This window comes from Dermacentor albipictus, chromosome 10 (assembly GCF_038994185.2).
Source record: "Dermacentor albipictus isolate Rhodes 1998 colony chromosome 10, USDA_Dalb.pri_finalv2, whole genome shotgun sequence".
Taxonomy (NCBI): Eukaryota; Metazoa; Arthropoda; class Arachnida; order Ixodida; family Ixodidae; genus Dermacentor; species Dermacentor albipictus.
Genome location: NC_091830.1, coordinates 60173266 through 60317444, shown reverse-complemented (window position 1 = coordinate 60317444; position 144179 = coordinate 60173266). Strand labels below are relative to the sequence as shown.

General features: G+C 44.8%; 1 protein-coding gene across 1 annotated transcript; it reads right to left on the bottom strand.

The window, feature by feature from the left end:
* Positions 1-31531: 31531 nt before the first annotated feature.
* Positions 31532-106231, bottom strand: LOC135912136 (potassium voltage-gated channel subfamily KQT member 1-like). Its single transcript, XM_070527033.1, has 16 exons — positions 105967-106231; positions 92389-92514; positions 73642-73732; positions 72397-72523; positions 70669-70747; positions 68235-68331; positions 66856-66996; positions 43008-43118; positions 42565-42660; positions 41710-41823; positions 39151-39280; positions 37332-37431; positions 35747-35822; positions 34210-34304; positions 32440-32536; positions 31532-31893 (listed from the first exon to the last, which is right to left on the bottom strand). Exons 1-16 carry the CDS (start codon positions 106122-106124, stop codon positions 31795-31797), a joined length of 1737 nt encoding a protein of 578 aa, XP_070383134.1. The 5' UTR covers positions 106125-106231; the 3' UTR covers positions 31532-31794.
* Between the last annotated feature and the right edge of the window lie 37948 nt (positions 106232-144179).

Genomic DNA, 144179 nt, shown 5'->3' with positions numbered 1-144179 from the left:
CGCCACTACTAACATTGCTTATTTTCTTGCTTGTGCGACAGCAGGGAAACAGTAATTAAAATACTATATTTTCTTTTCGGGGTTTAAAGTCGCGTCCTGACCAGAGTATTGGTCAAGTCATGAACCCTCCAGGTATAGGAATGAGGAAGTTCGAACGCAGAAATTGAAGAAGGTAGATATTCTCTTGCAGCAAGTAGGAGACTTTTGCGAAAGCTTGAGGCCCACTCACGAAATATTTTTTAAGCAGTCGTCCTCCCCACGTACCTACGCAAAGTAATCCGGTAACTCTACTGCATTGTTATATTATTCTATTGCACTTTATTATTTCTTATGAGCCTTTAATATGAATTTGTTAACTATTGTTTGCTTCGAATACAATTCACAATACTGTAATCCTAGTTGTACCAGACCTCACTATGTAGTCCCCTGAACTATGGGACCTTCAGGGGTAACATGAATAAATAAATAAACAAACTCAATTCTCCGCCATTCAGAGGGGACCAACGCCTCGCAGGACTACTCCCATGTTGTTGCGCCTTCTTGGGCGCTTGCAAGGTGGATAGAGACGCGATTGGAAATCAAGGACTGATCAGCTATCCGCAGAAGACGTCGGCCGTTGGCCCGTCGAAGCAATTAGTGGTGCCAAGCCTCGGAAGTCGAGGCCCCCTCCGCCGTTGTGGACGTCTCCTGTTGGCGTCTCCAGTGGAGCTGCATCCTCGCTCGACAATAGCCTACCTGCTGGCATGCCAAGAGCCAGCTTTGTCTCGCCGCCGATCTAACCGGTCAGTCACTTGTGAATGAGGGTCCGATCGCGGGAGGCGCACGAGCAATCTACGCTGTTATGGGACGCCCCAATCACGAAAGTGGATTAGGAGTAGATTATGTAGTGGAATATGAGGGGCCCCCTAGTGAGGGCTCCGGTTTATACTTTGATCCCTCTGTGCTCGTTATATTGCACCCAAAGCGTGGTACGCGGGCGTCTTTCCATTCTGCATAAAAACGCGGCCGCCGTGGATGTGAGTCAACCGGCGACATCGCGCGCACAACTCCAGAGCCACTGAGCCGCGGCGGGTCACGTGACAGCAGAAGAGCACTATATAAAGCATCCGTAATGCAGTCGTTCCTTCTGTTGTTTCAAAAAACAACATCAAATAAACGAAACAAAAACAACAAGGTCGTCTACGTTTTCTACCGGAGACGTACACCTACAGCAGAAAGCTATCCAAGGTATTGTGTCATAAATGTGTCAGCCACGCGACGAACATTGCGAGATAGCGGGAGCCAGTTACTAAGAACAGGGGCACTTACCGAAAAGAAACGCTCCGACGCAAGTACGCCGCTAGCGCCAGACAGCGAGGGAGCACGGTACATCCGGTGTGTGCCCGGCCATAAAAGCTGCATGTATATATATACATGTCCGCAGTGGCTTGTTTGCACACGGTCTTCCTTTCCCATTTGCTGACGTCACGCATCAATGATTCAGAGGGAACGGTACTTCGCTGCTCCGGCGTCCAATGTATCACTCGGTCCTCCACTGTGGGAAAAAAAAAGGAACAGAAAAGAGAAGCGAGCACTACTGGAAGCAGGTTGAATGGAATGACGTTACAGTGGCGCCAACTTCCATTGCTGCAGTGCAAACAGCCAGGAGCACTGATATTATTGTGAAATCGAACAACTCGGAAATGAAGGGAAGACGAAAACAATAGAGCCTTAATAAATTTAGCCAAAGTCAATTTTTTTGAAGAGTGGTACAATTTATATTTCAAGAGAATCGCTTTTTTGTAGTTTGTTCGTAATACATTTATGATGCAAAATAGAAGTGAGGCGTGCAGACAGGACACAAGAGTAGAGAAGTGGACAACACGAACGCCGACAATCAACTGAAGGGAGCACTGAGGCGAAAAATGAAAGAAGACACAAAACTCATCTGCGTATGCTCAGGAATGGTAACACCACGTGTCAATCGGGTACACGTGCTGGTCTACGTGAGAGATAACTGTTAAGGCACTTAATCTCTTCCTTATGTAAAGTAATCGAAGGCTGACTCAAGCACGCACTTCCACCATTATAGATATGCCATGCCTCTACCATAAGACGCGCATCTTCATTCTTATGCCTGTACAGTATCGCGCATTCATCTAACTCTGGCTTGCAGTTACAATCTCGGCAATGTAGCGAAAGATTAGAAGGCGATCCACCGGTTAACGACCTTTTATGCTCCATTAGCCTCTGATTGATACACCGTCCCGTTTGCCCTACGTAGAACTGGCCACAGCTAAGGGGAATTTGATAAACCACACCCATACGACATTCAGTAAAACTGTTGTTCTTATTGTGCTTCACTGGACAAATATCTGTTCGTTTTTTGCCTTTAACCCGCTCCTTTTTATTCTGTACGGCAGCGCATATCTTACCTAGCTTATTGGGAGCAGTGAAAGCAACATTAACATCATATCTACTAGCAACTTTTTTAAGCCTGTGCGACACTGAATGAATATACGGAATAGCCACTACTCTTTTTTTGCGATTACTGCTCTCTGTAATTACGTCCGTCCCTCTCGAAACCGACTTCTTTAGGCGCTCAGCTACAGTGGCCACCGCTACACTAGGATAACCTGCTTCTAATAGGCGCCGGACCTGCGCATTAAAACTGGCGCTCATTTTGTGCAAGCAAGATCTTGTGAGGGAAGACTCAATGCACGACATGGCGATTCCGTTTTTACTAATTTAGAATGCTTGGATTGAAAGTTTAGCAACGGCTTCGAAGATCTTGGGGAGTACTGCCAACAAACATGATTTTGTTCGAAGATCAAGGAAATGATCAAGGAAATACGTTCGTGTTGTCCACTTCTCTACTCTTGTGTCCTGTCTGCACGCCTCACTTCTATTTTGCATTATGAATCCTTACCAACTAGCTCAGCTTTCTGTGGTTCTAAGGTACATTTATGAATGTTGAAATTGTGAAACTCAGGAAGTATCCTGTATACGTATTCGAACATTGCACTTTAGGACATTATAGGCGCTCTTGCAGTCATTACATCTGCAATTGCAAAATTCACGATGTACTACTAAAGTCATGAAACTCGGGAAAGATGGAAGCCCAAAGTCCGCTATTATATTACTCACGCGATCCAAAATGATACTAACAAAATATCACATTATTGTCATGAAAATTACCCTTTCTGGTGTATAGCGCTAACATACTATATCTTACTTATCTTCTGCAGTGGCTGATTAGTTATGATTTTTGGCTATAGTGCGGAGCACAAGGTTGTGAGGCCAAATAGCAGCCTTGTTTTAAGCACTCGGTGGCCTCCCGGAATGGCCTCCATCAGAGCCTCGAAAATTACATTTGCAAAGACAGTGCAGAAAACATCCGGTGACGTATGTAATGTTCACATACCGTAAAAAGGGGTGGGTTTTGCCAAACACGTGCTCATCAATATGCCGAAATGTTCACATAATGAAAGCTGCTACGCACGAGCATGACATTGCAGTCGCACTGAATCAGCGACCATACAGTTCTGCTCTTGAAAGTGCAGTCGATGGTTCGATTGACTTCATTGAGAAAGGAACAGGTTTAAGGAACAGACTTGATTGAGCATGCACGTGCAGTCAACCACAAAATTTTACGGAACACGAAATCTGAGAAAAACGCTGATTATCTGCGCATTCCGAGAACGTAGCCTGTAGTATTCGCACTTACAGCCTCTACCAGTACACGTGAACAACATTGTGGTGTCAGGTTTCACTGACTACCGTCGCAGGCCACTCGAAAAATGAACGATTTCTGAGATACCATGGTACGTAAACTTTGGTGGTTGACTGTACGCGGACCTTCAAGAAAAATGCCTCTCTCCGTCATTGCTAAGCTATACCGTATGGAAGTACCAAAATTATGCAGATCTAATGAACATGTAAGAAAATATGTGAAGCGAAGCTGTGATGAACTATTAAAAAGAATGTTATAAATCGGCCCATTTCATTCCAGCATCCCTGGAGCAAACGAAACTGGTGCGCACGTGGGCTCTCGAGCAGCCGTCCTCCGCAATTTGATAAATCTTATCATGGATTATATTTTTTCATTCCTTCTTATTTATAATAAATATACCGGTTGCGTCTTGGCCTATTTTCCGTACTGGGTATGCGCTGTAGTATGAAAATTGTAATCGTGGGCCCTACAACGGAAATCTAGTCCAATTTCTTATTTCAATTTCCTGACGTCCAATTTACACCACCGCTGTAACAACGAGCGGGCGGTGACGGGCAGCGTTGTTTGAACTGCACAATCAAACCCTGGTCTCACTTATAGGAGATCACTTTTGTTTTTGTTTTCAAAGACAACAGCACTGCCTAGTTTCGCAGGTTTTCTCTTATCTAATCGACTGACAAGAGGCCAAGAGCACGCAGAAGTGGAGTGGGCTTCATGGGACCGAGCTAGGGCAGTGGAAATAGACAACCGGGCGAGGAAGGTGGAGCCGGTGTCAGTGATTAGCCAGCTTCCCCTTGCTTAGCTTTCGGTGGCTGGTCGAAAATTGCAGCAGTGTGCAACGGACGGTTAAAAATGCAGGTAAAACGGATCCTCAGCGAACAAGAGTTGGCAGATCGGTGTCGTCGACATCGATCTGCCAACTTTTGGCAGATTGACAAAGCGATCGACAACGCTATGTTGCCACACACACAGATAGAATAAGCTTTCATTCTGGACAAGCGTAGTCTGCGGCCTAGGTGGGCGGCTTCCTTATTGCAGGTAGCCGCCTTCCATGCCTGTTCGATGAGGCTGCGCTCTCTCTTTGGGCCCGACTCTGATAGCTTGGCCTCCCACTGCTCTTCGGTTAGTGTTTGGGTGTCTACGGTGCGATTTTTTCTGACACATCCCTATACCATATGTCATAGGTACCTGGGACATTACAGTATACGTGCAGAAGTATAGATGCTGAGTCGGTGAGAGTCGGTGAAATAGCATACCGTGGACATAGCTGTTGGTTTGTAATTTCCTGAGGGTTGCTGCTTCTTCCCTAGTAACGCTGGGGTGAGGTGGCAGGTAAGTTCTTGTGATATTCTATATTGCCACACAATTTCTTTATTGTACAGGAATAAATCTATTGTCCCGGGCAGCTCTGAGTAGCCAGTGGCAGAATGATCGGTAGGTAGACGTCCCCTATTCCTCTCAGAACTGTAGTCTCCGGCTATTCTAGAGAAAGAAGAACAGTTTTGTGCGACACATTAAGGCGTCTTTCTTGCGTACACGTCACTTTGACATGGCGAGTTGTTGCGGTTAGGTGATGTCGCATGACCGACAGGTGAAGTGGGCGCTTCCCGAAAACATCCTGACCACTCGCAGAAGGCTCGTACTACCCTCTATAAATGCTACGCACTATATAACGATTGCCCAGGGGGAAATTTCGGCCCCAATTTTTTATGAGTGATGAGGAAATTACTCAGCGAGTACTCAACCAGTGACCGACAAACCAACCGACTCAGGCGAAAGCATGGGATGATAGGCTAAGAAAGCTGTGCTTTAAAAAAAAACCAAGAGCATCTTGCCATGCAATCTATTACTTCATGTATTGAAGGATGCGAAACTAAAGTTTAACAACAATAAATTTAGGGTATCGAAACGAAAACCGTTCGTACATTAAATGCTTGATGGCTGAGAGAAATATAGATAAAGAAGTAACGGCAGGGGGGTTAACCAAGGTAGCGTCCGTTTGGCTCACTTGCTAAAAAATAAGGAAAGAAAGCGAGTCAGTGTTACCGCACCCGCAGATGAACGCTTTCTCATGTATATAGTCACAAGCGCTCGTCTAGTCAACTTCCCTTCAAGAAGCGAATTAGCGCTTTTGTGGTACTGTGCATACAAGAGGTCTATGACTGAGGTCCCAGGATCTTTGCTTCCAAGAACGGTCTGTGGCCTAGCCGCTAAGACTAACACAGAGCACACCCTTGCCAGTCGTAGGCTCTTGAGCGGCTGAGAATGTGTTCTGTTGTTTCATCCCGTCGGCAAGAGTGGCATGGGAAGCTGTGGCCATTCCAGTGAGTAATAAATAAGCGTTCGTGAATGCTATGCCCAAGCACAGGCGGCACATTAAAGTTGTTTCACGACGCGGCAGTCCACCTAGTAGGAGAAGTCGCAAGTCGGAGTCCAGTGAATACAATAGCGTGTTACGAAAATCCGGTGAATGCCAATGTCGAAGTGTGATGCAACCATTCTCAGTGATTCAGTTCAGCGAATCAATCAAATGTGGAAACCTTTTGAGCAATACTTTTTCTGCGTGTTCAATGTACGCTGCGAGATGCACCCCCGATTTGACTACCGCTCTTGAAATAGCAAATGCAGAATGTAATCTAATACGGGTATGTGGTAGGTGCGGATATGTGCCAGTTTTCACGCGTGATGCTAGCTGAAACTTATATATACTGAAATAACGTGTGCATAGAATCTCATCCCGTTTAGAGGTACCTTAACTTTGAATTCGCTGTCATTCTCAGCTTCACATTATATGCTCACAACATAATAATGACGCCAATGGCGTTCACTCTCATCCACACAGCCTCCACCACCAGGTCTGAGAGATAAAGCGTCTCATTTGTTTTTTCAAGAATGCATCCCGATTTGCAGCGACATTAGGCCTAATAAATGTTTCGCCATAAAACATAATACCTAAGAAAAATAGGCCCGTTAGAATATCTGCCTTTCCTGTCCAAAAATTACAGCACAACTCACCTCACGATGACTGTCGATGGTAATGCGATTAGCATTCGAGCAATGTAGCAAAGCACCGTTTTTCTTAATCCACGGTTATTTAACAAACTCAGTGGTCATTGTGAGCCTTCCTTTACTTCAGCGTTCCACTTTACTATGGCACTCGCTTGCCAAGGTTGTCAATGAGCACGGTGGTATGACGATCACTGTATGCCGCGGACGCAGAGACTACGATGGAATGACTAAGAAGGAATGATGTTGATGGAGTGACAAAAACATGGCATTACGACAACGAGATGACAATTTTTAAATGACGATGGTATAACGATGCCAGCGTGATGACGAGGAGATGAGGACAACAGTATGACAACGAGTCTATGACAACGACTGTGTTGCGATGACAGTTATGACGACAACTGGATGAGGAAGCTGGAATGGTGACTTTGTCTCGACCGCGACGGTATCACGATGGTATGACAATGGGTTTACGGTAGCCACTGTGTGACCGCGAGGTAACGGCGATGATGACGTGACAACGGCGCATAAGGACGATTAAATAACTATAGCATGATTACCATAGAATGAAAAAAAATATGGTTCACGTTGATGAATAAGAAAGGAGGTATGGCAACGATGGCATGACAACAATGGGATAACTTCACGGAAGTGATGACGGTGGTAAAACGGCAGCGTGACAATGTCTCCACGAAGAAAATGTTATGACGATGATTATGTGACAATGCGACCCGAATACAACGGAACGAGGAAAGTCATATGACGAAGTTAGAATCAGAATGATGCAACGACCACGATGGAGTCACGGCCACGGTATGACCACACATGCATGAGGACGACTCAATGACGACGATTGCATGGCAGCGGAATGAGAACAGAGGGTTGACGACGAGCCTATGATGACTATGGCGTGACGGGGAGGGCGTGAGGAGTCGGATAATGAAGCTAGAGTGAGGACGATGACGTGACCACGAAGGCACGGCTACGGTGGCGTGACAGCGGATGCATGCTACCGACTGTAAGACGACGACGCAATGGCGTCATAATTACCACTGGATGACGAAAATATGATTGCAATTGACTGACAAACAAGGATTGACGTCGATAAAAGAAATTGAACTCTGGGGTATTACGTGTCGAAACCACGATTTGATTATGCAGCGCGACGTAGTGGGGGACTGCGAATTGATTTTCACCACTGCGGCATCTTTAATGAGCCCGAAATCAGTGCTGGACAACGGCGTTTTTCGCATTTGGCCCCAATCGAAATGCGGCCGCCGCGGCTGGGCTATTATCCGCAACTTCTGGCTCAGCAGCGAAACACCAAAGCCGCTAAGCCACCGCTAAGTCACCGATGGAACGACGAAGGCGGTATGATGAGAACGGCCTGCCGATAACGGGCTGACGTCACTGAAGTAGCGGCAATGTCCAAACGGTAGCGTGGCGAGAATCGGATGACGAAGTTATAATGACGACGATGTGACAACTTCGACGGCATCACGGCAAACACTCCTGAAGTGCATGAAGTTGCGTAAACATGTATGAAATCGGCCCGGACTACTTGACGTTCCAATACAGAGAGAAGCCAACTGGGTAATTAAACCTCGTGTGCAACTTGAATGTAACAAAGGTGCCGTAGTGGACACCTTCGCTACGTAATGACCGAGACGAACGGGCACCGAGGGCCGCAATTTTCGTTAGTCACAATCATATGTAGTCACAATCGTAGACAGAAACCTAGTAAAATAAACGATAAAGTAATTTCCAGTGACATGTCGAAAAGGTGAAGTAAAAGGGAAACAAAAGGGGTGAATTATATATATATATATATATATATATATATATATATATATATATATTCTTACATATGCAGATGACTAGTCAGGACCATTCCGGGAGCATAAGCCCGGTGGCTTTTCAAAGAGTCGGGGCCAGGACGTGCTTCTAGACCCTTAAATGTCAGCAGCTTTCATTCTGAGCACTCAGCTTTCACACTGAGGCGGGACAATAAACAATAAAAGCGCAAACATCCCCGTTTCTTTCGCACTGCCTGTCTGGAACAATCCGACACGTGGCTTCTTCGCTTCGCCTGGCATGACCTCTCATTCGGAAGCATAGAAGCAGGATACACGAGGAATACAGCAGCCGCGCTCGCTCGCCGTCATAAAGCCGGCCGGCCCTTTGCCGAAATTGGCGTCTCGGGAATGCTTGCGCAAAGCGACTGCGTAGTTAGACTCGTTCGGACGTTCGTTGCGCTATCACCGCGATTCTTTTACATGAAGGCCCCCGTTTACGGCGTCGGCCGTCTGCTTCGTGACAATTTCTGTTCGGCTCAACATGCGCAGGGTTCGCTTCCATCGGTTCGGTTTGACACTATTCGGTACCGTGTGCCGACCCTCTTCTTGTTACGGAACATAATCTTCGTGCTGTGTTAGTGAATCTGGTCCTGCATTCCTTGGCTGTCTTGAATCGATGCAACAGACGTTTTCTCGTTCACGAGAAGTTGTGCCTGGAGAAAATGTCCAAACAGAGGGGTCAACTTGGGCTGACTGCGGGATTAAACAATTTTGGGGTTTTAAACGTGCCGAAACAGTCCACTGAGTTTTGAGGGACACCGTAGTCGAGGGTTTCGTATTGATTTTCGCCACTTGGGTTTCTGTAATGTGAATCCCAAGCGCAGGACACGAACGTTATCTTTTTTTTTTCATTTCTCTTCCATCTAAATGTGGCCGCCGTCATCCCCGGGAGTGGAATTTACCACGTCGCGCTTTTTAGTAGGCAATCAGCCACCGTGGTGGGACTGCAGGATTCGCGCAGTTCTCCTTGAGAAATTCAGTATAAACGATAAAGTACCACACGTGCCTGCTTAAGAAACTAAGTCGATGTCGGTTTGGAGACGGGGGTGTTAATCTTTGCGTTGCACGTTTGAGCCACATACACTTACGGTACATTCAGTGCTGGCTTTCGCGTTACTTGTATACAGTAGCAAGCAGCTTCCACGTTTTCGGACATCTTGTGATCGTGTTCACACCATGTCATTAAATACGTGATGGCTTCGTGAACTGCTTCGCTTTAATAATTCAGGCTATGAAAATCCGGACCCGAAGAAAAATGCTACAGGCTTGAGATTAGGTGATTATATGTTATATTGGTAATTTCGCTTTCCGCTTGCCGCAGTGGCCCCGCGGCGATGACGTTTCACCCTAGAGCACAAGGTCACGGATTCAATCGCTGTTGCTGTGGCGGCCTTCCTATAGGAGGGCCCCTAGGCGAAAACACTCATGTACAGTGAAATGGGTGCAAATTGAAGAAGTCCAACTGGTAGTAAACAATCCGGAGGTCGTCAAAATGGTGTCCCTCATAAGTTATGCGCAGCTTCATGAGGTTAAGTCATAAAAACATTTTTATCACTTTCCCCGCTGAGGCCATGTGCAACCGAGCCACGGCTAAAGCAGCTTGCTGGCTTGCTTGATACTAAAATAGCCAGGGTAAATATACCTTAAATAACATTACTTCCATTGCTATTCGTTTTCATTAGACGCGATATACAGAGGAAATTGTCTTGTGTGGTATGGCAAAGGTGTACAGTGTCTGACACGAACATGTCGCCGTATAGGCGGCGTCACAGGAACGTAGACATCAGCAAAAGAAACAGCTAAAAGTTATTAAAATAAAGCTGCTTTATAAACAAACGCAAGTCAAAAGCGTGGCAATGTTCATAGTAACGACACATTACCCAAGTTATCGATAGCAGAAACAGAGAGAGAGAGAGGGAGAGGGAGCAAATTATGAAGGAAATGTAATAGCAGAAACAGAAGTCGCAGTTTAGTAAATACAGGTGACAGCAGAATACTATTTGAAGCGGATTGTGATTTATTTACTGTGCGTTCTAGCAAGAAACATTTGAGCGGCAAATCTGGCTGTTCTGTTGTTCATGATCACTTAGTAACAGTGTGTAAAACGACGAGCGAACGTTTAATTGCGTTGTGTATGTCTCTTCTGTGTTCTTCCATCGTTTTACGAGCTGTTATTAGTTGATCAAGGAAACATTCTCATATAATTTTCTTATTCTCGGACTTGGCAGCTATGATGTTCATTATGTATAAAATATTTTGATACGCGTTTATTAGGTTTGTTGCCCGCGATGTAATGACCCGATCAATATAATTTCTTCGCAAACGGGGTATAGAAATTAGCAGGCTTATCATCACACACGCTTCGACTGAAGTGGGGTGACAGTTTGCTGCGAAGTGTGCGTGATTCTACGCAGCGGAAAAGTTTTGCAGACGTTGAATGAGATGATGATTATGTTATCTAAATGGTCACTTTCATTCTGTAAATGCATTTGTGACATGCAGTGCAATAAACAGTTCTCAGTAATGCGAAGGTGGCGTCTACCGAGAAGGCTTTCGGTGTCATTATGGGCTGTACTTCGGAGAGGAAGGGGGTCGGGTGGAAATAACACAAAATTACCGTGAAAACTGGAAAAAGAACACGAGTGAAAACGTAAACATCCGGCTCCTCTCTTGCACGAAACCATGATCAATCTTCTCGAGGGAACCCCGGCACCTGTTGTGGAGTTCGCGCGTTTGCGTCGTGCTGAGAGGAAACGGGCTTGTTGAAGAGTTCGCGCGAGAACCCTTGACGGGGTAAACATGCCTCTGGCCTCAAATTCCAGCCACGGGGTAAACAACGAGGGTGAGGGAATGGCAAGAGCTTGTGAAAACAGACTCGCGTGCTTCAATAGTTGTTCAGCGTCGAACGTGGTTGGCCAAGAGTTTTCATTTCAGTTTCCCCACACACCGGAGTGCTTGAAAATTGAGCGACGCGTCCTCTTGCTCAGATATGCTAACAGAAAGCTCGAGCAGTGAGGTCTAATTTGCCAATCGAGAATGTTGTTGACACTGATTGCATAGTATTGGCCCGAGCACAATGTGTACAGGGTGTTTCAGCGAACGCTTACAAAAGTATTTATAGGTTACCTGTGGCAGTTATCGCAATGCTACTTCTTGAGCTGGTCTACTCGAAGCGGAGGACATTACTTGCCCAAGGAATTGAAATGTAAAATTAATATAATGAACAAGAATTCACTGATCAACTATTCAACTAATTACCTTGTGACCCATATTGCAATTTACCAATTCTAACTGTGGAGACCGCAAGGTGGATACCCTTGGCGTGAATTCTCAGGATGACATCAATTTCAAGATATTAATTCCCGAACATTGCGCATAAATGCATTGGCATTTCAGTCAATGTGTTTATAAAACGTCGTTGTATGCACTGAAGCACGCAAGTAACTAGAACGCCAATGCATTTCTCCGCAAAGTTTGGGAATTAATATCCCGAAAATGATGTCGCCCTGTGAATTCAGTCCGAGGGGATGAAGAGACTTCATGGCATAAATCAGCCAAACTTATTCCCATGTTTGAATGTCTATAGTTCGTGATTAGAACATATATATATATATATAGCTTCGTGTACCTTCATTTTACTTGCACTGTATCTCGGTTGATTCTACATGAGTTTCCTGTGCATACAATATGTAGAGTAGTTGTTGTCAAATAACGTCCAGTGATAGTAGAGGGGTAATTTCATGCAAATTTCAGATGTGGATACTTTGTGGCTGCATTTCTTTTGTGTTTGTGAGTGCGCTCTACCGGTGTTGTTGTGATTGGCTGCTGGGCTATACACCCCGACAGAGGGCGTAGGGTGGCTCTCAAGCTGCAACAAGGCAGCGTTTTGCCTTGCGTCCTCCTCTGTTGCTGATTTAACCTTGAGAGAATTAATAAAATATATTGTATGTATGATCCGCCTTGCGAACTCCACGGCTACAATTTGTAAATTGCAATATGGGTCCTAAAGTAAATAGTTAAAATGCTAATTAGTCAATTTTTGTTACTTTAGGGCAGACCGCCTTATGAACTAGAATTGAGCTATATGGCACAGGCAACCTTTAACAATTTTGGAAGTGTTTGCTGAAACAGTCTGTATGTCCTATCGAAAGCGAATCTTCTTGTACAACTTATTTCCCCCACTTTGCGTGTGCTAGCAGCTACCTTGCCCAGCTGACATTCATGACACGATGCGCATGAAACCATGCTAAATGGCGCTAACTGAAGTCGCATCACCGATTACGAACAGTTACGTGTTACTGATAATTCGTAACGTAAATAAACTGTATTTCTTGCGAGTCGTTGCAGTGACAAGTAGTGCAGAACAGCAACAGACACGCACGTCGCACGTAGTACATTCATTGTGCATTTGTGCCGAGCTGCTTTGGGCACCGGCCCTATAGCGAAACATTTGCGTGATTGTGTTACATTTGCGTAATCACCTTGCAATTGCACAAACGTTGCCCGGCGTTTTCCTCAATTACAGTACATGTGCGCAACACTGTATTGCATAGGCACCGTGTTGTGCGAATATTTGCGTCATTAACACTGAGGTTGCACAAGCCTTTGCTCTAGGATTTCTGAAAACATCAATGAAAGCCTTGTTACAGCTCCTACATATCCATGGAATCCACCATATCTTTAATACAAACAAATAAAAAGGCTTAAAGCAAAGGTGCATCCTACGGACATGTAGCGTACGTCATTTCTATTGTTTGAAGCACGAGGCACAGTTGAACAAAAAAAGAAAGTTTCTCATGACACGACGGTAGTGGCAGTGAAGGTGTTGCTACATGCGGGAATATCCAGCAATATTGGTCTGGATGTAGTTCCACCTGAGAGTCTCGTTCCTGCTCACGAAATCGTGCTACGTGACCTCCGTCAATCCAGACTACTTAAGAAACGGAAGCAAATGCAACAGACTTTCTGGAATGTTAGCCGCTGCTCATCTCGAAGGAACCAGTTGATCTGCATTCTCATGCAAAAACTTGTGCACATGAAAACTTGATAACGAGTGATGTGGAAGCCTTCTTGAAATGTTCAGGTGCGAACCTTGTGATCATGATAAATCTAAAGCCTGTTGACATGATGACTTGCAAACCATATCGTTTTGAGACGAAAAGATAGAAATCATATGACGGTCAAATTGATGAAAAAAACACAATGTGATGCGAAAACAATCTTCGTATGATAAGATGCAGAACATGTGACGATGATCGATGTCACGCAGCATGGGGTGAAGCCTCTAAATAAAATTATTGCACAGTGTTGCATGGCGGTTAGGTAATGTACTTCCCCCCAGGGTCGTCTGTGTAAGCAGGCGTTTGGTGAATTGCGCCACCACGTACCACATGGGGTCGGACCCGCTTGCGCTTAACCGTGCTTGGCTTAGCCGTGTCCGGGGAAAAGGGGATTCGGGGGGTTGAGCCGATGCCGGGAGTTTGGACTTTTACTGCCCCTCGGCTGAGACAACACGCCCTTTTGGCCTCGGCATCGCGTAGACGGCACCGCCGGACTAACACACCCGGGGAATTTCGGTAGTGGCCTTTTCCTACCCTCCACTCCTATCTTCGCCTGTCTCTCTCATTTCCCATCTTTCCGGTTTCCTACTCATTTCTTTATTACTTCGGATCATCCAGGCAGCAAGCGTTAACCGCGTGTGAGCAGCCAACCCTGGTAGCCAAAATAATTTGGTTACAGTGGTAACGTACAGCTGGCGTTTGCAGGGCCTCTTTTACAGGTCCTGCAGTGTGCCCCTGTAGAGTTACATGGTGGGTGGCTGTCATTACCGCCGAAAAATACTCTCTCACTTATGACTAGTTCCTTCCCCCCCCCAACCTGATCGCTCCCTGAAGAGAGGGCGCACCGATGAAATCTTCTCATTTTTTGGTGGCCAAAAAGAAACCTTCCCCGGCTTTATGTCATCCAGTCTGAAGAACAAGAAAAACCAGCACAAATAATCTCGCCTTTTGTTGCTTCGAAAATCCCAACTGAGGCACTTGGACCAGGCTATAAAGCATCAAAGATGGCTAACGGCAATCACCTTTTGGAACTCCGCGACAAAAAGCAACACGAGAAAGTGCGTAACTAAGTATCTTCTCGAGATGTCCCAGGCAAAGTGACCCCGCGCGGCACAATGAACACCACGCGTCGTGTTGTTACCGATGATGACCTGATAAGGCTAACAAAAGTTGAACCATTAGAAGGCTGGAGGGATAAAAATGCAATCAATGTTAAGAGAATTGTGCTGAGGCACGGCGGACAAAAGATTAAAACAAAGTATCTAATGCTTACCTTTGGTTTAAATGTGGTCCCTGAGAGTATTCAGACAGGGTATATGAGGCTCCGGGTCAGACCGTATGTCACACACCCTCTTAGATGTTTTAGATGCCAGTGATTTGGCCACAGTTAACAAAGCTACCGAGGCCACCAAACTTGTGCTAAGTGCAATGCTCATGCGCAATCCTCTGAATCGTGTGATAACTCTATCCGCTGTGTAAAATATGATAACGAACACGCCGCGTACTCGAGGTCGTGCCCATCATGGAAAAATAAATTGTGACAATAAAAGTGAAAGAAAACGTCTCATTCAAGGCAGCACGTAGGCGGGTGTCCTACCTGCCTAAAGTCAGTTTTGCCGAAGTGACGCGTCAGGGGGCAGCGCCACTACGGCCTCCGGCGGCTGTCTGGGCCGCCCACAGTGAGCCGCGGGTGACGCCATCCGTCCCCTTGGCGGCTACAACTAGCGCTTCTCCGCCGTCCCAGAAGAAGAGACCATCGACTTTCGGGTGGGTGACTTCCAGCGTCTTATCTCCCGAGGCGAGGCCTTCAAACCAAACAAACATCTCCGAAGAGCAGGTGTCCATCGCCTCGAAAGAGGTGATTGGCACAACACTCATTCAGACGACGCCCTTAGCTCTGAAACAGCTGCGCGAATCTCTCGACCGCTCCAAAAAAGACAAAGACATGGTGCCCAGAGAGGGCCCTGTGAGCTATGCATTCTTAAACACACAACACGAGAACTACATTCCCATGGATACACAAATATTACACTGGAACGTCAGAGGACTCTTCCGCAACCTCGATGATATCAAAGAGCTCCTATATAAGTATGATCCAAACGTGCTGTGCGTTCAAGAGACACGTTTTAAGCCCATGCAAAAAATGTCCTCTGACAATATGATATTTTTTCGTAAAGACCGCGATGACACTATCGTGTCATATGGTGGTGTGACCATTATAGTCGACAGCGGTGTTAGTTGCCAGGAATTAAAACTTTGTACGCCCCTAGAGGCAGTTGCTGTGCGAGGGGGAGACCCTTTGGGGGAAGACTCTCGCTGTGATGCGAGAGGTTGCCTAAGTGAACACTTTCTTTTTTTCTCACGAGCATGTATCTAATAAAAAAGAGCCAATGTACCACAGCATTTCAATAGTATCGAGTACACTAATGCGGTACCGGGAACGGTCCATTCTCAAGGACCGCTTTGGGAGCGACCACTTCCCAGTTACATTAGACTTAACAAAACAAGATGGATGCTTGCTATACGCTCCCCGGTGGAAGCTTCAATGAGCTAACTGGGAACTTTTCCGGGAGCTAACATATATAATACGGGATGTTGTTGCCTTTTTTAATGTAGACGATGTTTTATAAATGAGGCTTCCAAAAAATGCATCCGTCACACTAACGAAGTGTCGAATGAGCGTTGTATATCATTGTAGAATGAAGAATGTAAAAAAGCACGGAAAAGCCGAAACAAAGCTTGGGGACGATTTCACCACTTTCCAAGCACCAAAAACATCATTAGTTTAAAGAAATAAAGCCTCAAGGTAGAACAACACGTCGACGTGCTAAAAGAGCGAGTTCGGAGAAGTACATCTCCCGTATAAGTTCATACATGGATGAGACGAAAGTCTACAATAGGGTAAATAAATAAATTGGCCGGCAGTCACATTCTCTACCATTAGTAAGCAGCCACAGTGATAGCCTAGAAGATCAGGCGGATTATCTAGGCGAAGACTTTCAATATGTTTTGAGTGCATCGCACTATACAGAAACTTTGCTGAGGTTCAAAGAACGTGAAGGGAGGCAGCCCCTTAACCACAGAGGTTCATGGAGTGAGGCTTACAGTTGTCCATTTAAATTTGCTGAACTTAAGGCGTCTCCCGCTTTCTGAACCAAGTCGGCGCCAGGTGGCGATCGCATTATGTATGGAATGATTAGCTACCTACACGCTGAAGCACTGAAGACGCTCCTATATTTCTTCAATGCCATGTGGGCTATTGGGTATATTCCGTCCTCGTGGAAAGAAGCCATACTGATCCTTATACTTAAACAACGCAAAGGCCTGTCCTTAGCTAGCAGCTATAAGCTAATAGCACTAACAAGTTGTCTGTGCAAACCGTATGAAAAAATGATGTACCATCGCTTATTCTCTTTTCTAGAAAATAGTAAAATACTAGACCCCTTCCAGTGTGGGTTCCGAGAAGGTAGGCCGACAACAGACCACCTTGCGAGCATCGAGGCAAACATAAGAGATGCGTGTATACATAAGCAGTTCTTACTTTCGGTATTTCTAGATTTAGAGAAAGCATACGATACGACATGGTGCCTCAGGATTTTGCGCCATCTTTCCGCGATGAGGGTTCGTGGAATTATGTTAAACACAGTGAAAATCTGCTTATCCAACCACACGTATCGTCTGAGAGTACGCCGTGCTTTATCTAGAACAATCACCCAGGAGACTGGCGTGCCGCACGGGGGTGTGCTTAGTTGCACAATAGTGTAAAAAATGCACTCTCTTTGTACAGGGAGTGCATTCCACGTACCGTGCTTTACTCTGTGTATGTCGATGATGTGCAGATAGGCTTCAAGTCATATAACATTGAGACCTGCGAACGACACGTGCAGCTTGCATTAATGTGTAGATGGGCGGATGTAGATTTGTTTAAAATAAATGCCCAGAAAAGTACATGTATGCTCTTTTCAAACAAAAGAGGCATAACACAAGTGCCAAAATTTAACATCGCTCGAGGGGAACTGTCTGTGAGCGGTCAACACAAATTCCTGGGAATAATTATAGACCCCAAGCTTATCTTCATCTCCCAACTTAAACACCTGAAGGCAAAGTCTTTGATGACGACGAACATTTTAAAAATTCAGACGCGCACAACATGGAGTAGTGATAGAAAATGTCCCCTGAGCTTGTACAGGAGCCTTGTCCGCTCTCGTCTTGACTGTGGTGCTATAATATAGCCTTCCTCAACGCCAAGCGTGCTAAAGATCCTAGACCCAGTGCGCCACCTAGGTATCCGACTAGCGACCGCGGCTTTCAGGACAAGTCCTGTGCAAAGTCTCTATGTAGAATCAAACGAGTGGTCACTCATTTTACAGAGGTCATATTCCAGCTTCAAATATTATCTGAATGTAAACTGGAATCTTGAGCATCCTTGTTACACAACTGTAAACGACGTCCTGTTCCAAAAGTTTTCTTAATCAGCCTACAGCCAGGAAGTCCTTCTCGCTCCTTGTAAGGAATCTTAGTGAAGAAATGTATGTCCCACTTGTAGAACAACATCTAATTCTTCCAGTGATGCTTTCCCCGTCGTGGCAGTGGCAGCTTGTGGAATGTGACATGTCGTTTATTGAAGTCAGTAAGCGTGCTCCTGAGATGCACATTCGAATGCACTTCCTTGAACTTCGGTCGAAGTACTGCTGCCCGGAGTTTTACATCGATGCATCTAAGTCACAAGTCGGCGCTTCTTATGCAGCAGTTGGTCCGTCTTTTTGGACTCTGGCATTCTTTATGCGCAAACAAGTATCTATACGACTGAAGCCTATGCACTGTTATCGGCTCTGAAGCACATAAAACAATTAAAACTAGGAAAGTCAGTTATAGTTACCGACTCTCCAAACGTTGTCAAACCTTTAGTATCGCTAAAAAGCACAAATATTCTGTAATTATTGATCTTTATACACTCTTGTGCGCTGTTTATGCATGCAGTCAACGTGTCGTAATATGCTGGGTGCCAGACACAGAGGTACTGAGGGTAATCTGCTCGCTGACGAAACCACCACATCCACAGCAGCAAAAGATTTCCACTCTTCCATAGCTGTCCTCACCACAGCTTTGAAACCTTTCATACGGAAAAAAAATTAATAGACTATCGGCAACGCTTGTGGGACGCCCAAACATCCAATAAACTTGGTTTAATCAAGCCACAGTTTAGCACCTCCCCATCAACAATAAAATCAGAAAACCGATGTCCTGTTGTGTCGACTAAGAATAGGGCAAACATACGGTACACACAACTGCCTGCCGACTGGTGATGAACCTCCTACATGTGGTAGATGTGGTGAAAGACTGACGGTCATTCAGGTCCTTGTGGAGTGTCCGGAAACAGAATGCTAGAGGAAAATACCTTACTTTGGCATGTCGACATCATATCCCCTACATCCAGCACAGTTTCTTGGCACGAACCCATTATTCGACATCAAATCTGTTTTACATTTTTAAAATGGCGTTCTGACATTGCACATTATCAGACCAAATGTTACGTAGTACAACTTCTTACCACCGGCTGCTGCTGCTGCTGCATTTGTTACATCTACTATAGCACGTGTCTCCAGACCCTTGCATTTAAGGGCTCTGTTGAGGCATCAGTGCTGCGTTGACTTACACACTGTATTACATCATCCCTGCGTTACAAAACATTTAGTATCATAGTCTCTGGCCATTGTCATTGTCAATACTTATATTCTTTAAGCAATAGACATTGTCTGATTTTAGGCCAATTAGCAGCCATGCCGCATCCACCATTCAAGGTACATTTCTAAATTTCATAAACAATTCGGTGAAAACCCATCACTGTGTGTATGGCACCCTTTCGCCATATGTGGCCCTTGCGCCATGAAACCTCATATGCCATCATTAGACAAGGTAGGTACCTTATTAGATACCGCACTCTATTAGATAAGACAGGTACCGAAGGTAGGTACCTACGTGACGTATTTGCTGATGGCAAATTAAGATGAGATTTATCGCCATTATGGCCACATTGCTAGTGCAAATAGGAAGAATAAAGCAAGCTTATTTATTTCAAAGAAATTTAAGGGAAGTATTTACGTTATTCTGACTGGTAACTTGCTTTGTAAGGCTGCAAATGAAAACAGGGGGTGCTGGAAGATGTCGATACGTTTCCGTGCTGATGTTTGGGCCATGGTTATTTCTCAACGTCTGATATATCTGCTACACCTGCCGCACTACGGTCTGGTTCACCTACAAACAATGAACTGTGTTTTTATTTATTCCTTTTAGTGAATGCGGTGCTGTGAAATGAAAAGGCGATGAGAGGGGACACTCTCTTTCATATTAGGTGTTGGCATAAACTTGCTCAACTTTTTTTCCCATTTTTTTCTTAGACAGTTGGTTTATGGAATATTTGCCTTGCCGAGTGATGGGAAAATTTTTTTGTGAGAAGCTGCTGACAAAAGTAATTCATTGCTTTTCGAGCATTGCTTTATCACCGGCTTTTGATGGAGCTACGGCGCACACCTCTTACTGAGCTGCCGCGAATTCTAGGAAAGAACTCTGCTTACGTATTCTGTGTCACAGCACCGCCACTCTCCCAGGCGTCAGCGGGAGGTGACATGCGAGAAAAAAGAAACCGCCATGATCCCGTATAAAGTTGACACAAGCGTCGTAAATGCCTCGGAGTGCTGACACCACAATTTGAAATTCAATGCATGGCTCACCACAGAACTGTCGCGAAAGAAGTTTTAAACTGTGAGCTCAAGCTCCCTTTACTCGGTTTCTGTGCTTTTCTTTTTGTTTTGTTTTATACAAACTTAAAGAAAGGCAGTCTTTGCGCTACTGAGCAAGAAAAATGTAAGCTAACAGTACCTTGAAAGAAGTGCCAACTGGGGTAGCGAATAAATCCGTTCTGTCGTGCTCGATAACATACAGAGGTGTACAGGTTATCCCGATCCGTGCTAAGTTTCATCACCAGTGCAGTCTATATGGTGAGGTTTGCCAAGACATCCAGGCCTCATCACAATAACATGTATGATAATACGCGAACGCCTGCAATGTCTGGCAAGGAAAAAAAGGCTTGTGAAAGAGTGAGTGCGTTATTCTCGAATAACCCTGCGCGGTAGAATAATGGCCGTGGTGTTGCGCTGCTAAGCTCAAGGTATCAAGGTTGACATAGTGCCGAAATGCAAAAACGCTCGTGTACTTAGGTGGGGGGTCACGTTAACGAAGCCCAGGTGTACAAAAAGTGTATCCCGTGTCTTTCACTACGGTGAAAATCACGCGCAGATGGGGGTTTGGGGGCGTAGCAATCCAGGATTTCATGAGATTTATTGATTTTTCCTAAACGGAGCAGTCGCGGGATAGCCGGGTCATGATTGGGTATTCTCAATATGAACAGAATTTACCTTGAGCACATTATGAAGTTATCGTCATCATTACAATCATCATCGATAACATAAGCTGTTACTGTCTCATTTGATAGGGTCGCACACGTCATGGGATGATTGTGAATTCGGCTTCCACTGTCTGCAGGTTGTCTTTTATGGCTGATCCATTGCGCTTCACTTCAATTTCGCAGTAGTAATAATGTGAAGCTGATCGAAAATTAAATCAACATTTCAAACTATTTCTATGTTCCCAACTGCATATAACAATTACTTTCCTTTATACCTCTCTTGGTTTAATCGTACGCACGGTTAATAGGCATGTCTGTTATAAAAAAAAAGAGCGCTGCGGCTTCCTTGATTCTTCTGAACTGTTCTACAGGCTCAATCTTACTCGTGCATTGAAGGTGCAGATTTCATTGTACATATCCCGCAGTGAAGCAACCTTACTGTGCCGCCTCTGGTCAGTGGTGGCTTTTAGGAAATCCTACCCATTCCTTAGCGGAGTGTATGACACACCTATTTCTGGCTCATGTAGCTATCAAGAGACGATCGAACCGGTGTTGTGTTTTTATGATCGTTATGGAAGACGAACACGACATTCTTTGGAGTGCGTTAAACAGATCAGACAATAGACCATTTTCAGGGCCAGCAATCCTTGGACCATGATCCCACGTGTCATAGGGTTATAAAGCGACGCGGGAATTTTTACGGTGTATCGAATCGACTAGCCTCAGTGACCGATTGTAAGCGTGTTGTGATGGAAAAAAACAACGTGTTTGCATGACTAGTACTTGCTTTCCCCCTTTCTTTCATTTTCATTCCTTAACCCCCTTTCGTTTTTGTAGGATAGCAAACCGGACGCGCGTCGGCGCAGCTCCCTGCCTTTCCTTGCTTCTTTTCCTCGTTCTCGCCCTCAGCCGGGCTAATTATGTGGAGCTTATACTTTGACTACTCATACATTGCATGAGCACGGCTTGCACAAGGATTTGAAACTTCAATGAAAGAGGATTGGAATGCACAAATGTTGCTCTAGAAGCAAGGTTAGGGTTTTAGTTGCAGGAGTACGAACCGAAGACAGGGTTGCTCGACTGGACCAGGCGAGTTGTAATAAGCCACGGGTAGCCTTCAGTGAGGTGGGCAGAAACGGGAGAACATGTACGCAAAGATTATATTTAGTCCACTGTTTTGCGCGATGACCATGAAAATGCATGTGCATGCCGATGACGTAACAAGGCACCATCATCGGGTCCCGGAGCATTGTCGAAGGCCGTATGAAGGTATGAATGTTTAAGCGAAGTGGCTGGTTGGAACAAGCACATGAATACAAGCAAACCCTAATACGTGCACGCCTGCCTGACCCAGTCTGTCACTGCGTTGAAACAGTCTTATGTGTGTCTTACAAACAATGCCGCATACCGACACCCATGAACTTCCGAGGAGAGGATGATCCGAATATAAGCGGTCTTCCATTCAATGACTATATGTCGACGTCATGCGCCACGAGGAAACGCCTTCGCTACTGCCCAACAAAAAATATTTAAAAAAACCATACGCCCTTCACATCCAAGAAATCTGTATGTACAAAAGAGATTTCCTACAGAAACTCGAAACGTACGATACATCTAATGATATTATTGGGTATCGGAGGTTATTGAGTATATGGGCCGTTTCATTAGGGCATTGCCAAGTTGTTGACAATGAGTAATTCATTCACATTCTCACGTCCAAAGGCAGCAAAGTGAATATGATTGGACCCGAATCTGTACTAGTGCCTGTATGTAGTATGGTATCTGTCAGCTTGTTTATGTATATTATTTGTATTCGAGTTTTGTGTGCCGATACGTACTTAATGTTCCCTCTGAACTGGAACTGAAACTAGCCTCTGGCTATGAGTTTAATCATCTTTACGCCGACCTTACATGTACACATTTGAGAAATAAAATAAGATTCAAATAAACCCGCGTTGTGAGGGGCCATTACGCTGAAACGCAACGCGACTTCAAATCAGCTGTCGGAGACTTCGGTCACTCGCCGTCAAACCTCGTTTGCCCGCGAAAAACCAGCGAAGCGCGCTAATCGTGCGGACAGCCGCTGCTCGGCTGCTCAAATTCAGTCGTCCCTAAAATGGGCCCGCGGTCCACTTCAGCTCTCTCGAGCGTGGCGAATTTCCCGCGCCACATGGATGCTGCCGAGGGTTTAACGCTGGAGGTAAAGCGGGCGTGTCACCGCTTGCTAGATGGAGCTCGGCAAACCAATCGATAGCTATCGGCAAACGCCTGAGGCGAGGCGAATGTGGAGACCCGTCGCATTGCTCGTTAGCCTACTCCTAGGAATAAAAAAGAAAGGAAGAAAAGAATAAGAAGAAATGCGTGGGCGCTTGTCCTAGCTTTTCGAGTTCCTGCTTAGCGGCGAGGCTAGTTAAGGCGCTCCGATCTCGAGGGTATACGACCTCGCGTATTCCTGCGCCGTGACTACACTGCGCGATTCGAATTCACTTGTTGCTCATTGTGCGCTTAAGCAAAAGGCTATTTGAAATAAGAATAGCCGCTACGTCTACGCACCGACGCGACACTTGAGCGAGACGTTTAATTCGCGCTTTCTCTCCGAACAACTGCCTCACGACTGCAGCTTGCTTCGTCATTCCCAGAATTGTGGACCTCTCAACGAAACTATGAGGATTCTGAAAATTTCACTGTTCTGACATTTTTAGTTTCCTTTGTTGCAAATAATCGTGCGAAGTGCTCGTGTATTTACAGATTGTAAACGGGATTCACCACCATAGGCTACAGGAGCTTTTGTGAACGCCTCTAAATGAAACCCCCTTCCTAATTACCCTTCTTTCTTCTTATCCTTTCTCTCTCTGTCTCTCTTTGTCCTTTTAACAAACCCTATTTCCCCGCCCCAGCGCACGGTAGTAAACTGGAAATTCGCATCTGCCTAACCTCCCTGCGTTCCCTCTCTTTCTCTCTCGTTTATTGACTGCAAATTTTCCAGAATGAGTCATAGTACACACATGCGCGCCTAATGGCATGCCTTAACTTTAACAAGATTTTCTCCTACTGACAGCATTTGTTACGAAAAACCCTAGCATGTGAACCAACATTTTAAAAGTGAAGCCTTGTTTGGCACTAGGCACGCATCCATTCTTGGGCTATCCTCCAGCAAGGGTACACTTGCGGTCTACAGGCTCGTCACTCCAAGGCCCTCGTTGACGAAATTTTTTGACAGAAGTCGCGGGCTATACCTTTGTCATTCCCAGGATCTGGTTGATATATTCACGGTGTCATGGCAGCTAACAAGCAGAACCTACGTTACTTGAATGTTCCCTATATTCCGAAATGCACCTTAAACAGAAGCCCATGCTTGACTTGGTCAAAGCAATGCCTGACATTATCGCGCCTAATGAAGCGCAATGATCGTCTCGATCACGTGCATCAGGCGTCATCTAGATTAAGTCAAGAATGGGCTTCAGATTGAGGCGTATTTCTGAATACCGGGGTAAGTTCGTGGTCTCGTGGAACCGTACTGCGGCGTGAGCTTCCGTCGGTATTGAGCAATATCCTGCGGAAAGCCATGCGATAAATAAATAAGCGTATTTGACGTACTGAACGACAAAAAATGTGACATTTCCTGAACCAAGAGATCTGAATTGTTTTCTTTGTCAATGTTTATCTGGGATTTGCAGGCTTTCTGCTTTTTTTCGAAGGAGACACGGTGTCAAGGGGAGCATGTGTGATGGCTTATTCTTACAAGAATACAGAGCGATCTCGGGTAGATACGTTCGTCTTTCTTGCAATTCTTGCCTCAATTGTTCAGCATATCTCGATGAAATACGTCCACAGTAACACAGTCAATACAGGCGGCATCACGAATGACCGCTGTGCACAAATTAGAACAGATAGGAATATTTTGCAAGTTCCTTAATTGTACTTTATTGGTACGTTATTGGTTATTGGTATTGGTATTGTATTGGTATTTAACGCTCGAGCTGCACCTCATTGCCATAACAATAACACAGACACAGGAGTCAAGTTAACGCTGCCGCCGGGCTCTGGCTGGCTGTTGTCGACCGTGCAAACAAAGTTCGTGCGCGCGGAGGGATAGGAATATCTCTAGAGGCGCGTAGGGCATTTGCTTGCAGAAAGCTACCACGGCAGGCGGACGCACCCTCACGCTCCATCGGCTTTGCGACGCAACCAGGGCAGTGCTATTAAGCGTTTCGTGCGCGAACCATAGTTCCGCAGCTGTGTGCGTCTGCCACGTCATGGTGTGCTCACCGTAAGTGCACCTCAGCTTCGGCGAAGTGTCCATCGCCCGTTATGCTCGAGGACAACCGGAGGGTGAGTCAAGGCGGACACAGTGACGGGAGAATAGCTCAGTGGGCACCCCACGTCGACCAAGTGTAGCTGCCAGTGGTCACGAGCGTAGGCATTCCGTGAAAATAACGGCTGCCACAGACCCCCTTCTCTCACAGCATCTCTTTATTGGTCCAGCATCATTGGTCAACATTTCTCACAGTGGCGCCGAGCTCGCGCGATTCTTTTCTACGTGCGTTGCTTGTGAACAAGTATGCAATACAAATGGCTTATTTAACACTTCTGGCGTGTTAAGATCACCAAACACCGCGTTTGAGTAGCCGGGGGGCTCGGTGGCAGGATGGAGGTACGAGTTTATTGTATGCACGAACAGTGTGCCACCAAAACCCGATCTGCTAGGTTCGTACAGTGTGAATCGCGCCTGTCCAGAGAGGCCGAGTGGCTTGCCTGTTAAGCAAGTAGGGCTTTGAGCGCTGAAGCTTACTGGCAGCAGAACCAAACCACATAGCCTACAGCGAGCAGAAGACGCTGATCTTGTAGGAGATTCCACTCGTCCGCGGTATCCGCTGGCCGCTGTTCATCTTAAAGAGAGGGTTTCCACGTGCTACAAAGGCTGTACAATGACGCATGCCACGAATTGGCCGGGGCTTCGCTTAACCAGTTCCACTCCTGTATTGTAATACCAACCTCGACTCGAAGCCCTTTCTACATTTCGCCGATTTCAGTGCAGCACAACCTTTCGACTGAAGATGACGCCATGCTTCTCAAGAATCACTATGGAGTGTCTTTTAAACGCAGCGACTACTTCCCTCGAAGAGTGGCATTGCAGTCCAGGAGGCTGGCATCGGCAGCACGTGTAGGAAGTCTAGAAAGCTGCAACGCCAGCTGGGCAGCATTCGGAATGACCATGTGCGGTCTTATTGCGCCATTGGCCGGAAAGCTTTTATTTCATTCGCAAAAGGTGGCGACTCCATTTGCCGGCCGACCTATCTAGACCCGTGTGATTCACACTGTACATATGCTGTGTATGCTTCAATGCGGAAGCAAAAAAATTCTTCTTCATTGGAACTGCAGCTGGCAACGAAATGTCACCGCCTCGTGCAAGGTGAAAACGGGACAGATATGGCTCGCTTTATTTGTACAGTCTGAGTATAAATTGTCTCGTACAAAATAACCGTAGTCTTTCAGGTTGGATTCGGCGGTAGTTATAGAGGACGTTGTGGTCTCGCAGCGGCTTCACAGTTTCTACAAGTACTCTGTCGTATTTGTCGCACGGCTTCTCAGTTCAGCCATCAAAAGAAAATTGTCTGATACCAAGAAAAAGAGAAACAGCGACACAAATCGACAAAAAAGGTGCAGATAAACTTAGACATTTATGAAATAAATTTTGGAACGGTACATTATAGCCTTGGTCACAACAGATTAAAGCATGAGGTTGTGCCCTAATTTTCCTTTGTCTGCTGCTTTCACTGTGAGCTCTCTCAGGTGGAGGAAATATCGTTACGGAGTATGCATGCTTGGGTGGCCCTTAAAGCTTCTGTCACCTCAACCTACAGACTTTCAACAACTGTAGACCCAGTGATACTGCAAAAAGTACGCCGCTCCAGCATCTTAGGGATGATAGTCACCTCTCGCAGTGGCTTTGCACAGTAAGAAAAGCCTACTTCAGGAAGAATGGTAACAGATGCCAAGCCATAATCTAACCAGACATCAAAACCAAAACAAGACTAAGGTTCACAGTGACATGTGAGTTTCAAATAATAAACAATGGGCAAGCAAGGAATGTCCCAGAGGTAAATGTTATGACAAGAGGGCTCGCCTTCCCCTACTCAAGGGGCCAGCTTGGTAATCGCCTCTTAAATCATTCAGAATGAGGCAGAGCCAGCTACGCGTACAGAAACACTCGCTACGCGTTACTTAAACAAAGATAAAAAGAGAATTTGCCACCGTGACGAAGTTCATTTGCAGGACCTTTTATCCCCTGACGAAAGAGTTATATGCGTTCTGTACTGGACAACAAATTCGCTAAGTCCTCAACACAGTGTTTACGTGCGGAAGACCTCCCCGGTTTTATTTGAGTGTTCGTATATGACTTCAGGCCAACGGTACAGATGAATAAAAAAAAAGACAAGAAAAGAAAGCTTTCACATGTGCAAGTACATTCTACGTATGGCGGCACGCCTCTGCAACAACTTCGCATCTGAGCTCGCACATGAGGGTCTGAAAGTAATGATTACACGTATGTGTCACCGCAAAACGATGACAACCGTTTAAATGCAGGATAATGTACTAGGAGCGAGAATAGACGACCGCCAGTGTTATGCTCCATTGCGAGGTGCTAATGTTCCCTGACGAACAGTCACTGAAATCCAAGAGGAGAACGAAACGCTGAATATTGAGTTAACAGCTAGTCGCGATGGCCCTTCAGAAATGTAACACGTGGAGTTAAATTATTTGCACACGTGCTCTGTACTAACCTCGTGAAAGTCCGGGAAAGAACATGATCACGCTTTAGTAAGAACGGTACAGAAATAGTATATCATACAAAAGGTACGGTATAGTTAGTTGTTTTTGGGGCAGCATTTGACTAGGGCCATCCACACAGTATGGCTTTTTTTCACGCGTAACAGGAGTAACAGCCTTCAAATTAGCACACTTCGCTGCAGAAGGCGCTGACCCTCAACACGTCGCCATGTTGCCGTGCTCTAGATAGCACTGATGGTGATCGTTTATTATCTTATGTGGGCTAACGCAACCTTATTAACCATTACTAGAACATGTCCCGTGCCTACGTAAGCTCGCATACGAAAGCTACAATAGCGGTGCAATGTAGTCTCTCTTAACAAAGCATAAAAGCTGACCGCGAAAACAGCAATAGCTACGAAATACCATTCTTATGAATAGCATCTTAAGAGCGGCGCGTATTCTCAATAGATAAAATTGAACGTCCCATTGGTACGCTCAGTGACCTCTGGCCAATACGTGGCGAAAGATTCGCGCCCGGCTGAATACGGTTCTCAAAGTAATAATTATTCTCCCTACAGCTCATTTACCAAAGTAGTTACTAAGCAATTACCACATCAAAATGCGTAGAATTTGGAAGTATACCATACTAATACCAGGTGTTATCAACATTATCAAAATCGTATAGGGCATCTTCATGTCGCTTGTTTGATTCAGCATTTTCAGTTTCTTCCTTTGAGGAAACTGAAAGGAGAGGAAGAAAAGATGCTCAATGCGCCCGACCAGGTCCTTGACCTCATGCGCCCTATAGAAGACGAGAGCGGCAACAAACAGCAGATATACCGAACATATCAACATAAGTATTATGCATAAAATCGCAGAATTCCTTTACTATGGGGAAAGATGAGGTTGTGAATTCGTTAATAGATGGATCAGTAATCACTGTTCGCAGTTACGTTCTCGGAAAATTGCTTTGGCACACTCAAGTAAGCTTACTGAAGTGATCTGGCAAAGAATCGATAAGGGACTATTTCACAGTGACCTAATACAATAAGTCGCTCCTTATCACAATAAGTAACTGTTCTGGCATAAAGTCGAAAGCCTTTCTTGCGTTAGCATGAGAAAGTCGAAATACATGTTTTACATAGAGTTTTACTGACGGAAAGAATCTTAGCCTGGCGCTTCTTCTATAAAAACATTTATTTGAGGAGCGAATTTACTGATTTATGGCTGATCAATGCTGCCATTACTGAATAATTTATTCTGCATCACCCCCGCTCTGTTAACTTACTTCAACGAAGTAGGGCAATGTTCCAACAGTGTACAAGATGCATAATTAATGCACAGACATTCTTTGACTATAGTTTGCCATGATTTGAACTGTATACAATTTAAACATGATTTTTGTGGTGACGATCATTGTATCTCTGGGTCATAAAGAAACCAGGTTGATGTTATACGAAAGAACAAGCACATTAAAGAATAAAGATGGAGAACACAAAGAAACGCTATCATATTGACTCATATGCTTTGTACAAGGTGGACGTCTGTACGAAGTCCATGGTCATGGCGCACAGGGAGGCGAGGTGGGAAATGCTCGAGCGTTTCGTACGTGCGAAAAAAAGTCACTGCATCAATGAAGTACTGGCTTTATATCGACCAATAATTGGTTTAATAAATGAATGTACTCTGCCCCAAAATCCGTGCAAAAATATAGTACCAAGCCTAAGGGCACCCTAAACCAATTATTACATTGCCTTTTGAGCGAAACAGTTTCAGTTTCGTTTCCGAGAATTTGCGTGTTTGTCGGGACGTCCAGTCCGAGTAGGTGGTCACCTGAGAGCAAGACATTGTGGCGCTCTGGAAATCGCTCTGGCTCGCTTGGTTGTCTACTATGCTGCTACATCGGGTCGCAACATAAGTTGCATCATAGCAGACTGCCCAGCGAGGCAGAGTGAATGTCTAAATGGCACCTTGCCCTCTTCCCACGTGACCAACTCATCAGCCTTGACGTCACAACGCATACATCATAATAATAATAATAATCATCATCAGCTTGGTTAAGCCCACTGCAGGGCAAAGGCCTCTCCCATACTTCTCCAACACGACGCATACACCTCCTTGCAAATAAAACCAAATTGCTGGTACAAGAATGCATATATCAAATTGTTTAAAACGCTCTAAGGCTTGCTGCTATTATCGCATGAATTTTGGGGCCGACAACCTTTAGTTCAAACTAACAACAGTTGACCATGTCGTGCCAGTACTCCTATAAGTTGTTTCCCAGATAAGTGCCCTCAAATATGTGGAAACGCGTGACGTCTGTGATGGTTTTTTAAAGCTTTTTAGGACAACATTTTGATATGTAATTTCAGCGTGGTCTTCGAAAGGCATTAAAACGATTATATGCATACGCAACTTCTTGTAGTTAATAGTGGGTGAGTGCCTAACGGTTGCTTCTCTTTACTTGGTCCTCGAGATGCAATAAGTTGCGTCATAAAGTTCGACGCTACCTACATAACGCATACCTTGTAGCTTCATATAACGATACGTATAATGAATGTAGGTTCCATGATTTCTTGATGACTAAAGCGATCACTGAACGCACCGAGAAACAATATTTCACCTTTGAGTAGAGTGAAGTGAAAACAATTCTGATGCGTAGACAATGATTAATTACGTTTGCTTGCATGGACCATACGCATATAATAAATGCGGCTTGTTGCTTTTATGACCATGTTAAAATTTAAGAGCTTGAGTCCTTGACTCTAATTAGGTTGATGGATCAACTCGCAGTCCTCTAAACGCTCATACATGCTGCTTTCATGAAGGTTGGGTACCACTTGCATCATGGCGATGCTCATTCTAACGTGACGTACAAAAGTGTCACGCACTTTAACGTAGTGCATGTAAGCCTTCTTTGTCGCAAAAGCGCAGAAGGCTATATATAGATTGAAGCAGCTGTGTCAGCATAGAGGATCGAATCAGTAGAAACAATGCTGTGTCGTGAAAACGGCACAAACTCTCATAAAAAAAAAAAAAACAATCGCGTCGTACAACACTCACCACCACGCAAATGTGACGCGAATCTGTACCTAGCTTATATAGATCTGTTACCATTTAGTGCCTCAATTCACTCTGATTAGAGACGGGCAATTCTCCACGATAACCTATCGATCGCCGTAGTCGAGCGCAACGAATTTACAAAAACCGTAAGCATCGTCTTCCCTGGAGAGTATTAGCATATATACATATTACCGAGCAAATTGCACTGATAAGTCATGCTTCAATGTTAGAGGTGAGATCGGCTGAATGAAGTAGCCGTTTAAGACTATCTTGCGTTTCCATTTGGTATTTTTTTGGACATATCTTCTGCTATCCTCTGACACAATCTCGCAGACTTTACCTGGTTTGAATTTGAATCTCTTATGTGTTCGTCATGCAAGCAAGTGGTGTTGGCTGAACATTACTGCGTTTCCGCGAGAACTCTACAGTACGGATCGCTGAACTGCATTGAAGAGCGGGAGACATTGCGTTACTGAACGACCAAGTTCAGTTTTTAACGTCTTACATTCTCAAAGTGTGCTCTGAATGGGTAGCTTGCTCATAATTAATGATAAATTGAGCAAGCGTGAAAAGCACGAGAACGATACAGAAAAATGAAGAAAGGTATTGCGTTCTCAACGCCATCGTGGAGACGGAACAAGTGGAAGGTAAAACGACGCCATCTGGTGTTGAGGGGCAAACGACATGATTTCTCGCAAAGAACTATTGCGACACCTCCACGGATCAGTACAACGCTGATCACGAGTGAATCGGACAACTTCGGATTCGAAAACGTCGATCGGCCGCTAGACGCATCTCCTACAACTCTTGGCCAAGCTGCAGATGCATTGGATGCAGATCTTCGAATTCAGGGGCAAGACAAAACTGCTTGGCTTTCAGCGCCTGCTTCGTGTTCTTCACTGCGGAGCCATCGCTTCAAATGTCGTACTCCGGTCCGTGGTCGGCTTTGTGTCCGCTGGTGATGAGTTCCAGCATAGACAGAACCCTGTCCACTTTTCGCTCCAAGGACATGAGCTGCAAGTAAAAAAAAGGCGCTTATTTAAAATGTCGACCGCTTTGTAGTCCCGTACGCGCCTGGAAGCAATATAGTCCTTTGATGCAATGGCGCCGTTACTAATGGAGAGGCATATAGTGAAATTCGCATCTTTATTTTAGGCTTTCGTAAGCGGTGTGCTATCTGGGAATGCCGATACAAAGGGAAACAAAGTGTCCTATACTGGTGCTTAGTACTCATTACTAATAAAGAGCTCTTCTTTAGGCACAGATATTTCATTTATTAATTTGGTTGGGGGGGGAGCCAATGAAAATTTCAAGTTGTCAGCTACATTTATAGCAAGCAAGCAAGCAAGCCAGCAAGCAGGCGAACAAGCAAAGGAAAGCAAAGCAAATAAATAAATAAAAAAATAAATAAAAAATAAAAAATAAATAAATAACATTTACCTCGCTTTCCTACAGAACATTTAGTCATCTATTTAGCAGAAAAGAATACACGCATTGCGCAAGCAGCCCTGATATCTTGATCAGAGATTTTTGTTAGCGGGGAGCAATGTGTAAAAATACCTGCATTTCCATTCGATGTAGCCTGGCTCCAACAGTCATTGGCTTCATGCCTTTTTCGTTCAGATAGGAACCAGGTTTCCCAAGCGTCTGGTCAAGCCTGAGGCAAGATGAAAAAAGAGAGAAAGTAGGAGTTGATAAAAAAAAAGGTAGGCTGATTATTTATTGCAGTTTATACAATGTGTAATGCCTCATTGGCGAACGGGTAAATTTCTCTACACTCTGTTGGATACCTCAACACTACGCTACCACCGTTGTCCCGGTCGGTTGCCATTGTCAAGGAAAGCGCAACAACATTAAATAGAAAGGATGAGTCTGAATCGACCGATCAGATACTTTCTAGGTCTAGGGAAATGTTTGGTTAGTGCGGCAAGTGTTTGGCAATATTTCTATTCTGAATAGAAATTATTTAAAAATTATCTAAAATAATACAAGCTTACCCCGCTTGGCACATTGATGTCAAAATTATCACGCCTTAATTTTGTGTTCTGCCTGAGTTAGTAGAGCATTAAAAGATTTCATGTAATTTAAAGAGAAGAGCTGATAGTCGATCACTATTTGTTGCGGGCCTGGATGATTCATAGTTACCACCGTGTAAAGTACGCCAAATGACATGACGTCATGACAAGACAGGTCTTGTCATTAAATGGCATTGTTCGCGTCATTTTGTGGCATAATAGCTGACAGCCTGCCTACGTCTGTTGTGGTTGCGTTAAGAGTATGAGTGCTTTCTTTATGCGCTGTTTTCAGCGAACATATGGTGTTAACAAATACCTTATCCATGAAAATGGTTGCTTTCTCGGTAAGGAATAAAAAAAAAAAACGTGATAGTTGACTCACGCGAAAGGTTTAGTAAGGAGCTCGTGTTGAATCTGTGTCCCGGCACTGCCCTTATTTCCACTGAATACCTTACTCCAAAGACCAGTACGTGACCGACTGAATGATACGAACTTGTTCGTTTCAAACGCCGCTGCAGTTATTTCAAGGTTTTACATGAGCGTACGAGGGTCTGTGTTGAAATATCACCCGGTAGCCAAAACGTACCGAAGAGACGAGGGTTTCACGAGTGCTGCTAAAGATAATTCACCCATAGAAATCAAAGAGTCTCAACGCAGTTGTCAGACACCGCATCTGTGTTCTTTTCTTGTGTCGTTGATATGCGTCGTCTCAGTTCTAAATAGCGAAATACTGAAAGCTCACTTGCTAGAGAAGCACTTCCTTTTTGAAGTGGCAATTAGAAGACTGGTGTATATGCAGCTGCGTGTCTGATTACCATTCATCAGTCTTTCTTCCTTCCGGCTTTTTTCCCTAAGCGCAGAGTGGCAGCCCAGAGCATGTTAAGTTTGTCTGCATAAATTTCTATCTCCATTCTGAAGCCATACAGCAAGGGCATTATACGTAGGTTTGACAATAACTATGTTCATTGTTTTGCTCAGAGAATAAACTGTTCACTATCTGCGCAGAATCACTCTCTCGCATTACCATGCGTGCAGTTGCTCGTAACACAGTTACAATCTACGCAGTTACTACATGTCGGTACGGTTGCTGTCGGCACATTAGAATAGTTAGTTTGCATATTTTTATACAGCTTGTCCGTTCAGTTTGACAATGAACTTATACGTGAACTCGCAATTGCAGTCATTGCAAAAGGGAAAAAAACTTTTAGTGTTGTTTCTTTCACTGCTATAACCTTCACCCTTGGAGAATAACTACTGCGCGTATTTACTACCCAACCCTGGGTCGTTCTAGCTTATGCAAAGCAACTCTTCTTACCTCCGCTGTAGCTCCTTTATTCGCACCATCATGTTTACGTGCCCTTGAGAATACTGTTCGATGACGTCACGAACATCGTAGGGCTTACGTGCTTGCTGAAACGAATAGGACACATTTTATTAAACCGTTCCTAGTCATGTAGGATACGAGATTTGTCAATCTATTACTTTACGAATTGTCCATTTGAATTTCAGCCAGTCTTGTTCACGAAAAAAAAGAAACAGATAGAAAGTGGGGGTTCCAATTTTTGTATAGTGAGGTGGCGTGACAATCGTCTGCTGCGCCAGTGATGAAGACGACGACTCCCGAACCTACAGCACGGGATTTTGGACCGCACCAGTGCGCCCGACAAATTCTAATTGATTCCTACCTCTCGTTCTTTGTTCGTTTCGATTAATCATTCGACTCGTGGGGCTGGTCCCGGAATGTGGGTATTCGTCAAGACAACAGTAACAACAGTGCCCGGCCAGACGAATGCACCTGATCCCCGAGAAGTAATTATAGATCGTAGCCGCAACGGCTCCCACTTCCGAACGCGTTCGCAACACACACACACACACACACAAAAAGAAAAGTGTTTCATCGACTATCTATTGCTTTGCACAAGTCTTTTAGATGATATGGGATTGGAGAGACAAAAATTATAATTTGTGGTCTATCGCAGTTCCTCTATTTTCTTTTTCTTGATTTTTTTTAACCAGCGATGGCTTGTGTAAAGTCGTTTATGTGAATTCGAATGGCAATATTTAGCATTTACTAGAGTACCAACATAGCCCTATGGATACCGTTGAATGGCGCATCATCCCTTCCAGAAGGCACCCAAAACGAGCTGGAGCCTATTTACGGCAAGTGCGTTATAGTGAAGGTCAGATGACGGACAACGGGAGACGACTTACCGTTCTCAAAAAAACGCGATCTGCCTTCCGACTGCGTTCGTCCCATTTGCAGGTGAACCGCGTGCGCAATTATGTCACAGCAGCGCATTGCCGTAGTGCGACGCGCCACCATCTTTATCCGTGTTGCATCCATTCTCATGCGATGGCACTGAGACAGCTGTCGTGCCTGTTTCTTAGCGTGCACGTCTTGGCCTTGCGAGTGGCGGAGACCAAAGGCAAGACGTCTCGCATTGGCTCTCTAACGTGGGATGTGATGCGCTATCCATTTACTTGAATTCGACTAAAGGCGCCTTCATACACTCCAGCCGCTTCCACACACCAAATTATTGCGATGTGTATTGCTACAGCGAATTATTCTCCTTAACATATACGTGATGAACAAGAATGGTAGTGGGATGCGCTACTGTTGCATTCATGTAAAGGCGCGACTTGGGACGCGATTAGTTAAAAAAGCACAAAAAGAATAGTCACTCTCACATTCATGCAAAGGGGGATTATGCGATTCGGTTTTTCCTGCTATTACTCTTTCACATTCGCTTGTACTTGATATGAGCCAATACCCAGTCACCCCGAGCTTCCTCTTGCCGCGTTCCTTTTTTATTTCTGTTTTTTCCTACCGGGTTTGTCAAGCAGTGACGTACCTGAAATTTTCTTCGTGCAACGAAGTACTTGATCTTGCGTATTCCGCGAATGGCGTTTTTGTGTGCTTCAGTCAGGCTGCGGAAACAAGAAAGGGAATGCATAGAAAGTCTATTGAGCCCCATCCGTTGCGTCGCAACTTCTTCCATTATTTACATTGCCGATGTGAAAGTGGTGCCAGTAAACGCTGCCTGTATGTTGCTATTCCCACAGCCAAACATTCATTGCAATTTGAACGACTTAGATTTTATACCGACAAACAAAGAGTTTTAGCGCTTGTGGCGTAAGCTGAGCAAGTATGCGTTGAGTGCCAGTAAGATGGCGCAGCTCCCCGGTAGACCTTTCGTGGCTAGTGTGGCGTCATGTTTTGGCACAATGGTCAATTCTTTAGTAATCAGCAAGGAAGGCACGTGAAAAAACTCCAGATGGCAAAATTCCTAGTCCTTTACTACTGTCCTTCACCCTACTGGCTCGCGAAACCCACGTGTTGCGCTGGAACGCTAACCAAACTCACTCACTCACTCACTCACTCACTCACTCACTCACTCACTCACTCACTCACTCACTCACTCACTCACTCACTCACTCACTCACTCACTCACTCACTCACTCACTCACTCACTCACTCACTCACTCACTCACTCACTCACTCACTCACTCACTCACTCACTCACTCACTCACTCACTCACTCACTCACTCACTCACTCACTCACTCACTCACTCACTCACTCACTCACTCACTCACTCACTCACTCACTCACTCACTCACTCACTCACTCACTCACTCACTCACTCACTCACTCACTCACTCACTCACTCACTCACTCACTCAATAAATAAATAAATAAATAAATAAATAAATAAATAAATAAATAAATAAATAGCCCGTTACTATTGTCGAAAATATCACCCGGTACAATCACGTCCCTACTGCACTGTCTGCACCTTCCCCATTTCACTAAGCATGAAAAGCGTAAACAACTGTTTCAGCTATCGGCTATGTGAAAAACAGGCCAGTTTTCTCATCGTATTGCGGGAACTATTTGAACACCGTTGTGAGAGGTTGTTCACGACAAGTTAGGGAGGTTCGTAGGTGCATTTGATTTTGTGATTTATTAATAGAGGGTTCCTTTCACGTTGGAAAGAAAACAATGGTAACAGACAGGATGACGCTCCCTCTACTGCGCCCCGATATGGGTCATTGGCCATTTTTCTTGTGGCAAGAGCACGAGTTGGTGGATTTTTCTATTTCAGGTTTGTGCATCGCTACCATAAAATGCAGTGGTTAGTCAGTAATATTGTCGTTTCATTTATGTCGTCTCTGTACTACGTTATGCTGGCCACACCCAGAGCTTGATCGCCAACATACGGTCGGGTGAACAAGAGTTCCTGACACGTCCACATATCAGCCGCAATCAGCCTCAAAAGTACGTCTGTGCGCCGTAATACGCATGTATCAGTTCTTCCCATTTGTCCCACTACCCCATTAAATACAACAACAGCTACAACTCGTAGCTGGAGGATTATGCAGAGGGCGCTCAGATGTGCGAGGTAGAAAACGCGGCAGTCCAAGTTACTACCACTACCTGGTCACTTGAGGCGATTCGTCCATGTCGATCTCGACGAATTCGTTGTTTGCGTCGTGACAGTTTGCGCTGGACGTCGATATCGTTTTTCGTCGCTGCCCTGCGTTGAACGAGAACGGAGGAACTAAACACTCCGCGAATGTCGGGACCTTCAGAGCGATAGTTAGGCGCGGTCGCATACAAGCGGCTAACAAATCTATACTGCGTCGTTACAATCACATTAAAGAATCATTTTTTTTTATTTTGACTATATTTGTCGTCGATTTAAGACAAACAGTCTCATACGACTGCGTTGGCTTTGAGGAGGATTCGAAGCACTTGTCTTCTGGGGCTGTATTGGCGTTGAATAATGTTGCAAGCACCTCAATTTGGGCAGGTTGCTTCATCTCAACAGTGTCCACAAAAGGCGCTAATGGTGAAGACGGAAGGAACATCGCATGTTGCTTTGGTCTTAGAAGCGAATGGAATATTGTCGTGTGTGTTCCTTTCGTTTTCGCCTTTAACCCGTTTTATGAACACTGTCGAATAATGTTACTGCAGGGAAAGCGAAGTCATACACAAAGTGAGCCGAGAAAAAGAGAAATTAAACCTTCGCGGCAGCCTGCTATTGCCGGCTGAGATGACGCCATTTCTTGCACTAAAAAGAATTACATAATGGGGTTTTGCGTGGCAACACCACTTCCTGATTATAAGGCACGCCGTAGTGGGGGAATCCGGAAATTTCGACCACCTAGGGTTCTTTAACGTGCACCTAAAGCTAAGTACACGGCTGTTTTCGGATTTCGCCCCCATCGAAATGCGTCTGCCGTGGCCGGGATTTGATCCCGTGACCTCGTGCTCAGGAGCCCGACACCATAGCCACTGAGTAACCACGGCGGGTTTCTTGCATTTTGGTCGGCTACTTTTTCAGATACAGTCGAGCGCAACTTCAGATGCAAACACGGGACGCGTGTTTAAAAGGGCCCCAAGGGAGCACGGTGGCGGCCGCATAAGAACACTTGGTTTCATAAATGCGAGTAACTGCGAGGGGGTTTAAATCTTTATTTATTCGGACGTCGGAGCCGCCGTGCAATCTTGAGGCCCCTTCGGACGTGGCCGTCGTGTTGCAGCTCACATTGCGCGCCACTCTGCATATGACACGTGCCGCGAAAAGCTTACTCGACCGCTTGGTTAAGTGGCCCGTCAAAAAACTCAAGAGACGGTAAGTGCCGGTAGTAGCTGTTATGTTCGCGAAACAGAGACATGTTCTTTTCCATTGAGAACACGAACGAAAGGATACGTTATCCAAGCTAAAAAATGAAACCTGCGCTGCGTATAAACTCAGAAAACAGAACTTCTAAACTTTCTCGGAATTTATTGGCAACAGCAAGTCTATACAAAATACCTATAATATGCATTGCAATAAAAAAAAAAACGAATGTGGCAGCCTGAATCTGCCTTATCGCAATCAAACAATTCTGTTACTTTCGTAAGCCCGTCGTCGTGGCTCACTGGCTACGCTGTCTTACTGCTGAGAACGAGGTCGCGGGCTCGATTTGCCACCGTGACAGCAGCATTTCAATGTGGGCGACATGCAAAACAAATGCTGGTGTATTTGGATTTAGCAGCACGTTCAAGATCTCCAAGTGGTCGAAATAAATCCGGAGCTCTCCATAGCACCACCTCTCACAGCGCGCGTGCCTGCTTTCTAACGTTATCTCTCACGGATGAATCAACCGTTCAAATGAAAGAATCTATCAATGCTTCTTACTTCGGTAAATTTATTCACCCGTCAAAGAGCTTGACACGTTCAGAAAACAGCGCAACAGTGTCCACTCGCCTAATTTGGCGCTGTCCTCGGCCTGCGAGTCACCTTCCGTCTCGTTGGCGGCCGTGTTGGTCGAGTAGTTGGACACGTCGATCTTTTGCTTGGACTTGCGTCGCCGCAGCACGCTCGCCCTCTTGGCCACCTGCGCACACAAGTGAGAGACGCGAGCGAAACGCGGCGTTAGCCCAAGAATGGAGGGGAGAGGTACAGAAAAAAAGTTTCGAAAAGGAACGCATCCGACTTTGGCAGCCGATTTTGGCTAAAGCACACCTCCGGAACGCAAGTAAACGGGCCCTTTTTTCATTCCCTAGTTGCGCTTCTCTATATTTATGACGACCTTTTGAGTCATTGACGTAAGTTTCAGTGTTCCATATAACTCGGCGTTGTGAAACTTCTGATATAGCCTGTGTGTTGACCACAGTCTTTACTGCACAATATGCTTGACATGTTACAGATCTTAACGGACCAGTCGCTTTAAAGTTATGCAGACCACACACACTGTGGCACTCGGTTCAAGCAATGCTGTGGTCAGCCGGCAAGACCAAATGGCACATCTCGACAAGAGACGCGCAGAGTGATTCGGTTACGATTGCGCGCTAGAACAGTCTGCCCATAACGCGAAAAATAAAAGCTACACAGCGCCACCGCCGCCCACAGCCCATTCAAACTGTCAGACGTCAGAAAGCTCTTTCGTGACATCATGTGTATGCCAAAGCGCTAGACAGGCTTCCGCGACGAAGACGTCCTACGACTCCTTCGCGTGAAAGAACGCGGTCTTTGCACCGGCGCCTTTGTGTCGTCGAAGAAAGTCCGGCCGCCGGCCACTGCGAAAACGGACGAAATGGCCAAAGAACGCTATTCTCTTTAAAAACGTGCTGATAGGGTGGTTGACAACCCATCGATCTTTCTTCTTTCGGGAAGCAACGTGCATTCCCCATACAAGCCTGCAGTGTGCAGTTACTGCGAATACGCAGATCAACGTCGTGTCCATGAACTTAGTGAGCGAAAGGTCACTTTTATTGTAGTTATTCTATTTCATTATACTGCAGGCCGGGAACTGATACAAGTAGGAAATGTCAGACAAGATAATGAATATACCAGCAAATCAAACACTATACAGTAATCATTTAAGCTAGTTAGATAAAGCGATGGAAGAGGCTTTTGGCGGTGTGCACGGCGCTGTCATTCTGTTTCAGTGTTGCTTATTTTTTTGGTGCAAGTTTGCTCCATTAAGAGTCAGATATTTAGCTCATAGCTCTGTCAGCGTTCAATTCTTTGTGGTCATTATACAACGTGACAATGTCGATAGTACTGGTGGAAGCAATACAAAATTATTTCAGAAAGCTCTTAAAAGATCTATAAATAGGCTCACACGGATGTTCAAAGACACTTATGGCGCTATCTGGACGAGGACATAGAACACAATGACAAAACGGGCCCCAATCCTCCAAGTAATTTTTTTCAGAACAATAAATAGCTATTTAAGCATAGCCAAGTCACGTGATCACAATCAACACGCTGTAAGCAGAATAACCAAAACAAAGTGCTAATGCTCAGTGATAAGCTGCGCATACTCATCAAATGACTCACGTAACGATTTGCCCAGAAAAAGTTGCTCCTTACCGAGAAGGGATATAGATGGGTTGCTGACACAGTCATCACCTTTTTGCTTGACGTATTCAGCATCTATTACCTTTCGTCTCTTTTCTTAGCTCTAACTGAATTTATAAACTTCATCTGAGGGAACTTCAGCTAAGATGCGCATTTCTTACAGTGTGTGGCCACTAGAAGCCAAAGCCATTCTCGACATTAAGTTGGTGATGTCATGTCCAAGTAGTAAAGCACTGACCGGTCTACCCGATGCAATATTTCTGACTGCTAAGCGGGATGATACACACTACACCTGACATACACTCCGCAAACGTGGTTGCGGGTTTTGTATCACATACGTTCTTTTTCTTGTGTCTCATCATGGCACAAATGTTGGACAGTTTACATGGTGCTGACATTACAAAGCAAACATAATGCCGAAAGGCCTACTTCCTAATGTTATGCGACAGCGCATGAATGTATGGAACCACCTGCCCAGGCAATAAGTTCTTCGCGTGTTTCTTCAATGGGCACTTTCGATGCATGTGGTGCCTGCTTCAAACTTCCTTCACAAATCTTAGAAATGAATGATGAAAGGCACCCAGCTTTGTGGATGCGGAATCTGTGCCCTCGTCTAGTTTGCGCCATGTATTTTTTTTTTGCATTTACACACACATAACTGGACCAACTGTCTAGCATTGGCAGGCCCAGCTGGCAAGCCTGACCCCTGAAGACCGGCATTGTCTGGTGATCGCGGCCAAGCTGTTGGCTCAGGCCTGCGGCATCCTACACTAGGGTTGCCGCCCACCTCGGATGTCTCCACTGTCAGCTCATTTTTACAAATAAGCTTTATTCATCTTCCTCCTCGCCCACCAACTAGCTCAAACAAAAATTCTGCACGTGGATGTTTTCTGCAACTCTGTGTACACATTTACAAACGTTTCAACACAAGCGTACTCCACCTACAGAACAATACGTTACCCTGCTGAGTGGTGTTCCCGAGTTGTAGCCACCATGGTTGGATTCCTTGACGTGAATCCTCCAAGTGGCTTCGCACCGGGAAGTTTTCTCCGCTGCGTAGCACCTCCACAGGCACTGCAGAGAAGCAGTACATTGAGTTAGAGCCACGATTACGTTATATCATAAACAAAGAAGGAACGATCTCATTTGAACCCGCCGTGGTGGCGTAGTGCCTTTGGTGTTACGCTGCTAAGAACGAGGTCGCGGGATCGAATTCCGGCCCCGGCGGCCGCATTTCGATGGGGGCGAAAGGCAAAACACCCGTGTACCGTGCATTGGGTGCACGTTGAAGAACCCTGGGGGGTCAGCCTTAACCCGGAGTCCCCCACTACGGCGTGCCTCATAATGATATGGTTCTGGCTAGTAAAACCTGAGAAATTTTTTCCCTAGTTAAAATCAAAGCAGCGTGTCGGCATAGAGGCATTCGCCAACTTGCTACTCTATTATGGAGGGGAAAGGTGAGAGAAAGACCCTAGGAGAACGAGGGCAGAACAAAGTAAAAAGAAAAAACAGTAATATAACAATACAATTGATACCTTTAGTTATGAATATTTCAACCTGACTTGTCATCTTAATTTCATTACTGGCTTTTTATGTGGTGTACATTAGAGCCCGAATTATGGCTAGAGTTCCCAAAGTCAGGCAATTGATTCAAGGTAATCAAAGAAGATTTGAAGTATGTCTTTTTTTTTAAAACCTCGATCTCACGGCAGTATGCATTAGAAAAATGGTGGGTATGAGCCTGAGTCAAAGAAACCATCCAAACCCATATTAATATTGTTCGAAATTAATGTTGCGCATTGCAGTTTTATTTACCTGAATTAATGTGGCAGCCGCTGGTATTTGACGATTGAAGTGTTTCTGCCGTTGTTTCTGCTGGACCTTCAATGCGAACCCTGATCCTAGAATGCCCTGAAGAAGGAAAAGGAAAGTTGGAACGTCAACAGAGCTACGCTCTACGCAAACATAGCGTAGCACAGCGCGTTTCCACTTTCAACTAACCACTGACATGGTTTCATCAGAGTCTTTTGCATACGAAAGTTCCCCAAACTTAGCTATGTCATGATCCGTACGCCAGTTCTCTTCAGATTACGAATCAGTATTGAGTTTAACGCGAAACTAAGCAGAAGTGACATTCAGTGATACCTGCTTCAATATTTGAGAATTGTGTGGATCATCTCGCACTGCTATTCAAACATCAGAAGCAAAAAGCAAACAAAACAATGGTATCCTATCTATGACAAAATGCGCGTACTTACCGCAGGTAACGCGAAGAATGAGATTGCGAAAACAGAAAAGCAGGAGGCCACAATCTTCCCCATCCAGGTTCTAGGAACAGTGTCGCCGTAGCCGATGGTTGTGACCGTTATCTGCATAAGACGAAAATGCACCATAGTTTATCAGCATGTACAATGCGTAATTACACATTGTCGTGAGTGACAAAAGTGACAGGAACGAAGAGGCTGATTTATACGACAAAAACGGATTTTGTAGGCTTCCGTATGCAAAGGAAATTGCGCCATCACATGACATAGCGGCACCTTTCCAGCTTCAGGCCGAACGTGTAACCATTCCTAATTAGTTTTTGCCTGCTTCACGGCAGCTGAGTGGTGTAGCGTGTTTCCCTACTCTTTGTCTCACCTCGGCATTGAATTTTGTCCATTATCTCGGTGGTTTTCTCGATATTGTTTCTTGATATTGACGAATGGAGGCCAAGCTTGTAGTCACACATGGGCAGCCATTATTCCCGCATCAGTGAAACAGCGGTGCCATCTACGATATGGCAAAACACGACGAAAGACGCCACGCGGTATGAAATGGCGCCACCGTTCTGTTGTAGAAAGATCGGCATCTTTTGAGCCATGTCACCGCGTATGACACACCGCTGCAATTGCCCTAGATTGGCGTGCCTTCAGGCTTCATACACCATCATATATGCTCCCCTCGCTTATGTAATACGCTCGGGCGGGTCATAGCAACTTTAAAAAATATTTCATAGCTCGTCGACGGTTGCTACACGCGTGATCTCCCATGGCTAAGGTTAGTTTTATGCTTCAGTGTCGTGTGTTACAAACCGGCATGGCTCCATCAGGAGCCACGGCTGCATCGACGGCAAAGAATGGAATGAAGTGCTCTATAGGTTGCGCCCCCAGTGAAAGCATATGGCTGGCGATCTAGTAGCACTAACAAGTGAGGAACTCTGGGACCATCTAGTGACTGAAACTCAGATAGGTAGCCACGAGGCAATAAACATTTCAATGGCACGCGCTTGTAAACTTGTGACTACCTCAATTGTTCATATTACACTCATATGCCCCAGTTTCTGCGGTAATCTACTTTTGTTCAGAAGAGAAATTGTTCAAATTTCTTAGTCAAAACATCCTTACGCCAACAGTAAAGAATTCAGCATAATTTTCTTGATCGGCCTTCACAAGTGATCACTGGCGAAAAATAAATAATATTAATCCGGCTGAGCACGAAACGAAGCTGTAAACGTTGACGAGAGTCAATGCACTCCGTGCCATTCATGCACTGTTTTGGCGACACTTCTTTTTCTTGGAGGTGTGCAGGGCGGGAAGAATTACTAATGAGTGCTTACGTCGAAGAGTTGAAGTGATAAAATCATAATGGGCAGCCGCTGCAAGCAGGAGAAAAATTATGGCACGAAGCTATCTCTGTTACAAAAGTACGGAGTATTACTACACTTATCTTGAGCGACATCGAGAGAAGTGAAGAGTTTGGACGCAACGGATACGGCGAGCCCACAAACGGCAGGTGCGAAACATAAGATGAAGCAACCACTGACCGAGAGAACAAAATAGCGGCCATTAAAAGACACACAGAACCGGAGGTCCACGAAATGGGCCTAGAGACTAACTTCATACTTTTTTCTGTATTCTTTTCAGTATGCAGTAAAGCGTTTTAAAGGCAGATGGGCTTGTATAGGTTTGTCGTAATGACAACACCTCTAGGATCTTTAGAAAATCGACCTTTGTGGCTAGATTCCAGAAAGGGTGTGTTATATCGAACTAAAAACGAAATAAAATAAAATACGGTACATCCCACGCGTTTACACACCTTGCATAATGCTACCAACCCTGTGCGCAGATTCGGTTTTTGCCACCATCGTGAAGCATAGATTTACATGCGAATGCAGTGCGCTCGTGGTAAGTTTGGGTGTCGCGTAAGCTCTGCTACAGGTTTTATTGAGCTTGCTGTGGCGTTATGACTAACAAACAGCCTGTTAACCACATAACATGGCCCTGCAAACGCAAACTTGGTTCCCGGCATCGGGATTGTTGGAATACCTTTGCATGTGGCCCGGCCTGCACCAAGAACGTGTCGTCGTTTAGTACCATAGTAGGAGCTACGAATTTGACGTAGACGGAAATCTACACGGCGAAAAACCTACACGAAAAAAAGAAGAAAGCAAACCAAGAAGCGCGCCATGCTGCGATATGTACTAGCGAAGAAATGCCACATGGTTGTCTAGCACGGTTGTAGCATGACCGTGCTCGAGTAAACACTCGAGTATTCGACCAAGGAAGCGGGTGTTGCAGTCGCTGTCCGTTGTCCGCTGTCTGTCATCGCGTTCACTGTACCAATTTTTTTTTACCCATACTCTGTGACTGATGAATCAAAGCTTCTACATTTGGCTGTTACGATTAGGGTGAAATACGGGCGAAGTGTCGGCTTTGCTAGACAATGGTCGAACCGAAAGCTGAAGTCGGTGCATTAAGCGCCCTATTTAATTTTTGCGCTCAGGCACTTTAGCAGCGAGTATGAGCTAGAACGTTTGAGTGGCTTTGCGACGTACTTTGACGTTGTAACTCATATTGAGCGTGACTGTACTTTTCCGCCATAACAAAATGCAGACTCACCGTTTGCACAGTGGCACGCAATTTTAGGACGGCATGTCCGATTGATTGAAAGAACACATGAAAAAATGGCACAAAATACAATTATGAACGAAGTGGACGAGGCAGTCCACTAGTTTTGCCTGCGCGTTTCTATGTCCCTCATTGATGCGGCTGAAAACAGCACGAGGCTGCGGCACAAGGCTGTCTGCTTTACAACTGGGCTTTGTATGCCTGAATTTATGATAAACGTAGCTTTCTTACACGTTCAATAAAACGTCCTCAATCTCACGTACGCTAATGCGCTAATACCTAAGCGTTTCTCGCTAACTGGAGCTTTCCTTCCACTTTGTTTCTTTCACTTCTTTCTCCACACTCAGCTGCTGTTGTTGAAGTCGTGTTCACTCTTAGCCAACTTCCGGGCTTTCTTTTGTGTCCCGCTCTATGCAGTAGAATTTGCCCAGCTGCACGAACCCAGCGTACGAAGTTGTTCTATACTAAGCGAGACACCAGCCAACAGCCTGGGTGCGCAAAGTGGGAGGCGTGGAGGCACAGAAAGCTTCGCTTAAAATCAAATCTACCGCTTTCTTCGCACGAAATCGCCTCGTGTAATTCTTGATGCGCGATTCATACTAAACAAGAGGACAATTAATTCATTCACACATGAGTTTTGTGACGCATTCACGGCGGGGGGTGGGGGGTGGGGGGAGGGAGGGGCGATGCGAAACATTTGACTTCATGCGGAGCAAAAAAGAGGTGAGGCATGCAGACAGGACAGTCAGGACAGACAGGACAGGTGATAGTTGGCGTTCGTGTTGTCCACTTCTCTACTGTTATGTCCTGTCTGCACGCCTCACCACTTTTTTGCATAATGAATCATTACCACCTAGCTCAGCTTTCTGTCCTTCAGGCGGAGGTCTGACACTTTGCCCGATGTTCACATATTGGTATCTGTACAGATAACGCGTTGACAAACGTACCTGATGCGTCCGTGCAACTCCTGGACTGTCCAAGCTAAGGAAATATTTTGGTGGCACAAGAGTAGCTCTCCAGTGGTGACAAAGGCAACATAGGTTTGCCGGGAGCGACGTACTGGGATGAATCTTCGATGCCAACCAAGACTCATATCACTGGGGTACATATTTTGTCGCGATGTTGTAGTAAACCAGCGCGGGAACTGCAACGTGGCTACTGAATTAAGAACAGCTCTCGAAAGTAGTAAAGATACTGAAAGACAAAAATATCCAGGAATATTATTGCTTATTATTATATTAATCCTTAAGCCTCGTTGGTAAATATTGAAGAACCGTCAGCAGTATGTAGTTAGTAATATTATAACGTCTTCTCGGCTAATATGCAAACGCGGAATACACCAGGGATCTATGTTGGGCTCGTTTGTTTTTATGGTATATATAAGTGATTTACCCGGCTATCTCAGAAGATGGCATTTTACACCCTGATGAAACTAATATTCTTTAACAGCCGAAACGCAAACATAACTTTACAAAAAGGCTAGTGATCTCTTGAGAAAACCCTCGAACTTGCCTCAATCTAATTACCTTGAGCAAACATTGCTAAAACTAATTACACAGTTTTCGCCTAAAAAACACCCCAATAACGTACACTAAATATTTAAATTTCATTAGCTTTCACATGTGAAGGGTTAATGAGACGAAATTCTAATACTTTATAAACAAAGTCATGTATTCCCATTGCGTACACTGCGGACTACAATAACTTCATAATTCGCATATTACGTACGCAGTTACCATTTACGGACTATGTAGCCCACTACCTTATTGGCCATTATTGCTGCACAAACAAACAGCATTTCTAGTTAGGTATTACTTAAAGAGAATGGACTGTGTTAGATTCGCTCCCATGCTTAACATTCTGCCCGTAATAGTTTGCGTACATTGACGTATTCTCGTGTTGTTCCACAGAATTCCAGGCAAAATTATCCTATGCACTTGAATAAACATTTACTTATACGAGCATTGCACACCCACTGCGATCAACAACCCCGAGCACGCTAGTCGTACGGAATGCATGCCCGTTCAAATTGTCCCTCACTGTCCTTTTCGTTTGCTACAGCACCGCGGTGGAATAAATTACCGACGGATCTATAACATGAGAACAGTAAGTTATCTGTTACAAAACTAACCTTCGCTCTTTAATGTTTGCGTCACTCAATAAGGACGCAATTGATTTGTACTGTCGCAAACACATTTTTTTCCCCTCATTCGCAAATTATGTTTATACAAAAGCTGATAGCCTAGGGATCCCTTTTTCAATCAGGGCAATCGGAGTCAATCAGGGCAGGTGTTTTCAATAAAGGCAGCTTAGGTGACCCCAAGCTCAGTTTCTTGGATCGTAAGGGTACAACTAATGAATACACACTCATCATCCTGCAAAGGTTTTACAAGAGACACCAAACTATCTAAGACTTTCACATCGTGATCGTCGGGAGGGGCACTAAACAACGCATTTATTAACTTTCAAACTGTGGCATTACGTCATTCGTATTCGTTACAAGACTAGCTTCGGAGTATATTTCCGGAATTACTTAGGAAATAGCGTGGCGTCGCTCATCAGGTAATGTTTGACAGGTTGGCTGCTCAGGGTAAAGAGCGCACCTGTTTCGAGACTGAACTCGCGCATATCTGCGGCGCAGTGCGTCATACCTTTGTAACTGTCATTTAATCATTTCTACGTCGTCGATGTAAGTGCACGGCATTTCACACTGCATCTCGTGAAGGCGTCATGGACTTTTAAGAAACGTTTTTCTTCACTACTTGCATAAAGTGCTTTCACCTTTCCAATTTCTATATTCATTGTGCGAACCACTTGCTTAAAAGGTTTCCAAGCGGCAAATAACGACAATTCGGTAGAAAAAGAAGTTTTTAGGGCTATGAGAACGATATTAATAAATTCTTCATAACTTAGGAGTCTGGAGTTAAGCTTCCAGAGTGCCCACTGTGGTCGGAAATTCGTTACAATCTGTTACCAATGTTTGCAATAACTGTACAATAATCAGAGAACGAAACTGGGATGGAGTGAAACTGGGATGGAAGAGGAGTCATGAAGAGACAAATGCGATCAAGGCGGGTGTAAGAGCCATCGTGAATACGTGTGTAAGAACGATACCTCTGTCCCTACTCGCATATATAAGCGAGCCCTGGATTTTATATTACGTTATAGGAAACTTCACCACTCCTGTCCCGTTGAGTGTCCATGCCGCTTCGAATACTCGGATCACATGCACAATCGAAATATCCCAGTAACACAATGCAGCGTCTGCAGTCAACTGGGCTAGACACAGCGTCAAATATAAGAATTTGTTCAGCAGCGTCATCAAATGCATAGCGGTTGACTATTCGCCATTGCACACCCTGCAACAGAAAATCGCAGCATACCTATTGGCCTTTGGTGTCCTCATGGTAGACAGAGAGAGAGAGAGATGCAAATGAGAGAAAGGTGGGGAGGTTAACCAGAATTAGAACCTCCGGTTTGCTACCCTGCACTAGGGGGACCACTCTGCTGGCGTGGCATAGCGGTCCTCATGGTAAATAAATACTAAACAAAGTAAGCTATTTTTTCATAAAGAGGAAACAGCCCGTGGGTAAACCAACAGTGTGTGAAGCGCAGACATTATACTCCGAAAGAAAAGGTCCAAGAACCTTTTTGTCTCGTCATCACTCTCGATATTCCTCTCCTGTACGGCGACGAAGTCGACGTGCTTCCTAGATAAAAGCTGGCGAAGCTGTGCTTGTTTCTCCGAAAACCGAAGACCCCGCACATTCAAAGTCGCGAAGAGAAGTTTCTGGGCAGCGCCATGGTGACTACTCACTATTTGAACTTAAGGATGTATTTGGTGCGTCTTTGAGAGCAACGGTGAGGCTCTTTCCAACCCCCCCCCCCCTCCCCAGTAGCCTCCTGGACCGTGATCTTCGGAAGTTTCTTCAGTGTTATGATGTTTCGAGGCCACCCACAAACGCAGGTAAGGTTCTCCTGTGCTAACACCACGTTGCTCTTTCATACAGTTGCCGCGTGTTGTTTATTATGACTGGCACACTAAGGTACATGTCCACAACGCGGGATTGGCCAAGAAGCGGGCGGTACGTATCGTGCCACCAACTAGCTGTTTGAGATGATCGCTGCTTGTGGTTGATGATGATGAATTCTTACTATGGCTCATGCCCGCAACGGCGGCTCGGTGAAGAAGCGTGTCCGCGCACAGATAAGGAGGATGACGGCCATTTTCATACAGCGGCACTTACCTAAGAAGCGGGCGGTACAATGGCACTTCCCCACGATGGACGATTGGCCAAGAAACGGCTAGTACATATCGTGCACCATACTAGCGCTTTGAAATGATACCCGCGTGTTGACGATACTAATTTTCGTACAGCGACACATACCCACGTTCAGCTAAATTACGAAATACGAATAGAAGTCAATGCAATATAAGATTTGTCACACTGCATAGTACTAGTACATGACAGCACGCGCGGGCGCAAATTACCATTACGCCAAGGACGCAGGAAGGCAAACTATTTGCATTTATTACCCGCTTCCCAAAAAATTCACTTCACGTAGATTCCAAGATGTGCGTTGTAGCTGGAATTTTTTTTGTTACTGCTTTATTAACTCGGAAATCCGATTTACCTGCGTTTTCATTTTTCGCGATTTTACTCGATATACCGTTATGAAAGGAAAGATCTCCTTGAGATGTGCATCTGCGGAATAAGAAAACGAATTTTTTTTGTATAAGCACTCACGTGCGAGTTGTTTTTGTGGTGGTGGCACTCCTTGGTGGTGAAGGAACCATCGTATCTTGTGTGTCGCGAATGTGGCCCATTCGCCACACGCAAGTTCTGGCGCAGCATCACAGAGTCTGGTGCATGCCTTCGGGTGGTGCGGCCAAGCTCGCTCAGGTATTAGGCATAGATGGGTGGTTGTTGGCACATGGTAACGTGAGGCGAGGTTAGGACGCCGGTACATTCCGAATAAGGACGTATCGCACTAGCACGCTGCTCGCGGACCTGACAGATAGGGTTGCCTGTTCTGCACTCAAGATGATGGATTAACGCGCTGTTAAGAATGGGGGGGGGGGGGAGGGGGAGGAAGCGCGGCAGTCGACCGAAGAAACGCCTTCCCCCTTGCGCACCCGCAACATTTTGAGTTTCGAGAGCGATCCGTTATAGCCAGAAAGGAAGCTTCGTGGCTTCTTGCACTTACAAGAGGCGCCGATTTGCTGGGCGTATGTGGTGACATATCGTAGTAGCATTACAAGGGACGCTGAGGCGGGAAAACTACTTGCTTCTATCGTGAGCCTGAACCCGCGTGTTGCTACACTCCACCACAAAATTTCCAGGTGCGCTCACTGTTTGGCGCTGTCTGCGTTCGAAGAACTGTTCTGGCTTAAGGGCTGTAAGCATATGACGTACATAGTGAGGAACGTCGTTAGAAATTTCTGGTGAATGGCGAAACAATTTTCTGTTATATCTTCTGCCACCATAGTTTACTGCCCTTGACTTTCTCTTTCACAATAATTATTGCAGGGTGCAGGTATTGTGACGTGAATTGGCACCTTGAAATATTCTGCTTTTGTAAGGTGTAATAACATCTGTTCCCCAGTGGCCAAATAAATCCGAGGTGCTCGTCTTCGGCATTCCTGACAATCAGATTTTAGTTTTTGGGCGTAAAACCGTAGAAATCAATTTTAAATTCTGTACTAGTGACAACAGATGACAGCTTAAAAGAAAACATATGAGGAGGAGGAGGAACTTTATTATTGGAGAAACCGTTGCGCGGTTTATTCCTGGGTGGTTCCCTCTGACAGGGCTCCACTGGCGATCGCGGCTCGCCGGGCCTGGTCGAGGGTCGCCAGTTGGCTTCCCAGGTCCACATATGACACACACTGCCGGACATGTTTGCCTCTTAAAAGAATATCACTAGAACAACCAGCACTTCATCGTTAGTTTCATACTGAAATTATTCAAAATTAGGCATTAGAGATCATTTTATTTACATGTTGTCGAAGTTACACGCAATTATGATTAAGCATTGAAGTCGGAGCCTGATATAGGGAAACGCCCTTATTCCGCGTTATACAGAAGAATAGAATTGTGTTCTAGAAGACTTGCACTGAAACGCTAATGTCTCATTTTCGCCATCACGCATACATGCACCCGAAACGCTGGTCCAATCATGAAAGTTGCAGTCATGGCAAATAACGCGTAGTTTAACCTTTACACTTTAATAGTCGTCATGGCATTTTCGTTGCATTGCGTTCATACCTGAGGTCCCGCAGTTTGATGCAACGTAACGTACGCCATGCCCTAGACACTTAAATTCGTGCCCCCTGTTTAATTACTTGAAAAATGAACTCCGGAAATGCTAACAAATTCTTTTTCGCTGGAAAGACTGCCTCGAGAGCTTACATAGTCTTCATCCAAATTGGGCGTTGCCGCTAATAGGTCATCAAGACATTTGACGGGTGCTGAACAGCATGTGCCATCATATAAGGAAAAAAAAAAGAAATGTTCCTTGAAGTACGTGCATCCTTCATAGAAAAACAGCCTGAAAAACACCATGCTGAAGTGACTAGCGTGAGAGTGGAAACAGGACACTAAAAAGGCGCCTTGTCCTTGTCTCCTTTTTAGCATCCCGTGTCCACTCTGGCGCTTGTCACCTCAGCATAGAATACCAACTAGCCCGGTCTCACACCCTGCTTCAAAAATACCTCTTTTGCGAAAGCTCAGAGAACTTGAGTGATATCCAAAAGAAAGCAATTAGCACGGAGATTTATCTGTCCCCAAGAGGCACTCCGTTATCTTAATTCAGCCTTGGACAACGCATGAAGAGCCTCGTTGGATATTCTAAGTGAATGATTCTGCGAGTTAGCGGCGTAACGAAATAAAAAGAAAATACGTAAAAAAAAGCGGAAAAGGAGGCCTGCGTCAATCGATGACTGCCGAGTTGGGCAACGTCACTTGGAAGAATGGGTAGCCCAGCAATAAAATTCCCCGAATTCATCGGATTTCAAAGAAACGTGTAAGCTTTTCAAGGCGGTGCTTGTAGAGGAGGCCACGCGGCAAAGACTGCAAACCTTGCACGCCGGGAACGAAAATCGATTGTTCCATCTTAGCCCCCCCACTATGCCAGAAGGAAGCATACAAGTAGGCGAAAAAATGAGTGATCTAAGGGCAGATGCGGGCTTTCAGTGCCGAATCATCCGTCATTCCTTTTCTGTCATACGCTAAAGCTGCAAGAATAGTGCCGGGCGCACACCTTCGATGTTTTCCCTACATACACTTCCAATTTAGGACCCCAAATTTTTTACAGCCTCAGTAGTAGGCGACAAGTACTTAGTAGTCCGGACTATAGTTTACTTGAAAGTTAATGTTACAGCAGTAAGTTCGCATGCAGGTTTGTAGGTGTCAAAGTTTTCCTTGCCATGACGTTCCAGCTTGTTCAGGTGTATTCATATCTCGTAGCAATCGTCCAACAACACCACCTACAATTCTTGGGTGTCTGAGGAAACAGTAATATCCTGCACAGTAGCCCATCTTTCGACACGCAAAGGTATGCCCTGTGCGCTTTCTGAGTACTCTTTAGATTACAGACCGCTCTCAGAACTTATCTTGCAATCTGGGCTGAAGTGGTCTTGCAATGCCCAAGCTACATAATCACTCATTTGCGAACTGATGGATTTCCGTGACGCTAGACATAATTTGAAAGCTGCGAAAGAAAGTTTAATTGCTGCTTTCTTGTAGTAAGATATACTGCTTGCGGGTTTGTCAAGCGTGGTAACTGCAGTAAACATTAGTAGTGCTTGTTCGGACACTCCGTATTTGCGAAAAATTTAGCACATGGAAATTGTTAACTAAAATGTTTTATGACAGGTGACTTCCAACATATCATCGAGCGGTGAATAGCAGCTTCATGTTGACGAGAAGTGGATATTTTTACGTAAATGCTGATTGATGTTTGAACATTCGTTTTGACTATTCTGAGTTGAAATGAAAATTTTGTTCGCGAACTTTTCATTCTCTCGTAAATGCAGCAAATTTCAGCCTACTGAAAGTAAGTATCATGTGAAAAGGATGTGTAAAATGGGGAGCTTCTTTTTGCTAGCTAATGTTCTTGGTAATGTGCGTGATCATGTGAACTCAATGTCCTCTTAACTGGAGTCCCTGTCGCCGTATATATATATAAATATATATATATATATATATATATATATATATATATATATATATATATATATATATATATATATATATATATATATATATATATATATATATATATATATATCCACAGTGAAGTAGACGCGCGTATGAAGCGGTTTATTGACGTATCGGCCGGGGTCCGGCCTTCATCAGAATGATGAAGGCCGGACCCCGGCCGAAACGTCAATAAACCGCTTCATACGCGCGTCTACTTCACTGTGAATATTTACCCGGACCCAGAACTGCTTTTTTTCTGGTATATATATATATATATATATATATATATATATATATATATATATATATGTTTCAATTTCCTATTATTTACACCTTGCTTGTAGAAACTCACAAAAACTCTGTCCTAATCTTGTCCCACCGCGTCAGCAGAGGGTCTATGGCGTCGTGTTGCCAATCACGAGGTCATGGGTGCAATCCCCGCTGCGGCAGCCGCATTTAGAATATCTCTCTCTCTCTCACTTTATATATATATATATATATATATATATATATATATATATATATATATATAGAGAGAGAGAGAGAGAGAGAGAGAGAGAGACAATGCCAGAGCGCTCGCGTATCTGCATTAGATGCACGGTACAGAACCACAGGTGGTCAAAGTTATCGCGAAGCCCTTGACTATGCAGTGCCGCATAACCCACTTTGCAATTTCGGGATGCGAAACTGCTCGATTTGTTTAATTAAGCAAATTTTTGCCACCTTTCAGTATTTCCTTTTTAGCTTTCTATTTTCCTTACGGAACCGATGGGTTGGTCACGCTTTACAATACATGCTTCAATATCACTTTTAATTGGTTTTGCCGCTAGCTGGCTGCAGCTTTAATTAAACTTATTCCTTATATCTACTTTCCTACGTTGAAGTGCTCGTCCGTATATATAAGCGGCCTTTATACTAAACCAGACATTATCCCGCTTAGAAATGGTACAGAGGAGAGTTGTTAGGCATATCCGGGAAATACATGAACCTAGACATTATAACTGAACATATGAGAGCAAATAGTGCACCAGCACTAGCGTTGCGAATCAGAATTTCGCCAGAAACTTTGTCCGCAATATTCTCAATATTAACGCAATTAGTACTGAATTAACGCAGAAACACACAGAACGCGTACATACTGCCACTGAAGAAAGGCGTAACATATAAGGCGCGTACAGCCCCCCTGCTTATCTGTCGCGCTTCCCTCTGGACAAGCTGCGCCATCTAACGGCGCCGCATTGAAGTTCGCGCACGGAGCGTTTCTGAGTGTATATGACGCGCGTTCGATTACACCCACCACCAGGGAAATTTTAAAGGATGTTGTTTTTTAGTGAGTAGACAGCACACATACCTGTTAACTCATATCCGGTTATCCCAGTTGGCGTCAGAGTGGGTTTATTGGAGAGCGGAAGATACGCAGTCACACGTACTTAGTGACCCTAGTTGGCGTGGAAGAGGTTTATTGAAGAGCGGCACGTAGCCGGTGTCACATACGGAGTGACTGAAGTTGTTCTAAAAGAGATTCATCATCATCATCATCATCATCATCATCATCATCATCATCATCATCATCAGCCTGGTTACGCCCACTGCAGGGCAAAGGCCTCTCCCATATTTCTCCAACAACCCCGGTCATGTACTAATTGTGGCCGTGCCGTCCCTGCAAATTTCTTAATCCCATCCGCCCACCTAACTTTCTGCCGTCCCCTGCTACGCTTCCCTTCCCTTGGAATCCAGTCTGTAACCCTTAATGACCATCGGTTGTCTTCCTTCCCAATTACATGTCCTGCCCATGCCCATTTCTTTTTCTTGATTTCAACTAAGATATCATTAACTCGCGTTTGTTCCCTCACCCAATCTGCTCTTTTCTTATCCCTTAACGTTACACCTATCATTCTTCTTTCCATAGCTCGTTGCGTCGTCCTCAATTTGAGTAAGACCCTTTTCGTAAGCCTCCAGGTTTCTGCCCCGTAGGTGAGTACTGGTAAGACACAGCTATTATGCACTTTTCTTTTGAGGGATAATGGCAACCTGCTGTTCATGATCTGAGAATGCCTGCCAAACGCACCCCAGCCCATTCTTATTCTTCTGATTATTTCTGTCTCATGATCCGGATCCACAGTCACTACCTGCCCTAAGTAGATGTATTCCCTTACGACTTCCAGTGCCTCGCTGCCTATTGTAAACTGCTGTTCTCTTCCGAGACTGTTAAACATTAGTTTTATGCAGATTAATTTTTAGACCCACTCTTCTGCTTTGCCTTTCCAGGTCAGTGAGCATGCATTGCAGTTGGTCCCCTGAGTTACTAAGCAAGGCAATATCATCAGCGAATCGCAAGTTACTAAGGTATTCTCCATTAACTTTTATCCCCATTTCTTCCCTATCCAGGTCTCTGAATACCTCCTGTAAAAACGCTGTGAATAGCATTGGAGAGATCGTATCTCCCTGCCTGACGCCTTTCTTTATTGGGATTTTGTTGCTTTCTTTATGGAGGACTACGGTGGTTGTGGAGCCGCTATAGATATTTTTCAGTATTTTTGCATATGGCTCGTCTACACCCTGATTCCGTAATGCCTCCATGACTGCTGAGGTTTCGACAGAATCAAATGCTTTCTCGTAATCAATGAAGGCTATATATACGGGTTGGTTGTATTCCGCACATTTCTCTATCACCTGATTGATAGTGTGAATATGATCTATTGTTGAGTAGCCTTTACGGAATCCTGCCTGGTCCTTTGCTTGACAGAAGTCTAAGGTGTTCCTGATTCTATTTGCGATTACCTTAGTAAATAGTTTGTAGGCAACGGACAGTATGCTGATCGGTCTATAATTTTTCAAGTCTTTGGCGTCCCCTTTCTTATGGATTAGGATTATGTTAGCGTTTTTCCAAGATTCCGGTACGCTCGACGTTATGAGGCATTGCGTATACAGGGTGGCCAGTTTCTCTAGAACAATCTGCCCACCATCTTTCAGTAAATCTGCTGTTATCTGATCCTCCCCAGCTGCCTTCCCCCTTTGCATATCTCCCAAGGCTTTCTTTACTTCTTCCGGCGTTACCTGTGGGATTTCGAATTCCTCTAGACTATTTTCTCTTTCATTATTGTTGTGGGTGGCACTGGTACTGTATAAATCTCCATAGAACTCCTCAGCCACTTGTACTATCTCATCCATATTAGTAATGATATTGCCGGCTTTGTCTCTTAACGCATACATCTGATTCTTGCCAATTCCTAGTTTCTTCTTCACTGTTTTTAGGCTTCCTCCGTTCCTGAGAGCATGTTCAATTCTATCCATATTATACTTCCTTATGTCAGCTGTCTTACGCTTGTTGATTAACTTCGAAAGTTCTGCCAGTTCTATTCTAGCTGTAGGGTTACAGGCTTTCATACATTGGCGTTTCTTGATGAGATCTTTCGTCTCCTGCGATAGTTTACTGGTATCCTGCCTAACGGAGTTACCACCGACTTCCATTGCACACTCCTTAATGATGTCCACAAGATTGTCGTTCATTGCTTCAACACTAAGGTCCTCTTCCTGAGTTAAAGCCGAATACCTGTTCTGAAGCTTGATCTGGAATTCCTCTATTTTCCCTCTTACCGCTGACTCATTGATCGGCTTCTTATGTACTAGTTTCTTCCGTTCCCTTCTCAGGTCTAGGCTAATTCGAGTTCTTACCATCCTGTGGTCACTACAGCGCACCTTGCCGAGCACGTCCACATCTTGTATGATGCCAGCGTTAGCGCAGAGTATGAAGTCTATTTCATTTCTAGTCTCGCTGTTCGGGCCCCTGCACGTCCACTTTCGGCTATCCCGCTTGCGGAAGAAGGTATTCATTATCCTCATATTATTCTGTTCCGCAAACTCTACTAATAACTCCCCCCTGATATTCCTAGTGACTATGCCATATTCCCCCACTGCCTTGTCTCCAGCCTGCTTTTTGCCTACCTTGGCATTAAAGTCACCCATTAGTATAGTGTATTTAGTTTTCACTTTACCCATCGCCGATTCCACGTCTTCATAGAAGCTTTCGACTTCCTGGTCATCATGACTGGATGTAGGGACGTAGACCTGTACAATCTTCATTCTGTACCTCTTATTAAGTTTCACAACAAGACCTGCCACCCTCTCGTTAGTGCTATAGAATTCCTGTATGTTACCAGCTATATTCTTATTAATCAGGAATCCGACGCCTAGTTTCCTTCTCTCTGCTAAGCCCCGGTAGCACAGGACGTGCCCGCTTTTTAGCACTGTAAAGAGATTAGGTACAGACAAATCTGTGCACCGTAAACTGGGCGAAGCGTGTGCCGCCTAAGTTAGATATGTTGAAGGATCATGAGATCACAGGGTCACCTAAACAAATGAAATAATTCCTAAGGTCATGAGTCATGCATGTAATGGTCAGATTTGTTCAACCTTTCCTTAAGCATTTTCTAAGCATGTACGCAGATAACAGAACACTTTCAGAACACGGCTCTCTGCTATGTGCATTTTTCGCGTTTTGGTACTTATCGTAATATGTTTGTGCTAACATGATTGTGAAATTATCTTTGCTGTCAGTGTCTTTCTTTTTAATCTACCTTATAGCCATTGTAAGTGCACGCCTATCCAATATCACAGTAGCCAACCTGCGTTTATGTTCGTATGTTATATTATTTTAATATATTTTGTGCTTTATTAATCCGTTCTGTACACGTATTAGTTTTACCTGCCGGCAGCCCGCCTCGCACACAAGCAACATTGCTTATGCTGGCTACCTATGGAACTGCGACATGAATGCATATCATAAATTTTAAAACTTTTTTCTCAAAGAATGCTAGGAGCTTTACAAAGTTTCTGACTGTTGGTCTCGAACGTTGTTCTTTCAACCCAGCAGCACCTTAGTTGCTCTATCCATTAAACCATAGCGCAGCCGGTGAGAAAAGCTCACCCAAAAGAGCTCCGATACGGGCAGACCAACGTACGCAACCGGGTGAAGTTCACAAAGAATACAAATAGCACCGATATGATGTGTGAAAGTTTTGCGAATTGTTTTATCAGGATTGTTTAAACTCTGCAGAACTCTGTCTCTAAAACCGCCGACACGAGCAGCTCGTCAAACTTGCCGTCACTGGCTATAGCAACCTTCAACGAAAGCGATAGCTTAAGTTCTTTCTTTCGCCACGCAGAGCCTCAAACTGAAATTCTATTCCCGAATACGCACGCACTTGTGGTGCCTAACTCTGATGAAGGTGTTTCTATTGTATTTCTCTTTGTAATAAAACATGAATTTCTTTTTTTTTGCAGTACAAGTACGTGTATTGGGGCCACACAAGGTAAAACTATTTCATACTGACCTTTTTCCAATCTCCCGACGTCAAGCTTACGTAACCGCCAGCGCAAGCATCGGGCGGTGACCTGCAGCCTTGTTTGAACAGTCCAATCAAATGCTCTCCTGGTTTATAGGAGGCCGTATTTGTTTGCTTCGAAAGCAAATAACATGGCTTTGCTAGCTTAATAGGTTTTCGCTATCTAACTGACTAACAAGAAACCAGGAGTGCGTCCAAGTGGACAGGGTTTCGGTGGGTCCTTGCTAGTGCAGTGAAAGTGTCGCTGCACTGCGATTGGTCCACTTCGTCTTGCTTAGCTTGCAGTGGCTGATCGAAAATTGCGGTGGCGTGGAACAGAAGCTTAAAAAAAAAGCCCTTGTAAAACAAATACTGAGCGAAGAAGAGTTGGCACAGCGATGCGTAATGCATGGAAAAAGGGCTCGACAGCATTAGACTGCCGCCACAAAATTTTGAATATATGCCAGATGGACCTGTGGGCAAGCACCTTTTATTCCTCTCACAATGGGTCCTCTCCGGCTATTCGGAACAAAAAAATTCAGTTTTCAGTGCATACACGTCCTTTTGACATGGTCAGTTATCGCGGTTTTATAATGTCGCGTGACAGGCAGGCGTACTGGGCACAGCCAGAAAAATTTTGACCAAAAGTGTAGGACCCATCACGAGAGGCGTACAATGGTAAATATTTTTTTGTTGGACCTAAACAGACATAATCAGTGTGTACATGTCATATCAGAGGGACAGCTTTCGCGGTTTTCTTGACGTCGTGTGGCAGACAACTGAAGTTGGCGCAGAAATGGAATAGAAGCAGATTACAATAGCATTGTGTCATAGCGCTCCTCTTATTGTACAGTACGTGCATTGTACAGTGCGGTGTATATTACGGAGTACAGTGTTTGGCAGTGCATTGCGCTGTCTATGCTGAACTGCTGCTCCAGTGAGGCTTGGGCCACAGTTGGATGGTACTATTGTGAGATAAATGTGTAAGATAAACTCGGCTGGTAATGACAAAACGATCTTACGCTAAAGTACTGTTTCTAAGAGAAAATTGCCGCCAGTCTTTATTTTGGCCATATTAGTAGCGAAAGTGGCTGGCGAACGGCAAAAAATATTTTTTATCTTATATTGTTGCTTCTTTGTCTTCACAGCCCTCGCACGTTTCTTCCTCCTAATCGTGTTTAAGATGTCACTAGTTAAGTCGCTTTACTTATGCAGTAAGCTGTCAGTTCATTCAGAACATTGGAGCGCTAAAAAAAATTAAGCGTCTTCCTTCTAACGTTGAAGAATGCACCCCGTGAGGCGCGCTTAAATTGTACGAAAACTCGGCCGCGCTCCTTCCGCTGCCTCTCATTTACTCGACTTGATCCCGTGGGACGTTAGCTGCCCCATCAGGTGACCCCAGAGAGCTCGAGTGACCCAGGAAGCCTGGGTCTCTGTGCAGCGAAGAGAACGGTCAACCTGGTTGCTCCGCGGTGGAGAATGGGCAGCTCGCCGGGTGAACGGAATAAATTGCCCCATTTCTTCCGCTGAGACCTCTCGTATAATTTTGGAGTGTTGACTGCTTCCGTGTCCCTGAATTGCTGTTACTGCCGGTTTATCGATGTAAAAAAGGAAAGAAAGGAAAAAAATATACTGAGAGAGTGCCGAAGTAATGCGCGAACATTTCCAGGTAATCTGACCAACGCCAGAAGCTCTTCTTGATTTATATTTGTAAGAAAAACAATAAAAAGAAAGAAAAGAAACAGAAAGAAAGAAAGAAAGAAAGAAAGAAAGAAAGAAAGAAAGAAAGAAAAATGCAAAGCTTCACTAATGTTAACACAAAGGTGTGGTATCCACACGCAAGACACTAAAATAAAAATAATAACAATGGAGTCTAGTGCCGCTGCCGCGCATCTGCTGCGTATGGATTGCCTCGTCTAATAAGTGCTTATGGAATAATTATTTTGATATGTTTTACACGGTTCTGAGTAAGTTTTGTTCGAACATCCACTTCAATCACGGCGTACACTTATGCGTGTACTTGATTACGGGCACTTGTTTCCGTCGGTGCTGTGCAATGGAAGCAAGAAGTGGCATCTCACATTAAGCGGTGGGTGAAGTGAACCTCTCCCTTACCCGCTATGGTTGAATTGGTCTCAGTTCACTGGCTATTTGAACACGTGACCTCATTGCGCAATTTACGCACCGAGTTCTGTAAGCAAGGGCGAAAGAAACGTTTTTGCTCTCCTCTGATGCTTGGAGTCGTTAAATAACTTTCTCGTGTGCTTTGAGGTGGTCATTCAGTTATGGTTATGTTAGCTATGGTTATGTTACGCTACATGACACTGCCCCTGTATTAAATGACTGTGTAGTCATGAATACTCACTGCAAAATGCGCAAAAACGTTATCCTGCCACCTGGAATTTCTCCAGCAGTAGAATCTCATGCACTTTGAAATCATGTACATATGACTCCTTTATCGACACTCCGTCATCATTCAGGACCGTGGCGGAAATGGCGGAGTGATCGGAAATAGGCAAGCACAAACACGCTCATTGCTTCAATGGTATAGCGCGTAAATCCCCTTTCAATATTGCAAGGTCGCCTTCATGCTTCCCACTACACAGAGGTGTCCATCTGGTTGGTAAAAATTTCCTGAAATGCGGATTCCGCCGTATCTCAAAAGTAATTCGCGCGATCTGAATGTCGTATAGAAATGATAAAAATACAAGCGTTGAGGTGCCGTTTACGAAACGCGCTCCTTGATGGTCTTCGTTTTTTTTTTGTGTGTGTTGTTGCTCGTGAGTTATCTTTTGTCCTCTCTGATATTATTAACACTGCATTTCGTACCGGCGTTTTTCAAACGAGTCTCAAACAAGGAAAAGTAACTCCAGTATTTAAAAAAGGTGATCGAAATATCTTTTCTAATTATCGCCCTATAACGATACTGCCATTTTTTAGCAAAGTAATTGAGAAGCCCCTTGTTAATCGTCCAACGAACTACCTAACAAAATTTAACCTTTTGACTTCTAAGCAGTTTGGGTTTCGTGCTAACTTATCAACTGAATTAGCATTGATAAAACTAACTGACAGCCTAAAGCAGTTTATCGACAATGGGCTATGGACGGGAGCGGTATTTCTTGATTTAACTAAAGCTTTTGACACTATTAACCACTCCATTTTGTACGCTAAACTTGAATCATTTGGAATTTGTGGACCTGCTTTAGCTCTTTTGCAAAGCTGCCTTACTAACAGAACCCAGGTTGTTAGATATGGAAGCGTTTTATCCACTCCAACAACAACGAACCAGGGCGTTCCACAAGGATCAATTTTGGGTCCTCTGTTATTCCTCATTTACATTATAGACTTACCATGATCGCTTAACATTTCCGAGTGCATCGTCTATGCTGACGATACAACGATATTCATTAGTGATAAAGACATTAACAGTCTACTTAGAAAGTTAAACGCCGATGTCGCGAATCTTGTGTCTTGGTGTAAAAGTAACTTGCTAAACGTAAACCCTGTTAAAGCAAAGTTTATGTTATTTCACTCGTCCCAGAAAACGCCTACAAGAACCCCTGAACTATACATTGACAAGTACGTCATTACCCCATCTAATTTTATTACTTTCCTTGGTGTTACATTAGACCCCCAACCTAAGTATAACATTCACGTAAACTCTGTCACTAAGAAGACTGCTTTCGGCATCCGCGTGCTCATTCGTACAAGACACTGTTTTCAGCAATATATACCAAAATCACTTTACTACGCTTTCATTAACAGTCACCTTACTTACTGCATTTCATCATGGGGCGACACATAACCTGCACATCTGACAACCCTCATTCACCTTCAGAACAGGCCGGTCCGAATAATTACCCACAGTTCATACGTCGCACCAGCAGCGCCCATTTCTCGCACTCTTGAAATTCTACCATTAACTTGCACATTTCAACTGTAACTATGTCTTATATTGTATAGAAGTAGAAACAGTGACATTCCAACTGAGTTACTTCCCCCAACGCAACTTTTCAATACAAATAAATCGCGGTTTTCTGAAAATAATAATCTCTTGCTTCCTAAAGTCAACACTAACTACGGTAAAATGACAGCCTTCTTTTCCGCAATTTCATTTTGCAATTCACTGCCATCAAATATTAAATCATGCTCTTCATTACACTGTTTCCGGCGGCTTCTAAAACAGTTCTTATTAACAACATACCTTACCTGATTATTCGACAAGTGTACATACGTTTATATGTGTGTCTATATATAGGTGTGTATCTATGTATGCGTGTGTGTATACATTTATTACTGTGTAGCCACGTTTCATTATTTTCCTCGATTTATGTTCATAGATTATCAGCCGTTTGTAAATTAATTTTGTTGCACTGTTGGATTGCGCACTTTTGTTCATAATCATTATACTTCTATTCAATTACTGTAATGATAGTACCTTCATGTGTATCTTAAGATGGAATTATTCTTGCTAATTTTTGTGTAATCTTCAACTACCCGATGTTTCAGTAATTACTTCTAATATGTTGATTGTATTTTCACGCTGTTCTTACCCTCGTGCTAATACTATATTACATATTTTGTACATATTGTAACAGGAGGTCCCCCTGACAGTTTTTACTTTGGGACCTCCTTCTGTATTACATTTTCTTTGTAATTGTATTGTCTAATCATAATAAATAATAATAATAAATAAATACATAAAATAATAAAGCAAAAAAATAATAACTTGTGTCTTCTTGTGGCTGATGAAGCGAGCTCCCTGGTTCTCATTCTGTAAGAAGCTTACTCTGATAAAGCCTTTGATGTGTTCTACATAGCTTTTAGACAGGTTGTCTGTATGACGGCCTCTGTAGACATTATTTCCCAAAGCGTGGGACGAAACACGCGAGCGTTCCAGTTACTTTTGTGCAGGACTGCATAAAAGCGTGTTTTCTTGAAAAAAAAATAAGGGGAAAAACAATGCATTTTTACTACTAGTTTGATGACCGATACCTCCAAACTAGTGTCGTTGTAGAAATCCATGCCAAGTGGAAGCGCCTTGCAAATTAATCGGCTACAATTATTAACGTGCATTATTGTACCACAAATGAATTACGGATGTACTGAGTGGTATGTCTTAATTACTAGCAATTTAAACGGTGCAATTAGTTTCAAGTTGAATTAGTTTAGTGTAAGTAATGTCCGCCTTTGTGAATAAGTCAGCTCTAGGAATAAAATTACGTTACCTGCAAAAGGTGATTTTTTTAATTTCGGAAATCTTATAAATGACACTCCGCGTAGAACGGCGATTGTTGAGGTAGCGAATGCATTCGTGTTTCTAGCGCTTTTGGAGGAAAGCACTTGTGTGTTAGTGACAATGAGATTTTTATACTAATGATGTATAAAAATAGTACACGTTGCAAAGTCAACTGTTATTTACTTAGCCACCACGTCACCCAATAGGGCATTGTATTAAGTCATACTCGTGCAACACGAAAGATTCCATCTGAATACCAGACGTTTATTTATGTTACACAGAATTAAAAAATTATTGCTTCTAGGCAGATAGCGGAATCAATACTTGAACTGGATTACTCGAAGAGGCTGACGTTACTTGGCCAATAATTCAAAATATATATTCGACAAAAAAATAATTCTTAAACCTAACTTATCACTTAACGACATGTGTTGAATGTTCAAATTTCAGCGAGTCATTTCACAGGGAATCTTGACTTGGAACAAATTCTGCGGATAGCCCCTATATTAAGATATGCGCTGTAAACTTGGGGCAGAAACATATTATTCTTTAGCCTACTTTTTCTAATATTTCATTTTATTCACGGAAGCACAACTATGTCATTAACGCCAACGTATTTCGTCGCACACCTTTGGGAATGCATATCTCGAGGCATCTGTCATCCTGAGAATTCGTTCCAAGTGCAACGATTTGACAACTTCTAGATTACAACTCGTAAATCGCTATATGCGCCGTAAAGTGAGTAATAAGAGCTTCATTCGTGAAATGTCTTGATCCGTCGAGCATGCAACTTATGTTTGCGTAAGTTCTGTCTGCTTTTTCGACTTTCAGAAAAGAAAGGGAAAGTTCGGAAATAAAGCAAACTTCACCATGAGTGTAACAAATGGGAAAAATTTTGCCTGAGCATAGTATGCCTTATGACGCGTACGTTTATGCGACCGTACTGACACCGAACTTGATGCACAACTTGCCGTCTTTGCGTTTACATTTCGGTTAAAATACACGGATTTAGTTGCGTCTACGTGCTGTATCGGGGTAGTGCTGTAGAATTCTTGGAGACGTTAAGTTGTTTTCTCTGTTTCTCTCTTTCTTTTTTCTTTTTGCGGTAGCCTGTTTATTCGAGCCATATTACCAATAAGTGCTTCCCAGATGAGTGTCCACCGCATGAGTAGTAACGCACACAGACTTTCAGGGGCTCCCTTTTAACACACTGGCGCTTCAAGGCTTCCAAAATCGATACGCGCTGCTATATTTGCTCAAGTCCTTGATGCACGTATCGTGTAAGAGCATTTTTGGGTAGCTTGTCAGTAGGCGCCTTCAGCCCGCGGTGTGTTTGCCATCGACGAGGATAGAATGTTCTGGCTGGCGTCGAGTCGGCGGTTTTGAAACTGAACGCCTTTGCCAAACCACGCTTTTTTTCGGCGAGATTGAGTTCGATTTCCGATACAGTGTTTTCATACACGCAGCCGCTGTGAAGCGCGTTTCCTGAATCGGAATTCTACGCACCGCCAAAGAAGGTGGCGTGACAGAGTGTTTCTAATTCTGTGCGCTGTGCATTCGAGACGGAATGCTGTCGTCATGCATACCCCACGCCGCTCCCCACCTTCAAAAACTACTTCGTGCTGACGTTTGTGGCACTTTATTATTCGGTGTCTGATTGTGGAGGGGGTTCGGCGTTCAGGTTTCATTCTCCGAGGCAGATTCTCTGCACAGTCGTGTGGACGAATAAGCATATGTTCCTGATATTGTTTCTTGCAAAAGAATAAAGTCAAAAATAAATCTTAGTAAACAACGATGTAATAAACATTTTCTTAAAATTTTGCTCGCGTTCTATACTCCTGTTTTATTACGTTTCGTATTGGGTGTCGGACACCCTTCAATGCGATAGTTAAGCGCAGCGCTCAAGTGCTGTTGCACGTTGAATCGCCGCTACACATCTAAGTGCTTTTGCGCTAAGATAGAAGATAGATCATGTTCGCAAGTATTCGTCTAGAAGTTAGCGCAGCGCTCACACTAAACAAAGTTCAGCAAAAGACAGTCACAGGACATGCCCTGACTCACAACTATCAGCTTTATAGGAATCACTAACCTAAATGCGTACAAGTGAAAGTATCTTAAATAAACAAGATATGACAAGAAAACAGCTTACAGCTCGGTTCGAGAAAATTCGTGCCAACTCTTCGGGGCGATCAAGTGAACTGTTAAACTGGACTTGTAAATGAAGACTGTACATACTTTGCTTGTATGGGCGAGGTGCTTAAGCTTATTATCATTATATCGGCTCACGAAATATGCCGTTTTTTTTTTCGACATGGACAAATATGCTGCGAGCAAGGTACTGGCAGTGCTTGCTTCAACCCTGCAGCTCGTTCGCCCATAGCCATATCGAAATCGGGGGACATAGGAGTTCTCGGTGAATCCTGAACGCACACGTTCGGAAAAACACTCACCACTCCCCACCAGAGGGCGTCGGCGTAACTTGTGAAATCGGATTTCCCCTCGATGCCCATGGCGTCTTTCTCGGCCAAGTACATGAAGTAGGATGAGAAGATCAGGCCCAGGAAACCAATGTACAGCGTTGTGATGAGCTCCTGCGTAGGAATGAGATCGCATCATGCATCACAAGCTTTAACCCAATACGTTTTGCTATAAACTAAAGAGCTGATTTTTTCAGGCAGCGACAATAACGATGTGTGATTGAGTCAATGATCAACATACATAGTGTCTTTCAATGCGGAAACCGGACAAAGAAATTGACAAGACAATACAGAGCCTTGAGTATTAACTCATCTTTGTAGTTAGTTGATTCCGCAAAATATGTAAAGAGTAATCATACAGAGAAATGGCGAGACAACCGAACACATCAGACAACACACAGCGCTTATGTCAGCTCGTGTGAATAGTTGGTTTCTCTGGAATATATAAGGTGCGATTTCAAAGCGATAGGAGAGCGTCTTTCTTTCCCTTTGTGGTTACACCTGTGTATCCACACCTGTGTATTGCTGTTAACGCATGTCTATCCAACGATACACATGCGTTAACAGCAAGCGCTCTGTTTTCCTAGATCTATCTGATTCTCCCGCTCCCATAATCATCAAACATTTGTCAAACCAGATGATCCAACAGCAGACTCGAGTATCCAACTAGCACTTCTAAAACACTCGTCGGTCGTCTGCCCAGAGGAGCTTTTTCGGGGCTTAAAAGGGCTGCTCAATATGTTGGATGGTCGTAAATTTGTGTTTGTAACGGGAATAGAGAAGTCTTGCTTGTCATGGGCCATCGCACCGTTTGCAAACTCTTCGCTTTGGACATTTCGCAATTTCGCAATTCGTGCAGCCACTGGAGCAGTTAGCGGACTGTAAAATTGCAGCGTGCAAGTTATTTCATTGAACATTTGTGTTCGGTTACTTGACTGATTAATAAGCTGGGCGCCCTTGTTAAGAACAGTTTCATGATGATCGACGGCGAGCTTAACCTGGAACATTTCCACCCACGTTAAAATTGAATACAGGCTTTGTCCCAGAACAATTGACCGTTTCGATTCCTTACCTGGTGCTGGGCGTTATTTCCTTCCTGGTGGTTTTAATTTTGCTGTCAATGCCGCTACGTCCTGTTCCAACATCTAAGGCTTTGTAGTATTCTTGCAGGTGCTTTTTGCGTGTGTCATTCTTTATAAATGATGTATTGTACCCGCCCCTGCTGTGGATATTTATGGTTGTGGTCCGTAATGTAACAACAAAAGCACGGCACTTGAATGCGTGCACACGAAAAAGAAAATGCAGGTGCGTGCTTTGCTTCAGGTTTTGGTCACGAACAGTGGCAAACTCACCTGCCTATGTACAAATACTACGGACCCGAGCAGCCTCCAAGTGCCTCCCTGCCGGTCCACGTGGAGCATGCGCAGGATCTGGAGGAAACGAATTCCCCTGTGGACAACAGGAGAGGTACGATGTCCATAAAGTAGTGCCACCAGCAAAGAGATTTGGCTCGTTTTCTTGCCCCGCGCTGCTTTTTTCGCAATTGCTATATTTCGAGGCGTTTATTGGAGGAAAACGTCATCTGCCTGCGACATGTTAACGTCGTTTCTTTTTCAATGAAATGGGTCTAAATTAAGACCTCAGATTTCCTCTTAAAGGAAAACTGCAACAGTATTTTACTTTGGCTAAACACGTTATAAATGACTGGTATATAACACTAAAGCAATCCCGGCAAATCCACCGGGATGAGAATTGTATTGTTTTCGTGTTAATATCGTTTATACAGCATCTAAGTAAAGACCCATAAAAAATTCCCCGCTATGAGGCGGCAGTATTGTGCCGCCTCTGGCTCGGGGTGGCATTTACGAAGGCCTAATCGTTCCGCATTGGAATCGGGGTAACGCCCATGTGCGACTCTAGTGGAACCACAGAAACGATTGAACACATCCTATGTATCTGTCCCCAATACGACGTCGAGCGCGAAGTTCTCCGGACAGCACTGAACCAGCTGGACTGTAGACCATTTTTCGTAATGAAGATCCTTGGACCCTGGCCGTTCGCGTCGATGGCACCGAAGGCCACGAAACCGTTCTTGAAATACCTCAAGTCGACAGGTCTTGAGAACCATGTGCAGACTCGGTGCGAACCTTCCACAGTGGGCGAAACTGTGCTCTCTCTCCTCTGTCTCTCTCTTCATACCCATACCCCCTTGCCCCAGTGCAGGGCAGAAAACCGGACGTGCGTCTGGTTAACCTCCCTGCCTTTCCCGTCTTCTATTTCTTTCTCTCTCTCTCTCTCTCTCTACGTAGAAGACGCATGCACCGGGTGGTTGCGGCTATGACGTAAGTCCCAGTATATTGCCTCCGAGATTTCTGAGCGCACCGCGCGCAGCCGCAGTCTCCACTTTATCTCGGAGGCCATGCCGGTTAGTCACGCGTTCTGTTCATGAGTCACCTACGGCGAGCTCTAATGACGGTGTACTTTGTCAGGGTTGGTGTAAAAATGGCCGTACTGGGAAGCTTTTTGTGACGCTTTAATTTGTATCTTAAGCGCCAAATTGGACACGAAGCTGCACTATATCTACACTAACTTAAGCTGTACTTTTTACGCGGTAAAATATTTTGGTACAGCTGGCCTTTAAAGCAAGAATTACTTTACTTCGTTTGTGCCTCTGTGAAAAAAGTTTAAGTTAAGACGGAAAGTAAGCTTTTTCAAGAAGAACGCAAAATATTTTCCGCAATTTCACAATTTTAGCAGCTCACAGCCCCAACCTACCAGAAGAGTAGCTGGAGCTGTATTTGGACAACATTTCCATTGCCAAATCAAGGCTACACCTAGTCTCTCGGCTGCATTCATTGAACGTGATATGGCGTAAATATTTGCAATAGTGGCTCACAGTCAATCACGTTCAATTGTATATTTTAAATCTAGCAATATGTCACCTCTTACGAATAAGATGGAACCAGGTGACTTATTTTTACATCTTTCTTGCTTTAATTTTAAGATTGTTTGAATCTGGTATGCAACGGAGGTCAAAATTTTCAAACCAAATACAGCTGGAGAGAACAGAAAGTTTAATTATCACAGGCAACGACAGTTAAATACATTTTCACAACCAATTAATTTTACGTTAAGACTTCTTGCCTAATCGAGCAATAATATATTTTTTAATTTGTGTCGTATTACAATATTTAACCACTTATCTTCAGAATATTCAATATGTGCGGATCCAACATGAGTCGAATTTGTAGAAATGTGTGTGAATATGCAGTGTCAGTATGTGCGAAAAACAAATGCAAGATGACACACATTACTACTCATCTACAAGACGGTACCGGCTCCAGAAGTGGGTGTACTGTGTTTACGTCGCAAGGAAAAGGGAATTTCATTCTTTAGAAACCAATAGATCACTCCATAAGGTTAGCGCAGCCCCGGTTATTTTTTTATGTATTTAAATTCCTAGTAAGCACTAACTTCAATTCTATTCCTATCTGTGCTCGTACTCTAACTTAACCATTATGAATTTCTTCTGTTAGATTTAAACTATTGTATTTTAGTACAACTTAACATCTTGACTTTTAGCTGACCAAACTGGTGCGTTACGTTTTTCTCTTGCCGGTTTAAAGTTGAATTTACCCACGCGTCAACCAACTCCCATTTCGTCTTCACGCGAGATATCATTGTGCTTAGGCACATATTTTGGTTTTCATAGCGAAAGAAAAATCAGCGATACATCGTATATCTGCTTGCAGCAAACGCAGTCGCCCTATTTGTTGAATTCCTTACCTGATGGCTGAGGTAGCAAACACCTGGCCGTTCGACCCGGCCACTAGGACCACAACAGAAGCGACAACGACGATGAGATCTGAAAAGAACAGGACAGCAAGAAAATATACGAACTGTATTACTCTGTTGCCGGTTTATAGAAAATGAAAATAATAAGGTCCTCTTCGTGAACTTGAAGCTAATTTAGATGCTTGGCCTTGCTGCCTTTTGGGCCCACGATACTAGGTGTTCTACACAGGAATCAGTTCGGGGTTGTGTGTGTTTTCATTCAATCAAGAGTCCGTTTACGATGCTGATTTCTGCTTTTAATAACGATGTTCAGCCAGCCTTCTTGTCGCTTCTTGTAGATGTAATCATTCATTCTTCTGCTAGAACTTCTAATTATAGGCGCTATTATTTTCTTTGCAATTTAACCTTTACCGATTCTTCATTAGTTAAAGCAGTTATTATCTGCGTGTACACCTTCCCGATTCCTGGCTTATCCCCCATTGTGGGTACGTGCCATGTTGTCAAGGCTCACCTGTATCATCCTTCACTTCGAGCTTGTGTACTGTTTATAAAAATGTATCCTACTTTATGCAATGAGTTAAGTATTACAGGTGGGATACCAACTTAGCTGGTCGCAGTGAAGTGCTGTTTCCTGCTGAACTTTTTACTAAATAATAGAGTAGGTGAACTTGATATGAGAAAATAGTTCTCTAGGTGCGAAACGTTATCATGCCAAAAAAATAAAGAAAGAGAAAGAAGACTTGGGTCAAATTTCATTAGGTTGAAAAATAAATTCGTACTTGTCATGAAAAAGTCACAAATCAAAGCTTAAACCACGTGCTTAAAGCTTAGACCACTTAAATTCAGTGCGACAATACGAAAGATAGGTAGAGAGCTGCACTTTAATGTGACACGCCAAAGTGAATTTTCGAATAGCCATAGGCATAACGCCATAGAGCTCCACCCGTAGAACACAGACGTAGTCAAAGCGCAATATTCAGAAGCGCAAAATAAAGACAAGAAAATGCGACTGTATAACGCAGATTGTCACTTACTACTTTAGAGATGGTTAAAAAGTGAATAAAGAACTTTCGTTATTGAATAGTGCAGGCCATACGGTGGCTCAAACGATGAGGCTTCGCGGCTAATGTGCCTAAAGAAGCTGTTTGGACTCTGGCAAATAGTTATTCTTAAGGAACGAGCACTTGCGTCTTCTGAACAGGTTTTGAAGGTCACTCATATTCTGGATAAATAGTAACATACTGAGTGCAAAGTATTCTTCCTGGTGAAAATGACGTGGCATGAATACGCGTGACAATGCGTGCAGCTTTCTCTACTCTGATATTTTGTGCATCTGCGCTGTATCTGAGCGTTTATGAAATTTCAAGTCGTATTTCTCTCTGGTCGCGGTTAGAGTTTTGAGGACTCGTTGCAAAGGCATATTACATTGCCTATTTTTTTACCATTGCGATGTTGTGTAACTTGTGAGGCATTTTCATGTTACTTATGCAAGAAAAAAAGTAACGCCATGTGTTGGTGCCGACATCTCCTTATTTGTTCCTCTCAAGAGAAAAAATACCGTTACCCTAAAGTTGAGAGAACAAATATAGCAGTACTTTATTGCGCAACGCCACATGAAACACGACTTTCGCATTAAACAGTTGGGACTCGGAGATTCCACTCAGCACAACTGTGTACTGACACTGCTCAAACCCATAAACGACATCGTATTCTGCTTACCTATGATAGAAATGGGCTTTCGAGCAAACCGCAACCGTCCCCAGAATCCCAGATACTTGCTCCGACATCCGGCAGCCCAAAGCCGGACGCAGTACTCCATTCCAAAAAAGACTACGAGAAAAATCTCCTGAAAAAACATCGAAAAAAAAAAACACAACCAAAATCAGTGGCTTTAGTACTTGGTCAAAGCGACGTCTCGATCGTTGGTAATTGATTTAATCTCTCTTTTTTGTCTCTTGAGCTTTACTTACATAAAGAATTGTGTTATTTCCAGTTCCTGATGCTCAGTTTTTACTGTTCTTGGTATGTTCACATTAAACCTTGGCGTCAATGACGATAGCTTAAGTTAGGTTAGATTAGGACCTAAAGTGCCAATCTCTGTAGAAAACTTAGGTTAGGAGCAACCTTTCTGACCAAAACTGCTGGGCTGCGTCACATTTCTTGCTTGATTACTCAACAAACATGTCGACACCTGCTCCTGGGCATGACCGCTACCAGGCTGAAAGGACACGTTACGACGCCGCAGAGCGAAGATTAAGGAGGTAGGTTGTAGGGTAAAGTGATAATGTGTTAATGCTGAAATGCTCCAGCACTAAGAAGGATATATCGTCTGCATGGCCTCATAAGAGGGATAATGTCGTGCCTCACTTTCAGCGATCGTAGGATGTCAACTTAGCTGCATCCCGTAGCCACCATCATCATTAAATTACATTCCTGAACGTGAAAGGGAATATGCATTACCAACTCACTAATTTCCCTCCTAAGCAAGCCTTCATTATTGAGTACGCGAAGAGACTAAACATAATGTCAGTGTGCTGTGTGCAGGCTATTGGTGACAAATATTTTGATGTTTATGGCAGCCGGAGGACCTATATTGTGTGTTGAAATTTTCACGCTCATCAGATTCATTTTGGTCATGCAGCATGATCGCTAAAGGGAGTAACTCGAGTGCTAACGAAAAAGTTTAGATAAATTTAAGGTTTCCGTGATATCGGCAAAACCCTGATTTCTGCGTGCACCCATATGATCTTTCGACATACTGTTAACCTCTTTATCTACATTGCAACAGCCCTCAAATTTCCTGGCCTTTCTCTGAAACTCCACCTACGCAACTGAAACTCTGCACACTATCCAACCACCTGCTCGTGTAGCTGAAGCATATTTGCCTTTAAGGATCGGTAGCGGCTATTGTAATTGTAATTGTGAAGTATTGAATGTATACAAGGTACTTAAGGTGTACATTACCATGTAGTACAAAGATGACATGGCAAAATCGCTGTATTGGTCGATGGTGGACAGGACGCTGAAGATGAGGCAAATCAATACAACTAGAAATCTGTAAGAAAAAAAAACACAGTAGGAGGAAAAGTTAGGAAGTGTATTGCATGCTCGACGGTCATGATTAAGTGTACGTCAAATGAAGCTTTCGTGGTGCAATCAATTAAATGCTGTATAACTAAATGTGACGCGTACAAATGCTCTGAACGAGTATTCTGTTGCAATGCTTATGATCATGCATGACAGGAATCACAACTTTACTATCATGTGATATTTGTGCTTATGGACTACATAAACCACAAGTTCAGTGGAAAAGCAAGCAATGATTCAAGTGAAGTACACTGCAAGATGTCGATGCAGCAATGAAACGAGGACGAAGGCAATGTTTGATGCTTATCGAGGGAAGAATGGCAATGACAGAGGTATACGCACAGAGGCTTCCATATCACTAATGCCACAGTGGCCCCTACCCATTATGGGGAATTGATGAAGAATTACACATACTCATCTTGTACCTATCTAATGGCTCAGAATAAGATAGCACGATTATAAAAAACACCAGAAAGTCATAAAAGCCACTCAATATGATGCGTTGTTTCATGAAAATATCAGTGCGCTTTGAATATGCCTATGAGCTTTCATTATATGTACAAGTGTTATGCTGTGATGCAATATTTTCTTATGCGGAACACAGGAGCGCTGTGATACATTATGTTGAGGGTGCATTCCCTGCTTATACACGAGTTTGTTGTGACATACCAAGGAAGGTACCTACAGAGCAACTAAATGACGTGACACCGCGAAGGGGGTGAGGCTTGGCATCAAAATCTTCGCTTTTATAATCGAGTCCGCACAATGCCTCGGTGCCATTGAGCTGAAAGGCTCATAAAACAATGTGTGTGACAGGCGTCGAACATTCTTTCGCTAGTTATAAATGCAGCTGAGACAGACTGTATATACTAAGGCTGTCCATAGCTTCATCTCTTCTTGTCGATACTACAATGAGTTGCAATAAACGGAAGTGACATGGGAGATTGCGCTTCTTAACTAGCCCTTGACTCAGTTCTTTTTAGAACAAGAGCATGGTAAAAAAAGGAAGCAAAGAAAAGCAAGACAGAATCACGGATGCAGCATAAGCTTAGTCTTTCAGTACAGCTGCACTCAAATTAACATTGCTGGGAATGGCTCGTTAATGTATTTCTACAAGTAAATAAAAACAAGAATAGTCGTTTAAAAATGAAAGAGAAGTCATGAAGTCATCATGGGAAGTATCAGATAACCAATAACGTAAAATAAAAAGAACTTGCAGTGTTCGTGAGAAACTATAAATGCCTTTTTGGAATAACGACGTTCAGACGGTGACACTGTGTACTCAAGAAGAGTTGAACAAGGAGAGAAATATATAAATAATATCCAGAAGCTCGTAAGGGAGATCAGCCTATGAACGTCAGCGAGGGGACATTTGGTCAGAAATATCTCGGAAACCGCAAGATATGCTCGCGGGTTTTGTTTTATTAAAGAGGCCCTCGAAGACTTTTGAAACCGCCAACTTTCTTTTGCAGGTTGTGTAGACTGACGGGTGGGGATGCCTCGAGCTTAGATCAAAGCAGCGATATCAAAATATTTAGTAATATAATAATGCAAGCAAATCACAGAATCGCTGCCTATTGCACATTCATCCAATGGCGCTCGCCAGAACCATCCCCGACGTCACAATCGCGATTGGTTCAAAACTAAGTTGCAGGTAACTACTGCTACACAACAACAATGTAATTAATTACCGATTTGTTTTATTTTTCATTTGGAGAAATGCTTATATTGACGCAGACAGATACAGCCGCAAAAAAAAAAGAGAGGACCAAAGAAACACTGCAACCACTAAACACGGTTGCGGTGCTGGCGGTCCTTTCGCCTCTTGTATGGCGGCATACCTCTGGCCTCTGGGCACAAAAGCTACTTTTATCGATTTTGTGCGCTCGTGATCAACCTTGTCTGCTCGCTGCCTCGTTTTGCACGTTATTCTCGTAATGCAGGTTTATTGTTCTTGGTTCATCATTCTCGCGACACCCTCTGTTCTTTGTCGCGGTGCTCCGCGGACCTAAAGCTGAACTGAAGAGGCATTGCGCAGTCTCAGGTTGCTCGACCAGCGTCATGACTCATGAGCACATCGAAGCAGCCGGAATACGTGAACATAGTAAGATGTAGGCAACCACGAAGTGGGAGCTTCCGCTACGTAGGTGCTTCGGGCTCCTACCACCGGGAGCGAGAGGTTACGTCAGCAGGCGAGAGAAATGGACAGAAGGAGACTAGGCAAAATTTCAGTTCAGGGCATGCATTTCTTTCTTATATTACAGTGAAGCTGCGTGACTCTAGCCGCGCATGCATCCCCCGCATGCGTCCTCAGGGCGGCTTACGTCCGTATCGGGGACACAGCCCGTGGTCAGTAATGGAGGCAGGTACGGGAAACGAGAAAGAGTGTGGCGACGGTGCTGCAGCAATGGGGACGGTTAGGGGGAGAGTGGGAAAGAGTGCGGCGATGGCACCTGTGCACGTGGCCTGCGCTTCTGTGGTTATAACGTCACTCGCGTCGGAGGTACCGGTGCGGCTGCGGCGGCGGTTGCGGCAAATGCATGGGAGGTGCGGTGACCGCGGCAGCGTTTGTGTCGGCGTAGTGTGGTGCCGTATGAAAAAGAAGTATGATTTCATAATGTATGCAGCCCATGTATGCAGCCTGAACAGCTTCGCTGGTAATTCATCTCCATATTAATTTTGCGGCCCCACAAATCTTTTTGTTTGAAAATTTTCGGCTGAATAAAATCGTACGGCGCAGCCTGGTCACTATTGTTCTTATTGTATTTATCACTCCAACCGCCAACTTAGGCAACTCGCGACCTGAAAGCGGTGACTTGAAAAGTGTTTGAGGGCCCGTTTAACTGTAGAGATATAGGCACTTAGGCTGCAATAAAATCAGCGCTTGTGTTACGCCCACGTCTTCTTTCACCTTGGTTTTCAGTGCACTTTTGTTTATCTGCCACGTATAGAATCAGCTTTTTCAAGGCGCAACGAAAACATTGAGGCTACTTATTTTCCCGTATAACACACACACGCATACCCAAAGCACACAAACATTCCGGTGTGAGCATGTGTGAGCAAACATTAGGGTGTGAGCATAGTCAAGCATTGGTGAAATTGACTTTCAGCACCGCATATAATGTAAAATACCTCCAAACATCAAAATCCATAGCTGGCTGTTGAAGCTTCGAGGAAAGATACACTATGCGCAATTAAGTTTCCCTAAACAGCGGTGAGTTCTATTGTGCTGTCGGAATGTCGCCGCATTTACCAAATAGGAATCAGCCCTAAAAAACTGTTCCGCTATTGGGCTGTGTTAAGTCAAATCAAGCAAAATAAAGTTTTTTTGCTTCTTTCTATGCAGATTTCTTGCATAAAATTTAATTTCAACATGAATCAATGGATCTGTATGCGTGTATGGATGCGCTGTATGAACATATATAATGTTAGTTCAAATGAATACTTCGTATACATTTGTGTGGTTTCACTTGTGTAATGCTTATAATAAATATGAAGTGTATGTTAAACGAGCTGCATGTATTTTCCGAGTGATGTGTGTAGGTCAATTGGAATGGGAAGTGCTTTTCAATAAACAGTCAGGCAAACTCAGAATGTTGCAGCCTCAAGTCAAGAAAAACTGTTTTTTTTTGTTATGTATGGAGGCTGCCTATAAGCAGACAGCGAATGAATGCATGGATGGTATGGAAGTTGCCATGGCCACATCCGTCTCTCTCGACCAAACTGAATGCTTGCTCATTTCTATGGAAAGAGCGCACAGCAAACTAAGCGCTAAAGTTACTGATGACCCGCCGCAGTTGCTTAGTGACTATGGGGCTCGGCTACTAAGCGCGAGGTCGCAGGATCAAATCCCGGCCATGGCTGCCGCATTTTGCTGGTGGCGAAATGCGAAAACAACCGCGGTGCTTAGGTTTAGGTGGGCGTTACGAAACGCTAGGTGGCCCAAATTATTCTGGAGCCTCCCTCTAGGCGTTTTGCATAATGAGATCGTGGTTTTGGCACGTAAAACCTCCTCACTTAGTTAATTTTGTTGTTACTGATGATGCTGCATTGCGTGGGCGGACACTGGAGGAAAATGTCTCGATTTGTGCAGCATGGTGGCGGCAGTTTACAATTATGGCCACAAGGTGCCCACAATTGTAAATGTACAAATGTGTACAGCATACAGGTCTGTAAATTAGACTCTTAGCGCATAATGCAAGTGGGAATGCAGATACGTGATAAGAAAGTCCTTACGATGTCCATCTTTTCGTAACTATGCGGCTCGTAATACAGACAGTTACAGGCCGTGACACTGCAGCTTGCAGAATATGGAGCAGGGGACGTTGGATCAGGAAAGAAGCGATATTCCATAAACTGAAATATGATTTTATGTTGTGGAATACATCTTTATGTTACCATGCCAAAAATGTTCGACAACCACGACCACCACTAGTACGAACTCCTCCTCCTCCTCTTTACTGGAGTTTAGCGAAATAAAGAAAAGATATTTCAAAGATATTCAGAATCCATTTTCATAACTAGGCTGCCATTTCGTTGAAGATCAATTCTGTGTTTCCTATTTTTTCTTTTTGTTTAAATTTGTTTTTAAAGTATATACTTCAGGCAAAAGGCTAAATATTCTCGAACACGGACACTAAGCATAATAAAAGCTTCCTGGACTTCAAAGGAAAAGAACTTATCTGTTTGCCAACCTTGGCGTCAATGCCCTCGCTATCTTTTATATCATTCTTGCATTCGGACAATACTTAATCCTATTCTATTATCCCGATGTATTGAAGGACAGTGTAATAGGATTCTTGAAGAGAGGCAAGAAATAAAAGAGCGACAGGTTAATAAGTGCACGAAAGTTTCAGTCAACGTTCTTGCGCGGAACGAGAGAAATAACAAACGTGCTTAGAAAAGATGATGGGCATGTGGGATCGTGCAGGTTCAGAAGCGAAATTTCAGTGAGTCTGAGAGTAAGAGCTCAAGGTGTCCGGCTTTTAGATACATGTTATAGGTTCCTATAAATCTTGTTTTTCTACCATGCTGCCTCTTAAGATGAATTGTTGGTAAAATTCGAAGTACACGTTTCCAGTGGGTGTTCTCGAATGGGCGTCCTCCACCCACACTGTATCTACTCTTAGTAGGAGCTTCACTTTCCCTGGCGGCGGTAAAATTGAGGGCTTCAAAAGTTCACTATCCGAAAAAAGAAAACGGTTGCTCGGCGTGCCTCCGATGGACTGAGCCATTCATTGCACACTAAAACAAAGGCACTGACTAATATTATGTGCTATTCTTGCTTCCCGGACGAAAGGTTATTACGTATGGCCGTTGCGATGAAAAAGACGCGAAAGGAACTCCACATGAGGCACCAGAGATGTCATGCCGGATTAGTCGTAATGAAGGCGGAAGTGCAGGGAAGGCAAAGTTTCTTGAAGCGCCTAAAGTTACGCTAGTGTAACGAAAACTCTCCTTCAAGCGCAAGCGCTTTATTTCTTGAAGAAACTCCAGAAAATCAGGGCAACGCAGCTGGAACTATCGATGGCAAATTGGTCGGCATAACGTCTGCTAGATTGTTCCACCTGATGCCGCATTGTTATTTGAAGTATTACAAAGCTGTGTCTGCACGGCATGACGCGTAATTTACGTAGTGTCGTCGCAAAATTGTAGCGCTCAAGAAATGTGCCGTGTAATCCGCAGTGAAGTCGGGGAAGGCCGGATGGCTTCGCAGAAAATCAGCGATGGTTGGTGTAATTCGCGGCTTATGCACTCAAGCTCTTCCCGAAGCTATGAGCTCTGAGGAAGACACAACTTTTTAAAGCATATTTCTACTAACATCACCTAATGAGGGCCGCAGTTCCTGAAGGCTGGGTGACCGATAGTGAAGATGGAAGGGCTGCCTCCTCCCTCTCGAAGGTACGTTGTTACTTTTCAACTTAGGCGTCCGAGAGAAGCAGCCAGATAGGGTGCACATGCAAGTGAGAAGTACTGCCGCTGAGGACAGCGGTGTTAGGTTAGCTGGACGTTTCGGATGGATGGAAGCAGGCACTGATGAAGTTTGAGGAAGCTTGGCATTTACAACTTCTTACAAGAAACGGCATATAAAACTGCAAACTGGAACTAGAACACATAGGGTTATCCTATATCAGCAGAGCCTATGGTGCGTAGCACCGCAAGTTGAGTCCAGAATACTGGTACAGAGCAACCGGGTCACCTTTTCGACACCTTGGTGCCCAGCCCAACAACATTTACAGCCTAATCAACACAGAGTGGTTTTGGGTGCGGTCCATTGTTACACAACTCCCTAATCCGGTGCAACGATCATCGTGTAAGTGGTCCGCCGGCTATTCAAGCATTGGACCTCGTGTATACACACACACCCTTACGTTCACCTCATTTTCAGGTGTTTGCTCCTCTCCTAAAAAGAACGTAAAGAAACGCAACAAAAGAGCAGGTCACTAACGCGTGCCAATCGTACTCTGCGCAAAGCCACATAGCCCAACGCAATGGGCACAATGAAATTGTGATAAACAGGCAGCACCAGCAAGCTAAAGTGTCAGGGTGACTGACTTATGCTGCGTCACCCCAGCCTCCGCTCCTATACTTGAGCACACCCTATGGAAAAACCGACAGCGTAGTAGCTTAGTAATTGCAGGCCACGCATCAACGAAATCAGTCAATGTGGCAGTTTAGGTGCGCATACACTTGTCAAGTAAGCACTCGCTCTGAAAGTGGTTCCTACAACGATCACGGTCTCGGAAACGGGTTGCTACAACGATCACAATGCACGCAGTGCAGGATGAATGCAGCGTTTACGTACGCCTTCTGTGCCCTCATGGCGATAACCGCCCGACTCTGACTACCAATTATCCCATTGTCCTTCGATCATGGAGCAACGGCCATCGGCCACATACGGATAGCCGTCTCTTTACTTTTCCTTTGCAGCCGTTTCCATTGACGGGACAAAAAGGGACGAAAACGATGATTTCACGCTTCCAGGGCTAAAGTGAAATAAACCACTCCGCGCGTTTCCAAGCAGGCTCACACCGATGTACTGCTGCACATGTACAGTCGACCAAAAAAGTTTACGGACCAAGAGACTTGACAAAAAGCGGAATATCTCCGCAGCCTCCAAATGCAGCCTGGTATTCCCATTGCCAGCCTTTACTGGCATATGCGAACAATATTGTGATGTACGGTTTTACTGGCTACTTTTAAAGGCAGCTCGTATATTTAGCATTTTCTGAGACCCCGTGGTCCGTAAACTTTTTTGGTCGACTGTACGTATATTTACGTGCACGTGTACCCGACTGACCCGTAGTGATACCATTCCTGAGCCTGCGCATATGAGTTTTGTGTCTCCTTTCTTTTTTCGCCTCAGTTGATAGCCGGCGTTCGTGTTGTCCACTTCTCTACTGTTGTGTCCTGTCTGCACTCCTCACCTGTAGTTTGCATAGTGAATCCTTACCAACTAGCACAGCTTTCTGTCGTTCTAAGCCAATCGCCTTAAGCATTAGATATATGTATGGCTACTTCAAACGGGGTCTTCGTTCGTGTCGTAGTGGACGGCTGCTATGAGAGGGGTGATGGCCCGTCTTCATCGGGAAATAAAATGTCGGCGAGCTTCATTGAGAGTAGGGTAACGTATTCCCTCTTGTTGGGGCGAGGCCATATTTAGGCATCTCATGTAATGGTACTGCACATAATGATAAGAAAGAAGAAATAAGGTGCTCATCACCGTTGGTCGCTCTATAACTTTCTCCGACACAACCTTCTTTACATTCCACATTCCATGCCATCGATTGTGGCTTGCTTAATCCCTTGCGATATTCCGCGCAGGAGGCATTTGCGGATTGAGGGAAGGCAATCAGTAAACGCGTGAGCATGCGTCTTCAGGGCGTCGCTGAATAAACATGTCGTCATCCATTTGTCTCATAACCTGAAGCGTCTAAGAATAGCGACTGGTTCGGGAAACATGCTATACAGGTATGTCACTACCCAAACCGATTTAATGCTCAATAAAATGTTACAGGAGCAATTGTTTTTTGTTCCTGTGGTTTTTTTTGCAAATTTGAAGCCCTAAAAAGGCATGTACTGTCGACCAAAAAAGTTTACGTACCATGTGATCTCAGAAAGAGATGAATATATCCGTAGCCTCACAAGCCAGCCTGGCATTCGCTTTTACAGCCTCTACTAGTATATGCGAACAACATTTCGATAAAGAGTTTTACTAACTACTGGTGCAAGTTACTCAGAAATTCAACATTTTCTGAGATCCCGTGGTCCACAAACTTTTTTTGTTTGACGGTACCATTATTCCGCTTACAACATCGACAGTCTCGACGTTGAACAAGGCTGTTACTGATGACCCGACTGAGAACTGACGCCTTGTGAGCTTAGTTATAGTAGATATGAAAGGAGATGCGACAAGTAAATCATCCTTCGAAAAACAGTTCGCGTGTACTCTTTTTATGCATACCACACAAAGCACAGATAGCAATTTTATTGGTGTCATTTAGTACAGTCAATGTGTACCTTAGGGTATCAAGAAATAGCATACTGTAAAGATGCAGCATTTGCTGTTAAGACGTGTCCTTTGAGTGGCTTCCAATAAATTTAACAGGCGCGTAAGTAAAACTGCACCAAGCATAAAACAAGTGCGCTTCCTAATAACCTACCATCGGATGCATCGTATAAAGTACCAAAACCTCCTTCTTGAAGTTCTGCTTTAAACACAAAAACGCAGCAATCTTTATCAGAAATACAAATATACTTCCTCATGCGCTGCATCAGTCTCGTCCGTAATGTATAATAGACACTTGGCTCTAGTAGGGCCACTGTCTAATATACATAAGCACTTACCACTTCTCTGATCATCATCACCCATGCCAGTAATCTGGCATAGGTGATGATGGTCTAGTAATCTTTCCAATAATCTGACCCAGTAATCTTTTCCAGTATTCTCACTCCCCTCTTTCCCTGTGCAGAGTAGCAGACTAGAGCGCACTAGCTCAGGTCAACCTCTCTGTCTTTCCTGCCAATTCTATCTTCTATTCTCTGTTTTATCTCATAGTATAAAGAGCCCTCAACAGTGCCCGTCTTTTTATAAATGAAGAAACGTTCGCGGTCATGTTCGCGACATTGCGATTACCTGTGTTTCCTCGTAATTTATAAAATAAATCCTAGGAATGAACACTTTGATTGACGCGTGCTTTTGGCGGCAACATTTTTGAGCTATATGATATGATCGTGAATTTGTTTTACACTAGTGCTTCAGCACATAGTCGAGGACTAGACGTAAGGCGCTTTAAGTTAGTTGTCTATGCAACGATAAAAGAAGTATTTTCCAGCTACTTAGGCCAAGTTAAAGAAAGGCACATGTATAAGAAGCGTCGTAAGCTGTACTGATAGTTATTAGTGTGCCCGTTTCAATATGGCCGTTTTTGTCTTTCGTAATATTTTGAAATCTTGTAATTCACCACATTATAGCTTTAATCCGCGCTCGCCTGTCCACACAGGAATCTTCACAGGCGTCTTGTGCAAGCTGGAGACACTATTGCTCTGCTAACATTTTGTAATAAACTCGTTTTGTATCTCTCAATTGGTGATCCAACATTTACAGAATTTCGTTGTCAGATGTACGAGTCGTCTAGTAGCAAACGCACTAACTCGTGGGGCAGTTTCAACTCGCGTACATTGTCTTAAAGAAAGGCAACACAGTAATGATTGAACTGAAACTTCGGCGAAGTTTACGGTCCTGTGCAGACAATCAAGATAACGCGATGCTTGCCAAGGGCACTTTCCCATCGCGGTGTAATTTTGAGCGCTCCCGTGTTTCTGGTTTTATTATCCTAAGGCACGCCATCGCGGCGCGCGGTAACCAGCTATCGCATTTCGTGCGCAGTTCTGCAGGAGCGCGTTATTTTCCACGTGAATCTGAGCACAAAAACTCGTTACCTAAAGATCTATTACCGCTTAAGTGCTCGCAGTAGGTTTACTCGGTTAGTACCATCACAGTATAGTTATCTCTCGTAGTTTTGTGCCGATAGTGCTTCCTCTACACCAAGAAACATGCAAAAAAAGCCTCAAACTGGTACTGACATAATTATTAGGACTATTCATCTTTTGCTGCAAGTAAAGGTCCTATACCTTACAGACTTAAAATATAGTTGCAAGCCTGAGCGCACATTACATACCTGCTGACATTAGATTTTTTACAGCCAGTTTCCGTTCCGTGTCCTAGGCGGTTACAGTGTGGTGGCATCTTAACGTAGGAGGGGGTCACGTGGGACGAGTACATCGCGCAGTTTTGTCAATAGCTACGACTAACTCGGCTGCCTCCTATGCCGCTACTCGTTTTCAGGCGCGACCTGCATGGTACCTCACAGAACTTATTTGAACACTCGTCTGGGGTAACAACAACGGCCATAGTTATATTTCAGAGAATATGGCAAGGAAAGATAAATGTTCTGTGCTTGAGACATGTTCGCGTTGATATTGCTTGTTCAGATTTGTTTCCTTGCGTTCTCCTTTTATTTTTTTAGTAGTGCCTGAGGAATGCATTTAGGATTTTGGTAGAGTGAGTCCTAACAAATTGTACCTGCTCACGTCTCTACATTACAAATAAAAAAATAAGGAAAAGTGATGGTTAGGCCGTACGCAGAAGATGTAGAACGCGGAGACCAGAAAACAACACGTTCTTGTTCAGGTTGTGTTAAGCGCTTTGTGGTCCCGAGACAGTGGCAGCAGCAGCAGCAGCAGCAGCAACAACAACAACAACAACAATGACGGCATCAAGAACCAATTTTGGCGTCAGAAACACCGCGCGTGTATGTAGCAATATCTGGAACTGAGCACTGCATGCCTTACATTTTTGGGCAGTGCGTTTACGCCCATTAGCCTTTCGCCGACTTAGCTAGCAACTGGCAGCGCAAATACCTGCGTAAAAGAGAGCCCACTATGGAGAAATACTGCCTTGGTGTAGCGAGCACATGCATCGCAGTATACAGCAAAATTGCAAAGATATTGTTGCCGGAATTATTTGGCTAACAACACAGCATACTTTGGGAAGCAACTTGCTGGATCGTTAGTTCTCGTTAGCTTGCTATGTGAACCGAAAGAATGTTAGTGCGTCTCATTCGCGCAGCGAAACTTTTAATTATCCGGTTGGGTGCGGCACGCGAGATAACGCACGCATCTTGTTTTTGTCGCTTGGGGCCGAGAGAGTAATTATTAAAGGAGTTTTCTGCCCCCAAATAGGCGCTAGTTTTGCCCTGCTGAGAACGGCAACGCCATTTGCATAACCGCTCACGTAGGGTAAAAGGAAAAGCGCACTGTTATCTAACCTACGGCTGTCAAGGTCCGCTGAGGAATGTGATTCATGTAAGTGAAGGTAAAGCAATCTGTACTTGACGTATAAATGTTTATCACAGTAAACATTAGGATTCCGCACGTGTGGTTAGATCTGTAGAGCACTAAGAACCTGGGGCCGTATAACGTAAAACTATTCCAATATGTTTTTATTCCTATCTCCTGACGTCAAATTTGCGTAACTGCCGACGCAAGCATCGGGCGGTCACCCGCAGGGTTGTCTCAACAAACCAATCAAATGCTCCGCTCGTTCATAGGAGGTCACTTTTGTTTGCTTGAAAAACGAATAACATATTCCTTCATTGAGCGGTTTGTATTATATAATTGGCTCACAGGAGGCGAGGAGCATGCTCAAGTGGAGGGGGATTCTACGGGGCCGAGCCACTGCACTGAATATCGATAATCGGACAAAGACGGTGGTGCCGACGTCTGCGATTGGTCCGCTTCCTTTTACTTAGCTTGCGGTGGCTCGTCGACAGTCGCGGCGGCTCGCAACGGAAGTTTAAGAATGACGCGAAAACGGATCCTCAGAGAAGAAGAATTGTCAGAATGAGGTCTTGAACGTGCCGAAAGTTTTCGAAAACGTTACACGGGCACGGAAAAAGTTTTATTACACGGAAATAATCTCATGCTCTCCCGCAGGTGCGAGTGGCCTGTACCGGAGCGATCGGCGGCAGCCATCTTTTATTCCTTTCGGAACGGGGCAGCCTGGGCCGCTATTTTGTAGAGATGCCTTATGCCTTATTTTATGCTATTCTTATCATCCACCACACACGGCCGCCTGATCCCGTTGATAATGTGGGCAGACCGTCGCTCTGACCACTGGCCAAGCGTGAAAAGCCCGAAAAAGCATAGAATCGGAAAAGGCATCGCTACAAAATACCGGCCCTGCTGTTATTCAGAATAGAATTCAGTTTTGTTCGGCATATTAATGCATCTTTAACGCGTACGCGTCACATTGACGCGGTATGTTTTTCTGGTTTTGTGACGTCACGAGAGAGGCAGGTGAAGTGGGTGCAGCCCGAAAACTTTTAACCAATCGCCGAAGATTAATGGCAAAAAGGCGTCGAATTAGAAATAACTGTTCTTGTTTTGTTCAGTCAAATTATGCATAATCTGTGTTACATGTCATATGAGATGGGAAGCTATCGCGGTTTTAGTGAAGTCGCGTGACAGACAGGTGAACGGGGGCTTTTCCAAAAAAGTTTTTGAACAATCGCGGTGGGCTGATTGCAGAATTGGAATAGAAATGTTTGGAATAGTTTTACGTTATAGCGCCCCTGATGAAATACATATAGGAAGCTTATGTTCTAACGAGACAGACCAGCTCGAATGACAGTGTACGAAATGACAAAAAGGAAAAGAAAACGATAAACATTGTCAGGTGTACCATGCACCATGAAGACGCAGTCTCGAACATCGATCCTATACATCGCGCCCGTAATTTGAAGATGCAATGATGATATACATATTACCAGCTTACAAAGAACCGTTCATTTGTAGGCAACTCTTTTTGACACGATACAAAAATTGCCTTAAGGTTTCTTCTGGCCATTTTTTTGTTTGAATTACTATATATCAGCGCAATATTTTCTTTCATTATGTAATTTATAAACTGCAGACCCGAGGTGCAAGGGACACAAGCATCAAACGATAAAAAGACAATGAAAATATACCAACGAATGAGAAATAAAACCAAATTGCCATGCTGTAAAGTACCGTCTAGACACTTCCAATGACTAATGGTGCCAGTTTTCCTGTATTCCGTGTCTTCAGCCTGTTCACGTCTGAAGATAGGGTGCATCACTTCGTTCGCGATTTGACTTGTGCTTTCCCGGCATAAGAAATAGATTATGTATAGCCCCCGATGCGGCACTGTGATATTTACTAGCAAGATGCCGCAGCGATGTAGCGCTATGCATGAGGGAAAGTTCTCTGTCATAGTTGACGGAGCGAGACTGGGTCAGGTATGGCAGCTTCGGTAAGTATTTGTTGTAACAGCTCTATTCAGAACTTATCAACGCTTCTGGGAAGCCTTTTGCAGTACTTTTGGGGTTTGCCAATCGGCTTGTGACACCTGTGGAGCTTTCCATAAGACAACTGTTTACAGAATATTTCACTTCTCCTTTCAATAAAGGAAATGGAGGACACGAGCAAAAAAAAAAAATTAACAAGGGGAAGCCTCACACGACTGCGCAGAAAGCTTCCATGCCCAGGGGTTTCTATAAATTAGTGCGTGTGTGTTCACATAACTCTATTAGTCAGCTTTCCACATTGAAGAAGGATCAGAGGGTTTCATAAATTTCGTGGATATTCATATAGCTATCAAAGTCAGCTAGCGACATTGAAAGCGTACTACATTGCGACTGAAAACGACACCAAATAAATGTAGACAACAGCTGAAAGCACGCCTCAGTGCCACCTTACATGTTAATACCGTATTGGACACGGGCCAAATGTACGAGACACAAATTGCATCTACTTATGTTTTCTACTTTACACCTCATCTCATGCACTGTGGTTCTCCTGTCATGCAGGAACACCTAGCCAAAGTTTTTGCTTTCGTTTGTTGCCTGTAAAAAATAGCCTTAGAGGGCATGGCAGCGGTAATGACGGTGACGATCACAATATCCGCATGATCACAACGACGGCGGCGAGAATGATGGCGACTGTCAAGAGGACAATTGCTGTACGATGACAAGTTCAGTGGCGACTGTGACGTAACGGCGATGACGCTGACGACGCTACGACAACGCCGCCGACGGCCATCCGAGGACTAGGAACTTGAATGACCTATCGCGAACCCATTGAACCTTCTCTTCAATAGAGTATATGCTTGAGCACTTGCTCGATAATCCCCTTGCCAGTGCTCGTACACAAACTAACCGATAGTAAATCTTATCCTTCTTACGTTTTCTTTCTTTTTATTTCGTTCTATTAGAGAAAACATTAACATTAGCCCAGGAAGTGAACCATTGAGAGTGATAGCAATGTTTCTCGTAGACAAGACAGTATTGTCACAGCGCTCGTAGGTTGACACGTCGGCGTCACACAGCACGCGACGAAGCTGCCTGCTAAGCAGAAAAAACAACGGACTTGTCTATCTGGTGACACTACACTGGTGCGATGAGGAGTGCCGGCATTTGCCCTGTAGGCGGCGCACCTGGACGGCGCGTGAGGTGAATCCCATGTGGAACCGTCGGCGCTCGTCGGCTCAAGCTAGCTGTCCGGCCCGCTCAGACCAGTCTAAGGGCAGATTCACGCTCTAGCCGCCCATCGCCGCAAGCCGCACCACACGCGTGCGGTCGCGCGAAAAATTTCCCGCATCCACCACTTGTGCACAAATTACCACATACACTGTGTGCACGGTGTATACCTTACACATTGTAAACCGAAATTTGTGCACAAGTGTTTGATACGTACAATATTTCGCGTGTGCCGCACGCGTGCGGTGCGGCTTGCGGCAATGGGCGGCTCGAGCGTAAATCGGCCCCAAGTACCGTGGTGCGTAGGGAGCAACGTATAGTGTTTGTGCGGGGAGCACTCACGCCAGAACCGGAAGGCAGAACGCTGCTATGGCTTCCCTGCGCAGCCGTTTGAGCAGAGCCTGGCACTTCGTCCGCTTGGCTTCGTCCTTTTTAGAGCGCAGCTCTTTGGCGTCCGTTCCTGGGTTTCGCGTCGTCGTCGTCGTCGGCCTCGTAACCAGCTCCGCCCCCCTTTCATCCCCCCAGCGCTAGCAGCGACCGACTGATACCGCTGGATGCCGCTGACGCTGCTAGAGATTCAAGATAACGTGACTGCATAGAACACCGTCGCCGCCATGCAGAAAGAGGAGGAAAGGGCAAGAGGAAAATCCGAGCTCTCGGAACAAGTTCTACTGGTTCCATCAGAGTGCCGTGCTCCACCCCACAGCACCGTACTCCTATCTCTCAGAACTCCTGAACATTCGGCTGGGGAAAGTGAAACCTTGGTTCCAATCTCGAGAGGGCTGCGCATTGCTGGAAATCAACTTGAAACGAGGTAGGAACTTGTCGAACGTACCGCGTGTCTCTATACGCATTTGCCGTACGTTGTAGTTTGCGGTAGCGGCCGGCGAACACGGTTGACTTGTATTTTTTTACTGCGGAAGTTTTTTGTTGTTTTTTTTTGTCTCATTTTCTGGCATGCTCTAGACGAGATCACTTGAAATCAGCGCACTGGGCGGAGTGGGAGTCGTGACAGCCAAAATCTCGAGTCATATGCGAGGTCCTGAGGCACGCGAAAAACAACCATCCGATGCTGGACAACCGTTAGTGGTGGCAAGGACCCTTCCATAAAAAGATCCTGCCGCATAAAATATTTACGCTGGCGCAATACAGAAACACCGCAGACAGGATCTGACGGAATTGTCTTCCGGGTTTGTGAACGTCGAGGGTTAAAATGCGTATTTATGGCACAAGAACTATATACACGAGTACACACTTTTCTTCTTCAAGTTGTCGCAGCGGTAATCATTTATTCAGGCCATGGGATGCACGGCAATCCCATCACTAAGCATGTTACATGACTTCATCCTGGAAGTGCAACAACAAGTAATAGGATTCGCGAGTTAACTCCCTTTGTAAGGAACTGCTCTTCCGCTTGAGGAAAAGAAGAAGGAAAAAAGAAAACACGCTCGAGAGCTGTGGTTGTTGGTAAAATAAGCATCAAGATGAAGCATAAGGGGGAAGCAGAATACATAAAAGCACAGCTTTTATTATATGATTAGTATTTTTTGCTTTTTTCACATTTATGTGTCTGATTTTTCTGGTCTAGAATAGCCGTGGCATCAGGTATTGCAAACGCTCAGTGTTTACAAGCCGCGATGTAATGATTTATATACAGCTGCGCTTGATATGATAATTTCACAGGCGTGCGTTCGTGCTAAATTTATTTGCATAGGTAACTATGTGTACTAGCGCTAAAGTTGTTACTGTGAGAATAAAAAGAAGGTGAATTACTAATGCATAGCTTAAGCAGCCATTAATGGAGAAGTGTATAAAAGCTGATGCAGTTTCAGGCATGCGTCAATAAGAAAAGAAAAAAAAAGAGATAAACCCAAGAACAATGTCAAGGGCTAAATACAAGAAAGATGACGGGAAAAGTAACTCGTCCTGTCGCTTTCCTTCTTGTATTCGTCGATTTCTATGTCCTCCTCTTTTGCAGTTTGCGGACATGAACCGGTCTCCTGTTTAAGTTTTTCATTCTCAGCCCGACTCATTTAGGCACACCTTTTTTCCCCCAACACAGAAGATGGAACAAAGTACCTAGCAACACCGGCTAATTACCTATAGCATAAATTTTAGTGGCGCAAGTGACTCTTGTCTCTTGCGCAGCACTTCCGGTTCACCTCCTGAGACGATCGGGGATGAAACTCAAGATAAATCAGAAAAAGATAGAAAAAAGTAGTGCAGTACAACATTCATGGCTTTCATTATAGATATGATATCAGAGCATAAGTTTAGTTACAAGTCCAGTTTTGAAGTGCTTGGTACAATTAGAATTATATAGAAATCACTGATTACCGCACACCAAAGTACAATATCGTAGACCCGCCACGTGACCGCGACTTTGGCGATATTCCTGGAAACCCGTAAATAGAAACCGGAAGTAATGACGTCACTAATGACGTCACACACAGGTAGGTGGCTTGATATTTACCTGGCTAATTAATGGAACACAGTTGCCTGGCTGTACATCTACGTAGCCGAACAAATCTGACGTCGCTCCCTTCTCTCTCTCTTCTCCTCTCACGGCGCTCACGTGTTCTCTCGCTCGCTCGCAACAGCTGCGCGCTCGCGCTTGTTACATGCTCTGACGTCAGCACCGGAGAGGGAGCGTAAGGTGCGCTTCGGGCGCCGCTCGCTAGGGGGCTTCCTCCTCACCTCCTCACCCTTTCCTCCGCAACCTTTCTCGCTCCTCGCCCGCATATAGCGCCAGAGGAAATTCGTTCGCTCGCGTCGCCTAAAGAACACCAACGCCCAGGTGCGATTCCTACTGAGACGCCCAAGTCAACGATTAGGGTCGCCTACCATTTTTATTGTCCCAGATAATTCACTTTTATTTTTACCTGGAACTACATCTCCTAGTGCTTATTGTCCACTCAACTGTTTCTTTTGTTGATTGACCCCTTGATGTGCATTGTTTAATTTTGCGTCTATTTACTTTGACACTGCTTACTTTTTCTATGCTCCCACTCTTGCGATGGGCTGTGGTATAGGTAATAAATAAATAAATAAATAAATAAATAAATAAATAAATAAATAAATAAATAAACCTGGCTTCTCAATTAAGTGAGCAAGTTGTTACAAAGAAGTCACTGACTTTGCTGTAGTACTCCTTTGTGGAACGCTAATCTTTGGCGCTGCGATATAGAGAGCATTAGCATTTTGACTACTCTTTTATGCATAGTCAAGCGAGAGCTGTCTAGAACAATCAATGCGGCCACGCCACATTAGATATGGTGGATATATTAAATCTGTCGCCCTCCCTGGTGAATTCCGCGTATGTTTTATGCACGCTATAAATGCGGAGCACAGATGTGCTTCACTGTAACAAGAAACACAAAATTGGTTGTGATTGGACGACTCTGAAATATGGAGACACGTAAACTAACAGCATGCTTTTCCAAGCGCACAGCCGCAGGAATTCTCTATCGACTTCTTCTCACCTGTTGAGAATCAGTTTTGGGCGTTTAAAAACTCACGCAAGTTTCTTGACATAACATTGTCACAAGTGTTAGTACAGAGCGCGCGACATAATGATTGGACAGGTGTATAGTACGGGCAAGGTACCATCATACCCTTCTATAGTATAGGGTGTGGACTACATCATTGAAGAGTTTAATTAGGATCATAACGTCAGGTGCTGCACACTTAAAGTGGAGACCACCTTGTACATTGCATTACGAACACGAAGCCCCACTTTCGACATGGAATTTTAACAGAAGCCTTTGCGTTTATTTCTTCTGTGCTGCCTGACAAGAGCAGTTTTCGTCTAATACTTCACTACCCTCATTTTTGTTGACATACTTTCCGTATCTTTTCAAACAAATAAAATTTAGAAAATTATGAATTCCTATGGCCTTGTGTTGAAACCAAGCGAAGGGAGCTAGTCGGGCCAACAGTCAGGAAATAAAACAACGATACGTGTATACCAGGTATTGATTTCCAAAGCTGCAGTGTATGGAGTGAAGCAGCGGAAAATGAAACAACGAGTCTTTGATGTTCCGGAAGTGTTAGTGGCACTTACACTGAGAAATGGTAGAGGAAGCACTTCCAGCCCGTCGGTCGCTCAAGGAAATTGTACACCTTTCCCTGGAAGGTCATCTTTCCCTTTTTGCAGCCGTCCCGGAAGGGAAAGACCCCTAGGTTTGTCCTGGAAGCGAGAAAAGAAACAGGCAGTAGCTCAGTGAAAAATTGATGACGAATCCTCGGGACCTACTCATGTTCGTGGAACCCGGAAGTACGGCGTTCATTTCAGTAAAGTTATGTCTTTTTTGGGGCGCCGTTTGTTGTACAAGTTTCCAAAAAAATCAACCATTCTAAATGAAGTTCGACCGTATGAAAGAGTGTTTTTCACATCGAGCTGACAGTCACCATGACAATGTCTGAAAAATTGAAGCCTTGAGTGGTTTTGCTGTAGAAATAAAATAAGCAAAATTGCAAGGTGATACACTCGCGCTTTCCAGCAGTGATGAATTGAAAACTTCTTTTCTGTCTAAATAGCAGCAGGTGGGCGCTGGTGTTCCCATGTGCTTTGAATGCAACCGCATAACACGTGCTTCAAATGGTGAGATGAGAAAATATGAAATACATTTCTGTAGAGGTGACGTTTCCTTAAGCAACGCAGTGCTGAGCGTCAATATATTCCTGATAATAATTTCTTAAATATGATTCCCTAGTCAACTTCTAGGTAGTAATTGAGGGCAAATGCAGAAATTGCCGAATTAAAGGCTGTTCTCAAGCACGTCCTTTTAGCATGAAACGTGATATTGGCATTGCATTCAATATAATCGTGCTCGGATCTTCGGAAGATGCTTTTGTTTTGCCCGTGACTTTTGCCAGCACTGTGCGGACAAGGACCTATTTTTACATGATAGTAACCGGACAGGCAATGTATCGTTCTGCAATTTTGGGAATGCATATATGAAGAATAGTGCTGGGCTGAATACCCCTACTAGGTGCAGATGCCTTGCGCCTTTGTTTAAGCAAGTGAAAACATTCGGCCTAAACGTATTATTGTGTGGTTGACTTGTAAAAAATTTTGTGCTAAATACTGAGAGATTGCTAAAATTCACAGACTCTCACTGCCTCTTCAAATGCGTTGTCAAAGAAAACGGTTTTCTTGTCTCGTGTGCACCGTCTTCAAAAGCTCTGGTTCTTGCAATTTCACGCATTTGCTTTCTGGAGTCGAGAGCTGAAGTTCTTAGGGCAGGTGAATTGCGAAAAGATAAATCTTTCTCCGGAGTTTGCAAGCAAGCTAGCTTAGATTTTGATGCATTGGTTTTCACGAGATATGACTTTTTGAGAAATATAGTTAGTCGCTAACGTTTGCAGTAAGCGGCACATCTTGTCTCGTCAATGTTTGAGAGTAACGAACATCGTACATTTAGAGTTATATTGATAGCGTATTTTCCAAGGATAACTTGAAACCCAGTGAATACAAGAGCTGAATTTGTTTTCAGTACACTCAGCCAAGGTGTAATAGTTGTATAACGTTAACCTATGACCCCGCATCTCTTGCATTTTCGTCGACACTACAATTAGCGTAAGCACGTTGATTATTCAATTGAACATTTTGATTTCGCGTAGAAGTAACGGCCATCGACCGCCTCATATATATATATATATATATATATATATATATATATATATATATATATATATATATATATATATATATATATATATATATATATATATATATATATATATATATATATAGATATATATATATATATATATATATATATATATATATATATATACTGGTGTTTGCAAACTCCGGACGACCATCCGCTGCATTTCGATCGTGTGCCGAATCAGCTTCGGAAGAACTTTTATTTTGAATAATTCTATATCCTGTGCTACGTCTAGCTTTTGACAGGCTATTGGACAAATCCTCTTTGGGTGTCGTATATTATTACACATAATATAGCCCCCTTCCGCTCCCTCGAAACTATCACCACTAGATATTGTGCTATAGGTTCCAGGATCTAGTGCAAAAAACAAAATGCTCCAAGAAATCACCCATCAGACTTCGCACACGCATCATGACTTCATGTGTCGCATTTAAAACGCTACATTTTGCTGAAAATTATGCATTTGCGTTATCACATCCCCGTTTCTTTGGAGAAACATGAAGTTTTGATTAGTCCATGTGCTGCTTATCGTTCTCATGATTGCTGAATCACCATAAGCGCTAAGTTTCTAAGCAATCCCCTTTTATTTCTGAACGCAGGAAGGCAGTAAGGTGCACTCAAGAAAAATTACAAGCACCAACTGTCCCGGAATCAAAACACTAAGGTGCGTATTAGATCTCTGGCACTCAATATAATAATACGTCATTGTGGTTTATCGAATATGGTGTTGCGCTGCTAAGCATGACTCTGGGGGATGAAATCCCAGCCCCGGCGGCCGCATTTCGATGGGGGCAAAATAACGAAAAACGCCCATGTCCCGTGAATTGTGGGCACGTTGAGAATCCCCGGGTGGTCTACCACTACAGCGCGCCTCATAATCAAATCGTGTTTTAGGCCCGTAAAGTTTCAGAATTCAATTCTCTTTGTAATTGCAATGTCAATCACTCGATTTCTTGCATGGTGTTACGATCGGCTTGCGGGGGCTGGCGATCTTCAGAGAAGCGCCCTTGGAACCCTTCCCGGCCCGCTGCGACGAGTCCCTCAGTAAAGCCGACAATGCGCTTCCTCGCACAGCCCAGCGGCGCCGGCGGGGCTAGCCATTCGGCGGACCAAGTATTGTTGGTTGATTCGCTGTCGCGTTCACGGTTGGCTTGGAGCGGGGGAACTCCGAGAAGGGAATGTTTTGCGGTGCTTTCTGACGGGCCCAAGAGGTCGTCACAGACAATGAAAAAACGCGGCGACCACTGACTTTGGGGTCAGCTCTGGTATCAAGAGGCTCCTGCTCGGGTCAAGACCTGTGTCTACGAGAACTTTCTCACCTCGGTGTGTTCCGTGAAACTAAAGTGCGGAAGTGGGTGGGTGAACCCTCCCCCTCAAAGGCGGATCAACGACGATGACTTTGGACGCTCCCATTGGTCGAAGATTGAACAGCAGTTTTCCCTCACCTAGGGATCTAGAGAGGGCAGAGTGTTTCTAAGCAGCCGTTTCCGGCTATTCAGTGTGCATTGTCTTTCAGTCATGCTAGACTGATCAACTGTAACGTTCTCCACACTTCATGTAGATATTGTAAATAAATCCCATATTCCTCGTTCTCGATGAGAACAAGTCTATTTCTTCAACAACGTCCTCAGCGTGGATGAGTTAGACGACGGTATGGGCCATCTACCATTTATTTCATGCCCGACGCTAATCCTTACAATGGTTACCTACAATAATTTGACTTCCTCTCAAAACTCTGGTTGTTACTCGAACTATGTACATCTTATCAACCATCAATGAAGTCATGAGGACTGATATATTGAGACATGACTCTAAAGCGAAATTAAGATGTCGATTAATTTTATTTTTCATATTTTTGGCACTTTCATCTGCCCTCCTTTTTATAGGACGTTTCTGTCCCTCTCCCTCTTCAAAGGCAGCATGTTTCCGAATACTTCTGCTGCGACATACCTCTGTGCTTTTAAATAACGGGTCTCTCTCTTTCTTCCCTTACACTCCCGTAGTCATTAACGTTATTAACGTTCCCTCTAGTGATTTCGTAGGAAACTCCACGGATGCAATGACCGGGAGAGATTTTACCCAAATTTCATCAAACATGTCGTGTGCCATAAAAATACAAAATATGGCACTGCGTTTCCCGAGATTACATGACTCAGCTAATTTGCGACCGAAAGGGACGGGTCGCACCGGCTTAAGGCAATTGCGAAAACGTACTTGTACTGTGGAAAGGAAAAAAAAAGAATAAACGAAATTGGCTTACTCACACAGGAGCCCTAATCTGAAGCCCCGAAGCAAGCTCTTTGCAGAGCCTTGACCCCGTTACTCGCCGATACTCGCTGTCTGACCTGTAGACGCCGCAGTTGCGACTGTTAGGTTTCATACCGATGCACGAGACAGGAAAAAACAAATAGGCAAGTGAGATGGTTCTCCGCATTCTGCTAGACTATCGTGAGGCCTAGGCAAACCGAGGCTCCCGATCGAACATTTCGAAAATAACGAAAACAAAGAACGAGAGGGGGTCAAGAAACACCCTCCTGAGGTTTCCTGATAAAATTAAACATGCAAGCCTAACCCCTGTATTCTAGAATGTCCCTCTACGCAACAGGTCACCTCAACTCAGGAACGGTGACATCAGCGCCACCGATCGGCATATGTGTTCACTGCGTTTCGTTGACACAGCGCGCGAATTATTGAGAAGCGTAGCGTCTTATGCAACTGAGGGGTGGCGCTGGGCTCAACTCGGGGATGGATGCGAAACTCGGAGATGTACACAAAATGCTAGAGCGAAAACCACCCACAGCATATACCTAATGAACTCGAACAGGCTATAGCTGACAAGTTTTCACCGCCCCGTTTCAAAGGAAATGCTAATAAGTCGTCATTATGTTAATCATAATGAAGTGCAGGAAGATCCCCGAATTGAGGGTGATTTCAGAAAGTGGCGGACAGAGTATTGTGTGTTGAAAGCCCATTTCCAAAATCCTGGCTCCATGAGTGCCCAGTAGTGTTTCCGCCACGTTTTCTCCGTCGTCACTGTAGATAATTTGGGTGGCACTCTTTCGGAGCTTGTAGGAAAGGGCGCCGTTTTAATGCTTTTATGGTCATGCGAATGTCGACATTAGTATCCGAAGTAATCAATGGAACTGTTATTCTCGTTAACAAGTCTTTCGTTTCTTGTTTTTGATGTCGCTCCTGTAATGGAGTGTACTTCATGGGGGAGACCTTCTTCCTGTACAACGTTTGTGGTTCTGCAATATTATTGCGCGTTGATTAAGACTTTATTTTGTCAGAAATTTGCGTGCCTGGACACAAAATTGGTGAATACAGTGGGCCCTAATGCGGTGTGAATATAGCCCTAAAAAATACGTCCTACATGTTTACAAAAAAAAGAAAAATCAGCGAATCAGCCAACGTTTTAATACCGTGTTTTTTTTAGTTCCCCCTTTTACATGGACAAACATCTATAATTAAGGCTTTTAATAGGCTTTCAACATGCGCCCCTTGCCTTGAGTTTTATGCTCCAAGTCTTTGCGCTGTTACCGAACGGTCAATTTACCCTTAAAAACAAGGGGCACCAAGTTTTGGTACCAAGCGAGTATTTGTCAACAAGAAATTGTGGTCTAGTTCAATGTGTCGAAACGTAAGCTTTATTTGTTACATGTGGCGACGCTATTTTCTAGCGGAGACGTTCACAGCCTGTTCGGTTGCGACACACCACATAATTTTTTTTTATGCAGCACGCAACACTAGTTTGTACGCAACACTTCTCACGCACGCACAGGGGTTCATTGCAATTCTGTGCTCGATAGATAAAAAGAAGCCTACGCAGGTCTCTTATTGCGCAAGGTCTCTTATTATACACTTCAGAAGCTCATCTAAAAATGCATTAAATAGAGAGCAACCTGTTTGTTAAACACTCTGCCCTCTTTTATGAATAATGGAGTTGTCTTGTTCTATGGGATAGCACAAGGAACTAGAGAAAGAAAAGAGCGAGAAGTTTGTTTGCTAAAGTGATGATTTAACAAAGCCGACTTAAGCGGAGCACAATGTAGCTGGAGAAGGAAAGGGTAACGTTTTCCTGCTCAACGTTAACCGGATAATGTTATTTGTTAATGTCCTATCCCAGGTTCTTGACTAAATGTTTCCTTAGAATCGCATCTTTAGTCCTTATACGAAGCTAAAAATTTTCCATCTCCAAGGGTGTTGGTTAGTCCCTAGGCTGACAACCCTACTCCAAAGGTGTAAGGTATGACATCATTGACAGGGAGAAATTAAGTTTTCGTTTTTCAGCGACAGTTAAAGAAAGTAATTATGACGACAGAAAAACGGCATGGAACAGTCATTATAGCTATCACTGTCCAACCCTCATGCCAAATATTTCGGTGCGCCTCAGCGGCTCAAAATAAGCACCCAGCTTTAAAATACGTCTTTCCCGATCGAAAGTGCAACTATAGAGCTCGCTGTCACGTACACGAAATATTTTACAGCGTTATAGGTTAAGATTTTAGCCTTGGGACAAACAAGCACTCTTATGGGTGCAAAAATTTGAACTTTATATCTGTAACTGACCACAGGATGTTCGCTAACCTTCTTGGTTTTTGCAAAATTGTATTTGACGCCTTTAGGATAAACCCGTAAAGCATTTTGTTTTACGATCATACTGGCGAGAAAGAAGCCATAGATGTTTTCGGGTCGCTCCTACCAGACCTTCGGCCCTCTTTGTGAGATGAAAGGCAGGTGAACACGTGTGTTTTTGTAAGAGGAGCTTGTTTGTAATTCTTTGTTTGTCGCCAAGGAGGTGTTATATTCTCCTTGGATTTCGCGCACCATAGGCACTCGGTGCAAGCAAAGGCCGAATGCTTTCGATGCTTTTGCTTTTGATGTAACGCTTCCGATGTTTGCTGACAAAAAAGATGACACCGGAAACGTATCTCCGGTACAAAAGGACCTACGTTAACAACAACAACAACAACAACAACAACAACAACAACAACAACAACAACAACAACAACAACAACAACAACAACAACAACAACAACAACAACAACAACAACAACAACAACAACAACAACAACAACAACAACAACAACAACAACAACAACAACAACAACAACAACAACAACAACAACGGCGACGACGACAACGACGACGACGACAACACAACGACAACAACAACAACGACGACAACAACAACAACAACAGGAACAACAACAACAACAACAACAACAACAACAACTATAGATTCGGCCCGAAGTTTATCGTGGTGTTGCCTGTGACCAGCCGGTGGAGACTGGGTACGCGCCCATGCAATCTGAGCCCCAAAATATGGGAGCTCCCTACATCGGTACAGGTTCATTAGAAACAGGCAGCCTTCTCAGAAGCCACCGGTTCCAAAAGAGGTGCGTTTTAATTACTGAAAAAGAAGGTTGTGTACGGATCTATATAAACATTCCACAGCAGTATTCCGTGACCAACGCTTCTTCGCAAAAAAAGGAAAGAAAAATATATGATGTAACTCATTCGCCTCGGCAAAAACAAAATAACAATATTTGTCAGACCAAGTCACTTCTATTTACTTTATATAGCTTCGTTGATCTATGGTTTACCTGGCCCCGACCTTCTTCTCCAGTATCAGGCTGCGAAATGAAACACGCATGGTGGAAACCAAAGCACTTTTCAATAGGTAATTAGCATGCAGCCTAATTCTAGTCGATACTCACTATAGTTTTGTTATGTCTACAAGCATCGCTATTCTACCTTTTACCTGATTACTGGTTTATCCTCCACAACTGGGCTGCGGAACGGCAAAGACAGATAAACACAATCAGGCTCATGAAAATAGAAATGTTGCGTATAATAAAGCATTGCAGACTAACTCATACGTAAAGCTAGATTACATTTGGTCAGTAGCAAATACGGAACTTTTTTAAAATAATTCTGAACCACAAAAGACGCAAAGAGCCCGGTTTGCCTTAGACTGGATTTTTATTTAAAAAAACAACCTCTAAAATGGCCTTGAATTGAATTGATCTTTTGATTTCAAGACCATTTTAGCAGTAATTTTTTTCAATAACAGGAGAATGAATGAATTTCTGCTGAAATTTGGTGTGTCACAACGATGTGTGCAGCACAATAGCTTAGCCTGAGCATTAAAAATGAAAACGTATCGCCTGTATATTGACCATTTGTGAATAATAAATGAATGCGTATGCATTGTTATACGATTCCAATTGTCTCAGTACCTTTCTTCAGTATATAGTGAAGTATTGCTGTTTGTCATTATCTCATCCATTTCAGCTGATATTTTTCACGCAACTGTGGGCTAATGAATATCGTGTGCCCCCTAATTCTGCCATTAAACGTATCCCTCATCCCTCAAAGAGGGTCTTCCAGTACGGTTAGAAAATTTCAGATTGCTCTTAATCACGTTAAGTTGTGTCTCACATTCTCTAGGATGCACTCGTCATCATGAGAGTGTTCTTCCTCAAACCAGACCAATATTTAGAAAACCTGCTATTATTTGTTTACCTGAAAGATTCACGGCTGTCATTGTTACCTTTTCACCTTGTTAATATGCAGCCTATGATTCTTGAAGCGTGATACAGAATCAATGTATTCTTACTAGAGCCAAGGCTGGAAGAATGAGCACAGCTAATTTCTGAAAGCAAGTTCTTCCAGGTGTACCCTGTAAAAATATTTACACCCTCGAGGGTGTTTTCTTCTCGCACTAGGAGAGTTTCATACCTCTCTCTGTGAAATTATCTTGTCGAATATTTCTGTGAGCCGAACGCTGTCAGAAGGATTACAGAGTTTTCAACTACGTCTTTCGTAATCGCACGTTTAGTTAGAGATCCTTTGTAGGCTTCTATAAAATGTTGTATGGCCCTAATGGTGGGGTGTTACCAGTGCGGCAAGAAAATACCCATTAGAGCGTAAACATTTTTACAGTGTATCATCAGGCTAAATTAATGAACGAACAGAGAATATTTGATAAGAATGCATGTATTGCGTAATTGCATATAAACTTGGCACGATAATGCTCCGTGGAAGGTTTCTAAGCATGGAGTAGTTTCAAATGTACGCTTTCGAACGCTAATTAAGCCCCTCTTAGAAATTAGCGGAAGCCTTGAAACTAAACAAAGCATTCGAGTCATTTTCGATGCTATCACATTTGAATTTATTTTACTAGTAGATCAAAATTTTAAACTTTACATCAAATGAGATTACAACTGTTTATCGTATTGGCCCAAAGTCTATAAGCGAGAAAAGAAGGCTAAGGAGCCGAACAACATATTGTGTAGATCTAATGCAAATCGTGGAACTTGTGCGATGCGAAATTTTTGTGAAATATTTGTTGAAATAGTATTTCAAGAAATATAGCCCATTTTATCTCTCCGTCCTTGTGGCAAAAGAAAAAAGAAGCTCGCGCATGCGTATGTGCTGTCACACCCTCAATATGAATGGAAACCTTTAGAAAAAGCTCCTGAAACTTCGTAAACTGGCGAGACTCTGCTGCGCGGCCTTCCCTCCTCCTCGTTTTTGCTCTCTTTCGCGCTCCCTCCTCGACTGTGGCACCACCTACGACGCTTGAGTGCAGCAGATGACCTTTAGCAAAGTGAATGCACGCGGTGAGCTTTAAATGTCCGTGTTGGCATTCTAGCTCCGAGTAAATTTCTCTACAGGATAGAATTTCTATACGGAGGGTTATACAAATTCAGTGACGGCGGATTTCTTTTTCTGTTTTGATAAACATCTTTAAAGAAATATCTAAAATAGCGCTAACGTCGTATCATGACAACTAGGAATGTATCGCGCGCGCTACAATTAGCTACGCAACATTTGTCAAGCTCGTGTCGCAAGCTGTTGTTGAGAATGGTTGTAAATAACAAGTTTACGATCGAATGTCAACATCCTAGCTGCCAGCAAGCCCTCAGTAACCTAAATATACGGCGCACTCCTTACCATGCAAATTCTCAGCACGCATTAGATACGGCACACAAAGGCCGGCAGAGGGCATGGTCGCTGCTATGAAGGTTCCATAGAGTACTACAAGTCAGGGCGCTATAACATAGAGCTATTTCAAAGTTTTCTCTTCCAATTTTGCAATCAACCGCTATTGGTCAAAAATTTTCTTGGACCACCCCCACTTAACCTGTCTCTCACGCGACGTCACGAAAACCGCGATAGCTCTCCATCTGATATGACCTGCACACACTGATTATGCTCGATTGGACCAAACGAAAGAAATATAGTTATTTCTGATTCGATGCTTTTTCGCCATTTGCCCTCGGCCATTGGTCAAAAGTTTTCGGGCTGCACCCACTTCACCTGCCTGTCACGCGACGTCGCAACGCTGCGAAAACTCATCGCGTCAAAGTGACGTGTACGGGTTAAAGATGCATTATTACGCCGAACAAAACTGAAATTTCTTCTGAATGGTCGCAGGCTGCCCGGTTCCGAAAGGAGTAAAAGATGGCGGCCGCCGATTTCTCCGGCACTGGCTACTCGCACCTGTCGGAGATCTTGGGTATATTTGCGTACAATAGAACTCTTTGCGTGGCACTGTAACGTTTACGACCACTCTCGGCACGTTTACGACCTCGTTCTGCCAACTCTTCTTTGCTTAGGATCCGTTTTAGCGGTATTCTTAGCCTTCCATTGCATGCCGCAGCGATTTTCCACCAGCCACCACAAACTAAGGGAAAGCGGACCAATCGCAGACGCCGGCACCACCTTCTTCATTCGGTTATCGATATGCAATGCAGTGGCTCGGCGCCATCGAATGCCTCTCCAATTGAGCATGCTCTTCGCCTCTTGTTAGCCAATTAGATAATACAAGTCGCTCAGTGTAGGCAACGTTATTCGTTTTTAACGCAAACAAAAGTGACCTCCTATAAACGAGGAGAGCGTTTCATTGCTCTGTTCAGACAATCCTGCGGGTCACCGCCCGATGCTTGCGTCGGCGGTTACGCAAATTTGATGTCAGGAGATAGAAATAAAAACACGTTGGAATAGTTTTAGGTTATAGGGCCCCTACAGTGGCGCAAACATGCGTCTTTTCAAATCTTCTAAGCACACGGAAAGGCTAAGAGGTGGGCACTCGTGCTATTTTTATGCTTCTAGAGCGTCAACGTTGACAGAAATACGCGTGGCCCATCATCGAGTCGGGACTCTGCGTACATAGAAAATGAATTTAGTTTTTTTTAGTATTCGTTCGCGAAGTGGGAGCATGGTAAGAGCACTTAATTAATGTTCGACGAAGATTATAGTGAGCTTCCTTTGAGTAAATTATTTGTTCAGGTTAGTGACTCATCACGAACAACATTTCATCGTGCGTTAGCCCGTGCGTTCATGAAGTGACGTACTTATTACGAACTGAGTTGCACTTAGGTGCATGCATTGCCGATGGTTGGGCTTTCTCCAAAATAGCGTCTACGAGATATGACTTTACTGAAGTGACGACAGCGCAAATAATTACCGCGCTCTGGTGCAGCCGAAATAGCGGTAAGTGAAGTTTATTTTTTATTCGTTGATAATTAGGCACCATTTGTTTTCTCAGTGCGTAATTAAACAAACTAGAGTAAGTGCCCTGCAGCAAGTGCGTCTCTGAGACATAGTGGCCGTACAAGCTAATAGTTGAACGAACACCTTAACAAGTGTGCGAACTAAACGAACAAGCAAGAACGACGACTAAAGGTGGCCGTGAACGAGCGGGCAACCGCACGTTTTTTTGGTGAGTGCTCCATCACCGCATCTTAACCTTCGCACACTTTAAAGCTCACGCGAATGAGCGTACCTCTCGAAGGCATATGATGTCGTCGTTCGGCGAGGAACGCACCCCGTAACTCTGTTTCGGGAGAGCACGCACGCTTTTCCTTCCTATCGGAAATCCACCAGGCGACCGCTAACGACGAACGACAACAAAGGAAGCAAACAACGCTATTCGCCCTGAAGAGGGCAAACAAAGCTATTCGCTTTAAAGAAACTTAGTAAGTAAAAACAAAAGGCAGAGAGTTGCTTTCCTAAGATGAGTTTTCACGCTCGATCCTCAAGTTTTGTCAGAAAGACTGGGATGAATCTTGAAAGTTTCGTAATCGCATTTCCGCACGCAGCCTCGCGTGCGAAACGATGAAGCGCACCAAATACTACCGCGCACTGCTTATATAAACGAACTACACGTCGCATAGGAATCGTGTTAAAGCACGCAGACTGACGGCAACATGCCCAGCTAACTGTGCAATAAGTTGGCCCTGCGACTTCGATTCATCCATGCCTTTCTTAAGCCCTCGCGCTTACCGGACGGTATCGAGAAGAGCTTCTTGCCTCTGCTGAAACTATTTTGGCATACGAAGGCGCAGCAGGTCATGGTGATAAAAAATGCCGTGACACGACGACGCTCTTGCCACAAAATTTAATTCAAGGCGTTCGCAAATCGAAACAACATGGAAGAGCAACGGCGCCTTCATGTGCTCCTCGCCAGGCGGTGCACGCTTCTCGAGCGAAAATGGTGCTGGAGCAAGACTGGAAACAAACGAGGGCGGTGCGAGGGCCCACGTGATGCCGTTAGTCCAATAGCGACGCGGCGTCGGCCTTGGCCAGGGCTCGCGAGGGGTAGGCGGCATTCTTCGAAGCGTGTCACTACTTTACGGAATTTGAGGGGTTTTAACTTTAGAAAGTGGCGTGCTTCCTCAAGCGGCCGCTGGTAAGGCATTCCGAGAACCTTGTGGTAGGGTGCTCCGTTGTCTGCGTCACTTGCAGCCGCCCGCGTAAGATGTGCTTAGTCAAATGGGAGTCAGCCTTTTATTCTACCGTCTTAGCTGGCTATATAGCGCAACAGTTTACAGTAGCTCAACGTAGATAAACGTGGCCCAAGTTGCCACAAGATGCTGCGCGGGTGCCACAATCATCAGGTCGGCAGTGGCTGGGCTAAGTGCATTCTGGCTTCGGCACTTGTCTTTATGTCTGCCAGGTATAGCATGCCGCGAATTTCGTGAGTCGCGGTCTGCTTTTGCTTGACGCATGGAACGCACAGCCACAAAACACTGCTGAGAGGACAGTGGCATGCCATCATAGCAGTAAGCATTACATCCACTTTGCTTCTGTATTTCGGCTTTCCGTATATGCGCGGAGACCTTTCGGCAGCGATCATGTTTAAAGTGATTCACCGCGTAAAGCAGTTCCTCGTGTGAATGTATTTTTGTGCACTGGCATATGCCTCATGCCGGACAAAAAGCCGAAAATGTTGTTTCTCGAACAAATTTCTGTGAATTTGTCTTTAAACATGTTTTGTCAACGCTGCCAGAGACGAACGAACGATTGCACGTACACATTGCCTGGAGCTGGCGCTTACTTCCAAGCGTGTGCTCGAAAATACGCTTTGATGTGTACTGGCCAGAGCAACGAGGTTCCTGCCTGCGTTCTTTTTAATCTTGAGGAGCACGCGGTAGCACGCGAAAGCACATTACTTCACAAAATGCTGCATAAACCGCGTTAATTGCAGCGGCCGTCTGACAGTGTTTATAAGTCTTTCGCATGTGTCGCGGGCAGGTAACTTCTCACACGTTTATCACAGAAGGGAGGTTTCATCGGCAAGAGCCCGCGAAAGAAAGCATTAGCTGGTGACCCCACACACTTCCGATCATAGGGCCAGCGTGTGCAGAGAGAGCGAGGCATCTCGCACGCTTGGGCACAGGCAAAGAGGGCTCGCACTGGCACATTAGTTTGCCTTGGCACATTAGAGGTACACGTACGATTGTGACCCAATGGTTGGAGTATCGGGCTGCTGTGCCTAGGGACAGCCGTTCGATCCTGCCATAGTGCAAGCATTAAGATATTTGTTTATATGAACGAACCATTCAGCCAGACAGCAGCTGCACATGGCACCCGTGGTCATGGAAATCTGGGGAGGCTCGCGAACAAAGCGTTACATTGAAAAAAAAATGCACCGCATATTGTTTGGAGCTTACCTGGCGAAGGAACTGCGGTCGTCGACCATGGGGCTGCAAAATGGCGAATAGCCCAGAAGGGATGCTTTACCCTCCATTTCGAACTGACGCTGCGGCTCTGGTCTGAGCCCAGTGTCCATAACGGGCAGCAACTGGTCACCGGGCACTTTGTTCGTCATTTCAGGCCAGCACCGCGCACTAGTGATGCGGAGCGCGCCCTATCCAAGCCGAAAGCTTCGGCTTTTCTTAGGTAACCACCTGGCCAGGGGTCAACCAGAATGGCGTCGGAGTGAACATGGCCGCCATATTTATTCGTTGGAGCTGTCCTCGCTGCGCCGGAGAGAATCCTTCACTGCACAGGCGATGTACCCCGTACCTTGCTCCTTTACCTGCGTTCAGACAGAGAAAAGATACAATACCGTGTGAAGTACACATGAAGCGTTGAATGTAGTGAAAGCATCTGTAAGTATCTACGCATTCTACCGTGCGATGCACTACTGGAGAGAGCACATGGATGTAGAACACGGGACAAATCTGCCTCTGGCAAGCCTATAGTCTCTGGGCTCGGTCCTGCAGGGAGGTTTCTGCACAGCTGTGTAGTGTATTGATATTGCTTCCGCCGCCAATTGCAACAAGAGTGTTAGCGAAGTTTGAGCTTAATAGTAGAGTGCTCGTTCTATCAGCGGACCACGCCACGTATAATATGTGTAAAACCATACAAAACCCGGCAACTGTAACCAAATTACCGGAGGGGTTTTAATATTCCATCTAAACGAATGAATCTGCCACTGTCGCGTGATACACGTTTTGCAATGATAACACAGTATTCGCAGTGGTCGCGATAACAACACAAATGGCTTGACCACCCCGACTTCCTCCCCATTCTGATATATATCGGCGTTACGATAGTCAGAGCACATCAGGGTTCAAGGCTTTGTTGACTTCTTGCACTTACTGGCCCAGTGCTTTCCTCCCAGGAAATGGGACCTGGTATGGCCTGCTTGGTCTTGTGCGTGCACAAATTTACTCAATCTTCTATGGCTGCGAGCCTAAACGAAAAGGTGGAAACCACTGGTATAAGGAACTACCGTTAAGATAAGCACTTGAGCTGCTCTCGTTTCGCCGTACCTACCAGACCTTCGCACGGACAGAACAGGACTTCACCGTGGAGGAGCGCGCTTTATATATCTCAAGACCTTTCCCGCCGGCCAGAGGCTTCCGTTCCCTAAAAAAATGCCCCCTCCCCTTCCTTTTCCTTTTTTCCCGACGCAATCCCTCAATCCCTTCGCGTGGTGCGAAAGACGTGCCATTTTCCGCAACGCGGACTTTCCATTAACTCGGCGCGTCCTCGCCGTTTCGGTGTCCTGGCTCCCCTGATTCCTCCTGGCGAACCCGGCGGCGGTGAACAAGATGGAACAATCCCGTTTGTTGAAAGCAAAGTGACAAGCAACGGCAAACAGCTACGCTTCTCGCTCGCGGGCACGGCCTCGATCAATCTTCTCCGGCGATCCGCGACGCCTCCTGTCGACTGCGCTCTCGCTGTGTGCGCGTTCTCACAGGAGGCGAATTCGCCGCAGCGCCGTCGCGCAAGCCCTTGACGCGCGAATACGCCTCGGGGTCTAAACACCGCACACCGCGAGAATACGGCGCTGAGTACAGTGACGCCAGTAGGGTAACCGTCGAGACCATTAAATCTCATGCTCAATGCAGGTCGATAGCTTCTCTCAGCTATCTCTGACGGCCCCTATATATTGTTAGCAGGCCCCATCCCAGGATCTAGATTGCTGAATCTTATCACGCCACCTTGTTTCATGCGTTAGAGAGATACATTCCGCTTCACCTGGCGGGCATACAAGAGAGAGAGAGAGAGAGATGCAAATGAAAGGAAGGCAGGGAGGTTAACCAGACTTAAAACGTCCGGTTTGCTACCCTGCACTAGGGGAAGGGAAAGGGGAAATAAAGACGGAAAGAAGAGCGTGACAAAAATGAAAGCATGAGAAAAAAAAATATGAGAAGGGACGAAATGGGGTCATTAGAGTCTTTCTAATAGGCCACTGTCACGTAGAAAAGTCAACAGAGCCTTGACCGACTTTTGCTGCGACGACAGTTCACGTCGGCATTCCAAAACTGACTGTTCTGAAAGTGGCCTGTCGTCAAGGCGCGCCAACGCGGTCGCTAGTGACAGCCGGTGCGCGCTGTATCGAGGACAGTGGCAAAGCACGTGTTCGATAGTCTCTTCGCCGCCGCAGTGTCTGCAAGCCGCGCTGTCATCCATACCGACTCGGAAGGCGAACGATCTTGTATAGGCGACACCAAGCCACAGTCGGCAAAGTACTGCTGTTTCGAGTCGAGAGAGTCTAGGCGGGGCTCGAAGTCGAAGGGATGGGTCCAGTCGGTGTAGACGTGTATGCTTTATGCTGGGTGTGTTCCATAAAGTTTTGATGTCTTCATTTGCAAGCACACGAATTTTCGTTGCAGCGTCTGTTCTTGAGAATGAAATGGAGCCTTGTAAGCCCTCCTCATGTGCAGATCGTGCTGCTGCGTCGGCAAGTTCATTGCCCATTATGCCACAGTGGCTTGGAATCCACTGCAACGTGATGTCGTGTCCTTGCTCGACGAGGTGGTGAAGCAGCAGTCTGATTTCCATAACTAGTTGTTCGTGGGGTCCTCGGCGTAGGGCAGAAACCAAACAATGAAGAGCAGCCTTGGAGTCAGTGAACACGCTCCATTTCCTGGGTAGTTCTTCAGAAATTACACGAAGTGCACAACGAATAGCAGCAAGCTCCGCGGCAGTCGATGTAGTCTGGTGAGATAGTCGAATCTTAATTGTGGAAGGTTTTGCAGGAAAGATCACCGATCCTGCAGACCCATTTACCGTGGTTGAAGCGTCAGTATAAAGATGATGATGCTCGTTGTAAGTCTCATACAGCAAGAGCAGTGAAAGCTGCTTGAGTGCTGGAGACGAGAGTTGGGCCTTTGTTCGTATTCCTGGTACCATTAGTCGAACATTTGCTCTAGCCAAGCACCATGGTGGAAACGTAACTTTCGCTGGAGCTGTATAACCTGATGGAAGGTATGCACGATAAGGCAGGACTGTTTCGCAAAAGGAAGCACGTGGTCGATTCTCTGGCAGTGAGGCTAGATGATGGGCAGGGGCTCGAGCAAGGTGTCTTACGTGTGCTCTGAGCGCTTCCATGACTATATGGGTCTTGGCTGGGAAATCGTGTGCAATGGCAATTGTTTCAGCCGTTGACGAACACCGCGGCAATCCAAGACACACTCTAAGTGCCTGGGCCTGGACGCTTTCGAGTGTGCGGATATTACTTCTGCAGGTGTTGGTCAGCACAGGCAAGCTGTATCGCAAGTACCCAAGAAAGAGCGTCCTGTACAGCTGCATCATTGCATGTACTGAAGTACCCCAGACATTTCCCCCAAGAAACTTAAACACATTAGAGATATCTGTCAGGCGCTTCTTTAGGTAGGCCACATGAGGACTCCAGCAGAGGTCACGATCAATTATTACGCCTAAGAATCGGTGCGTCCTGACATAAGGTATGCTTTGACCGTCGATAGAGACATCGTATGATCTCATTGGCTTTCGGCTAAACGCGACCAATGCGCATTTTTCTGGCGAGATCTTGAGGCCTTGTTCATTTAAGTATGCCGATGTTGACGTGGCAGCTTTTTGAAGCCTGGCGCGTACTTGCGGCCGTGTCACACCAGATGCCCAGACGCAGATGTCATCGGCATACATTGATATTTTAACTGTGCTCGGAAGTCGTTCCACGAGACCAATGAGTACAAGGTTGAAAAGTGTGGGACTCAAGACACCGCCTTGTGGAACTCCATGGTGCGTATAGTATTGCGAGGTTGGGCCAGCTTCAGTGTTAAGAAAGAGAGACCGCCTATGTAAATAACTGCGAGTCCAACGATATAATGGACCGCCTAGGCCCACCGATTCCAATGCTTCAAGTATGGCGTCATGAAGAACGTTGTCGTAGGCTCCCTTTATGTCTAAGAACATTGCGACAGATAACCTCTTACACGTCTTTTGGTGTTGAACATAGGTTACCAGATCGATAACGTTGTCGATAGAACATCGGTGACGTCGAAAACCAGCCATGGCGTCCGGGTAGATTTCGTAGTGTTCAAGGTACCACTCAAGTCTGGCGAGGATCATTCGCTCCATTACCTTCCCAACGCAACTTGCCAGCGGAATTGGTCGGTATGAAGTAATCTCTAAGGGAGACTTGCCAGGCTTAAGAAGCGGTACCAGGCGGCTGATCTTCCAATCTTGGGGAACGTTGCCCTCCTGCCACGACTCGTTATAGATATTAAGGAGTGTTCTTCGTGCCCGTTCACCAAGGTGACATAGCATGCGGTAAGATATGCCATCCGGACCAGGCGACGACGACCGATTACATAGGGCGAGCGCCGCGTCAAGCTCTTGCGTCGTGAAAAGCAGATCCATGCGTGAATCTCGTGAATCTGGAATACGGTTCAATGTAAGCGAACCTGTACGAGTTGGCTGGCCCGCAACCATAGCACAGAAGTCTTCCGCCACATCAATGTCTTGTCGGCGCTGGAATAGTGCTAGGGCCTTAAACGGGAAACGCTGTTCCGGAACAGAACGTAGACCACGCACAGTTCTCCATATTTGAGAGAGCGGTTTGCGGGGATCTAGCGACGCACAAAATTTCGACCACCGCTGAGCCTCTAGTTTGTCCATGCGGCGTTGTATCTTCTTTTGCATTCGCCTGGCTGTTCTTAGATCCTGAATTGACTTAGTGCGTCGATATCTTCTTTCGGCACGACGGCGAATCGCACGAAGCCGCTCCAATTCCAGGTCGAATTCAGAATACCTTGGAGAACACGTGAGTGTGCGCGTGGCTGTCTGTGCCGTTTCCTTGATAGCTTGTTGAAGTCCACAAGAGAGGCCTTTGTGACAAGCGTCCTCAATGTGGGATTTAAAGACAGTCCAATCTATTCTTCGTATCGTGGTGGACGTATACGTGTTAAACATTCCCGTGATCTTGAGGTAAGTGGGGATGTGGTCACTTCCGTGCGTTTCAATGTCCAAAAACCACTTAACATGTGCGGCGAGGCGGTGGGAGACGAAAGTCAAATCGAGGCAGCTGCTGTATGTTATTCGCCGCAGAAATGTTGGACTCGCGTCATTCAGCAGGTAGAGACCATTGTTGGAAGCTAAGGAAGCTAGTCGTCTTCCCGTCGCGTTAACCTTAGAGCTTCCCCAACTGGTATGGTGTGCATTGAAGTCCCCGGTGATAATCCATGGACCAGGTTGTGTTTTTAAGATGTCTTCTAGACTTTTGGTGTCAAATCGGCTTGATGGAGACAGATACACCCCCAAGAGTGCAAAGGTGACATTCCTATTTTTAACAGTCATGCACACATACTGATTGTCGTCATGAGGTTACACCGGTTGGACGACGTAAGTAAGTTCACGGCGAATAAACACGACGACCTTGCTGCTTTTGATGTCGCTTGATGAGAATGTTGTCTCGTAGCCGGATAGTCTTATTGGATGGGATAATCTTGGTTCACAGGTGACAATGATTGGAAATCGGTTAGTGAGAACAAATTGACGAAAATCGGCGATGCGAGATCTTAGACCTCTCGCGTTCCACTGAAGGATCGACGCTTCTCTGACCTCCTTACGAAATGACTGGTGATTGTCAGTCATGGCTTCACTCAAGGCTTGCTAGGACGGGGCTCAGCGCGTCGAGCACTTGTAGCCCACTTCGAGCAGATGGAGTGTCAATGCTTGTCAGCATGGCCCTGATGACATTCACAATAGATCGCAGCACCGGGATCATTTGGCAGTCGACTGTTGAAGCCTCACCAACAGAAGCGGGCTTCGATGGGAGCGTCAAGCGTGGAGGCTCCTTAGAAGACTGAGAGCTTGCAAGCGTCGGCCACTCTTCCACGGCGGCAGCGTTTCCCGTCTGAGGTCTCCTTGTGCTCTCGGGCATTCTATTTGAGGATGATGGCGTTGGCACAAGCGGCGCACGAACTCCACCCTGTCTTGAGCGTTTTCGTCGATGACGACGTCGACGCCGGATCTTTTCTGAGGCTTCTCTATGGGTTGAGTTATCCCTGACCATTTGCTTCAGAACTTCGAACTCTTTTTTGAGTCTTGGGCATTCTTTAGACGTCGCTTCATGGGTGCCTTTACAGTTGCCACACCTAAAGTTTGTTGCATGGCAGACATCTACAGTGTGTGACTCCGCGCACCGGGGACACATTGGGGAGTTTGCGCAGGCGCCCTTAACATGCCCGATCTTGAAGCACTTGTGGCATTGAAGCGGCTTTGGGACAAACCGCCGTACGACATGTCGGAAGTGACCGACCTTTACGTGTGAAGGGATGGAATCCCCCTTGAACACAATCTTCACACAACGGCTGTTGCCGAGTCGGCATACGTGCGTGATGACCACTCCTTCGTATGCCGGTTTGATTAGAATTGGCAGGTCCGAGTTCGAAATAGCCAAGTCAACGTCGTAGATCACACCTGCAGTGCAGGCCCCATCCATAGGTATGATCGGTCGTACTTTTATGTTCCCCAATTCTGTGATCTGTCGTAGCGTCTCCAGCGTGGTTCCACGGGTTGTGTCGACAGCTAGAACATTCTTTCCTGTGTTCAGCCGGACTTCCTTGATTTCGTTTGGCGCCTTTCCCTCAAGAAAAACAGAGAAAAGCTTGCCTGTTCAATACTCGAAGGTTGACGGAAGAATCCACTGGCATGAAGAGGATGGTGTGCGGCCAGCGTTCACTGCCTGCCTGCATGGTTGACGTACTCACTGGGGACGACGCCTTGATAAGCCTCCTTTTAGCCCTTCGGCTCCTCACCGACACGAAGCTGTCATCGGATGAGTCGTCACCTGTGATTGAGTAGACCTCTGTGTCTTCACTGGTGCTGGACCAGGTGCCTCGTTTCCTTGAGGAGCTTGTCAATGTAGTGATCTGGCCAGACGGGCCGGCAATAGGCTCTGCATCCATGGCCACATGAGTAAGAGTCTCTCTGGGGCGTTCACTGGTGGTTGACCAGGTGCCTTGACTCATAGAAGAGCTTGCAGTTGCAGACTTCTGGCTGCACGAGCCTGCGGAACGTTCCGCGTCCATCACCTCAAGCCAGGACGCGGAAAGCGCTCAAGAGACTGATGAAAATTTGACGAAAAACTGGCTAGCTGGCACAGGTGCGTTCTAGCACTCGCGGGCATACAAAAGTACAGTGACGCCAGTAGGGTAACCGTCGTGACCGTAACATATTATGCTTAATGCAGGAACGTAGCCTCTCTCAGCTATCGCTGACTACCCCTATATATTGCTAGCTGAGCTCATCCCAGCATATACAATGCCTAATTTGATCACACCGCCTTGTTTCATGCGCTATACAAATGCGTTTCGCTTCAGTTAGTAGCCATTCAGCAGCTGTAATGCACCACCAATTATCGGCCGTAGGGATTAATTTACCTGCCCAAGTCCACCTTTAACTCTTAAGAGAAAGCTATAGCTTTACAAATATTCGTAATACACATAAATGCATTAATGAGACTAGCCGCTCCACCTATTTGAAGTAAATTTTGTAAATTTGGGAGAGAAAGTTAAAATTCTGGCGATTAAAGAAAGCAGAACTTTGATTTAGGTCCTAGAATGTGGTAAGAGAATTACGATAAACCGTAAGTTGCGAAAAAAAAATGATAGCACGGAATTTACATATATGAAACTCTGCTCGAAAAGCAGATATCGAAGCTGTGTAAACTATACAGCAGACAACTTTAACCTATAGATTTACAGTGGCCTTGGATCTTTAAGAATATATTTACGAGGATTTTGCGGTAAATGCCCATAAAACTCAGTGGTATATTTCTGAGAGGTGTATAAAACATAAATTTAATCCGCTTTAGATGTATTATTAAGTGAAATTCACTGCACTTGCACTGTCCATCATTTTTTATTGCTGAGTTACAAAGCTGTAAATTTATATTCTTGTTTTTTTTAAAAATATTGCAAACTTTAACAATCTTTACGAAATATTTGACGCCCTAAATAAAACAATCTGCTTCCAACGGGAACTAGAATTCAACTTTTTCTTTTATCGGTAGCCAACCTCATGAAATTCGGTGCATTGGTTGCCGGGAGAAAAGCGATTTCTCTGTTCTAGTGTATTTAGATAGGATTTCCTAAGCTAAAGCTTCCTTCGAATGTAACAAGACTACCAGCCTCCGCTCTCGCTTTCTCCGCTGTCCACATTGATATGCTCCTATCGTGGGTAGCAAACCGGGCACTTCTCTGGTTTACTTGCGTGTCTTTCCTCTCGTTGCTATATCTCTCTCTCACCTATTATTACGCCTAGCAACATTTTCGCTCTATCATCCGTTGCTTGGTCCCTAGCTTTTTCTAAGTGCATAAAAACATAAATACGGGCTTCAATATTTACACACATACCAAGTTAAGAATCCAACGCTTTTAAACTCTGCTCAAGCAAGAACCTCCAATTAACGTCTACATTGGATAGCTTGAACATTCTGTTTAAAAGCTACAACAGTATTTGCGTAGTGTGACAAAAGTCGAGGCACTCATTCCATCATTTTGTCACCGCTAGAGCTAATCTTTTGGGGTACCCTAGGCTGTATAAAAGGATTGTGTCGTCGTTTGTAAGCGTGAAATTAGGTTCCACTGTCCTGTCCATCTACACGTTATAGAGGCCATTATTCTGATATCCACTGATGCGGTGAGAACGTGACAAAGTAAGTAATGTTGATATGAGCACAATCTTCTAGTTTTTGTTTCCGAAAAATACATTTTGTACGCTTTCGGGTGACGTGCACTTGCTGGTCTCGCGGGGACCAGCTGGTGGAAATTTGGCGCTGCAAATGTGGCCACCTTATTGTTTTGCGCAGCAAATGTTTGAAGTGAAATTGAGCAGTGAATTTCGCGCTTTGATTGGGCACATTTTGCAGTGCACCAATGAACTTCAAGCTGACGCGTAAAATAGCACATGATCTGAACATTTTCTTTGCTTCCACATTCCATAAAAGTTTGCGGCAAGGAAACCGTGCTCAAGAACATCCATGAGCGAACGGGCCAATAAATATTTTTGCAAGTTATTGGATTTGATAACTAGTTTATGCACTGACTTTCACATGACGATGCACCCAGATGAATGGCTGTACTTAAGTGCTGCCCGTGCTATCTGGATTTGAAACTAACAGCTTTCCGCTCACTATCTTAATCACTGACAGCCTAAGTGACATGAGAAGTTAAGTAGTACATTTGCTTCCATGACTGCGCAAGTACGGTAGCGAGCAAGAAGATCGGTGCGATCCAAGGGGCTTGACTTTTTCCCGGTCCCTACCGTACGAAGGAAAAACAGACGCTGAAGCCAGAAATAGCAGAGTGAACATTATTTGTTACGCCTAATTGAAATGTAGAAGTGATAAGGCAAAAGTAAACGACAGCGTGGATAAAGATAACTTGTCACAGGTGACAAATGTGTTTTTCTTCCTGTTCTTTCTTCCTTTTCTTTCCTTTTGCAGAGGCTGGCGCACCAGCCGAAACGTCGGAAATGTATCGTGCGTGCGACAACTTATGTGGCACTGTTCTCTCTAAAATTATATAGGGTCTCTTAACTATGATGCACCATGGTTTAAATGTGCGCAAATGTCATGTAGCTGGATAAAACCAAGGTGATGTTGTTTGCCGTCGCTTGGAGATACTCAGATTATTTTTTTAGTCAGCCTAATTTTATAATAAGTCCTAATTGATAAACTTCTCAAACAATATAATTAGATGCAACGTATCAATGAGAAAATTGTAGAGCGATATGAAAAACTACCGATACAGCTTCCTGTTGCTCAGTACGTGCTACATAAAAAGTGTTTTTCCGAGTGTGAAAGAAGCCCGCGAATACACGCAAAATTGCCTCGCGACTGGCCGCTCGAGGCACTTTGCATGTATTCACGAGATTCTTTCACGCTTGGAAAAACACTTTTATGTAGCACATATTGAGCAACATAAAACTGTACGGGTGTTTTTCATGTCACTCTGCAATTTTCTCGTTGACACGTTTAATCGAGTCATAATATTTGAGGAGCTGATTAGTTAATTAAGAATAATTACGTAATTAGGCGGAATGCAGAAAATAATCTGAGTATCTCCAAGTGACGGCAAACAACATTACCTTGATTTTCTCCAGCTACGTGGCATTTGCGTATTTTTTGAAATGTTGGTGCAAGATAGTTACACCCTGTATATACGCACTCGTCATGGGTGCCGTCAGGGTCACATAAATGGCCATACAGAAGCACACATACACGCGAACCGCCAAGTGAAGCGAAGAACCAGAGAAAAGAAACGCCGTGAAGCAAGCAAGAGATCTACACACTAAGGGATCGGCGTGCACAATGACGTCAAAGATCTGGCGACTTCGGCACACAGTCACTCACGTTTTATTTGTCGTTTGTCTTATCGAGGATTATTACTCGCTGTTTGCCGAACGGTGACACTTATTTTTTTTTCGCTGAGCCTCGGAAGCCATGAAAAGGCCTTCCGTCATGGCCGGATCACAGTGATGCTGCCCCACGAAGCTGCATCAGAGGGTGCCGATCCGAGGACGGCCGAATTTTCCTAAGCAACGAGCCGTGTTGTTTGCCGGCCGTTGGCCAGGCGCCCTTTCGCTAACAGCCGAAGGCGCATAAGGCTACTCAAAGAAGAAAGTGTTGGGGCCAAGCAGCCGACGTTGACGAAACGGCGGGAAGACTTAAGCTTGTGCCCGTAAAGAAGCTTAGAGGCAACTTCACGAAAGAGTGCAGCGAATTATGATTGCTTTCTTTGTAGATACTTTTTCTCTTTCTCTTATGATCTATTAACTGTATTAGACCGAATCGCAATCCAACATGAAAGAAGGTTCCAACAATTCGTTCAACTCTATGTCTGGCCGTACAGTTAAAAAAAAATACGTTTACACCCTTCGGGGTGTTCTCTTGTGGCACTGGTAACACCGTTACCGTTAGGGCCTTACAAAACTTTATAGAGGACGACAGTGGAGCTCTAACCAGGTGTGCGATGACGAAAGACGTAGTTGAAAACCATATAATGATTCTGACTGCCTTGGGCGAACAGAAATATCCGACAGGAGAGTTTCCTATCTATCGGTGTGAAATTCTCTTCTCAGATATTTCTGTGCGCTCAAGGCTGTCACACTGATTACACAATTTTCGTCATCGCACGTCTAGTTAAAGCTCCGTTGTCGACTTCTAGAAATTTTTCTAAGACCCTATCGGTAGAGGTGTTAACCATGCGATGAGAAAACACCCTTAAGTGTGTAAGTATTTTGCAGTGTTGGGAGCGCATTCGACACAGAAAACGATGAAATCATATTTCAATAGTTAGCTAGTACAATAATTAACCCATTAGCATTTGGTCTGTCGAACTATCGACAACTGGAAACTTGCTCCAGTGTATCATAAACACTTCTATAGGCTACGAGTTAAATATCCCGCGACAAGAATCATAATTTGGAGGTTTAAAAGCAGCGTCGCTGTTTGCGTACTATAGCGTTATTGAAATAGTATATAGTCTTGTGGCAATCTGTAGAAGGCAACGATGTGACATACTCGGCACGTGCATGTTGCGTGTAGTTGAGCTTTGCATGACCTATTCATATCAACAGTAGGTTTATGTAATGCTTGACATAGTTGACAATAGTTTTATGTAATGCTGTTCCTTTAGAAACAAATTATTTATTTGCACAAATCGTAAAGGTTTTGGCTGTAAATCACCGTGATGCGATAAAACGTTACAAAAAAAAAACTACAGTTTTCTAACGGCCGTTGTGAGATGCAAGTCCGGCTTGACAATATAAAGCTGAAAATTGTAAATATAGCCGCAGGAAAAAGAAAGGTCAAATAATTTGTAATTTTTGCGGGGAAAGAACCTATAGCTTGCGAAAACGTTTCGCAAGGTATGTATATTAAGCTGCTGATCTCAAGGGCGCAGTTTCTATCGTGGCCCATTTCGATGGGGCGATACGCAAGAACGCTCGTGTACTTTGTATTTAGGTGCACTTTCTAGAAGCCCTGCTGCTCAAACATTTATCCGAAGTCCCCTACTACAGCGTGCCTCATAGTTGTACTGCAGTTTTCGCATGTAAAATCGACGACTTTTGTTCAAGATATTTTCTTTCTGTTGTTATGGAAGAAAAAAAGATTGCTACATGATGGGGAGGTTAGCAGAAATGTATTACCATCATTTATGCACTGCGACTCTACCGGAAAAAGATCACTTACACAATTAAAGCTTCAATAATTACAGATAAGGAGGTTTGATTAGTCCTCGCATTTATTAACCTTCATTTACTTTTCTTCTCCCTAACTTGCTATCGCGGACGTCCTCATTCTCTTCTTGATTTAAGCGCAGCTTTTCTTGGAGGTAAACATCACATAACCAATTACGTCATAAATAAAACGACGTCATTCATCGCTGCGACGTGGAAGCAAAAGCTCAAAACGAGCATCGTTTGCTTCGAAGCGGCGAAAGGAGACGCTGGAAATAAACCCTTCTCGTCATTTTTTTTCGCTTTCGTGTTTGAACGCCTTTGTGTGGAATGACATCGGAGGTTGTTGTTTCCACGGTTCGCTCGAGGCAGCCACTGAGCAATATCCAGCCCATTATCTTCCGCTGACGCCTCAGCCTTCCGCGGGCTAACTTCGTTTGCCTTTCATCCATAGGGGAAAAAAAAAGAAACCGGGATGATGATGACGGGCGCGTGCTGGAGGCTTTGTTTATATCCCTCGCTTCGAAACCGCGCCATCTCTGTTAAAGGCTGCGTGCTTTCTTTCGCTTATTATTATTACATAAAGAAAAGAAAAAAAAAACAATTCGGAGCTGCCACGAACATGTTGCGGGCAAAGCTTCGGCCGACAGTTTCGTTTTTGTTTTTCTTTTCCGGCTTTTCCTCTCATTTTAGTCGCGGTCCCTGGGGGCGCGTCTTTCACCACGGATACAAAGGCGCCGGTAGGAGGGTCACGTGCTTTCGAGCAACCGAGCAACTGACGTGCGCTAACTATTATGTCTCGTTGATGGCGCTCGCGCTGCCGTGCGATAGCTTAGACGTGTGCTCTGGACCGGGACGCTCCGGAAGCTGAGCCCTACTTCTTTTTCCACCACCCTCTTCCCCCATGGCAGCTGCAGCAATGGGCTCGGACGGCGGTAGATTAGCGCCGCTGTCGCCTGCCACCCTGAGGTTCGCATAGCTGCACTTGACGACACCTAGGTGAGAAGTCATGGCTACCTGTACTACAGCTGCACAACTATCGGCTAACGGCTCCGCCTTGTACAGAAATGTGCGGCGAACTAGCAAGTGCTACGTAAATATTCTCACTGCAGCGAGTACACGTCTTGAACAACGCGATTGCTTTGTTACAGCGTGTAAATTTATAAAAAGTGTCGGGATACTTGCTTACATTGACAGCCGTCGTCGATGGTTTCTGCGCAATTTTTTTTTATTCGTTAAACGAGTAAGAAGAGGCGCTGGTGCTCGATTCACTTGTCGAGAGCGTCTCACAACCACGTGCCTGCGGCAAACGCCCTTCTGTTGGTCAAGCGTTCCGTAACGCAAGCGTATCTTTTCGGAGCGTTTTCACAAGTACGCAAACTAAATGTCTCCAGGCTTCCTTTGTGCAAAGATGTTGACACGTACATGATTGGGCACGCTATCGCAGCCGGCAAGCTAAGGCTAACTTTCAATTTGAGGCATTGTTTAGCAGATATGAAACCATTCCTAAAGACGCGCTTATTACAATTCTGTCGAAAGAAACCTTACTGAATGGCATTGTTTTTAGCCAACCATACCGTAATATAACACTGTCCAGAACTTATTGTTAACTAAGGAAGCTTAACTACAAACTAGTGCGCATAAATTGTGAATGAACATTACAAAACCAGGAGCTGACGACACCGGCCTCAGTAACTTCCGATTTGATTCGATATGAGCGCTGGAATTACGAAGGCTACGCAGCCATACTGGGTTTCCATCATCTCGAAAAATTCTAGAATCTTTAAATTTGTTTGCGGTGACAAAAATCCAATGTTTAGAAGAGTTCATGAGGGCAATGTGCAGAGGTGGTTGTGCAATTAGATTTAGTTGCACGTTAAAGAAGCTCAGATTCTCAAATATCTTTTGGACCCCTCACTACGGCGTCACTCACAGACTGTGTGCTCCTTTAGGACGTTAAAATCAATCAATCAATCAATCAATCAATCAATCAATCAATCAATCAATCAATCAATCAATCAATCAATCAATCAATCAATCAATCAATCAATCAATCAATCAATCAATCAATCAATCAATCAATCAATCAATGTCTCTAAAGGGCTTTCAACAAGGCAGTCAAATTTGTGTTCACTAAGTGCCAAAATTTTCTCAAATAAAGTGTTTTTCATGATATAATTTGAAGTCGCTGCACCCTGAACTGCATTCTCATATTCGGAGCTTAATCTCTTCCCTGCTCCTGCAGCGTTCGCTTTGAAAAGCAACAGCGTCTCTCATAATCACTACAATTTTTGAAAGCCAGCTTTCGGCTAAGATGCACTGATGGGCATCATCGATTCGATGGCCCGATTCCGCGCTACGCGGGACACACGGTGATAGCGAAACGAAAAAAAAAAAAGCCAGCCAAATGAACTCACGCTCCATCGCAAAGAGTTCGAGCGTGACAAGCCGCTCATCCGAAAGTGAGCGCATTTCGCGGGTCTTTCCGCGCAGTGTAAACGCCGACGCAAACACCGCGGTTTCAAACTCCGGGCGGCGCATGCGAATCCAATCCCTTCCGCTCGACATAAAACACGGCCAAAGAGGCAGCGCAGCGGTCGGCGGCTCCCATTAGGTTCAAACCGCGACGGCTCAAAACGGTAAGAAAAACAAACAAACCAAAATGAGTCAGACTGGTCAGCCCGGCTTCCGCGTCAATTGAGTGGACGGCACTTCGAAAGCTGCTGCCGCTTCGAAAGCATAGCGCAGGCTGCACGCTAGCGCTAAGCACTTCGGCGCGTGTACGCAGGTATTGAGCTGTTTGGCAATTTTACGGTTACTTTCCTGTTTGCGGGAACAACTGCGACCTAGGAGGCTTCTCTCAGGTCTTAAGCGTACTTTTACACGGCTTCTACAAATAACTGTAAAGTGAGAACCCGTTTCGACGCCAGCGCTCACCAACTTCTTCATAAAGCGGGTATGACATCCGCCATTAGCAAAAACATGTACGCAAACAGAAAATTAACAGAAGCCACATCTGCCTAGTGATTTCTTTTTTTCTTCGTCTGGTTAATACCTAACACTATCGACTGGGAGCTTCATTTGGCAGACCATGCTTGTTGCTACTGGTAAGCAAAGGAGTATTAGGGTAGCTTGCTGCATACTGCTGCTACGTTAGGAAAGTGCCAGAATTTGTTTCTTCAAGCTTGGCGTATTGTTAATACCGTTATCACCTGCGTGTAGTGCCACCAAAATAACCGATTTTTTTTTTCACGCCACCTTTAAGCTTATATTCGAAATTTAAACAAAAAAAAAACACGTCCGCTGGTGAGCCCACTTTGGAAGGCGGGTAGGATTTAAATGGGCACTAAAGAGATATCGCATATGATTTTTGGAATGATGGACCGCGTTTTTTTTTATTTCGAACTCCATTTCCGTAAATTTTGTGGTAAGAAGTTGATTACTAAAAAAAAGAATCCAAAATTCTAATTTTTTTTTAAATTTGCCCCGAAACGACCATGTAATAAGTTCATTGAGCCGTCATGCATCTCAATATATTTTCCCGCATATGGGCAGTTGTGATGAAGCAAAGGTTTTCTAAATAAACATCACTTACTGGCTCCTTTAGAATGGAACTTAGTCAATGTTTACCGAAAAAAAAAATAACTGAAACCGAGTAGACACTATGAAAATGGACGACGTCACAGCCGACTATAGCGGGAGCTTCAAAGTCAGCTGGAGACTCGAATTACCCAAAATTACGTAAATTACCCAACTTACCCAAACCGCTTCTTTTCTGCCTTACCCTGACATGTACCAAGCTAAGCAAGACTATTTAAGCCGATTATCTTTCTTAGCTTCTTTTGCCCATTTTCGTGTTAGCTTGGTCGTTAATTGTCGGTGAGGTGACACGGCAAGGAAAAGATTCCTTCGTTGGTTCGTTCGTTGGTTCGTTCGTTGGTTCGTTGGTTCTTTCTTTCTTTCTTTCTTTCTTTCTTTCTTTCTTTCTTTCTTTCTTTCTTTCTTTCTTTCTTTCTTTCTTTCTTTCTTTCTTTCTTTCTTTCTTTCTTTCGTTCGTTCGTTCGTTCGTTCGTTCGTTCGTTCGTTCGTTCGTTTCATCGTTCACTGGCTCGCTTGGTCGTTCGACGATATGTTCATTGGATTATTCGCGTACATTGACGATCGTCGATGATTTGGGCCAAACTTAATTGGTATTGTGGAGGGATAATCTGCCAAGCAATGGGAAGGACTGGGTGTTAGCCTCAACGGGCATTGTTTGCACAAGTTGCGGTTCGGAGAGGACTTCATCCTGTACAGAAACGCTGGTGAGGCGACAAATCATCGAACAGTTAATCCAGGAAATTCTCGAGCAATATTGCCAAGACATTTTAGCAGGCAATTTTCTGGGCAACAACACTATTGCAATATTTAGCAGCCTGGTAAGTTAACAATAATTGGTGAGTGGTAGTCCATCTTTAGAAGCTCTTCAAGAGCTCGCTGGTCTATGCAAATTATTCTTAGGAAATCCGGATCATGAGACAAAATTTTCCACAATATTAACATAAAACGGTTACATCAGTCCAGTTGAAATTAATCCGCTTCAGGGGAACGTACAGGTACTGCAGTTTAACACGTATATTTAGTAAATGACGTTTTTGGTCTTGAAGCAGAAAACGATGTGTAGGAGGGTGGTTTACGCACTCTACGCAGATTTATTATTACCAAGAAATGCATATACAAGATATGCATATACAAGATATGCATATACAAGATACGCATATACAAAAAGTGGTGACGTGGTCTATGACCATTGGGTGACCTTCTGTGCACTGCATGACAAGGGCGCTAAGAAGGCATTGCCGCATTTAGGCTAAACATACATTTTGGTAGGTATGCCATCTGCAGAAACAATGAGAGGAAAAAAAGGAGGAGGACCGGGTAAAATATACAACGAGATTAATGCGGGCACAATACATTTGAAAATTGGGATGCTAGTCCTATTCCTAATTTTTCATAGCAGTGAACAAAGGTAGATGTGACTTTACTATACTTAGTTTTTGGCATGCGTAACAAGTTTTCTGTTGCGAAACTCTCGGTACTATAAATATGTATCTGGCAGCTGCCAGTTATAGACGTTGGATGTTTCTCATAAAAAGGTCTTTGTACCAAATACAAGTCCCCCACTTGCTAAGATTGTCATGTGACAAAGTTATGATAGCGCCGTAGAAACCAAACAACATGCTAAGCTGCTGAAGGTTACATTTCCGATGGCCATAGTTGAAACGTGCTGTCATACATTGTAATGGGTTGGGTATGTATTGATGCATGAATAAATTCGCTAAATAATGTGGCTGAGAGTGAACGCATAATATATGGTCATGAGGGAATCTGACGAACGAACCAGCTTTCATTTATTTCCTTATATCATAGGGCACTCTGTGACTAAGATGGCGTGCCTGTCGAGCTTCAGGTGCTTATTTAGTTCTACGCCGAAAAATGTAGTTCGATTAGCGCTGAATGTTTCCGGGTACTCCAATAATACCCATAGGTATGTTGCAGGAATTATTACTGGCAAGAAAATTTGTCAAGTTCGACCTTTTGCGCCCTTTCAACTACAATGTAGCCCATGGCTGCAGATAAAAAAGACCAACTAGGCGAGAGGAGACGCGGCAAAAATCCACGACGTCATGTCACGATACTTGTCAAACTTCAAGGCGGCCTCGCCAACTACCGTTCCTTTTTTGCATCCTATTTGGCTTACCATAACTCTTCTCGCGTTAAAAGGGGGCTATTTCGCTATTCGAGAAGACTAATTTAGTGCTACAGGTTCGTTAAATGTTCTCTTTAATGTCTCTATAAGGAAGCGCCAATATTTAATTGAGGTGTACGAGTGCCATCTCTGGCATGACGTCATGCCCTGCTAGCCCCCCCAAAAAAACTTCATTTACTTTCCACATTGTAACCATCCTTGATTTCGCTATTCGAGAAGCTTAATTTAATGCTGCAGGTTGGTGAAATGTTCTCTTTAATGCCTCTTTAAAGAAGGGCCAATATTTAAAGGACGTGCACGAGTGCAATCTCCCGCATGACGTCATGCTCGTGCAAGACGTCATGCATTTTGCGCTTCGGGACCATCCTTGCAATTTCAGCGCTACCTGATTTCGCGGTGTGTGCTAAGGTTTTCTGCGGGGCTTCCGATCGATGGCGTCGAGCTTGCGCTTGCGACAGACCCCTCTCGCGTTCACGGAAAACATTGTTTATGGATCAGCGTTGCGCAACTCCGCATCTGGCCCCCGATAACGTTGCGAAAGAAGGCCTATGCGCACGTTTTATGTCCGCGGGGTTGCATGTACACCTGTTGGCTCGTGGAGCGTTGCCGTTGCTATCTCGACCAAGCCTCACTGCCCTAGACTCCGCGTTAATTAGCTCAACTGTATACGTCCAATTGCAGGCATTCATGCCGATCGACATGCACGTATGGCCGGAATAGTTCTTATGTAATGAAGTTACGATGAATGAAAGTGTTCTGGAGATTGGTAAACGAATGAAGTGATTAATAAAATAGCAATACACTGAGCGAGAATTTGGGTGAGTGCAACCTTAAAAAAAGCATTTCGAAAAAAAAAAACCGCGAACTATTTTCCTCTAGTGAATTACCTTAGCATTTTTGCATCATTTCTATGTTTTCGTTAAAATGCAAAGTCCATAGAATGTTGTGCCCAATGTTGCACGCATTTACTTATTGTTTTGTGTATAGAGGTGTAAGCGTATTTTCCAGGTTATATCGGAAAAAAACTGGCTGTGGCTTAGCTACGGTTAAGCCCAGGATGCGAAGCATACTAGCCTTTATTTTAACGCGACAGCGTTAAGGAGCTCGTGTCGCAGAAAAGCCGGTGTCGTCGGCGTCGGCTCAGGCGTGCGGCGCTTGCTCAGGCACACATTTCCTTGTCGCGCCGAACGCTGCGTCGCTCGACGCTCACCGCGTCCGATGCGGGGCGCGTAGTCGTTGCGCCGTAGCAAAGCCACCTAGAAACAGTCTCTGTAGCACGCCGCAACCTTCGCTTCTCATTCGAACGAGCAGCTCTGTCTACAGGAGGCATCTCACCTCGTGAGTGTCTAGCAGAGGCAAGCGCAGCTGCTTATATACCACCGCGACGCCGCGAGCGACGGCGCGAGTTGGAGCCCCGTTTCTCCTCTGTCGTGACGTCACGTGTCACGTGGTCAGCCTTGAAGGCGACGCCGCGAGCGACGGCGCGAGTTGGAGCCCCGTTTCTCCTCTTTCGTGACATCACGGTGTCACGTTGTATTGAAGGCGACACCACCGCGCCTGAGGAGCTGGGTTGAGCTCTAGTAATATGCTTCGCATAAAAGGCAGTGTTTTATGTTGGAATGTTTGAGAAATAACATTATTCATTTCTATTTTGTCGCTTTGGTAATTCGAGAATGGCCGTGCAAGGTGGTGGTGGTGATGGTTGTGTAGCAGCAGAAACTTTTCGCGTTGCATGCTTGGCCAGCACTTCTTCGGCCTGAGCGTTTCATGCATGTTTAACAAGGGTGTGTCACGAGACTGCGAAACTCCATGTCTCGAAGAAACGCAAGCAGTTCACATTCGGTGCACTCTCTTCCAGATTGCTGTGGGCCCTCCAGGGAACACTGCCACTCGATAGCTCGCGTGTGGGATAACTTTCTTTTGCAAACTGTGAAGCAACGTTTTTCTTTTCTCGTCATACTGTGGGCATAACGAGATAAACTGTTTCACATCGATGATCTCAGCACGTGACGTACACAGCGGGTAAACTGCTAGTCCAATCTCAAACAACCAATCCTTGGTGTAAGCACAGTTGGTTCTAATGCGATACACCAGCGTAGCTTATTCGTGAGTAAGTCCTTGAATCACACATGCTTGTTGCGGTGTTTTGTCGAGCGCCGAAAATGACTGCGGGTGGCGTAGATAATTTCTACAAATTTGTGTAAGCTCTCAATTTTGGGGCCATGTGATAGTGCTTCGCGCGCAAGAGCCTCGGATTTTCCCTTACCTTCGATTTCAACATGGGATTGAATGCACGAAATTTTGCTTTGAATTTCCTGCTCCTGAGCTTTCTTAATAAGCCTCATACAGAAACGCATGCTTACTTCTTTTAGAACTTTTTCCAGCTTCCTATCAACTTCAATAACATCATATATAATTTTACTTCATATTAACGAGTGTAACAAGAAAGTGGGTAGGCTCCGTTTTTACTCTCGTTTGAAGAAAGATTGTTAAAAGAAAGTTTAAAGGAAGTTGGTAGGCTATGTTTTTGCATTCATTTGAGAAAAGCTTGTTTAAAAAAGTTGGTTAGCGGTGCTGTTACTTTCGTTTAAAGAAAATTATCACAATTGTATTTACTTTGATAATCTATTCGCTCATTTAACACGGTGATAATTGAAGCATAACATGCAAATTTGGCAATACAATAATTAGTACGAATACCAGAGCGCCAGTGTGATAATTCATTCCTGCACTTTAAAAGAAAGCAAGGATACAGAGGAAGAGGAGGAGAAATAAACTTTATTTGTGCACAGCAGATTTGAGACCTAGGCCTCTCTAGCTAGATGACGGCCTCGAGCCCTTGGGCCCTGGCGGCATCTTCGGCCTGCCGGATTGCCTTGAGTTGGTCTTCCGTTGCACAGCTGAGCAACGCCGTCTTCCACTGCTCTCTGGTCTTGTTTATTTTATTCTGTGTGGGTGTCCGAGGGCAAGCCCAAACCATATGTTGTAGGTGCGCCTGTTCTTGACAGAATCTACATCTATGCGTGTAAAGGTCTGGGCAGTAGCTCTGGTAGGCCACCGGGTTCGGATATGTATCTGTTTGTAAGAGGCGCCGTGCCGTCGCTTGCCGTCTACTCAGTGAGGAATATGCTGGGGGAAATGGGCCCTTCCCACTTTGTAGTGTTTGATGATCTCGTTAAAGCTGGTCATTCGGTCTCGCTCCGTTCCTAGTATTTGTTGCGTGTCACCTGCTCGGCCTGTCAGTTCTCCAGCCAGGTAGTGCGCTATTTCGTTCCCGGGAAGGGAGGAGTGTGCGGGTGCCCATATAGTGTGAATGTCGCGATCTTCCACGAAAGTTGTTTAAACTTCTCAGCACTTCCGACGAGATTCTTCATTTTGCATAAATCTTGACGGTGTCTTGGAGTCGCTTACTACGATGTTAGCTTCTGTGGAGGCTATTGCCACTGCTAAGGCAGCCTCCTTCGCCACCTCCGCCTTCCTTGTTTCTACCGTGCCACTAACTCTGCAGTCACCCTGTAGACTCGTAACAACTATTGACATACTCTATCTATTTGTGTATTCCGCCGCGTCCACATAGACCACGTCCTTGGAACTACGGAACCTTCTGTGGAGAGCTCTCTCTCTCTTGCTTTTCTTCGATCTTGGTGAAGCTCCGGGTGCATGTTTCTGGGGACTGGGAGTATTGACAGATGTTCCCTTACTTTCCTTGGGATGTCTCTCTGCACTCCGTGCTGTGCTTCGTAGCTTATTCCGATGTCATGTAAGATGTGTCTCCCTGTCAAACTCTGTGTAAGCCTTTCATACTGCGCTACTCTCTGGGCCTCAATAAGTTCATCTAGTGTGTTGTGCACGCCGAGCGCCAAGAATTTCTCGTTTGACGTATTTGCCGGAAGTCCCAAGGCTTGCTTTACGCCCTTCTGATAATGCATTCTATCTTGGCTTTCTCCGCAGCGTAGAGCTTGAGGTAAGGGACCACATATACAATACAACTGATTACGAATGTTTCTAGTAATCGGGTGAGATTGTGCTCTTTCATGCCATAGTGCCTGTTGGATATCCGCTTTATATTCTCATTGTTTGTTGAACACTATTTTCAAGTAGTCTAATGGTTTCGCTGTTATGACCGTTTTCGGATATGCGGAGTCCCAGTATTCTCAAGCTCTCCACTATCCTATCAGTATCGTGGTGCCTTCTACTGTGACCACAATGCCGGGCCTTTCCTTAATGCTTTTTCGACCCCAGCATGTTGGTCTATAGAGCAAAAGTTCTGATTTTTGCGAGGAGCATTTCAGTACCTTTTCTCTGATATAGTCTTCGACCGTGTTTACTGGTGTTTGGAGGATCTTTTCCACATGCCCATCGCTTCTACCCGCCACTCAAAGGGTGATGTCCGCGTATAGGCTGTCCGAGTCCTTCTATCTTTTCGAGTCTCGCAAAAAGACCGATCCTTGCCACGTTGAATAGAAAGGTAGATGGGACCGAACCCTGCGAGGAACCCCTATTTCCTAGTTTGAGCACCTCCGATTTGGATTCTCCAATTGAAATCTTTGCTATACGATCAGTCAAGAAGTCTTGGACGTAAGCGTATGTTTTACGTCCTACATCCAACTCTTGGAGATCTTGTAGTATTGCATTGTGCGTGATGGTGTCAAAGGCCTTAGGTCTCTAGAATTTTCTCCCCCACATCTATGATCTGGTGTTTTAGTTTGAGCATAATATCCTGCGTCGATAACTTGGGTCGAAATCCAGCCATGGTATGTGGGTAAAGTCCTCCATCATCCACGTATCTCGTAAGGCGTGTGAGAACCACATGTTCCATGTGTTTACCGACGCAGGGTGTTAGCGATAAGGGCCTTAAGTTCGTCAGTTGTGGTTTCTTTCCAGGCTTCGGTATAAAAATGATTTGGGGCTATTTCCACTGACTTGGAATGCCACCTTGCTTCCAGCAGTTATTCATGTAGTGCTTTGAGTGCTTTGTTGCTTATCCCATCAGGTCCTGGTGCAGATTTCGGGTTGAGCCTGGTAAGTTCATATCTGACTTCTGCCTTCGTAATAGCGGTATCAAGAGCAGGATTCTCGTTACCTAGGTAATCCGGGAGTCGTTTTTTATCCGCATTTCCAAAGTACATTTTTTGGAGCTCTCGAAAGAGCTCTTCTTCTGTACCGTCGGAGCTCTGTATAACCTTATGTAGATTGTGTCTTTGTATGGTTTTTGTACTGTCGGGGTTCAAGAGGCATCGGAGAATGTTCCAGGTCTTGGACATTCCTATTTTCCTTTCCATCAAGTCGCACGTGGCTTCTCGCTTTTGATGGGTTATCCTACTTGAATAAATCTCGATTTCCGTGTTTAATTCCACAATTATCGTACTTAATTTCCGATTATATTTTTGCTTTTTCCACCTTTTCAGCACACTTCCTTTCTCTTCCCACATGTGCAATAATCTGCTATCCATCTCCTCTATCCCTGCCTCCTCTGGAACAGTTTGGGTAGCTTGTTTAATGCTTCCTTGTAGTGTCTCTGCCCATTTCTCAATGTCCGTTATAGTGTCTTCCGCATCTTCTTGTCGGATTTTGCGCAAAAAGTCCCATTCTAGAAGTTTCAATTCACTACCCCTCTTTTTCCTTGGGCCTGCTTGTTCCGTTCTGACGACGATGTAGTGGTCACTACCTAAGCTTTCCTGCACGTTTGTCTATTGGAAATCGGCTACATTCTTCGTAAATGTGAGATCTGGTGTCGTGCCGTTGGTTACGCTGTTTGCTATTCTTGTTGGTGCATGAGGGTCAGTTATGAGCGTTAGCACTTCGTGCTGAGTGCCTTCCCATAGGCTTCGGCCCTTAATGTTCTCTGCTGCATCCACGTGTGGCACGTTAAACTCGCCGACCACGACTAGCGCCTGCTTGTGCGCTACGCTCAACACTTTGCGGAAGAGTGGGCCGAATTTTCTCTTGTGCCGGGGTGGACAGTATATGTTAAGAATAAATAGATGTCCCTCTTCTTTGCGGGAGGGGATTATTTCAATCAGGACAAGGTCTATGCCGCGCACACCGGTATCGTGCTTGACAGCCGAGAGGTTTCTGTGTATCAGCATCGTGACGGTTGCCTTCTCGCCGGAAGCACTGTACGATTTATACCCCAATAATTTTGCCATCCCCCCGATCTCCTGCAGGGCGATGACATCTGGCGTCTCCTTACTTGTTACGAACTGCTGCAGGTTTCCTCGCTTGCGACGATACCCGCGGCAGTTCCATTGCGAAATCGCGTATTGGTTACGCGGCGCCATGTTGATTTATCTGTTTTTCCCTGGTGGCCTTGCTATTTTCTACCGCATTCGGCCTGCTATATGGTTTGCTTTGAACAGGTCCTGCGTCTGCCGGCCGAATATCCTTTGGTGTATATGCTGTATATGGTGTATATGCTTTGCTGTATATGCACGTATAATCAGCAGAAGCAAAGGTAAAATATATTTGCCTGCCCTAGTGAAACTGCGTATTTATAACGTTTATTGTACACTTAAAAATCTTTTATACATCTTGAGTCGAATTCTTTATCTCTCCGTGTGAAACCGAAACGTTATCTCTGCTCCATCTAAAACATTGGCGCCATTGGACTTTTTGACGTAGTGTGAGACTGTTTATTTTTGTTCGTGACGATTTTTTACCGCGGAGTTTTAAGAAACCTTCACTATTCTATGCAAATTATATACAAATCTTTGTTGTCTCACAAATTCTGTAGATGCGGTTGCTGTTAAATGTGCCTTTCTTTTCATAATTGCCAGTGATGGCTGTGTTTAGATTGGTCGTACAACCCAAATAATTTATGAATGCCAGTTGGCTGAGTAGTGAAAGCTGTGTGCGTAGCACAGCCTTATCTGTTTGTTTACCCGTGTGTGCAAACAGTACGCTTGTTGCACTTCGGCCGAAGCTCCAGTCGCTGTTGCACGCCAGCCATCGCCACGTGTGGTCGTCTTTATTCCTGACTCTAAGAGGTAACATAGTCTCGCCAATTCAAGATGAGGGCACAGATTGGCTCTGCATATTTAGATGCAAGCAATAACAGCGCTCGACACTTTTAGGAGAATGTGACTTCACTTCAATGCTCTAGGCCTACATGACAGACGCCTGTGCATTTTGACATGGGTGATGTGTTCGAGCAGAGCGTGTATGTACATCTCACGTGTACATAGTTCACTGTGCAGCGTCGTAATCATCCTTATTGCCTGTCTCTCCTTTCACCTGCCCTTCTACCTGTCGGCTAAGTAGAGTAGCAGGCCAGACACAAAGGTACTCCTGCCCCTGCTTCTCTCTCTGTGTCTCTCTCTCTCTGAAGTTGAAGAACACTGTGTTTTTTCAGTGGTGAAGAATTTCTGCGTGAGTGTGCATAGAAATTGTACATTGACGCTCAAGGGAAAACAAGTACACAAGGAACACGTACTACACTTTTATTTGTCCATTCGGGCATACAAAGCGGGGTGCGGAGTATGACAGCACCTATGCATCCTTGGGAACGAAGAAATGCTGGGGGGGGGGGGGGGGCGAAAGGTGCTGGCGGCACCGTTAAATATACAGGCACATTTCTTTCAGCGCCTCTGCATACACTTTCTACGCCACCTGCCGTCTGGAAGCGGTGCAGAGGTAATAAGCAGTCTGTCACAGCGCAGACTACGGCCCACAAAACGCAACAGCAGTGCGGGTTGTGCGAGGCTTCGTGTTTATTCTCTGCCGTCTTAAGGCGGGTGAGCGACCCGTCCGTATTGACGTATCGACCAACGCATTGGCGCGGGTTAGTCTCACGAGGCTCCATCTACTTGTGTCCTAGTCGTCTCCCAGGCGTCACACTTCACGCACACAGTTTGGGCGTTGGTTCGGCTGTGTTCTGCTGCGTGCCTATTGACTTCCAGCGGAGCGGCGGAAGATAGAACGCGTTTCGCAAGACGTTAACGCTGACGCCTACGCTCTCAATCTCACCAGCTCGGGCTTCTCCACTGGACGCCGCTGTCTCGCAAACAAGCCCGACTTGTTTTGGTCCGCTGAATATCGAAGTGAGATTGCCGACTATGTCGAAAGAAGTGTGAATCGCAAATGCGCGAGAACTCTAGTTCAGGAGGCAATCAGCAGTGTTTCACGCGTTTTCTGGCCTCCTGACGCGGCATCCTTATTTGTACCGCGCATCTTTGTAAGCGTTTTCGCGTATGCGCATTCTTTCGTTACAACATGAAGCTGTGTTCTGTAGCTTTGTAAACGAACGTCGAAAGAATATGAGCTCTAGCCAACAAGAACAGAACAAGACGCGGTGTCTTAGACCCCTGTTGTCCTAGATCTACTAGGTGGTCGTCATAATCGAAACACGTGTGAAATGTGCAATGCCCCTACATAAAGTGACACTTCTGCAACTCAACAACCGGTGGTTTAGACCAAAAATAATGATCCATTTTGAACCTGCGTATCACTTAAGTTGCTATCTTCTTAACTTTTCATTTAACTTTCTTGCATGTATTGCTTTTAACCACGATCGAGTCGATTGAAACACAAATTTAACAAGGTATAGGTTAATTTCCTAATTTCATTGAACCTTGAGAGAAGGGGGACATGCGAATTTTACAGATGCAATATGTTATATATACTCTTGCGCAGAACTTGTTAGACCACCGGCTGAGCGAAGTTCATTTTTTCTTCGCAGCCTAGGCCATGCAGACTTAAATCAAGAGGTGCAGTTCACGTAGCGGCGCTGGACCGACGCAACGCATTGAAATAATTACACGCTGTGCAGCTATGCTAGAAGAACTTTTCATCTTTTTACTGATGCTTTAGTCTCTCTAAATTGAACTCTCGAATGACTGTTTAAACTCGTATAAAGGTTATAAATGATTTATTGTCAGTGCGACATCTACAACGTGCTGTTTGCGTATTATTTGTAGCCGCTTTCCTTATTACTAATGCCAAGCGACTGGCCTCAACGACATTGACGGCACATCCTTGACATGCTGGCTACGTAAAATTCTATACATCGTTGACAGTAAGGGAAATAATAAGGGACTTCTTGTAACGCGGTTCGCGACGTTTGATGATCATGCGCGAACATAATCTAGCTCTCTGGCAAGCCAACAAGTATTATCTCAGCTAACTTCTCCTGCGTACTTTCTTCTTCTTCTTGTTAATAATAATAATAATAACAACAACAACAACAACAACAACAACAACAACAACAACAACAACAACAACAACAACAACAACAACAACAATAATAATAATAATAATAATAATAATAATAATAATAATAATAATAATAATAATAATAATAATAATAATAATAATAATAATAATAATAATAATAATAATAATAATAATAACCTATTAGCCCTTGTAAGACAACTAACCTTTATTTCGTTAGGAGGAAACGCATGCATCAGAATGCGCACAACTCTATATACGTACAGAATACGCACAATTCTATAAAGAAATGAAGCGACGTCGACACTGAGACAGAAAATATATGTAAGATGGAGATAAAAAATCGCCATCTCGGCCCTGTGAAACTGGATGTTCAGCGAAGCTGTCGAAACCCACCATTACAACAGCTGAGGATGTTAGGTGATACTTTGTGGATTTAGTGTAATGGTAGGACTGGGAGTAATCGCAATTTTTACGACACGCCGCCCCCTATAGCGGTGCTGCAATAAAACTGAAATCAGTTGCTAGGCTGATTAAATTGTGTGCGAAAGGGCTAGGGACGTCACACGCCACGTCGAAAGCAGGCGTCGCGGCGGTAGCTTGCTCAAGAGTGTTCTCTACAGGGAAAGGTATATGCAGGCTGCGCTACGTGCTTTGCATTGCTCTCACGAGCGACTTATCATCAATTATCTGGTTCGGACGCTTGTGTTGGGCTTGTTATTTATTTATTGTTTTTCATGTTGTATGCGTGATTCTCAAGAATGTATGCACTGTTCGCTGCACTTTGCTGAGTACTTCGTAGTCTCTGCCTGGCCGGGGTGTGAGCCCTTGCAGTTTTTGCTTGCGTATGGGGTATGAGCCATCGATGATGACAGTTTTCGACATGCTGTTCTGTGTGTCGCATGCGTGATTCCAAAGAATGTAAGCACTGTTCGCTTCACTTTGCTGAGTGCTTGCAGCTTCTGCCTTACGGGTATATGAGACATTGCATTTTTTGCTTGCCTAAAGGGGGTATGAGTGCTTACGGAGGTATGAGCCACTGATGATGACAGTTTTATGTCGACGGACGCGAACCAATACAGGGATCGTAGCCATGTACAGCTTCGCTGTTATAATAGGATCAACTGTCTAATTGGTTACTTTGTACAATGGGCAAGGGGAAAGGGCAGACGGGATTGAGAGAAAAGAAGAGAAGCTATTAAAATAATCTGGATATTTGTTTCAGATACTGCTTACGCAAATTCAGCGCAAACACAAGGGACAAACAAGAAAATGCACGAAACGAGCGCGTTTGTTTGAGAGTATCGGGGCCGTGCGAAAGAATTCAATCGTTGCCAGATGCCTTCATGGTGTTTGTGCGGAGGTCAGCCTTACAGTATACAGAACGAGGCCTAAGAGCGGACGTTTTCGACACTTGCACGGCTATTGCGATTCTCCACCGGGCAGTGCGCGTTCCGCTTTCGACGTGCGCCCGCCATGCTTACTGCATCCTCCCCGGAATCGACTCTGCCAATTTGAACAGTGCCCCAGGGCCTACTTAAGGTCGCGGGATTTCTTGGCAAGCACGCGCGTTTCAGATAAGACAACGAACCGTTGTTTTCTTATCCCGAATCGTCGCTTGCGTCTGCGCTCATTTGCGTGCTGCTACCGGCCGGGAATCCGCATTAACTTCCGCTCGGTATTCTCCCGGCGCCGCTCGCCGGGTTCGCATTCCCTGGGGGCCGCTTCTCCGCAGGTGCGTTGAGCATTGCGGTGCTGCATCTAACAATTAAAAAGCACGGCAGCAGTTTAGTTGATGGCACTTTTGCGTTCACGTTTCTTCGCCACCCCCCTTAGCCTTCGGTCTCGCAATTTGAGTGCTACGAGATATACTTACAAGGAAAAGAAAAAAAAAGAACAAGATGCAGGTTCGCTTCAGCGTCGTTTGCACAAAATGGTGGCAAGAAATTCGGAATGCCTAAGGCGTTCATTACTGCACGGAAGGCGGAGAGTTGTCCTGCATTCGAAAGTTTTCGCGCAGACGGGAGTAAGGAAGCATGCCTGACGCCTCCTCTGCCCTGTAAGCAAATATTCTGTGCCGCATATCAGTAACTCCCGTATGGTTGCGTTAGTGTAGGAATCCCACCATTCATGGCTGTGTCTGCGATTCCAATCATCTAATGCACCTACACTATGCAGTGCAACGCAGCACAGCGGAATGAGGAAACTACGCATGCAATCGCTATATATGCTCCCTGAAAGCCTGCGTAAATACACGAGTGTTTTTGCAGACGTTAGGACTAAGTCCTTGTTATTAGCGTTGTAAGTACGTGCAGACACGATGTAAGTGTAAATCCAAATTGACTATTTGCTTTGATTTTAATCTTTCCTGATAATAGTGGCTTTTGTCGTTAGCAGAGGCCGTTACAATCGTAACGTTTTCATGGCCACCTCTTGCTGGAACTGTAAAGGATGGCAAAGTGACTACATGGTTAACATAATTTTTATGTAGTCAATCGCCATCAGCGCAGGCAGCCTTTGATGGGAAAACAAGTAAAATGACACTGCGGCACAATACAATCACGCTTAGTGGTCATTTCATTCGAGGGCGCGCAGTGGTAGTTTTTCTTGCACAGGCCACTTCTTAGCACTCCTCACGTAATGGTGGCAAAAGTAACTTTACTCATACGACAACTACAGAAGTCGCAGTTTCTTCATGTCCCTAACAAATTAAGTGTCTAAACGTCTTATATGGGTGAAATACTAGGTATCATCAATAGTTACTTCTTTTGGAAAAACAGCATTCTTATTGTGAGACGGAGGCAGGCCGGGCATTTTTATTTGGCCAGGTGATAGCGATCGAATACAGAGAAGAAAAAAGAGTCTACCGTTGTGTAGGTGCTAGGTAGTTGCAGTGCTCAGTTCGTGGACGCTCGTTCAATCCCTACCATGGCGGACGGATTTCAATGAGTTCTATAAATACAAAAACGCTCGAGTACTTATATTTAGGTGCGCGTTAAAGGAACCCCGGGTGGTGAAAGTATTCTGTAGCCCCCACTGCGGCATGCCTCATAATCATATCGTGGTTTCGGCTCGGTAAATTGCGGTATTTAATGACTAATGAACAAGAAGAAAATATGGGATGATGATGAGTATATACCGAGGAATGTGATGAAATGATGCAAATAGCGCTCACTGTCTCGCACAGGAAATTTTCAGCCGTCGATATTTTTTTAGGAAGAACATTTGTCGTGCTTGCTGTTTGCTCTTTTCGGTTCGTAAAACGGGAATTTGAATGTGGCAAGCGCTGCAAAGTTTAGGGACGTTTGGCACATCGCAATGAAATTACTACACCACTTCTCTTCGTATCGTAGGGGTGAATGATTCCTATATTCATTATGCTTGCCTCGTCGCGCTAGAGCACAACTGCTCAAGCTGAGGGTTGGTTGCATGAACGTGCACGAACGTGTATACAGACAAGGGCGTGCGGAAAGTCCATTGTGTACGTCTTGTGGCTGTTACGAGACACTTCAGCACCTTATACTTGAATGTCCCGCTTTCAGTGCGCAGCGCATGTCACTACTGAGAAACTATCATCTCCTTGGCCTGCGGTGTGCGACACTCGAGGAATGTTTATACCCCAGTGGCTGTGCATCTAAACGTGATCAGGCCCATCGCGCCCTACTAACCTTTATAGACCTAACTAACTTAGGTTCACGTTTGTAGCATGAACATTCGACATTCTGTTGTAGCGTGACCTTCAGTGACCGGCCCTACTGTGTGTGATCAGTGTTGTACCCTAACGCTTCTTCCTTCGAAGATGGGAGGTGGCGGGTTCAAACACCTTGTAGTGTATATTGTGAACCGGTGATTACGTGCAGGTGTTTACGTGAAACGGTGATTACGTGCAGCTTTACTTGGCGTCTCATCGTGGAGAACACAATCAGCCGCATAGTGAACTAGCCATGGACGTGATTGATAATTGTGGAGGCTGTTCGACGCGGCGTCACTTTAATTCCGGCTGCAGAGTTGTACTTTAGTCTTTAGATTTGTCCTGTTGCAGTGTTCTACTTTGGTCTTTAGATTTGTCCTGTTGCTCTCCTTTCCTTTTTCCTTTTTCCTCCCCTCCTTCCTATCTTCCATTTCTGTGTTGCTGTCGCCTCCCTTCAGAAGAGTAGGCAGGCGTTGTGCCCCTTCCGGTGGCAGTTGCCAGCCTGCTCCTCGCTTTCCCTTTCCTGTTACCTGTGTATATGTGTATATGTGTGCAAAAGAAATAATAATAATAATAATATATTTCTTCTTGGATGCATATTGCCGAGAGGCAAAGCTCTCACGGGTTGGCTACTAGTTGCATGCTCTCCTTGAAATTATTTATCGTTCGTATTTCAATAGACCGCATAAACCAAGCGACAGTGACATGAATAATGAGCGCATTCTTGTAATAAAAGCGCTGACTTTCGAGCTTCTCAACTCTAGGAAAACTGACAATTAGGCAAGTTTATGTGCGTTCAATGTAATAGATGTAGAGCTCAGAAACAAAACGATAAATAAATAAATAAATAAATAAATAAATAAATAAATAAATAAATAAATAAATAAATAAATAAATAAATGTATTAGGCAGCATACCAGGGTTTATTGGTCGCGTGTCTGCCCATAACTTTACGTAGTACATGACGCCACTTCCTCAAGGACCAGTTCTGGGCCTCAGGCAGCGTCTGCAACCACAGCGTCTTCGAATTCGGTCGAAGGTGCTGCGTACCGGCGACAGCGTCTAAAAGCACGAGCTTTCACGAGAGAAGAATGAGAGAATGCTCCCTTTAGGTCCGTGCCAGTGTGTGGTGCCACCAGTGCCAGCGGTATCACCAATGGCGGTACCGCGGTTACTGCCAATACCACCGCAGACCGATACTAGCGTGTGCTTTTTACCGCTGCGGTTGATAGCCCTATCTCCGGCATCGGTCAATGAAAAGAATTACAGAATAACCGAAAAATTGCCGGTTAGTTAGTAAAGACAAATTCACGCTAAAGAATAAAAGTCACAATAAATATAAATAACTGAAAAATGGAAATAATTTCCAATAATAAACTAATTTAACGTTTTGATATGACAGCACACGAAATTGGATAAGTACTGAATTTCATTGGAGGAAAATCCACCGAAGACTACTATACTCTGTAATACGAAATTTGAGCGCAGCTCTATACGTATTATCATTTCGCGATGTATTGGCTGCCGCGGACAGTCTGTCATTTACAGCGCGTTATAGCGAAGTGTGTCGATAATTGCGGCGCGACAGCCTCGCTAATCGGCAGATCGCGAGAGGCAGCGCGTGGGCGCGATTCAAAGCAGCCGCCGCAGACAGACCTCCACTCATGCAGCGCTTTGTTTCGACGCGCTCGCCGCATATCTTATCGATGGCGTCATCGGTGAACAGACGACGCGCGCTACTCTAGCGCTACCTGGAGCGATCGTCGCCGCAGAAAGCCGCTATATCACTAGCGCTAAAACGCGCGCGGCAGCCCACTTGCGCTGAAACCAAGGAGGTTAAAGAAAAACTGCTTTTATTTAAGCTTCTTGGTTGAAACGCAGCTGCGACAGAGCTGCCACACTGACTTCAAGTGGCAGCGTCAAAATCCCGCCTCCTCTCTCTAGGTGCGAGACGTCCCGTGCTTTTCCCTTCATCTGCTGGCAGGTCGGCGCTAGTTTTAGGTTCTTCGCCCTTCGTCCTTAACGCTAGTCATGTCTTAAGAAGGTGACAACGTATTTTCCATTGATCATAACCATGTCGGTGTGCTCACTCCTGCCGCGGAGTCGCCGCGTTCCAAAATAAAGGAGAATGAGGTGGTGGGTGTGGCCTCCGCGGCCTTCTATTCAGGGTCCGTCTTGTAGAGAAACAGATGTGGCGCACTGTCTCCAAAAACTTTTCCCTCGGGACGTCTCGGTTTAGACTCATCATTGTAAAGAAAAAGCGATCACAAGCCATGACGTTCGAAACAAGCGCGAACGAGACCAAACCAAGCAAGCCAAACAGGCGCGAGCGAGAGCTGACGCGAGTAGACGGTTGCACGAAACGAACACTGCGGCTGACGCCAGATTAGAGCACCCATCGAGCGGTCGGGCGGGCCCACGTGACATCAATTTCCCGCACGCACGTCACTGAAGGGGCTGCTCTTATTGGTCCCCGCTGTTCACGGCTCGCGTCTTGCATATCCCGCTCCGCTTTCCCTCTTTCATCATTCGCTGTTGTGCTCGTTCACTTGGTTACGCCGACGCTGAGGCCCACGATGACGCTCGCCCCAGAAGTGGGCGCTTAGGAGCTGCGCTCTAAAATAAGAAAGGCATCTTTCTTGATAGACAGCGCTCTGCCTCCTCTCGGAAAATAGGGCTACGTCCAACCGACTAGCCCCGTACCTAGCAAAACAATCTCGGCTTCTCAGACACACTTGCCGATTGTTTACTCCACGAGCGCTTCCCCATCAGGAGAGTATCGACTGGCAGCTCCCTAATTGCCCGGACCGACGCGCGAGAAAATTGGAGCAGAGATCACCACGCGACAAATAAATTCCCAAGTAGCAAGAACGCAACCGACTTGTTGAGACAGCAGACAGGGCCGCTCAATAACAAAGGAATTGGATAGGCGGCTTAAGGGCGTTAACTCGAAGCCCTGTGGCAGCCCCAGGGAGCAGGGGCTAATTGATGTGCGTCATGCTTTGCGCGCTTCGGTTCCAGCCAGCCGACGTAGCCGCCGAGCAAGATTAGACCTACCAGCGAGTAAGACGAGATGCTGAGAGTACACGTGTACGAGCACGTATTTTGGGACGCTGGAGAAAAGAGGCACAAGGGTTAATTTCCCAAATTCGTTCTGGCATGGGGATTTAGGGGAGTTTATATTTCGCCAAGCGTGTCTGTCTGCTTGCTGCCTTGTTGCACTCCGTGCTTGTTGTCGATTGGTGACGTCGTAGCGTCCGAACGCGTTGTTTCTCTGGAGCCCGGTTGCGAGCGTATCAAGCGTATTACGGCGAGCATGGGCTTGCGCAACGTAATCTCTTAGAAATACGAGCCATCGGTCTGATGTAGTCTTGGTTCGGGGGAGAATGTCTCTGTACTCTTGACACCTGCAATCGGGTAAGCCGATCCCTATTTAATCAAAGATATGGGTTCCGTTCTTATGTACTCGTAATCAGAAACGGGTCTCAGAGAGATACTGTGCCATTAGAATAGACTGGAAAAGCAGACGATGGCACAGATGCCTTCCGTTTCTAGTGACGCTTGTGAGCAGTATGAGCATAAACGTGGGACGAGGAGAAAATGACGCCAACTTTCCAGCCTTGAAACAGATACATAGGCATCAAATATGGCTATGAAATCTTTTTCCGAAACAAACAAGGAAAGTGTAAGCTGAACAAACGCAACGGAATTTTATTTGTTTTATTGTCTGCTTGAAGAATTCGAAGAATTTTATGAATCATTATTAATTAACTGAAGCTAAGTAATGAAGCGTTGATATAAAGGCAAAGTGTTTCACGGAACACTTTCAGGGCACATTGACGAATACGCCGTCAGCGGCTTTCTGAGAGGACTTGATGGATTGCCAATTTTTTAGGGTTCCGATAAGAGCACGCGAAATCTGCATAAGCACGAATTATATATATATATATATATATATATATATATATATATATATATATATATATATATATATATATACACATACATACATGGAGATAGAGAGAGAGAGAGAGAGATAGGAATTTATGGGACAGCATATGCGAGGTGATTTCACGGGCCTCAGGAATGTGATTACTTATTCAGTCGTGCGAAAGAAAGTATGCTGCTTCATATCGTCATATATTGCGGCTTTGGCTCTTTAGCCCTCTGAAATTCTTATCGCGAGCCGTGAAGACTGTTAACGACGATGGTAGCACGAAATCATAGTGCCAAAAGAAATCTTGAAATGGTAAAGTTGAAGCAGAGCATACGCACTGTTCCGGTCGTGAATTAATCATACTCGAGCGTGTGATCTATGCTAGTTAGAATTACTGAAGCGGTACCTCCGAGACGTTGCAATGCATCAGTGCCAGCGGATGCCGCTATACCAACATCGGCACATTAGGGTGTTCTACGGGGGAGTAATGTCTTAACGCGTTATCTTCGAAAGAGCGATCAGGGATTGCAGTGTTGTTCTTTCAGCGTCATCATTGTGCATATTTAATTTCTATGTTAAAGAATGTTTATTTCTGCGTCTCTTTATTCACATATTTCCTTATTTATTGAGGAATACCTCACAGGCCCCTACAGACACCGCGACAGAGGGGTTGCGCAATGTACAGCAGGTGTCCTCGTTCTATTACAGAGAGAAAAATGAGGCGTAATTAGTGGATGATTTAATATAGTATTACACTAAAACTTCTATTAGACAAAATGTTCTAAGTTACCAATCTTGTGTTGCCTGTCAGACTTCCGCGTGTCGCTGGTCTTCGTAACGGAGTCCAGCCATTTACTGACGAAGTTCTGAGGCGTTTAAAACTATAAGTGTGCAGCACTAAGGCGAGTGCTCTCTTTTTGCTTACTTTAACCGGTTTTTTTCTGGTTGGTGTGTTTCACCTCCATCCCCTGCGCATGTCATGTCATAGGGATTCGAAACTGCGCCTGCTGGGGTCACAGACAGCGTGCGCATCGGCGCCACCAGGAACGAAGCAGCACGGGAAAAGAAGCGTGACAATAAAGAAAGAAGCCAAGGAAAAAAAAAACGTAAAAAAGAAAAACTTCATGTAGCACTCGTCGTCGCCATGTCGTCCTCATAATTCCGTTGCCGTCACTCCATCATTGGCTCTTTGTTATCGGTTTCTGTCTTCGTCATCCAAGCCGCAGTCGCATCACCATCGGTGCCATACATTCTAGTTGATGGGCCCGCACGCATGATCGTATCACACACAATTTGACGTCTCAGCAAGTTTATGTCGCGAAGCTATTGATTGGCTTAGGCAATGATCTCGCGATAGTCGCTGTCTAAATTTCATTTTCTTCTCTTTCTTTCTTTGCTTAGACATGACTGGTTCAGCTAATGCTGATGCTATGGGGAGCATTTTCGCCAAAATAAGCTCTTTGGATAGCGTATGTTTGGCGGCTTGAATAAATACTACCAACATCGACAAAATAACCGCGTAATGTGCTGGACACGCGACGTACCCGAAAGCGCTGCCTCTACTGCTTCTAGGTTAGCTCTTGTAAAGAATGGTCGTCAAGGAATATGTGTACTCGCCTTCATAAGCACCCGTTCGTAAAGCACAGGTAATATGCAGCTGAAAAACACTCCCTTCGCTTGCGGCATAATAACGAGATGGGAGAAATGTCGTCGGTTATCTGTGTCCTCGGAAGATTTTTGAGCAGTACCATAGCTTTTTTTTTGACGACACTCGGCGCTATAGCGACGAAAAGTGTAACGACACTTTAAAGCAGCGGGCAAACAAGCCTAGCTCCTGGCTGCATACACTCTAAAGAAAGTTTACACCCTTCGGGGCTTATCCTGTCCCCGAACGATAATCGCCACTTGCCTGGCCATGCATTTCCTCTCTCGAAAACTCGGCACTCGATACTTTCTTGCCGAGAACGCTGTGTCAAGCTGATAATACGCGCAAGCCGTTCGTGACTAGGAAGTGCCGGGTTTGCAGCGTTAAACAAAGGAAACGCGGGCAAGACAAATGACGACCATCGTTTGGGGACAAAATATGACCCAAAGGGTGTAAACTTTTTTTTTAGGGTGTATACCTGGCCAGGATACGTTTCCTCGTCGAGTCGCTCGATCCGGTTTGTAGCTTCTACCGTTCACTCCGTGTTGATCACGTGTGTACGGTGTGCGATTTCCTTGAGCCCTCTCCACGGTATTCCCAGGCGGCACTCGACTCAGTGTTTTTCCTCGACTCTGCCATGGAGTAAGACAACTTACCATCGTTTGGGGCACAGCGTTTCTCTTGGAATAAAAAAACACATCATATTTCAATAGCTCTCCTCGGTCATTCGTTCGACAAGACGCGCTCGAAATACACATCTGCATTGCAGCGAATTCGATCCGGGCTAACGCCGCTAGAATTTTGTTAAAAATAGCATCTGCAGCCCAGATGCCCCTTCATTAGAGAGACGCTTCCGTCCTTCACTTTGTGACATCGCGGTTTGGTATCGAGCAGGGGGGGGGGGGGGAGGAACGTTCTGTTATACGGGGTTTCTCAAATTTGAAAATTTTAAGCAGTATTTCTTACCTGCCTCCTTGGTTTTTCTTGCGACGCGTTTCCAGCCACCATGTTTACTCGGGTAATACGTGCACCCGCATTGTTCGCATTGAAGTTTTTTGGAATTTTCAAAACTTTTTTTTTATTCCAATAATCATTGCACCAGCAAAACTTGCTGCAGCGACAGTTGACTGTTTGTGCCTGTCGTAAAAGTACGATATGTTTGAAGGCGCAGATTTCCAATTTCTCCCTGACACTGCCCTTTTGAATACTTTGTGACTGACAGTGTAGCATGCGAGGTCTGTGGCACCGAAGAAAACATCGACCACCTGCTGTGCCACTGTCCAAGATATGCCCTAGAGAGACAAGAACTTGCCAAAGCTTTCCAAAAACTGGACAATCGGCCGCTTTCTGTGCAGGTGCTGCTGGAACACCGCCCCCATCGCCCGTGGGCCCATAAAGCAGTGAAGGCACTTTTGTGCTTCTTAAGGACGACGGGTTTGTGCGACCACCTGTGACTATTAAGGCAATTTTTGTAAAACCACACGCGTCAGCGAACTTGCCGCAATTTCCTTCTTTCCTTCCCTCCTCTCTCTCCCTGTGATCTTTGCTCTCCCCTTTCCCATTCCCCCGGTGTAGGGTAGCCAACCGGACGTTATTCTGGTTAACCTCCCTGTCTTCTTCTTTTCTCTTTCCTCCTCCTCCTTGACGACAATTCAAAACACATTACTTCAGCTACGACGCAAACGAAACAACCAACTTCGGCCGTTCATCTGTATAGAAAACTTCGGGTGTTGCTGGAGTTTTGAA

Coding starts and splice junctions, on each gene's coding strand:
- LOC135912136 (XM_070527033.1), bottom strand. CDS start 106,124: ATGACGAACAAAGTGCCCGGTGACCAGTTGCTGCCCGTTATGGACACT. Junction 39,281..41,709: donor CGGGAACACCACTCAGCAGG/GTAACGTATTGT, acceptor TTGTGTGCGCAG/GTGGCCAAGAGGGCGAGCGT. Junction 35,823..37,331: donor GAATCGCCTCAAGTGACCAG/GTAGTGGTAGTA, acceptor TTGTTTCCGCAG/CCTGACTGAAGCACACAAAA.